The sequence below is a fragment of the Schistocerca cancellata genome, chromosome 7, assembly GCF_023864275.1.
Source record: "Schistocerca cancellata isolate TAMUIC-IGC-003103 chromosome 7, iqSchCanc2.1, whole genome shotgun sequence".
NCBI classification, from domain to species: domain Eukaryota; kingdom Metazoa; phylum Arthropoda; class Insecta; order Orthoptera; family Acrididae; genus Schistocerca; species Schistocerca cancellata.
The window spans coordinates 447,901,615-448,045,793 of record NC_064632.1 but is presented as its reverse complement, the minus strand read 5'-3'; positions in this window follow the sequence as shown (position 1 = coordinate 448,045,793).

Below are 144,179 nucleotides of genomic sequence, written 5' to 3'. Positions count from 1 at the left end.
GTGCATTTAGCTGCACGTGTATGAACAGATTTTGTTGCTCGTTTCAGTTTCACAGGGTTTTTCTTCATTTCGTCTGTTGCGGGCAAGGAACGCCTCACGTGTATAGAATTTGTCCTCATAAATTATGTCTTTCATCCATCCCCACACACAAAAATCCATTGGTGGTAAATGGGGCGATCTGTGTGGCCACAGACGTGCAGCACCACGACCAATCCATTTCTGGGGAAAATGTTCATTTAAATGTGCAGTAACGGCGCTGGTGAAATGTAGAGGCGCGTCGTCATGCTGAAAATATATTTGCAATCGCGTAGCAAGTGGAACATCTTCAAGCAAGCGGGGCATTTCTTGTTGAAGGAATTGTAAGTACGTCTCGCCAGTCAGACGTCCTGCGAAAATGAATGGTCCAATAAAGTGTGTTGATTGTACCATACCACACATTTATGCTAAATCGTTGCGGGAAACTGCATTGCACCGTTGCATGTGGGTTTGCGTACGTGCTCGTTATGTAAATTGTGTATACCATCTAGAGTAAACTGTACCTCATCAGAAGATAAACTATATTTGTGTAACTACCGATTAGTATTCAATCAGTTGCACAACACCAAGTGCAGGGCAGGATCTCCCGGATATAAATGATGCACTTTTTGTTAATGGTAAGGATACAGATTATTACACTTCAGTGTACTCCATTCGATTGTGAAATTCCTAATCGTTGACAGATATGTCGTGTACTGGTACCCGGGTTATGTTGAACAGCATCCATAATATCCTCGTCTCCACGTATCGAGCACTCGTACTGGTTATGAACGCTAGGTAGAGAATCTCTCTCCCGTAACATTCGAAATACTCCACTAGTGGTTCGTGCACTCGGAATCCTTCGAGCTGGATAACGCACGCGATATTCGTTAACTGTAGCCGTAGCATTGCCACCATATCGGCGTATTCCGCTGTCGTAAATTTGAAGGCATTCCTTTACCATAAATAATCTACAAACTACAACAGTTACTATGTGGTTTCACTTAAATACGCTGTTGTTATTATGTTCTTTCGCTGAACAATACAAAAAACTAATTCGTTTCAAGGTTAGGAAACGACGTAAACAACTCACCAACGGTTGCCAACAATGACATAAATGTTTCTACATTCTTAATGGAAAGTAAACAAATTTACTAGTATAAAAGTCTTTGCTTCGCTGGATATTCTGAAAAGCTACTTCAGATACACGTCTGGGACATGTTTTATTAGAACCACCAGACCAATAACAAGAAAATTAATGGAAATCATGCTTTACATTTACCTCGTACAGTTTTGCGATGGCTTCATATTAGCGAAGTCGCTAAATTTCAGGTAAAATCTTTTATTAGCCGTAACTCTGTAACTAAATATTTACGGACCTATGTTTATATGACCTTTTTTCTGTAGTTTTACTTGTAGAATGACATTATAATATTTGCACATGTTCGTGAATCACCCTGTATCTTCCCTCTCAGAAGTATGAGAACGATTTTCGCGTATATCTGTCGACTTATTCGTTCCGGACCAGTGTCTCTTACCTCATATTGATACATTTTACCATCATCGCTGAAGCTTTGTAAAGTCATCAGGGGATCACCCTGTCTATACATGCTTCCACACGTGCCGGATCATCTAACTTCGACGCTCTACGACGCTGATGGATGATGTTTCCAGATACAATTTCCTATCCCTATTTTGTTCCCAAAGACACCTTCTGCATCCCCTCGTAGTTTGCTACTGTAATATTGAAACATCCTGTATATTACGTTATCCGACCGATTACATCGAAATATTTAATTGATATCGCTGACGGATACTCAAATCATGTAGGGAGTGTGATCTATCTGTGTGTCTTAATTCATAACTGCTTGTAGGCATACCCCGATCAGCCAAAACTTTATAACCATCTGCTTAACAGTGTATTGGTTCATCTTTGGAACACAACACAGCAACGATTATGCGTGGCATGGACTCGACAAGCTCTCGGTAGTTTATCGGAGGTCTTTGACGGCACATGTCTACGCACAGGTCACCGAATTTCCTTAATTTAATGACCTGCAGCTTACATAGGCGAAGCCCGAACCTGACAGCGTCCCAGATGTATTCAACTGGGTTCGTATGAATCGAATTTGGTGGGCAAGCCATGAAAGTACGTTCACATGCTCCGCAGACCACTGTAGCACGATTTTCGTCTTCTTATACGGATAATTATTCAGCTATAAGCCGCCATCGCCGTCGGAGTGTTCACTAAGCATGAAGTGAATCAGGTGGCCGTCAATAACGTTAATGTAATCTATAGTAGTCACGGTATCTTCGATTAGCACAGGAGGTGCCATGGTAGTCCAGGTCAATGACCCTCATAGCATAATAATATTTCCATCGGCCTGCACCCGTTGCGTGGTCCACGTTTCGTACAGCCATCCTCCTGATAGACGATGTATCTGGACTTAGCGTAAGACGGAAGTGATTTATCTGACAAGGCTACACTTTGACGTTGTTCTACGTCCAATCACGAGGTTACGGTGCCCACTTTAATTGTATCTGACCACATCGTCGAATCGACATAGGAAATTTTAGGGCGCTAACGACGTTTTCTGAATTAGTACTGTCTGCACCAACATTGTTCTCTGTCGTGTGATCTGCTACAGACTACCACCTCTCCTGCAGAGCAGTCAAACCTCCGACCACCTCATTCTCTCTTGGCGTCAACTCGAGTATAATGACTTTTCTGGAGACTAGAAATCTACTCTGTAGGAATCAGCATGGGTTTCGAAAAAGATGGTCGTGTGAAACCCAGCTCGCGCTATTCGTCCACGAGCTCAGAGGGCCATAGACACGGGTTCACAGGTAGATGCCGTATCTGACTTCCGCAAGGCGTTCGATACAGTTCCCCACAGTCGTTTAATGAACAAAGCATATGGACTATCACAACAATTGTGTGATTGGATTGAAGAGTTCCTAGATAACAGAAGGCAGCATGTCATTCTGAATGGAGAGAAGTCTTCCGAAGTAAGAGTGATTTCAGGTGTGCCGCAGGGGAGTGTCATAGGACCGTTGCTATTCACAATATACATAAATGACCTTGTGGATGACATCGGAAGTTCACTGAGGCTTTTTGCAGATGATGCTGTGGTGTATCGAGAGGTTGTAACAATGGAAACTTGTACTGAAATGCAGGAGGATCTGCAGCAGATTGACACATGGTGCAGGGAATGGCAATCGAATCTTAATGTAGACGAGTGTAATGTGCTGCGAATACATAGAAAGATAGATCCCTTATCATTTAGCTACAAAATAGCAATTGGAAGCATTTAATTCCATAAATTATCTGGGAGTAGGGATTAGGAGTGATTTAAAGTGGAATGATCATATAAAGTTGATCGTCGGTAAAGCAGATGCCAGACTGAGATTCATTGGAAGAATCCTAAGGAAATGCAATCCGAAAATAAAGGAAGTAGGTTACAGTACGCTTGTTCGCCCACTGCTTGAATACTGCTCAGCAGTGTGGGATCCGTACCAGATAGGGTTGATAAAAGAGACAGAGAAGATCCAACGGAGAGCAGCGCGCTTCGTTACAGGATCATTTAGTAATCGCGAAAGCGTTACGGAGATGATAGATAAACTCCAGTGGAAGACTCTGCAGGAGAGACGCTCAGTAGCTCGGTACGGGCTTTTGTTAAAGTTTCGAGAACATACCTTCACCGAAGAGTCAAGCAATATATTGCTCCCTCCTACGTATATCTCGCGAAGAGACCATGAGGATAAAATCAGAGAGATTAGAGCCCTCACAGAAGCATACCGACAATCCTTCTTTCCACGAACAATACGAGACTGGAATAGAAGGGAGAACCCATAGAGGTATTCAGGGTACCCTCCGCCACACACCGTTAGATGGCTTGCGGAGTATGTATGTAGATGTAGATGTAGATCCCTCAACGTCCTTCAGATACTCTCCGTAGAAATTCACAACAGTTGTGACGTAACTGTTTAGTCATACGTCGCAAAGCGACAGCACAGAAACTCATTGCTCCAGTATTATGTTTAACTTTTCTTGGAAAGAACATAAAATCTGGTAAGTTTAACATGATATGAGAGTAGAATTTCTCCGCTGATGGTGCGACGCGAAAGTAGCTGGCGGTAGTCCTGCGGGCAACGCACATACAAAACTAGGATTAAAGGGGGAAGGCACCCGTGTTTCTAAAAGGCATGGGGACCGTGGAGGACCACGGACTCTCCCACCTGAGTATGCATATTAGTGTGAGAAAACACCCAGAAAACTTCGCAGCCAATGACAGCGAGAGCCATTTACAGCGTTAACCCCTAGTGAGTTTACGGATGTACTACAGCCGCCTACTGAGAAACGTCTGCATTATTTTCCGGGTGTTTCGAAGGAAATGGAGAAATTCTCGATTGTCAGTGTGGCAAAACTTGTAAGTCCTCCCCTCCACGGGATAGCGTTCGGGAGTGGGACGGAGCGTAAGAGCCGGCCGCGGTGGCCAAGCGGTTCTAGGCGCTTCAGTCCGGAACCGCGCGGCTGCTACGGTCGCAGGTTCCAATCGTGCCTCGGGCATGGATGTGTGTGATGTCCTTAGGTTAGTTAGGTTTAAGTGGTTCTAAGTTCTAGGGGACTGATGATGTGGTGTCACCGCCAGACACCACACTTGCTAGGTGGTAGCCTTTAAATCGGCCGCGGTCCGTTAGTGTACGTCGGACCCGCGTGTCGCCACTATCAGTGATTGCAGACCGAGCGCCGCCACAAGGCAGGTCTAGAGAGACTTCTTAGCACTCGCCCCAGTTGTACAGCCGACTTTGCTAGCGATGGTTCACTGACAAAATACGCTCTCATTTGCCGAGACGATAGTTCGCATAGCCTTCAGCTACGTCAATTGCTACGACCTAGCAAGGCGCCATTACCAGTTACTATTGATGCTGTAAAACATGTACCGTCAAGAGCGATGTTCACCAATTATGGATTAAAGTTAAGTATTCCAGCAGCTACGTACGTTTTTTTGCTAGTATAATTACCTTGTCCTGTTCCAGACCTCATGCCAGCCTGCGTGAGCTAAAACGCGTGCCTTTCAGCTTCCTCATAGTGGGTTGGCTGTCTTGCCAATCCACAACAGATGACCTCAGATGGTAGGTCCCATAGTGCTCAGAGCCATTTGAACCGTTTGAACGGAGCGTAAGACACACTCGTCTTTGACGTCCGACACGCTAGGTGTATGGACGTACCTATTAGCTCAAAATGGCTCTAAGCACATAGGATTTAACATATGAGGTCACCAGACCCCTAGACGTAGAACTACTTAAACCTAACTAACCTAAGGACATCACACACATCCATGCCCGAGGCAGGATTCGAATCTGCGACCCTATCAGCAGCGCGGTTCCGGACTTAAGCGCCTAGAACGGCACGGCCACGGCGGCCGGCGTATCTATTAGCCTCATTTCGGTACTTAACTTGCTGTTCAACGCATATGGTGTTTAACACTTAGCTTTCGGTGTTCGCAACTACCGAGCGAGGTGGCGCAGTCATTATCACACTGGACTCGCATTTGGAGGTCGACGGTTCAAATCTGCGTCCAGCCATCCACATTCAAGTTTTCCGTGATTTCCCTACACCACTTCAGACCAATGCCGGGATGGTTCCTTTGAAAGGGCACGGCCCAACTTCCTCCTCCATCCTTCCCTAGCCCAAGCATGTGTCCTTCTCCAATGACCTCGTTGTCGACGGAACGTTAAACATTAATCTACTGCTAATCTACTACCGTTCGCAACTGCGGGAGACGTGTTGAGCACACAATCAGAGATCCAAAGGCATCCACGTGCAGCTTGGCGTTGTTTCGGTGCTATGTTTGAGTATGTCGCATTTAGTCTTTGCACTGCTTTATACTCTGCGCAGCGTTCTTATTCAGCGACAAGGGTTGTTTTCTTATTTATCGTAGAGAGGTTTCACTACAGGCTTTGTGAATCAATCTTCCCCAGTTTAGTACAATTTGTTAGCTGCTCAGGCAGACTTGTAGTTTGATTTATCCTGCAGCAGTCTTTCACATGAAATTCAGGTGCCTTGCGGACGTTAAGGATAATCAGTAGCCCTGAATAATCTCATAATGCTAATTAGTATCAACAGTTCTTGGGTACTTGTACACCTACTAATGTAGATCTCATACCCAACAATTTGTAATTGCATTGAGTAATTAAATATTTTAATCAATGTGAATAGCTTTACTGTCATCTCTTCTTCCTTGCAACTAAGTGATGAGGCGACCTAGTAATAAGGCCAAATTTCGTCAGTACATTTCCATATTTCTAAACTGTGGTCTTGCTGTGACTGTGTTTCTTTTTCTAAAACAAATGCCATTATTAGGAAATTTCCCAAGTGGGAGGAGTTTGATACAATTATTTTATTTTGGGTTACTGATCGTCACCTGAAAGTACACGGAGCCATTTGAGTGAACTTTTATTGATATGTCGTATGTGCCCTCTGCACCCGTGGTCTAGAGGAATCGTCTTCGGTTCCGCGTTCGAACTCCACCAACGCCTAATTAGGATAAATATCATTACAACTTGCGCCCGAAGGCTTCCGACATCCTCATTTTGCTTAAGGCCTTGTCAAAGAGGGTGGAGGAGCAGACAGACGTTCAGAGCTCTCTCTTACGCTTGAGGTGGGAAACTGTTTCTAAAGGCGGAAGAATGAGCAATGATCAACGGCATGAGGATGCAGAAGGCAATGGAAAACACAGCACTGAAGACACACAAATTGGATCCACAGGGAACGTGGCCTGTAACTGAAAAAAGTGTCATGATGATCTCGCCACGGGCAAAAGATTCCGGAACAGTCCCCCATTTGCATCTCCAAGAGGACTACCAAGAGAGAGGTTACCATGAGAAAAAGATTGAATTACCAACGAAGGGATAAAGTCCTAATAGTCGGGACGTGGAATGTCTGGAGTTTGGTAGGGAAGCAAGAAAATCTGAAGAGGGAACCGCAAAGGTTCAATCTAGATATGGATGGGATGAATGTAGTCAAATGGAATGAAGACAAGGATACCTGGTCAGATGAGAATAGGATAATATCAACAACAGCAGAAAATGGCATAACGGGAATGGGATTAATTATGAATAGGAAGGTAGGACAGAAAGTGTGTTACTGTGAACAATTTGTTCTCATCACAATCGACAGAAAACTAACACGAACAACGACAGTTCAGGTGTACATGCCGATGTCTGAAGCTGAGATAAAGAGATAGAGAAATTATGGAAGCACACTGAAAGGTTAGAAAGTACGTCAAGGGAGATGAAAATATAATTGTCATGGGAGACTGGAATGCAGTTGTAGGGGAAGGAGCAGAAAATAGGTTACAGGAGAATATGGGCTTGGGGCAAGGAATTAGAGAGGGGAAAGACTAATTAGGTTCTGCAATAAATTTCAGCTCGTGTTAGGAACACTCTGTTTAAGAATCAGGAGCGGAAGAGGCGTACTTGAAAAAGGCCAGGTGATACGGGAAGGTTTCAATTAGATTACATCATGGTCAGATATTCCAAAATCAGATACCGCATTGTAAGGCGTACCCAGGAGCAGATAGAAACCCAGATCACGCTTTAGTATTGATTAAAAGTAGTCTGAAGTTTAATAGACTAGCCAGAAAGGATCAAAAATTGGGGATAACCAAATTTATAATGTTATTATTACAGCCCACGCATTTGTAATAATTTTCTTCATAGTAATGCTCATTATAATTGGTCGATATGACAACTGAGTTGTACCATAATAATTGTACAGAAGTATTAAGGAATGAAGGTATACGCTTGGAGTTCGCTGAGGCTAAAGATACTGCGATAAGGAATAGCTCATTAGGCAGTTCGGTCGAAGAGTAATCTCTAAAAAGAACAATCACAAACGTTGAAAAGAAAAACATAGGCACAAAGAAGGTGACTGCGAAGAAAGCATGAGTAACAGAAGAATCTATGAAAGAAGAAAGTACAAAAATGTTCAGGGAAATTCAGGAATATTGAAATACAAGTAACTGAGAAATAAAAGAAGTAGGAAGTGCAGGGAAGCTAAGACGAAATGATTGCATGAAAAATGTGAAGAAATTGGAAAAGAAATGACTGGTGTAAAGACAGACACAGCATACAGTAAAGTCAAAGCAAAGTTCACTGAAATTAAAAGCAAGAGTGGTAATATAAAGAGTGCAATGGAAATTCCATTGTTAAATGCGGAGGACAGAGCGGATAGGTGTAAAGAGCACATTGAAGGCCTCTATGGGGGGGGGGGGGGGGGAGGAATACGTCTCTGATGTTATAGAAGAAACTGTAGTCGATGCAGAAGAGGTAGGGGATACGGTGCTAGGATCAGAATCTGAAAGAATTTGGGTAGACTTATGATCAAATAAGGCAAAAGGGATGGATGATATTCCATCAGAATTTCTAAAATCATTGGGAGTAATGGCAAAAGAAGCGACTATTCACGTTGGTGATTAGAATGCATGAATCTGACGGTATATCGTCTAACTTTCGGAATAATATCTACAAAATTCCGAAGACTGTAAGTTTTATCCTTTTCAAACGATGCGAGGAGCCGACAGGTGAAGGAGGCATTTCACCCGCAGTGTTTGGAGGCAGTAGTACTGTGCGGGATCTGTGAAGTTTTGTGAATGTTTTTACTTCTAAATGAACCCAGGCCTTCAGGTTATCGTGAACGTGAACAAGGGTGTTTCTGGTAACAATTTAGGTGACAGTGTCGTACAATTTTTTACTTCTTCTGTACTGTGAACTGTGGACCCTCGCCTTCCATGGTAAAACAGTGCGGACAGTTACATTCTTGTTTCGAAGATTAGTCAGGCCCCTTACCGCACCTCCGCTATTCCGCTAAATCATCCGACCTTAAACCGGTAGAAAATGTTTGGGACTGTTTGGAACACTGACTGAAATGTAACGAACATCACTCCCGCAATCTGATAACTCTGCAGGATTTATTCATCAGTGAGTGGCTTCAGTTTGATATGGCGCACTTGAAGAAACTTGGAGAACCTCTTAGTCCCCCAACTGAAGTCATTATGTTATGTGGTGTTAGCGAATGTTCAAATGTTTGTAAATTCCTAAGGGACCAAATTACTGAGGTCATCGGTCCCTAGTCTTTCAAACGACTTTAACTTATGCTAAGAACAACACACACACCCATGCCCGAGTGAGGACTCGAACCTCAGGCGGGATGGGCCGCGCGATGCAGTTCATGGCGCCTCAAACAACGCGGCCACTCCGCGCGGCTGTGTTAGCGTGATGTCCCTCGGAGTGAGTAATTTTTTGTCTAGAATGCTTATTTACAATAGCAAGAGATTTGCTTTAATTGTTACAATCTGTTTTACGAATGTCGTTAGTGTTGTGGACTGTCCGAAGACTGACTAAATTCTCCTGCACAAGCTTCTTCATCTCTAAGTGCCGCACCGTACATTCATTTGATCCTGCTTACTGTATCCATCCCTTGGATTCCCTTGACAATTTTCCCCCCAAACCCGAATCCAGTACCAAACTGACGTTTCCTTGATGCCTCAGAATCGGTCCTATCAGTCTAACTCATCTTTTATTGATGCTGTGCTATTATTTTTTTTCTTCCACATTGATTCCGTACCCCTCCATTAGTTACGCGATCTACCTTTATAATCTTCAGTATTATTCTGTAGCATCACATTTTAAAAGCTTCTGTTCTCTTTTTGTCTGATTCTCTTATCGCTGACGTTTCACTTCCGTACAAGACTACATTACAGATAATTCATTCTTCTTTTCACTGGCCTTTATCTTGTATCCTCAAGCAGTAGGCATGTTAAGTTTCAAATTTGGCAGTGTTACTCCTTGAGGGTTGCCGGATCAGTGCTCAGTATACTGAAAGACGCTCGTTACTGCCATTTACGTGTGATTAAAATTGTTAAGCCACGAACTGCCCCCCCCCCCCCCCCCCCCCCTACGTCACATTTACTCAACCGAGGCCTACGAGAAAGACAGGCCGCGGCGCTTACGTCACGAAGGTAGGCCGAGCTCTCTCGCTCAATCGCTCAACTCTGCAGAAAAAACTAAACTGCGTTTCTACTCCTTTTAAGTCTTAACCGGTTGTGTATGTACAAATGAGAATTGCATCTTCTACTGGAATCCACTATTATGCAACCTTATTGTTATTAGTCCTACAACGATAGAAAAGGTGAATGGCCTACTAATGATATGTTATAGATGTACTGGGGTACAATAAAATTAAAATCAGGTCAGAATGATTGTCACTTGCATAAGGCACCACATATTGTATGAAATGAGGACTGTTACGCAGAAAAGAGTAAATGCTACAAACAAGCCGTTATACCATTTATGTCGAGAAATGATTTTAAATTTGTTGTACGAGTAGTCATCGGTAAGACTTCATAATACCAGATTCTAGCATAATATGCAGATCTCGGTAGTACGTACACACCCAGTTGCGATTTAACGGGTCTAGAAACGCATTTTGTCTGTGAGTTAAGCGAGCGAGCGAGTTCAGGCCTATCTTCGTGACGTCCGCGCCGCCGCCTGTCTCTCTCGTAGGCCTCGTAATCAACACGACGTATCTCCTGCTAAAGATCGACGTTTCTGAGTGCAGTTTACAGTCGTGAGTTTGTTTTCCGGCTTACAGTCTTGTGCTATTATAGGTGTGTCTAACCGTAGATGGCTACCTTCGCATTATACGTCGGTATAATATCATTAAAGTACGGGTTAAATAGTAGAGCCCCTGTATACTACTTCGGATACTCCGTCCCGAATGCCGTATTATGGTGATTGTCGTGTGTAGTAGTATCCCGTACAAAGACTGGTTTGATCCAGCTCTCGTATCTAGTCCAGCCGGCTTAATCCTCTTCATCACTGCATAACTACTGCAACCTTTATTCACTGGAGTCTGCTTACTGTATCGAAGCCTTGGTCTCCCACAATAATTTTTACCCCTAAACCTCAGTTCGAGTCTGTACTTGTTCATTAGTTGTCGCATCTAAGCATCAGAACTTCAGCGTTCTTCTGTAGCATCATCAGTTTCATACAAGGCTACACTCCACACAATTAAATTAGGAAAAACGTAATAACATTTAAATTTATATTTGGTGTTAACAAATTTCTCTTTTCTAGTATCTCTTTTCTTGCTATTGGCCGTCTGTATTTTACAGTTTCTATACTTCAACTGCCGTCCCTTATTTTAGTGCCCAAATAACAAAACTCATCTACTACTGTTAGTGTCTGATTTCCTAATCCAGTTGCCTGAGAATCACATAGTTCGGTTTGACCAGATTAAATTACTCTCGTTATACTTTTTCTGATGCTCATTTTATAACTTATTTTCAACACTCTATTCATTCCATTCAACTGCTCTCCCAAATCTTTTGACAAAATTAGAATGTCATCAGGAAACATCAAATTTTTATTTATTTCCCCTGAATTTTAACTCTTTTCCAAAATACTCGCTCGTTTACTACTTTGCTCTTTTCTTTTCATCTCAGAGTACCACTTGCAACCTACGTCCTCAATTATTTGCTGGATGTATTCCAATCTCTGTTACCATCTACAGTTTTTACCCTCTGCAGCTTCCTATCATCCTGCCGGTTCTTCTGCCAGCCGGTTTGACCGAGCGGTTCTAGGCGCTTCAGTCTGGAACCGCGCGACTGCTACGGTCGCAGGTTCGAATCGTGCCTCGGGCATGGATGTGTGTGATAACCTTAGGTTAGTTAGGCTTAAGTAGTTCTACGTTCTATGGGACTAATGACCTCTGATGTTAAGTCCCAGTGCTCAGAGCCATTTTTTTGTCCGTTCTTCTTGTCAGTGTTTTTCGTATGTTCCTTTCATCGCAGATTCTATAGAGAACCTCCTCATTCCTTACCTTATCAGCCCAACTAATTTTCAACATTCTCCTATACCATCAAATCTAAAATTCTTGTATTCTCTTCTGTTTCAGTTCTCGCATAGTCCAAGTCTCCCTGACATACAATGGTATGCTCCAAACGTACATCCTCAGGAGTTTCTTCCTCAAATTAAGGCCTATGATCGATACTAGTGGACTTTTCTTGGCCTGGAATGCCCTTTCCTCCAGTGCTAGTCCGCTTTTTATGTCTTCCTTGCTCCGTCCGTCATGGGTTACTTTGTTGTCTAGGTAGCAGAACTCCTTAACTTCATTTACTTCATGATCAGCAATTAAGATGCCACGTTTTTTGATGTTCTCATGTCTACTACTTATCACTACTTTCGTTTGTTTTTTTTCGATTTACTCTCAATCCATATTCTGGACTCATTAGACTGTCCACTCCATTAATCTATTCACTCCATTCAACAGATCCTGTAATTTAATCCCACTCCTGACCCTCCTGGATTTCTGTGGTTACATCTTCCATCTATAGATTCAACAGCAGGGGTGAAAGATAACATCCCTGCCTTACTCGCTTTTTAATCTGAGCACGTCTTTTGGTGTTCCCTCTTCGTTCTTTTACATACTGTATATCACACTCCGTTCACTGAGGCGTACTCCTGTTCTCCTCAAAAATTCGAACATCTTGCACCATATGAGATAGTCTAACGCATTTTCCAGGTCGACAAATTCAGTGCTCGAGTTTCGTTTCTTCTTTAGCCTTGCTTCCACTACTAATAGCAACGTCAGAACTGCCTCTCTGGTGCCTTTACCTTTGCTAAACCCAAAGTGATCGTCACCTGAGGCAGCTTCTTTTCTTTTTCATTCTTCTGTATATTATGATTTTCTGCAACATGATTGCATGAGTTGTGTTGTGGGTTGGCAGGAGAGCCAACACCAGTTATGAGAGGAAGCCGAAAGGCACGCGTTTTAGCTCACGCAGGCTGGCTGAGGTCTGGAACAGGTCAAGGAAATTAGACTAGCAAAAAAGGACGTAGCTGTGGAATACTTAAGTTTAATCCATAAATGGTGAACACCGCTCTTGACGGTACATGTTTCACAGCATCAATAGTAACTGGTAATGGCGCCTTGCTAGGTCGTAGCAAATGACGTAGCTGAAGGCTATGCTAACTATCGTCTCGGCAAATGAGAGCGTAATTTGTCAGTGAACCACAGCTAGCAAAGTCGGTTGTACAACTGGGGCGAGTGCTAGGAAGTCTCTCTAGACCTGCCGTGTGGCGGCGCTCGGTCTGCAATCACTGATAGTGGCGACACGCGGGTCCGACGTATACTAACGGACCGCAGCCGATTTAAAGGCTACCACCTAGCAAGTGTGGTGTCTGGCGGTGACACCACAAGTTGTTAAGCTGATTGTAGGAAAAGTCTTTTCCCTTCAATGTACTATTTCCAGCTATCCACTACCTTTTTCCTACAATGTTCACAATCGTGCAGTACAAAATTAGCAGTAGTGGATCCAACATAGAACCCTGTGGAGCACCGTTTGTCATCTGTCTGCAGTAGGACAAGGAATCTTCACAGAACTTGAACAGTTGCGTAGAACTACTTGTTGATACGTGTTACTTAAACATGAATGACCTATTATTGTCTTTTGGTTACAACAAAACTTTATTTTATACGATAAGATGCTGTAGTTTGGACACAGAGACGAGGCCTGATCCCGGGCTGCACGCCAGCTCATGGCAGCGGCAGCCCCTGGTCGCAGGCCACTCTGTCCGGGCGCGCCGCCATTAATCCGCAGTGCGTCCGGCCCAGCGGAGCGGCGTTATCTGGCCGGCGCAGCCCTCATTACGGCGTGCCGGCCCCCGGCCGCCGCCTCCCTCACAGCGGCGGCGCCATATTGATTAGCTGTGAGGAAACCTCTCCACGCCGTCAACAGGCGCTGCGCCGCGTCGCGCACTACCGCTCGCTAAACTGCCCCGCGTGCACCGACAATCTCGCTCCTTGAGAATCTGCTGCTACACTACTGGCCATTAAAATTGCTACACCACGAAGATGACGTGCTACAGACGCGAAATTTAACCGACAGGAAGAAGATGCTGTGATATGCAAATGATTAGCTTTTCAGAGCATTCACGCAAGGTTGGCGTCGGTGGCGACACCTACAACGTGCTGACATGAGAAAAGTTTCCAAACCGATTTCTCATACACAAACAGCATTTGACCGGCGTTGCCTGGTGAAACGTTGTTGTGATGCCTCGTGTAAGGAGGAGAAATGCGTACCATCACGTTTCCGACTTTGATAAAGGTCGGATTGTAGCCTATCGCGATTGCGCTTTATCGTATCGCGATGTTGCTGCTCGCGTTGGTCGAGATCCAATTACTGTTAGCAGAATATGGAATCGGTGGGTTCAGGAGGGTAATACGAAACGCCGTGCTGGATCCCAACGGCAGTCGAGATGACAGGCATCTTATCCGCATGGCTGTAACGGATCGTGCAGCCACGCCTCGATCCCTGAGTCAACAGATGGGGACGTTTGCAAGACAACGAGCATCTGCACGAACAGTTCGACGACGTTTGCAGCAGCATGGACTATCACCTCGGAGACCATGGTTGCGCCTACCCTCGACGCTGCATCACAGACAGGAGCGCCTGCGATGGTGTACTTAACGACGAACCTGGGTGCAGGAATGGCAAAACGTCATTTTTTCGGATGAATCGAGGTTCTGTTTACAACATCATGATATTCGCATCCGTGTTTGGCTACATCGCGGTGAACACACATTGGAAGCGTGTATTTCTCATCGCCATGCTGGCGTATCACCCGGCGTGATGGTATGGGGTGCCATTGATTATACGTCTTGGTCACCTCTTGTTCGCATTGACGGCACTTTGAACAGTGGACATTACATTTCAGATGTGTTACGACCTGTGGCTCTACCCTTCATTCGATCCCTGCGAAACCCTAAATTTCAGCAGGATAGTGCACGACCACATGTTTCAGGTCCTGGATACAGAAAATGTTCGACTGCTGCGCTGGCCAGCACATTCTCCAGATCTCTCACCAATTGAAAACGTCTGGTCAATGGTGGCCGATCAACTGGCTCTTCACAATACGCCAGTCACTACTCTTGATGAATTGTGGTATCGTGTTGAAACTGCATGGGCAGCTGTACCTGTCTGTACACGCCATCCAAGCTGTGTTTGACTCAATGCCCAGGCGTATCAAGGCCGTTATTACGGCCAGAGGTGGTTATTCTCAGGATGTATGCACCCAAATTGCGTGAAAATGTAATCACATGTCAGTTCTAGTATAATATATTTGTCCAATGAGTACCCGTTTATCATCTGCATTTCTTCTTGTTGTAGCAATTTTAATGGCCAGTAGTGTATTAGCAGTAACTTACATCTACGTCCATAGTCCGCAGCCACATTGCGGTGTGCGACGAAGTGTACTTCTGGTATTGGGTGGTTATTATTAAACTGTAGCTATGCTCAGAGGTTCAGCGTGCGCTCTAATTATTGTATGGCAGCGAAACTTGGTAGATATCCTAATGCATTAATGAGGAACCGATTTACTCAGGAAAAAAAAAATTAGATCAAATTTTGGCCACCAGGTGCAAAGTTGGCGTTTTGAATGCAGAAAAGACCTATGGAAATGGTTCCATTAGGAACGGGACATGGGCAGGAACGTTAATTGAGACAAGCATAAAGTTGATTTTATTAAATGGGTGTACCAGAGACGTCGACGAGATGCTGCGACCCTAAAACGACGTGAGCAACAGTTTCTCGCAGCAGTTCCAGGGGGATCTGAGCAAAGTGTTCCTGAATACTGTCCCTGAGATCGGGCAAAGATCGAACGGAATGGATTCACGTCAGGTGACCTTGTAGGCCACGCATTTGGGAAACCTACCGACATAACACTTTCTTGAAAGGTTGCATTAAGCAGATCTTTCACTGGGTGAACGACGTGTGGTATTGCCCCATCTTGCATAAAAACAGAGGTTTCCATACAACTGCACTAATCCAAAGCAGAAATCACGTACTGTACAAGGAGGTCTCGATAACGTGCAGACGTCACGTTATACCTGACAGATCCTCTCGGTGTACTGTCTTAAAAGAAGAACGTATCGAGAATAAAAGAGCTTGTGAATCCCCATCACACAGTCACATCCGGCGGGTGCAATGGCTCTTCGTGCACAACAAGGGGTTTAACAATAGCACATATTCGGCAGTTCTGTATATTCACTGCAGCCTGTGGGTTAAGATATGGCTCGTCACTCCAGCCACAAGTTCCAAGGGGCTACTCCAGGCGGGTGTAAAATGAAGGTGCGCAACGGAGAATAATAAGCGCTTAAATGAAGATTTGGCTCTGTCTGACTGCCCTCTGAACCAGATCTTAGGATCTCTTAATTCTATAAATTACAATCTAAACTTAAATGAATGATGAAGGCAACTAATCCTACTAAATGATAAACGTTGTTCCTGTATATATATTTATTGTAGATTAAAATAAACCTTTATATTACAAATTTTACATTTTCTAAGTAAAATTACTCATCAATTGCGCAACTCTGCCCCTTATTATGACTGCACGGTCTAATATCAATAAGGCGAAATGACTGACATCGTCTACGTACCAAACACTGGAAGACCTACATCCAAAGATGATCTACGGTGGTGTGGAACCTCAGTGGAAATAAACTAATTTGATCACAGCTGTTTGGCATTTATAGCCCTAATAAGCCGCAGCAATTTGGGATATCACCGTATGAACTACGTCCGGTGCGTCGAAGTGATGGTTCTCGTACTCCAGCCAAAAATAAACTCTTTCAAACACTAGGACGGCAGAAGGCGGTCCTCTGTCTAATATAATACTGTCTGCTCCTCTCTGTGTTCTACAGATGAGAAACGCGAACTCTCAATCACAAGGACGGAGTTCAGGTAACGTCTCAACGTAAGTATAGGAAGTACTCTCAATTACTGAACGCTGCGTACTCAACGACGACTTCCAACCCGGAGATTGAAGTCCAGAATCGTGTAGGTTCGAAATAGTGCAGTTCCTAACTGTTCTAACTATAAACTCTCCTGATAGCAAAGACAGCAAGTCCGTCTGTCCAACAAAAGCTGTTATCGAGTAACGGTCACACACTGGCGCTCACAACGTTAAGACCTCATCTCTCCAGCGCTGGCCTCCCAGCAAGGCTCGGCTCCCCATCCTCGTAATTCCAAAAACGAATCATATTCCCGAAACCACGGAATGTTCTCCCTCTCTACAGATTCTTCCGAACGCCGACCAACCAAATTTCAGTATTTTGTCGTCCAGTGCGGAAAGTTTGCAAGGAAAAACCTATACTCATACAATGGTACGCTTCTGAGTAAAAATCCTTGGAATTAGCCTAGCCTGCATGGTTTCCGAGGTGTCGGTTCTTCGTTCCTCTCACCTGCATCCAAGATTTTCAGCGCTCCGAAGTATTATCCGGTTATCCTTCCGGCGCCTACTACGATAGCGGCCGGCCGTCACCCTATTGTGCTCCAGACCTCACGTGCCAAGACGCCTACTTCCTGTGTTTAAGCAGGACCAACACCTGTGCGGACCTTCCACCCAGAGCTTGAGTTCTGCCTGCCGTTTCATCTCCACTGGCGTTCCAACCTATACTAGTCTAGGCAATCATTCATTACGCTGTTTTTATAATAAAGACACTCCGTCACCGTACAAGCAATAAGCGTTGACAATTATTTCCAAGACGTACGTGACAATGTCAGTCTCCTTTATGTATTCACATATACGATGTACAACCTATCACATGATATCTAATTGTGTTTGTAGATCACGGCAAAGTATGTGAATCGGTTCTCGTAAGGTGCGAAATTATAGCCACCTTTCAATGTCATCAAAATCAGTCCGTGCCAGAAAAAAAAGAGCAAATGCAGAATGTTACTGCGGGTCATGAGGTTTCAATTCTGTATCGTCCGGATCTTGTATGGGGAGCAGTGTCAAATAGACCGTAAAATTTTCCACTTGTTGACCATGGGATGGACAATTGTCGTGACACTGCAGCAGCACAAACATTACCCAGGGCATGTGCTGCATGGTCAGTTACAGCAACAGCAGCATAATCTATAGGTTACACCGCGATAGGACGCCTTCTTCTTCCAGATGCCACGTCAAGCTCACCCGTATTTTTGAATTTCAGATGATAATCTGCCTTAAACCATTTGATGACATCGGGCCTCTCCTCAGAGGTTCAGTCGGCGATGTTTTCCCAATGCTGCACTGTAAATGCTGCTGTTCACACAAAATAGTTTCACAATCAGTGCACGGTTTCTCTTGTCGATAGCCGTACCGTCCACTCGCGCTATAGCTTGTCAAATGGCAGTGAAGATGCCACACCGTAATGCGAAGAGTGCCCACCCCCTCACATGTACCTCTTGGCTAAAACTGGAACTGATTTGTTTTCCAGCGTGAATAGGTTCCGCATTAACGCATTAGAATGTCTGTCAAGTTTCGTTGTCATACGGTAATTACAGCCAACATTGGACCTTCATAAGTAGCTGCACTTTAATTATAACCACCCGCTACGAGAGTAGATCAAAAGCGGCGTGGGGGGGGGGGGGGGGAGAGGGGCGGGAGGGGAGAATTATGGGAGTCATGACCCTCCCCCCCCCCCAATGTAGTAGAAGCGTTTACATTTTTGCGTATATTACTTTCCAAATTTGACACTCAATATTCGGAGAATAAAGTTGCCTGAAAAGTATTTCTCTTCTTCTTCAGTTTCTGTATGTCAACTCCTAGGGATTACGAACTTCCTAAGTCAAGAATTTGACTTTTGCCAGCCAGTCGAACAGGCTGCGTTCACAAAAGGGTTTATTACTATTGGCCATCTCCAAGGAGCATGCACACAAAAAGAGAAATGCACGGAGTACAAAGTCCCAAGTCACGTGCCCTTCGAAGACAACTAGAAGGCGTTCGACATGATCGAAACCCGCGTAGTATTGAGGACGATGAACAGAACCTCGAATGATTATAAATACAGCGAATTAATTCGCTACATTTACGAGAAAGCCACTTTACTTGTGAAAGTAAAAGAAGACTGGAGCATTGAGAAGTTCCCTTGAGGTGTCAGGCAAGGAGACACAATGTCACCAAGTTACACATCTTGGCTGTGGAAGGTGTGTTGAACTGTGTCCACTGTGGACAAAAAAAGGTGTCGACATGGAAACTACCTTTGCTTTAGCAATGACACGAACAAACTGTCAGAAATAATCCGAGAACCAAATACACTTCACAAGCTATAGGCCTTAAAAATGGAAAAAGTCATGAGGCCTGCCCATGTTAGAAACCAATGCTACGCAAGTGAAAATGAATAAGTTTATTTTTACGGAAAGATATATTTTGGCTGCATGATATGCTTTATTAAACATCTAGATTTCAGTCTTAGGCCATTTTCATGTGTTCAAATGACTGGGCTCGCCTGGATGGCGTTATCGCCATACATTTAAAAGGCAAGGTTTATGATACATTCGTCCTGCCACTAAAAACATACGGACTGAAAACTATGGCACGTACAACACAAGAAGCTGATAAAGTACGTAAACATCTACTACCACTGTTATAGTTTGTGAGACATCCACTGTGGATATTAGCATAGAAGGAGGGAGTGGGAGTGTGCGATGGTGTGGTAGAATGTAACATCGTTTATCGACTGCACAACGAGGTGACAGTCTGCTGCAGAAAAAATTAAGTCCCTGGCAGGATGATGCACGGAAAGGCCATTTTGCTAAGATCAGCTGGCATATAATAGCGCTGTGTTGTGTGTGCGCTGCAAGGATGTTGGTCTGCCAGGAAGTTTCATATCAGCGCACACTCCGCTGCAGAGTGAAAAATCTCATTCTGGAAACATCCCCCAGGCTGTGGCTAAGCCATGTCTCCGCAGTATCCTTTCTTTCAGGAGTGCTAGTTCTGAAAGGTTCGCAGGAGAGCTTCTGTAAAGTTTGGAAGGTAGGAGACGAGATACTGGCGGAAGTAAAGCTGTGAGTACCGGGCGTGAGTCGTGTTTCGGTAGCTCAGATGGTAGAGCACTTGCCCGCGAAAGGCAAAAATCCCGAGTTCGAGTCTCGGTCGGGCACACAGTTTTAATCTGCCAGGAAGTTTCATATCAGCGCACACTCCGCTGCAGAGTGAAAATCTCATTCTGGACTTCTCAAATCCTCACTGGATCAGCGTGGGAAGAAATGATCCCGAATGTCCGTGAATGAAAATGCCGATCTTTAAAGCATGAAAAGCAAGAGTCGCGAAAATGGTATTCAGGAATTTATAGGCTACGTTTAGCACAACATTCTTCCCAGTTGCTTGCGTGAGAGCCTGATCTTGTGGCTGGGCTTGAGGTCTGGCTGTTAACATTCCATCCAGGTACAACAAGCACACACTTGCAGGCTGACCGTATCTGCTGTCAACAAACCTCTGTTCATGTCTCCACTCGTAAAACCAGAAAAGTACTAGCTGTTGTGCAAGGCAAGACAGAAGGGGAAAGACCCTCCACTACGAAAAATGTGACATAGAGGCTGACGTCACACATGTAGACAAAAACTACGGAAAGTTTCGCCGGAAAAATTTTAAAACTGAAGTGAGATAGTGTATTTCAAAGAAAGTAAACAATTTCCTACAGCTCTAAAGCCAGTTATCAGGAGATTCCTTTTTTTTTTTTTTTTTTTTTTTTTTTGGTATAGAGCTTTTAAACTACGTATTATGAACGTCGCTTCTGAACGGATAAAATGCTTTACTTACACAAACGATCCACTAGAGCGACAGTTACTGGATGGTAACTTACGAAGGGCGAGTGTCTATCTTGTCTGGAAACAGAATTCGAAAGTAGCGACAAAACAGAAAGACTAGCTGCTCCATTAAGTTTCGGGAATGCAGCCGCATGAATTCTGCGGCTGCATTCCCGAAACTTAATGGAGCAGTATTTGCGCCGCGAAAACCTGAAGATTCACAGAAAGACTAGCTGTTTTTCGATTCGAAATGTCAATAATTTTTTGTTTAACATAGCGTTCGAATCTTGCCAAAGAGTACACACACGCTGCACTGCGGGGCAATCTGTATGGTTGATAATGAACACACTTGGCGGCTTTCGAGTACACAACTGGATGTACAGTACTGATAAGAACCGTAGTTAATCGCACATACGAGTGCCTGGATCATAAAATTAACCGACAGAGCGCACAGTTTACACCCTCCAATAAAAAGGACATAATCATCCCTAACGCGCTGCATATATCATTTGCACGGTCATAACATGCAGTACAACAAAACGACCCTCCGATGATGACAGGCAGCGCTGATACTAGAACCGTCTCCCACGCCTCACACGGGCTGCTATCTTTTCAGTAAGTGGATAAAATAAAGCAGGTTTGTAATTTACGCCTGATTTTAGAAAATCATTTCACCCTTAATCATACATTTCTGTTATAGACATTTTTTCTTGGAGGAAGAGATTAGTGTTTGACGTCCCGTCGACAACGCAGGTTCGAATTAGGGAAGGATGTGGAAGGAAATCGGCCGTGGTCTTTCAAAGGAACTATCTTGGCATTTTCCTGAAGCATTTTGGGAAATCACGGAAAACCCAAATCAGGAATGCCAGCCTCGGGTTTGAACAGTCGTCCTCCCGAATCCGAGTCCAGTGTGCTAACCACTGCGCCACCTCACTCTGTGTTTTTTGGAGAAGTACAGATAAATATAAAAAAATGTTTTCTAGATGTTGAAATGATCTTTTGATGTCGCAGTACTAACTTAACAAAAAGTATGATATAATATATTTTTACTTGTTAATAACCATTTAGCAGTGTAGATAAGCTTATAACCCGGACAGAACTCAATTATACGTATTACGTGGAACCAATTTAGAAGTTACGAATGTGGAGGTCCAGTAGCAGGTACGCAACTTAATATTTTCTTAGTGCTTATTTTCGTTAGGTTAAGAGTAGAACGTAAAGAAAAGTTATATATAGATCAGCAGTTGAGGGCTGCCACTTTCTTTTATATTTCCCAATTTTTCTTTTTGTTTACCACGTTAAATTTATCCAGACACCCATATGTAATGCGGAACTGACCACTAGATGTTGCGAGAAGCGGATCCGCCAGTGTAAAAGAAGGTTCGCAATATTGTTTTGACAGTAGAGAAACAGTAACGGTTGCATGGTTCGATTAGGAATGCTCAGTGACTTCGGACGTAGACGTGGAGTAACAAATCCATCAGGGATATTTCAGCCCTACTAAAGCTGCGTAAGTCAACTGTTGGTGATGTGACTATGAAGTGATACTGTGAAGTACCAGAAACAGCTAAACTAGTACCAAACTGACGGACAACGAACCTCGAGCATTGCAGAGAATAGTTACAAATAATCGCATGAAATCAGTGGAAACGACCATTCGCGAGCTCCTAAGTACTACGAGCAGTCCAGCTAGCATAATGACTGTAAGTAGGACGTTATAAAGAACGTGGTACAATGGTCGAGCGGATCCTCATAAGTAACAAATTTTTGTATTCAGTGCTAAATGACGATTGAGGTTATGAGAGAGCGACTCCGTTGGACAGTAGATGACTGGAAACGATTGAGTTGGAGGACGAATCACGCTATAACTTGTGGCAAACCGATGGAAGAGTCAGGGTTTGGCGAATGCCTGGAGATTGTTAGCTGCTTTCATGTGTAATGCGAACAGTGCAGTAGAGAAGGGGTGGTACTACAGTGTTGGGGGTGTTTTCCGCGGATAGTGCTGAAGAAAACGCTAAATGCGGGTGGATATCAACGCGTTCTAAAGCACGGTGTACTGCGTACAGTAGAGGAACATTCTATATCAGCATGACAATGGGGCATCTATGAGCCAGTGGTTTCGGACAATAACAGACTTGAAAAGGACCTATCTTTCCACACACTGAGCGATCTGAGTCGCCAAATCATACGCTCGAATTGTCGAGAATGTTCTTCAAACCAATCGCCAACAATTTTGGCCTGGTGGCACGCGGACTGCCATCCATAAAAATGAAATCCACGAATGGCTTCAAATAACCTCGAAGTAGGCGAACGTAACCATTTCCAGCCAACGGTCGCTGCAGTTAGACCAAGGACCCCGTCTATTCCATGTAAACACAGCCCACATCGTTGTGGAGCTACCACCAGCTTGCACAGTGCTTTGTTACAACTTGGGTCCGTGGCCTCGTGGGGTCTGTGCCACACACGAACCCTGCCATCAATTGTAATCGGGACACATCTGACCAGGTCGCGGATCTCCAGTCGTCTGGGGTCCAACCTATATGGTCATGAGCCCAGGAGAGGCGCTGCAAGCAATGTCGTACAGTTAGCAAACGCACTTGCGGTCGTCAACTGCCATAGCACATTAACTCCAAATTTCACCGCACTGTCATAATAGATAAGTTCTGTTAGTGCTGACAACTCTACGCAAATGCCCCTGCTGTCGGTCGTTAAGTGAAGGCCGTCGGCCACTGCGTTGTCCGTGGTGAGAGGTAATTCCTGAAATCTGGTATTCTCGCCACTCTTTTGACACTATGGATGTCGGAACATTGAATTCCTTAATGACTTCCGAAATGGAATACCCCATGCGTCTAGCTCCAACTACCATTCCGCATTTAAAGTTGTTAATTCCTGTCGTGTGGCCACAATCACGTCGGAAATTTTTCACATGAATCACCGGAATACAAATGATAGATCTCCTGAAGGACAGCCCATTTATACCTTGTGTATACGATACTACCGCCATCTGTACATCTGCATATCGCTATCCCATGACTTTTGCCATCTCAGTGTATATACTGTCTGGAGTATATCTGAGGCATTTAGATGCAATAAATCGACTGCAAGCTGAATCTTAGTGAAATTTGTGGACACAAGGTAAACATTTCTTCACAATAATGTAGGCGAGTCCAGTTTTTGTGTTCAGCTCGCATTTTAATAAATTCTTCCAACAATTTCTTACAGAATATGCACAATTTATTCGGAGTGCTCGCAATGGTGTTTGTCCTACTCTTAGAATGGAGACTAATAGACAACTATTCCTGTTGCTTCCATATGTCTTCACTTTTTCTTTCTGTGAAACAGGCTGCGGCAGAGATGTGAGTGCTCAAGTGAATTCCTAATCATTCCCAAGACACACAAAGCAAAAATGACAAATTCTACGATAAACCACGAAACTAAATGGCTTAAATTTAAATGCATCCGTGTTGTATACCTGGATGAGATCTACGACTGCCTTACATGTTTTTATCAATACAAGCATTGTCAAATGTAACTGTTTTCTGAACGATCAATGTACCAGAAATTCGAATGTATATTCATTCCATTCATCTTCACAATCTAGTCTCATTGACGTACACACACACACACACACACACACACACACACACACACACACACACACAGACACACATACACACACACACTGACAAAATACAGAAATCATCGTACTTGTGGTGGGGGTGGCGGAAGGTGGCGGGAGGTGGAGTAATGTAGTCATACACCTGATGATGGGAGGATTCTGTCGAAACGTGTCGTACCAATGAAAATATTGCTATTAAATGTGACTGAAGTAGCAAATATTAGGTCGCAACTGAGGGAAATACACTACTGGCCATTAAAATTGCTGCAACAAGAAGAAATGCAGATGATAAACGGGTATTCATTGGACAAATACATTATACTATAGCTGACATGTGATTACATTTTCATGTAATTTGGGTGCATAGGTCTTGAGAAATCAGTACCCAGAACAACCACCTCTGGCAGTACTAGCGGCGTTGATACGGCTGGGCATTGTGTCAAACAGAGCTTGGATGGCGTGTACAGGTACAGCTGCCCATGCAGCTTCAACACGATACCACAGTTCATCAAGAGTAGTGGCGGCATTGTGTCAAACAGAGCTTGGATGGTGTGTACAGGTACAGCTGCCCATGCAGCTTCAACACGATACCACAGTTCATCAAGCGTAGTGACTGGCATATTGTGACGAGCCAGTTGATCCGCCACCATTGACCAGACGTTTTCAATTGGTGAGAGATCTGGAGAATGTGCTGGCCAGGGCAGCAGTCGAACATTTTCTTGAACCAGAAAAGCCCGTACAGGACCTGCAATATGCGATCGTGCATTATCCTGCTGAAATGTAGGGTGTCGCAGGGATCGAATGAACGGTAGAGGCACGGGTCCTAACACATCTGGAATGTAACGTCCACTGTTCAAAGTGCCCTCAGTGCGAACAAGAGGTGACCGAGACGTGTAACCAATGGCACCCCATACCATCACGCCAGGTGATAGGCCAGTATATGTAGTGGGACGCGAAATTGAAACGTCACCCATCCTCCAGTGTCAGCCCAGTTTGCAGGTGAATATAAGTTTAATTTAGTTTTGTTTATGTATTTTTGTAATACAAAATTGTTGAGGCTTTCGTGGCCACTTGTTGACAAACTGCCTATTGGCTTCAGTCTCGGGTTCTTCGGCCGACGTTCATCTAATGATTTTTCTGACGTTTCGCCAGCACGAGTGGCTGGCATTGTCAAAGCTTCACCCTCCATTGCCGGTGGTGAACTGGAGCCGAGCTCGCGGGCGCAGACTATATGTACCTGGCGCGCCAACGTCCGAGGGCTTCTCCGCGGTCATTTCCGGTGCGGTTCTCCTCTTGCTACCTGCGACGGTCGTTCGCTGCAGTACGGGAAGCCAGGATGCGTTTACCTTAAGGCTTTCCTCTTTCTTGCTCAAACTGTTCGCGTGTTTTTGTATTTCTACAGCTTCTCTGAACAAGCGCGTGTGATAGTGGTTCTCTACAGCCAGAACTTCCGTGAAGCTTTAACAATGCCAGCCACTCGTGCTGGCGAAACGACAGAAAAATCATTAGATGAACGTCGGCCGAAGAACCCGAGACAGAAGCCAATAGGTATTTTTGTAATATTTGTAATAGTTGTGAATTGTCTAAAGTTTTTGTATTTATTTTTTATGCTTCATGTACGGAGAGGGCGGCGCAATGAACGGAGACAGCATCTTCGCTGCCGGGACCAGAGAGAAAATTTCTGGCCACTATACGTCGCGGGTCGACAGCCAAAGAGCAACAGAAGGTCCTGAAACCGAGTTGTTGCGTCGTGCTTCTAAAAATCAAATAATTGAGAATTTGTAATGTTTTGTACAACAATGATATCATAGGAAGTTTAATCTTATTGAAAAGTTAGTTTTGTCTCGTCAAGGCTCAGGTTCACGTCTGTATGTAGGAAGATAATAAACTAGTGGATGCTACTAAAGTCGAAATACGTGTTCCGAGGATTTATTTATGAAGAATTATGTGAATGAATTAATAATATATTTGACAAGATTATTGAATTTTGACAGCGTTCATCGCGACTTTAAATCTCAAAAGTTTATTCAATGTGGTTCTAATATCGATTAAATCAGATAACGTGTATCGATATAATTTCTGAGGAGAAGCAAACGACACATAAAATTGAAGAAGTTTACGCAAACCAGTTGGCCCGAGTGACGTAATTCTGTGCATACGACTCAAATGATGTTTTACAGTTTCCTTCAAGAACCATTCTGAGACAATTTAAAAAGAATATAAATAATTTTGAAGTGGGTGACGAAGTCTACACATGGTCATATGTCGAAAGAAAATCATTTATAAGAAACTTACGTCGTTACACTACATATGGCGATGACGAATACACGCTTCCAATGTGCGTTCACCGCGATGTCGCCAAACACGGATGCGACCATCGTGATGCTGTAAACATAACCTGGATTCATCCGAAAAATTGACATTTTGCCATTCGTGCATCCCGGTTCGTCGTCGAGTACACCATCGCAGGCGCTCCTGTCTGTGATGCAGCGTCAAGGGTAACCGCAGCCATGGTCTCCGAGCTGATAGTCGATGCTGCTGCAAACGTCGTCGAACTGTTCGTGCAGATGGTTGTTGTCTTGCAAACGTCCCCATCTGTTGACTCAGGGATCGAGATGTGGCTGCACGATCCGTTACAGCCATGCGGATAAGATGCCTGTCAACTCGACTGCTAGTGATACGAGGCCGTTGGGATCCAGCACGCCGTTCCGTATTACCGTCCTGAACCCACCGATTCCATATCCTGCTAATAGTCATTGGATCTCGACCAACGCGAGCAGCAATGTCGCGATACGATAAACCGCAATCGCGATAGGCTACAATCCGACCTTTATCAAAGTCGAAAACGTGATGGTACGCATTTCTCCTCCTTACACGGGGCAACACAACAATGTTTCACAAGGCAACGCCGGTGAACTGCTGTTTGTGTATGAGAAAGTGGTTGGAAACTTTCCTCATGTCAGCACGTTTTAGGTGTCGCCACCGGCGTCAACCTTGCGTGAACGCTCTGAAAAGTTAATCATTTGCATATCACAGCATCTTCTTTTTGTCGGTTAATTTTTGCGTCTGTAGCAAGTCATCTTCGTGGTGTAGCAATTTTAATGGCCAGTAGTGTATAATATCGCAACTAGCGCCATTAAAAACCTTCACTTAATGGCTTTTCTGAAAATAAGCTGTGCGCTATTCGTCTTGTGGGTGCCTTGCTGTGCTGTGGCCTGTTCCCGAAGTATTTTCGCAGAAATGCCCGCGAGAAGTGAGGTGCCAGCGGAGGTGTTTCTAAATCGGCGCCGCTGATGGGCGCGGCCATCCATCAAAGCGCAACCAAATTCTGTGGAGCGGCGCGAGGGCCGTGGGGGCGGATCGGCGAGATTGTGCCGGCGGGAGGCGGCCCAATCAATCACGCGGAGCGCTGTTTACACCGCGGCCGACAAATCGATCGCGCGACCACTGGCCCCCGGCTAATCGCTCAGCCTAGGCACCCTACCTGGTCAAGCCTTGCCTCAAGAGCTTCCCACTGTGCGACAAAACAACTGCGCTGAAAAATCGATGTAGTTAGAAAGTCACTATGATCTTCGCCGCACCGCATTGAACCGTATAAAATATAAATCATCATCATAAACATGGCTGCTGGGCATTAAAACTGTGACACCAAGAACGGTAACAAACAAATTTTGCTTATGGTGCGTATACAGTATGGCAGAAATAAAATGTGTCCGTATCTTATTTGAACACTTCTGCTTGTATTCCTGATTGTTATACTTATCTGACTCCTTATTTTTCGCATCAGACCTTTGCCATATGCGATGGACTTCTGGAAAACTAGTATGACTCTTATTAAAAAAGGCAAAGCCTTACCATATCCCAGTTCTACCGCTTGCAGCGGCATACGAAGTGTCTATGAAAGTTTACTTATGTTTGACATAATGGCCGGCCGTTGTCGCCGAACGGTTCTAGGCGCTTCAGTCCGGAACCGCGCTGCTGCTACGGTCGCAGGTTCGAATCCGACCTCGGCTATGGATGTGTGTGATGTCCTTGGGTTAATTAGGTTTAAGTAGTTATAAGTCTAGGGAACTGATGACCTCAGATGTTAAGTCCCATAGTGCTTAGAGTCGTTTGAACAATTTGTGCCATTTGACTCAATGAGGTATTTTTGAAAGCGCAGAGGCTTCAGCATAGCGATCCAGGTAAATGGTTTTATTAAATATTTGTTTTCCATTTATCAAGCAGGATTCCTTCCATCAGTGACTTAACAGGGGTTTAGGAAAGTGACAGAATGCCCATGGGAGGATAACGAAGAATAAATTATATTCCATGAAACAACCATTTATTGCGCAGACAGATCTTCCCTCTTGACCCAAATGTAGTACATCAAGAAATAATCTCATTGAAATGGTTCCTTAAGAGGTGGTGAATTTCCCTTAAACTTGCTTTACATTTAATATCAGCAAGGGATCTTTCCTCAAGGATAATAGGATAGGGATACTCTTGCGAATGCAGTAAGCTCTGAACAGTTTGGTGCTGGCTTGATCTCGCGTACGGTAGCTCGATTTGATTTTACATGTACTGTCATCCGGCTAAAGTTGGCAATGGCCACTTTGGTGATTCCGCTGTGTGTTTTGGCAAAGCCTCTTCTAGCGTTGAGCCTAGGCACTCGAGAGAAGTTGGCCTGTAAAGCGAAACGGTGGAGTTCTGTCCCAGGACGGTGGCTTGTTATCGGCATCAGTCAATGTTCGTCTGTGGAGTTGCAAGCAGGAGTGTAAGTGCAGCCGTGGTAACTCTGATGAACGAATCTGCTAGGTGCAAGGGGCAAACATGATTCTCATTCAACTATGGGCAGCCTCTGTATCCTCGTGCCCTGCATCATTTGTAATTTACGTGACGCGATGGTGTCTTGATAGCGCTGAGTCATTTGTTGGACGTCGAACATACTTGGTCATTTTGGGACATGGTGTGACCTGATACATTCTGCAGTGTGGTGGTAACAGCCGAGAGGGTGTCGTTTGTGGAAACTGTTGACTCAAACTGTTGGACACGTTGTTTGGCGGGGCGTTGTTTGCAAAAGGTCAGCATTCCGTGTGTTCGATGCATGATCTGTTCGCTTGAAACCGAGCTGTTAGCGTGGGCCGCTTTCACTGTGCGTTGTTGTTCTAAGGATTCACCTTGAATGCCATTTACATCTTTTAATGTGGTTTTAATCAGTAGTTTCTGAGGTCCATATTGTTCTCTGCTTAACCTCTAAGATGTTTAAATCGCCTGGTTAAATCCACAGGACAGAACAGGTAGTTGGAATTGTGGATAGGGGCCAAAAATGAGCCGCTGTCAGTTACACTCGAACACATATAACTTTATTTATTTGCCCAAACATTACAGCGCAAATTTCCGAACTTAACTATCGACTGAATATGTCACACAGGCTTAAGGGCACAACCTCTTTAATTTTTAAAGCGGCTGAAGGCCCATGATTTAAAACACAACGACAATAAATTTTCAAAAGGCAGAAAGCACAATGTTTTATCCTTAAATATTATTTCAAATGAGGCTGAAGGCCCAAACAATCTAAGACTTAACAATAAGGAATTTTACCTTTAAAACGGCCGAAGGCGCATTATTTAACCCAACTAAAAGCATACAAATTCAAACCATCGGCTATGAGCCATTAAAATACAATCAAACAACAATAAGAAAAGGCAGTACAGCCAGCAGCGCTCGGAAGTTTCCGGGGGTCGGTCTGCCGTTGAAATATTAACGTTCGCTTAGGGGAGACAGGTAGTCGGCCCAACTATATCCGATCCGCCGGCAACCCAACCAAGAGACAGTCAACTGACCTACCGACAAGACGCTTTCCACCCGAACAGTCGGCCTACGCAAGGAACTCCAAAGCCAAAATGTAAAAGACATAGCCGCCCACAACCAAGTATGCATAAGCTGTCAAAACTACACACACGTGTTGGACAGCGACAAAACGGTGAGGAAAGGACACTGCCTGAAATTTTATGTCAGCGGTCATGGCAGGTAACCGGAACGCTAACGGTCACAAGGCAGAAAATTGCGCTGGTGCACATGGATTTCAAATAACCAAATTACAGTTAAACTCCACTGGATGGTGGCCAAACTTTCGCCAACTCGAACACTGGCTGTTGCTCACGGGAATACCCCAACATCCAACCATGAAAACCAACGGCACAATGTGAACAGACTGGCTTCGGTAATTGGATTAAATGGTTCAAATGGCTCTGAGCACTATGGGACTCAACTGCTGTGGTCATAAGTCCCCTAGAACTTAGAACTACTTAAACCTAACTAACCTAAGGACATAACACACATCCATGCCCGAGGCAGGATTCGAACCTGCGACTGTAGCGCTCGTGCGGTTCCAGACTGTAGCGCCTTTAACCGCTCGGCCACTCCGGCCGGCTGGTAATTGGATCACCACTCAACTTTGATGTCCTGGGTCGGTGAGCCACGAAGCTCGTAGCAATCGGAACAGCTCCCGCACACTCCGACACTGCGTAGACACCGCCAGTGGGCCCGGCCCACTGCGCCGCGTCGAGATTTCCTGGCTGATCCACACCAACCGACCGACTGCCGCACACCGGCCAGCCGGAAACTATAAGTACCAGACCAAAGATAGTACAAGGTGCGAATATCGATACACACCTCTGCTGCCACACGTAGGAAGAAGAAGAACCACAGTATAATCGCAATAACCGCGGGAAACCAAAAGCAGAGTAACAGTGAAGGTTTAAGCCAACGCATAAGCCGGGGCCAGCACGGCTCTATGTTGAACACTAATCTTACTAGGAACTGTAAGTTGTGGAGCTAAAATTTATTGTTGAAATGGAAATGAAGTCCCATGCTTCTTTGCAGAGCGTAGGGGAACGATGCGGGAGACCCGCACCGTCTTACTAGGCAAGGTCCTAATGGAGGTGGTTTGCCGTTGCCTTCCTCCGACCGTAATGGGGCTGAATGATGATGATGAAGACGACACAACAACACCCAGTCAGCCGGCCGCGGTGTTCTAGCGGTTCTAGGCGCTCAGTCAGGAACTGCGCGACTGCTGCGGTCGCAGGTTCGAATCCTGCCTCGGGCATGGATGTGTGTGATGTCCTTAGGTTAGTTAGGTTTAAGTAGTTCTAAGTTCTAGGGGACTTATGACCACAGATGTTGAGTCCCATAGTGCTCAGAGCCATTTGAATCAACACCCAGCCATCTCGAGGCAGGAAAAATCCCTGACCCCGCCGGGAATCGAACCCGGGACCCCGTGCTCGGGAAGCGAGAACGCTACCGCTATACCACGAGGGGCGGACAAAAAATTTATTGTTTACCTCACTGCTAAGTGTTGTGCACTGTCACAGCTTACGACTGTTGGTCATTAGTACAAAAGCTGTTTGCTGTAAATCATTTGTCTGCTTAGGTGCAGCAAACCCCATCCCAAAATGACCAAGTACGTTCGATATTCAACAAATGACACAGCTCTACCAAGACACCATCGTGTCGCGTAAAAACACAAGTGATGGCGAGCACGAGGATACAAAGGCTGCCCATAGCTGAGTGAGAATCAGGTTTGCTCCTTGCACGTGGAAGACGCGGACATCAGCATTACCATGGCTGCGCTCACACTCCTTATGGACTGGACTCTGTACGTAGCTCCACAGATAAACATTGACTGATGCCGACAACAAGTGACAGCCATGGAGCGGAACTTCGCTGTTTCGCTCCATAGGCCGACGCCTCTCGTGCGCCTCAGCTCACCTCTAGAAGAAGCCTCGCCGAGCCCATGGCGGCGCAGCCAGAGTGGCTGCTGCCAACTTTGGGTGAATGATAGCACGCACTAAATCAAATCGAGCTATCGTGCTCCAGATTGAGCCAGCACCAAACTGGTTCAATAATACACGAGACTCGAACTAGCTGAAAAAAAAAGATAAAAACTATGAGAGGAGATCAAGAGTCCAGAAAATGGAGACGGCGTTTCAGTTAACAAAGAACATTTACAACAAAAAGAGTCTCTCGTGGAACTGCAAAATACGACACTACACAACAGTAATTACACCCGAAGCTCTCTACGCATCTGAGACACTAAACCTTCAACACAGAACACCAAAAGAGGAATTAGAAGTGAAAGAACGTAAGATAATGAGGAAAATCCTAGGACCAAGAACTAAAGATGGGGTACATTATCCAAAACCCAATGCAGGAATATATAAAAATATCTCCAAAATAACAGACACAATGCGCATGAGAAGAATCCAATTCATGGGGCACTTAGAAAGAATGGACTCAAACAGGTTAATGCACAAAATCCATACATTTTTAAAGAGCAAAACTACAAGACCGAACTGGTACAAACAGACGGAAAAAGACCTGAGAGAATTAGGGTCTCCAAATCTACATGATAGAAATGAAATCAGAAAAATCACAAACACGCGGGGTTTTGAGGAAGAAGAGAGGAAAAACTAACCGACATACATGATCTACGCAACGAAAGCTAGCCCATTCGTTGTTTATGAAGGAGTACTGGGCGAAAAGAAAGGCCAACAAATGTTGATTACGCGTGGTTCTAAGTGATCCATCCGCGAAGAAGAAAGAAGAAGATGAGAGGAGGTGACACAGGATTTGGGTACCAGCTTGCACTATCATTCCAAATTGATTTCAGACGAAACAAGAAACTAAATCCGCCATGCTGAATAAATGACTAATAATACCACTAAGTCCCATTCAATCACCAATTTTTCTGGCTTATGAGTATTTCCTATGACCAGGAATAACCCTGTATGGGCCCTAATTCTGTTGTGGGTGGGCACTAACTTCAAAGTCAACTCGTCAAAAATATATTAAGACTGCTAAAATTCGGCACTCATCGACATGGATATATTTTCAGGTCTTCGTTCCAGTCATTGAGAAAAGCACTTAATGATTACTAGCATGAAAATCTGATACGGACGTCGTACTCGTGGTTCACAAAAAGCAAACGACGAATCTGAATAGATACCCACTTCACATGATGGTTGTTAATTGAAGTAAATATGATGATTATCTACATCGAAAATGTGAACCGAATCCTTTTACCAGTCACCACGGCGTCACCAAGAACAGTAGCTTCTCAAAACCAAGATTCCCTCATAAGCCGATGTTGTCCGCGCATCGCTACAGAGTGGAGGCGACCAATGCCAAAAACACTAAAGGGGCGCCAAGGGGATTGCTCTGGCGGAGAGGAGGCTGAAAAATGCGGCAGGCGGTTCTTCTGGGCCCACACCAGTTAATCTGACACAATTTTGAACAGAGTACGCGCGTTGGTTTGCTTGATCAATGGGAACCGTTAAAAGAAAGGGGGGCGTCTGTTCTCAGCCACATCAGGTCAAAATCCTTTTCACCAATATTGAGTGAAAGGTCCCGAGTAAGAAAAAACTACCCTGATTAGTAGTAATACTAAGGCTCATGTAGGCTCTGAGCACTATGGGACTCAACTGCTGTGGTCATAAGTCCCCTAGAACTTAGAACTACTTAAACCTAACTAACCTAAGGACAGCACACAACACCCAGCCATCACGAGGCAGAGAAAATCCCTGACCCCGCCGGGAATCGAACCCGGGAACCCGGGCGTGGGAAGCGAGAACGCTACCGCACGACCACGAGATGCGGGCAGTAGTGATACTCGACTACATCCCATTGTACGCACATCTACGCATTGCAGAGCTTATCCATGAAGGGGGTCCGCAAAAAGAGTAAAACAGGTTGCTGATGTAAAACACAAAAGCAATAAACAATAGAAATGAGTCTCTACGCAGTCCCTCTCCCCGCATGTAAATATAATGACGAAAAATAGCAGGATACTAGTTTGGTGGACTAGTTCAGAGTGAGTTACAAATGACAGTTATATAAAAGTGGGCTGAAATATGCCCCTTTCAGAAAGAATACTTTATTAAATTTTAGCTAATTTGGGGGAGTACGGGCAGTTCCGAAATGCTCGTGCTGAGCCTCTGGGCCATCACAATATGTCTCTTCCAAACTCAGCTAGATCACGTGCCTTTCCCATTCTACACGTAGACAGCACGCTCGCTGATACTACATGCGCCGTGCATGTGTCTGACCTAGCCAGATGCTGCTGCTATCGTGTCGATGGGTTTATATCGATAGTGGTCGTAACGTCCTGGCTGGTCAGTGTATCTCTTTTGTATAAGTTGCTATTTCAAAGTTCCAACCCTCGTAAATAGGGAAATAAAGCTATGCCAGATGGCCACAGTAGCTGTGAGAACATCGCTCTGATGACATCATCTGATGATATCACTGGGTGACATCTCCCACATCCCCACTCTCTCCTCTCCTCCCTCACTTTCCACTTCCTTTCCCATTCCCCACTTGGAAAATGGCGGGAAAATTGACTCTGTGCTGAGCTGCTGGTGAGGAAAGTAGCCATTTTATTTTCACAGAGAGCTCTATTTTACTTTTTGTTGTGTGTGGAAACACTCATCTAATGCTTCTACGGAAACTGATGCTATTCTAATTACCAAATGAAATTAAAAAATTGAAATAAGCAGAAAACTGAAGTGAAATCGACATGAAATTCAAAATTTTGGGGGAAACACTCACCTACTTACAGATCAGTCCTCTGTTGCTATGTAAATCGATACTGCACTAACTTCACAATGAAAATTCTCATGAAAGTAAAATATAAATTCACTTGTCCCACGCGGAAATCGTTACAAAATTACTTTCTCTTGACTGCTTGCACAAGTGATTGCGCTTCCACGTAGAAATAGCACTCGAAAATGGGGCGCTTTATGCATTGAAAGCAATGTGAAATACCGTTACCAATAACTATACATGTACAAAATATTTTTATGTATGGGAACACTCATCTACTTATGCATCAATATACTGCTGAAACGGGCGCTAATTACTCAACAAAATTTTAAAAAAATCGTTGAAGTCACCACAAAACTAAAGAGAAATCGAAATGCAATTAGAACTTCTGGTGGGAAACACTCGCCTAATTACGGATGAATACACTGCCGCTATGAACATTGACACTGCTTTAATAACACGAACGTAAAGTAGAAATTGAGATGAAATTAACTTGTCCCGCGTGGAAATCGGTATGAAATCACCTTCTCTCAAGCGGCTGCATGAGTGATTGTGTTCCCAACATGGAAATAGCACTTGAAACTAAACTGGGAACGCTTTACACATGTAGGAATCAATGTGAAATACAGTCACCAATCACACGCGCAAAAAATATAAAATATACCTACCGCAGTTTTTTTTAAAAGAAAAAGGCATTGTGAACGTCGAATGCACTGGATCCATCATGTGTGAAGATGCGTGTGGAAAAAGCCGCTTGAAACTGAGGTTACATCGCGTGACAAACATACATTTCACGAAACAAAAGTTTCGTACATAGCACTAATGATCACACTTAAAAAAACACATCCGTTACACATCGCAGCAACGAGTGTGCGGTGTTGTGTTTGACCTGGTGCACTCTGCCTATGTCCTACCCTCTCCATGGTTCAAGAGCTATTGTTGTGAGCATGTGCCCTGCTCATGCTATACTAGCGCTGTCCATCGCACTCTCCCATTTGATGAACACTGATGTGACCCATGGTGTAGGGGCCCCCGGCACGGTAGCTCAGCGTGTTCGGTTAGAGGGTTAGCTATCCTTTGTAATAAAAAAAGCTGAGTTAATGGATCACCGATGAACTTAAACAAGCGAACAAAAACTTACGAACAAAATGATTACTGATCAAAATATCCTCGGTCTCAGGTTCGAAACCCGCCATTGCTTAAATTCTGATTAATAATCAGAATTATATTGTAACAAATAAGCCCTCGGTCACAAACATTAAGTCAAAAATTGACCTGGTTTTGACGCTACTATGAGCGTCGTCTTCAGAATTAGACTAACTGTACTAAAACATTAGGTATATAGTACATTAATATAATCAAAGTTTGTACTGACTCGAAAAGATGCAGTACTTACAAGTCACATATTAAAAAAGATCTCAGCCGGAAAGGCGACGTCATGAACACTTGTCAGGTGGCGAGCCGCTAAGGGCTGCTCGTACTGTGGACAAGGGTTGCAACAAGACTTTTAATAATCAGAATTGGCAGCCTAAGACTTCCGGCATAAGAAGTCACTCTTATTCCGCCAACAGCCTTGTCAAATAGAGGAGCGGGCAAAGGTTCAGGATACTCTGCTGTCCTAGGGGTGGGAAAATGTGAACAAGGCGGAAGAATCAGCAATGATCAACGGCATGTGGACGCAGAAGGCAATGGAAATCACTGCGTTAAGGACATGTAACGAGTATCCACAGGACATTTGGTTGTAAATGATAAAGTGTCATGATATCTCCATTGGCGAAAGATTCCGGAATACTCCCCCATTTGGATCTCCGGGAGAGGACGGCCAAGGGAGAGATGACCATGAGAAAAAGACTGAATAACCAACGACAGGACAACGTTCTACGAGTCGGTGCGTGGAATGTCAGAAGCTTGAACGTGGTAGAGAAACCAGAAAGTCTGACAAGGGAACTGCAGAGGCTCAATCTAGATATAGTAGGGGTCAGTGAAGTGAAATGGAAAGATGACAAGGATTTCTGGTCGGATGAGTATAGGGTATGTTCCGGCGTAAAGTCAAGCGCCGGTACGTCGATAGGGAGCAGAGAGGGTGTGAAGAAGACGTCAGCCAATTGCATTCCGACCGACCCCTCTCTAGGACGACAAAGCGACGGCAGCGCCATCTCCGCGACGATAACGTAAGCTCTGCACCCGACTGACCGCGGCCCAATTGAAGACTAGCAGTTCGCCGACTTCTACAGCAGCGAGATCAAGAACCGCATCAAGACTAGACATTTCGCTTCTACTATGTAGCATTGTATGTAATGAAGAGATTTCTTATATTGTCTGTGACTCTTTGCCTGCGACACATCTCTATTTCACAAAGTTAAGTATTGTAATGCACTTCATTAATAAGATTTGCTTGAATTGTTGTCTAGCGATCCGAGAAGCACGTGTCCTAGGCATATTTGACGAGTAGGCGGGATACAACAGAGTAATATCGACAACAGCAGAAAATGGTACAACGGAAGTAGGATTCATTATGAATCGGAAGGTAGGGTACAGAATGTATGCTGTGAAAAGTTCAGTGATAGGGTTGTTCTTATCAGCCAACACAGACAACGATAGTTCAGGTATACAAGCCGACGTCGCAAGCTGAAGATGAAGAGATGGAGAAAGTATATGAGGATACTGAAGGAGTAATACAGTACGTAAAGCGAGATGAAAATCTATCGTGGTCGACAGGAATGCAGTTGCAGGGGAAGGAGTAGAAGAAAAGGTTACAGAAGATTAGGCGCTTGGGACAAGGAATGAGAGAGGAGAAAGACTAATTGAGTTCTGTAATAAATTTTGGCTAGTAATAGCGAATACTATGTTTAAGAAACAGGGGAGGAGGATGCGTACTTGGAAAAGACCGGGTGATACGGGAAGGTTCATGTAAGATTACATCATGGTAAGGCAGACATTTCGAAATCAGATACTGGATTGTAAGGCATACCCAGGATGAAATATAGGCTCAGATCACAATGCAGTAGTGATGAAGAGTAGGTTGAAGTACAAGACATTAGTCAGGAAGAATCAATACGCAAAGAAGTGGGATACGGAAGCACTAGGGAATGACTAGATACGCTTCGTTCTCTAAGGCTATAGATATAGCAACAATGAATAGTTTAATTGGCAGTACAGTTGAGGAGCAGTGGACATTTCTAAAAAGGGGAAACACGAAAGTTGGAAAGAAAAACACAGGAACAAAGGAAGTAACTGTGAAGAAACCATGGGTAACAGAAAAAAATACTTTAGTTGATCGATGAAAGGAGGAAGTACAAAAATGTTCCGGGAAAATCAGGAATACAGTAATACAAGTCGCTGAGGAATGAAATAAATAGGAAGTGTAGGGAAGCTAAGACGACATGGCTGCATGAAAAATGTGAAGAAATCGAAAAAGAAATGATTGTCGTAAAGACAGACTCAGCACACAAGTAAGCTAAAACAACCTTCAGTGACATTAAGAGGTAGGGTCAGTTCTCAGCGGGACTCACCAGCAGAAGCGGAATTCTCCTGAACATGGCGCCCAGTTGGATCGCCGAAATATCGAATCGAGTTGATTTTAGGATCCGGCAGCAAACTTGAAGAGACTTCCAAGACTTATTGCGCCGGGAAAGCCTACGAAGTCTCAAGGGTGGTAACATTAAGATTACAACGCGAATTCCGCTGTTAAATTGAGAGGAGACGGCGGATAGGTGGAAATAATACACTGAAAGCCTCTATGAGGGAGAAGATTTGTCTGATGCGATAGAAGAAGAAATAGGAGTCAAATGGTTCAAATGGCTCTGAGCACTATGGGACTTAACTGCTGTGGTCATCAGTCCCCTAGAACTTAGAACTACTTAAACCTAACTAACCTAAGGACATCACACACATCCATGCCCGAGGCAGGATTCGAACCTACGATCGTGGCGGTCACGCGGTTCCAGACTGAAGCGCCTAGAACCGCACGGCCACTCCGGCCGGCAAATAGGAGTCGATTTAGAAGAGATAAGGGATCCAGTATTAGGATCATAATTTTAGAGAGCTTAAGATCAAATATGGCAGAAAGGATACATAATATTTCAGAATTTCTCAAATCATTGGTGAAGTGGCAACAAAACGTCTATTGACGTTGGTGTGTAGAATGTACGTTGCTGACATACCATATGACTTTCGGAAAAAACCTTATCATTACACAATCTTTCTCATACTGCTCCATGGGTCAGGAACTTTTCTCATCAAGTTGTCGTCCACATATGTTCATCCTTCGTTATAAACCGACCAGCAGCAGTCACTGTCAACGAGGGAGCGAAACGTCCAAGGCAGGACCAGGTCGAAGTACCCTGTACGCAGATATTTTCTCAGTGTACAGTATTTGTAGCGATGTATTCTCCGTGTTGTTTTTTAAACGAATTTTGTAGCTAGTGTGTGCTTTGAGTTTTTTTCTAGTATGTGTTACTCAGTATATTTCTCCTCACAGCACATATGTTCATATTTCAGTACATCAAATGTGTTTGTTGTACAATTTTCATTGCACTTCAGACCACTTATTCAAAGTTAGTAGTATATGCTTCATTAAAACGAATTTAACTGCAAGTGTTGTAGCATATTTTTGTTGCATTATAAAACATGTGTACGAATTTCGTTATATAAAGTTTCTTTATCGTTGCAGTGTTCATGCTAGAAACAGTAGCTGTCTTAGATTGCCAGCTAGAAGAAGAAAGTTGGCAACAGCAGCAGCAGCAGGAACAGCAGCTTCCACGCGTGGAAGAACAGCCTCTACAGCCAATTGCACCAGCAGCGTCATAACAGGCGTGGAAGTACATATTTTCAGCGTACAGAATTCATGGTGGTATATTCATGTTAAAGCAGATGCGATGCATTTCAAACCATGTGTTCAAATTTAGTAGTATGCTGCTGGTAGTAGCGCGTGTTTCTGTGCTTCTTACATATGCATTTCAAACCAAGTGGTTAAATTTTGTTATATGATTCTCATTAAAGACAATTTAGGAGTAGAAAGTATGTTAACAGTAGCTGTGTAACATATGTACAAATTTCCTGTATTTCCTGCTTAACCGAATTTAGTAGTAGCCAGTGTGTTGACCCGCCAGATTAGCTGAGAGCGTTGATGTGATGCTTCCTGGACTCTGGTAGGCGCGCTGGCCCCAGATCGCAACCGCCCAGTGGATTACCGTCGAGAGCTAGTGTACTGGCCAGTCTGGATGTGGTTTTTAGCCGGTTTTCCACATCCCATTAGGTGTATACCAGGCTGGTCCCCAGATCTCGCCTCAGTTATACAACTTGCATACATTTGGAACACATTCGAACTATTTCATTATTTTTACTAGACGCAGAAAGTTGGCGCTCACTAATTCCATCCCAGGGGGTACGGGGTGGCGGCAGGAAGGGCATTTGGCCACCCCTTAAAATTAGCCATGCCAATTCCGTATTTAACCCTGCCGACCCTGCGTCTGATGTGGGACAAACGCAGTAGCAAAAAAATGGTTCAAACGGCTTTGAGCACCATGGGACTTAACTTCTGAGGTCATCAGTTCCCTAGAACTTAGAACTACTTAAACCTAACTAACCTAAGAACACAAAATTGTTAAGGCTTTCGTGGCCACTTGTTTACAAACTGCCTATTGGCTCCTGTCTCGTGTTCTTCGGCCGACGTTCATCTAATGATTTTTCTGACGTTTCGCCAGCACGAGTGGCTGGCATTGTCAAAGCTTCACCCTCCATTGCCGGTGGTGAACTGGAGCCGAGCTAGCGGCCGCAGACTATATGTACCTGGCGCGCCAACGTCCGAGGATCCATTTACCTTAAGGCTTTCCTCTTTCTTGTTCAAACTGTTCGCGTGTTTTTGTATTTCTACAGCTTCTCGGAACAAGCGCGTGTGATAGTGCTTCTCTACAGCCAGAAGTTCCGTGTCGGCGAATTTTATTACGTGGTCGGTCTCATTCAGGAGTGCTCCGCCACGGCCGATTTCTCCACTTGCACCAACCTGTAATGTCGCTTATGCTCTTTGATCCTGGTGTTGATGGGTCGTCCAGTCATTCCGACATAAACTTTTCCGCATGTGCATGGTATACGGTATATTCCCGACATTGCAAGTGGGTCTCTTTTCTCCTTCGCCGATCTAAGACACTCTTTGACCTTCATTTCGGTTTGAAAATCGTCTTTACGCCATGTTTGCGCAATATACGGCCGATTCTGTCCGTCACTCTGGGAATGTATGGTAGAAAGGCCGTACTCGACATTTCTTTTTCTGGTTCCTTACTTCACCGAGTGTTTGGCTCTGTTACACTTCTAATATAATTTTTGGAGTACCCATTGCTCCTCAGGACAGTTTCCAGGTGTTGCATTTCTCGATTGAGGTGTTGCGGCTCACATATTCGTCCTGCTCTCGTTACGAGCGTACTAATCATGCCCCTTTTCTGGCTCGGGTGGTTGTTTGACAGTTTGTGCAGGTATCGGTCCGTGTGTGTCGGTTTTCGATACACGCTGTGTCCCAGGTTTTCGCCGTCCCTTGTGACCAGCACATCTAGAAATGGCAGATTCTTGTCCTTTTCTACTTCCATGGTAAATGTTATGTTGCCATGGAGGCTGTTCAAGTGTCTTAGCAAGAGGAGAACCGCACCGGAAATGACCGCAGAGAAGCCCTCGGATGTTGGCGCGCCAGGTACATATAGTCTGCGGCCGCGAGCTCGGCTCCAGTTCACCACCGGCAATGGAGGGTGAAGCTTTGACAATGCCAGCCACTCGTGCTGGCGAAACGTCAGAAAAATCATTATATGAACGTCGGCCGAAGACAGTAGCCAATAGGCAGTTTGTTAACCTAAGGACATCACACGCATCCATGCCCGAGGCAGGATCCGAACCTGCGACCGTTACGGTCGCGCGGTTCCAGACTGTAGCGCCTAGAACCGCTGGGCCACTCCGGCCGGCAAAGGCGGTAGCAAAAGAAGAAGATGAAGTAGTAGCATGTGTGTTCGAATGCCATTGCATTTTAAACTATGTGTTGAAATTTAATAGTGTATTTCTGTTTGTAGCACATGGTTCTGGTTTGATATGGTTTGATACATACTTACGCTACATTTAAAACCATGTGGCTTCATTTCTGTAGTATATTTCTCAAAAAACGTGAAATTAATATACTTCAGAGTACGCTGCATTTCAAGCCACATGGTAAAATTTTGTACTGTATTTCTCGATAAAGTGAATTTAGTGGTAAATTTTCCGCTGAATTTCAAACCACATGGTCGAATTTCTGTAGCAGTCTATTTCTCGATAAGTCTAGCAGGTGAATAAAAGGCACAACAGTTATATCAACAGGTTGGCTGTCTTATTCACCTGCTGTTCTGTAACCGTTGCTTAAGTATAACCATGTTCGAAATATCGATGAAGTATATTTAATATTAGGAGTACATTTCAGATAAAAAAGCGTTCCTCATCAAAACCACGTATTCTTGTTGTTACAGTGTACACGGTGACAGATTGATCGACTAGTGGAGGCTGAATTGCAGCTCTATGCTAATGAGCCTGCACAGCCCTTAGAGGAGTCATGCAAGTACACTCCTGGAAATAGAAAAAAGAACACATTGACACCGGTGTGTCAGACCCACCATACTTGCTCCGGACACTGCGAGAGGGCTGTACAAGCAATGATCACACGCACGGCACAGCGGACACACCAGGAACCGCGGTGTTGGCCGTCGAATGGCGCTAGCTGCGCAGCATTTGTGCACCGCCGCCGTCAGTGTCAGCCAGTTTGCCGTGGCATACGGAGCTCCATCGCAGTCTTTAACACTGGTAGCATGCCGCGACAGCGTGGACGTGAACCGTATGTGCAGTTGACGGACTTTGAGCGAGGGCGTATAGTGGGCATGCGGGAGGCCGGGTGGACGTACCGCCGAATTGCTCAACACGTGGTGCGTGAGGTCTCCACAGTACATCGATGTTGTCGCCAGTGGTCGGCGGAAGGTGCACGTGCCCGTCGACCTGGGACCGGACCGCAGCGACGCACGGATGCACGCCAAGACCGTAGGATCCTACGCAGTGCCGTAGTGGACCGCACCGCCACTTCCCAGCAAATTAGGGACACTGTTGCTCCTGGGGTATCGGCGAGGACCATTCGCAACCGTCTCCATGAAGCTGGGCTACGGTCCCGCACACCGTTAGGCCGTCTTCCGCTCACGCCCCAACATCGTGCAGCCCGCCTCCAGTGGTTTCGCGACAGGCGTGAATGGAGGGAGGAATGGAGACGTCGCTTCTGCCTTGGTGCCAATGATGGTCGTATGCGTGTTTGGCGCCGTGCAGGTGAGCGCCACAATCAGGACTGCATACGACCGAGGCACACAGGGCCAACACCCGGCATCATGGTGTGGGGAGCGATCTCCTACACTGGCCGTACACCACTGGTGATCGTCGAGGGGACACTGAATAGTGCACGGTACATCCAAACCGTCATCGAACCCATCGTTCTACCATTCCTAGACCGGCAAGGGAACTTGCTGTTCCAACAGGACAATGCACGTCCGCATGTATCCCGTGCCACCCAACGTGCTCTAGAAGGTGTAAGTCAACTACCCTGGCCAGCAAGATCTCCGGATCTGTCCCCCATTGAGCATGTTTGGGACTGGATGAAGCGTCGTCTCACGCGGTCTGCACGTCCAGCACGAACGCTGGTCCAACTGAGGCGCCAGGTGGAAATGGCATGGCAAGCCGTTCCACAGGACTACATCCAGCATCTCTACGATCGTCTCCATGGGAGAATAGCAGCCTGCATTGCTGCGAAAGGTGGATATACACTGTACTAGTGCCGACATTGTGCATGCTCTGTTGCCTGTGTGTATGTGCCTGTGGTTCTGTCAGTGTGATCATGTGATGTATCTGACCCCAGGAATGTGTCAATAAAGTTTCCCCTTCCTGGGACAATGAATTCACGGTGTTCTTATTTCAATTTCCAGGAGTGTATATACGTACTGGTTGCTGGGGATAGGCCTATTGTGCAGCAAGTATTTCATTGGTCTAGCAGGTGGCACTACACCAAGTCCACTTCTAGAGACATATAGCAAACATGTCTAAAATTATATCTCCAGTTCTTGAGGAGAACCACAGACGTGTGGTTAACTAAAGTTGCATTGTGAAAGAAAGCAGACAAAATATGGGGTAAGCATTCATTTATTTCTCACCCAAATTTGAAAGTAATTTTATATTTTCATAAGCAGAACAGCACTATTTTGACACACTTTCTTCTTCTCCTTCCTGAGTCAATGGAGATCAGGGCACCCGTGGAATTCCAGGTCTTGAATAGCAGCATAATTCAAGATTGTACGCATCCTTGTGATCTTCTCCTCGACTTTGATGTGGATCATGGTATCATTGTGGTCGAACAATCGAAGCATTGTCACGACATCTTCATAGTGTGTACTTGGATCATCCCAGTGAATCCCATGGTAGAAACGTGTTAACTGATTTGCACTTCCCCACGTTTTAGCGCACTTCACATTCTTGAAAGGTCTCTGCGATACAATGTATGCTGAGAATGTCTCAATTAGTTCAACACCTTCTGTATCTGGTACGGTCGCAACATCCTTATACAAGAACTGTCTGCATTCACTGACCGAGCGAGGTGGCGCAGTGGTCAGCTCACTGGACTCACATTCGTGAGGATGACGGTTCAATCCCGCGTCCGGCCCTCTTAATTTAGGTTTTCCGTGATTTCCCTAAATCGATTAAGGCAAATGCCGGGATGGTTCCTTTGAAAGGGCACAGCCGACATCCTTCTCCATCCTTCTCTAGTTTGATAAGACTGATGCCATCACAGTTTGATCTCCTCCCCAAATCAACTCAACCCTCTGCATTCATTTTCATAGAAACGCAGAATGTCTGCAACGGTGCCACACGTTGAGATACTATCGTAAAATGCTCTGGGTATGGCACAACACTACTTCGTGTATGTATCTTGCTGCACGACACCAGTGAGCGGGCACTAGTTAATCACACGGTCCCGTGTTCTGGAAAACTTGCTCATGGTTCAAATTCAATTCGTACATCTATACCTCGAGATTCAATTATCTCGTGCTGTTTTGAGCAGTTTATTATGATGACTACGTAATGACTGAATTTTCAAGGACTTCCTTCATCTTAATAATCAGAAGCACGGAACCTCGCATACATATCAAATGCTAGACTGTAAAAATGTTTATCCCATTGCAGATGTAAATTATCATACCGGAACAATTCCGAGTTCAGGTTTGTCAACCTACAGTTCTGTATAGATGTTTCATGACACTCACCTTCATGTGAGTGAACGTTGAGTAGAGAAGTATTCCATAGCTGTGCATCATGGTCTTGAAATATCTACTGTAAAACTCTCCTCTGTGATCGGTTTGGAGATTGTCTGGGCATCAGTTCATCCCTGTCTGCAACAAACGCCCAAACACCTCTGTGAGCAGTTTTACCAGCAGCATCTGATGCCATGAACAGTCGTAGTCTATTTGCTCATTGGGATAATCGTAGTATGTATACTGCAGGGGTCGATTGCTGATTCTTTTATGCTGGGTGTCAGTACCATTACCAACGCTATATCAAGCATGTAATACAGGTTTCATAATGGTTCTCTATTTCACACTGTGTCAGTTTCCCCCTTTCCTAGGTACACCTGTCAATTACAGTATTTCACCATATATCTCCATACGTTTGGCTGAATAATTTACAGTTTCTGCGGAATTTAGGAAAATAAGGTTCATTAGACCAGCTGTTCTTTGAAATTCCCTGTCGCCCACAGGTATTGTCTTTTTCTTTTAAACTAGTAAGCTGCGTACCGAACATGTATTGTTTTTTACCATTGACACTGAATATTTTATACATCCCACGATTACTTTGACGGTTAATGAAATCGGCAACTGCATTACTGTCACTGTGTAATTTTAAAGAAAGTTCATAGAGAGATTTAGTGACTGGTTTAATTCTTTGTTTTAATGTCTGCTCTCAGTCCCATTGTCCTAACCTTAGCAGTCCTAACTTCTTTCAAATAGCCTTTCGTGCCGTGACAACCTTATGCTTAGTCGACATCTTGTTAGATACTAAGCGGACTCCTTAAAAGGGTGCACCTTATATACAGGGTGATCAAAAAGCCAGTATAAATTTGAAAACTCAATAAACCACGAAATAATGTAGATAGAGAGGTAAAAATTGACACACATGCTTGGAATGACATGGGGTTTTATTAGAACAAAAAAAAAAGTATTGCTAGACGCGTGAAAGATCTCTTGCGCCCGTCGTTTGGTGATGATCGTGCGCTCAGCCGCCACTTTCGTCATGCTTGGCCTCCCAGGTCCCCAGACCTCAGTCTGTGCGATTATTAGCTTTGGGGTTACCTGAAGTCGCAAGTGTATCGTGATCGACCGACATCTCTAGGGATGCTGAAAGATAACATCCTATACCAATGCGTCACCATAACTCCGGACATGCGTCACAGTGCTGTTCACAACATTATTCCTCGACTGCAGCTATTGTTGAGGAATGATGGGCATATTGAGCATTTCCTGTAAAGAACATCATCTTCGCTTTGTCTTACTTTGTTATGCTGATTATCGCTATTCTGATCACATGAAGCGCCATCTGTCGGACATTTTTTGAACGTTTGTATTTTTTTGGTTCTAATAAAACCCCATGTCATTCGCAGCATGTGTGTCAATTTGTACCTCTCTATCTACATTATTCCGTGATTTATTCAGTTTTCCAATTTATACTGACTTTTTGATCACCTGGTACTTTCTTATCAACCTACCTTTTCCATTCTATCAACCTTTTCGGTTAAGTTGTTTACTTTCATTTCAAGTGCAGTGACCCTAGCATCTAAAGCGTTTATCTCTTTCAGTAGATGACGGAAATATGTCTCCAGATCCTTAACTTTAAGTCTGAGAGGCTGAAATTTTCCAACTATGTATAGACAAATTCTCTTTCTAAGTATACCCATCCTTTCAGGATGCCTGCAAACTTGTCCATGGTGCAAAGTATAATAATGTACCCCCTCTTTCGTAGCCATATATATAGGAACTCCTGGAATTTGCATCTATATGTACCATCATACGGTTTTATTGTTTTGTCAGTAACAAGAAACCCACATTGTGTGTGATTCCGGAAATCTCCACATAACTTTACAGATTTATTGAATGATATGGCAGTTCCTCGAGGAGGAAATGTTCTTTAAATTCGAATTGTCTTATTTGAAGACTATGAAGAGGTATGCATTATCCCACACAGACTGTTTTGGGATTCTGGAGTATGAATGACTCAAATAAAATATGCACCACCCATATGACGCCCAAAACATAAATATCTTCGAATTTGGCCGCGCGGGATTTGCCGAGCGGTCTCAGGCGCTGCAGTCATGGACTGTGAGGCTGGTCCCGGCGGAGGTTCTAGTCCTCCCTCGGGCATGGATGTGTGTGTTTGTCCGTAGGATAGTTTAGGTTAAGTAGTGTGTAAGCTTAGGGACTGATGACCTTAGCAGTTAAGTCTCATAAGATTTCACACACATTTGAACATTTTTTGAACTTCGAATTTGGTCCTGGTTTTGCCTGGTAACATAATGAAAACTGAATACTGTGTTTAGGTTTAGTTTTTATACTTCTTCCGGTGTGGGGGGAGGGGGGGGGGCGGGGGAGGGATACACCACTTTGCGTGAATGTCGTGTATGTTACACATCCATACCTTATAGTATCTCTAGTAAAAGTTGACATTTAGGCTGCAACAAAGTTTTTGAAAATATATATAATATGCGCAAAGCGGGTGTGTTAACAGTGGCTTGAAAACATTTGTCTTGCCGCAGCTGGATGGACCTACAGTTACAGCCCATACATTATCAGGAAGAAGTATCCTGCTTTTTCTTCTTATTCTTCTGTTTGTCTTCTACACTATCACAAGACGAGTGACTTACAACATAGTCCTTGTGTCGAGGATGCTTCAGGTACTCTGCCATGATACCGACTACATCAGCTTTTGGCATGCGATGGTACTTTATAGAAAAAACAAACAAACAAACAAACAAACAAGAACGTGTACCCACTGCAGCGCCGTCACTACTAGCTCAGCTGCAGTGGCTTCAGGGATCTACATGCTTCAAATGTTTCAGCTGTCATTCAGGTTGACAATAAATGAAGACACTGGTTGTCACAGTGAGGATGTTTTTCAAGCACTCTGATGCTGTTGTGGCATTCTAGACATTGCAGTGAAAATACTAGCATGAACAGCATTGTTACTAGGCTCTGACCTGAAATTAAATACATTATTATGAGGGGTGTAAAAAATAAAAACACACAGGGTTTGCAACAATATAATTTTTTTAGCAATTATATATTGGATGTTCTACATTAAAAAAAAATCCGCTGGTTATTTCTTTATCTTCTTCACACCTGTAAAATATTTAGCAAATAAAGCTTTTGCGTATGCACAAAATTCAGCGTGTATTTCCCTCAAACGTATGGGTGTATCATAAAACTCATGTATTTCACACATAAATTTAGTATGGGTGGATTCTATGTCTCTTGAGGTCGACTCTGGCACTGCATGGCTATATGAACTGAAGCACTGTTCTAATCATCCATATGTACACTATGCACACGAAGGTAGTTGACAATGTAATTGACAGCCAGCGGTTTGGTCTCTCCAACACAAGTGATGACACCATACTTAGTCTGTATAAGTTCATAATAGTGGTGTGTTGTGGATAAATAGACAGGTCCCTTGATTTCAGTGTAGCGTCATCATATGTTGTTGTAATGGACAGCGTCAGACCAGTACATTAAATGTCTGGAGCAGAACGAGGAATACTCAGTAGTCATTTGAACATTGATGCAGGGTACAGTACAACATAGTTCATCCAATTCCAACACAGTAAATCATACTTTAACACTCTTCGGTACATTTTCAACTTCCAGCACAATGCACCACTGTCTGCTGATGCCTCTATACTGATATTTAGACTCTTTGAGCCACTAACAAATATATACACTCCTGGAAATGGAAAAACGAACACATTGACACCGGTGTGTCAGACCCACCATACTTGCTCCGGACACTGCGAGAGGGCTGTACAAGCAATGATCACACGCACGGCACAGCGGACACACCAGGAACCGCGGTGTTGGCCGTCGAATGGCGCTAGCTGCGCAGCATTTGTGCACCGCCGCCGTCAGTGTCAGCAGTTTGCCGTGGCATACGGAGCTCCATCGCAGTCTTTAACACTGGTAGCATGCCGCGACAGCGTGGACGTGAACCGTATGTGCAGTTGACGGACTTTGTGCGAGGGCGTATAGTGGGCATGCGGGAGGCCGGGTGGACGTACCGCCGAATTGCTCAACACGTGGGGCGTGAGGTCTCCACAGTACATCGATGTTGTCGCCAGTGGTCGGCGGAAGGTGCACGTGCCCGTCGACCTGGGACCGGACCGCAGCGACGCACGGATGCACGCCATGACCGTAGGATCCTACGCAGTGCCGTAGGGGACCGCACCGCCACTTCCCAGCAAATTAGGGACACTGTTGCTCCTGGGGTATCGGCGAGGACCATTCGCAACCGTCTCCATGAAGCTGGGCTACGGTCCCGCACACCGTTAGGCCGTATTCCGCTCACGCCCCAACATCGTGCAGCCCGCCTCCAGTGGTGTCGCGACAGGCGTGAATGGAGGGACGAATGGAGACGTGTCGTCTTCAGCGATGAGAGTCGCTTCTGCCTTGGTGCCAATGATGGTCGTATGCGTGTTTGGCGCCGTGCAGGTGAGCGCCACAATCAGGAATGCATACGACCGAGGCACACAGGGCCAACACCCGGCATCATGGTGTGGGGAGCGATCTCCTACACTGGCCGTACACCACTGGTGATCGTCGAGGGGACACTGAATAGTGCACGGTACATCCAAACCGTCATCGAACCCATCGTTCTACCATTCCTAGACCGGCAAGGGAACTTGCTGTTCCAACAGGACAATGCACGTCCGCATGTATCCCGTGCCACCCAACGTGCCCTAGAAGGTGTAAGTCAACTACCCTGGCCAGCAAGATCTCCGGATCTGTCCCCCATTGAGCATGTTTGGGACTGGATGAAGCGTCGTCTCACGCGGTCTGCACGTCCAGCACGAACGCTGGTCCAACTGAGGCGCCAGGTGGAAATGGCATGGCAAGCCGTTCCACAGGACTAAATCCAGCATCTCTACGATCGTCTCCATGGGAGAATAGCAGCCTGCATTGCTGCGAAAGGTGGATATACACTGTACTAGTGCCGACATTGTGCATGCTCTGTTGCCTGTGTCGATGAGCCTGTGGTTCTGTCAGTGTGATCATGTGATGTATCTGACCCCAGGAATGTGTCAATAAAGTTTCCCCTTCCTGGGACAATGAATTCACGGTGTTCTTATTTCAATTTCCAGGAGTGTATGTTGCAGTGAAAAACAGTAACACACCAGGAGCAACTGGCATCGTCTTATCCACAGCATCTGCACTCTGTCCCTTCACTGCCACTGTAATGTTCTGGGATAGGACGTATGTTAGAGCCCAATACCAACCTGCATCTTGCTGTTTGGGACCACCAGCACATTTCTGCGAGTTGGGGGTAAGATAGGTATCTTCATCACGTAAACTGATGGATGGAACAGATGTCAGAGTCCAGCACTGATCTGCATCTTGCTGTTTAGAACCACCAACAGCCCACTTCAGCGAATTGGGAGTCGGCTTGGTGTCTTCATGACACAGATCGATGAGTGCAACAGACATTGTCCTGCTCCAGCATGCTAACCAGATGTGCTCCAGAATCCCACATGGTAGCTGCAGGCCCAGACATGTTGGAGACTGCCACAGGTGCTGACATACTGGAGCACAGTTGTGATTCTAGCATGTTGGCATTCACCTGTGTAGACCTTGACAGGTTGAAGGCTGCTAACAAGGAATAAGAACCGTCATATGCAGGGCCAAGATCTGAACAAGCAATAATAATAATAATAATAATAATAATAAACCCGGGAGGCCCGGGAAAAAATAGGCCTCCGGTATGTTCTGCCAGTCGTAAAAGGCGACGAAAAGAACAAACCACTAATAGGGCTAACCCCCCTTTTAGTGTGATTAGTTGGTTCAGGACAGAACTAATGAAGCCTCAGACAAGCACTGTCATGGTCGGGGACGACGCTTGAACACTATGCCCGTCCACAATGGTAACGACACTGCTAGCCACACGGAAAATGATTTAAATCCAAATAAAGGTGTTTTGCAGGATATGCTTCCTCCAACCACTCTAGAAGGAAAACAAAGACAGAGGATGAGATGGTCAGATGAAGTTAACCAACACCTCGTGTTCTGCTATTACCAAGCAACAAACTTAGGAACCAACACAACTGGATACAGATCACAAATATACACAAAATTTATTACCAGATACCCAGAATTAAAATTTTTAACAGAGCAACGACTAGCTGATCAGATCCGTGTAGTAATCAAAAATAACAGGATACCCCAGTCAGAATTAGAAAACATCAAACAACAAGCACAACAAATACTAGAACAAAATAATGTGCAATCAGAAGAAGAAGAAAATACAGTAATGGACTCAAACATCCCAGAGGAAACAAACAAAGAACAACACGCATCAATTAATCAGAGGAAAACGAAATCTTAAGACAGCCACCAGAACAAGCACAAATAGAACACGAAGTGATACACATGTTAGATATAGAAGAAAAATTTCAGCTGACATATATAGAATACAAAGACACAAATACAGACATTAGACCATTCTTGCATAGACCACCAAATAACCCACAAGTCGAAACAACAATAACCACTATCAACACAATCATACACAACAAAATAAATGAAAACACAACTATGGAAGAGTTACAACTACTGGTTTATATAGGAGCACTCACTACACTAAATATACACACTAGGCAGAGATCAGAACCAACCAACACACAGAAGAAACCCACAAAACCAGCATGGCAACAGCCTACAGATCAGAATAGAAAAACTGAGAAAAGACATCGGACAGCTAACATAATTTATAAGAAATGAAATGTCCGAAAAAAAAACGAAAAAGGTTAGGTAAAATCTCACAACAAGAAGCAATAGAGCAATTAGATGAAAAGATGCAGAAATTACAAGCATTGGCCAAACGACTTAGAAGATAAAAAAAGTGAAAATAGAAGGAAACAAAACCAAACATTCAACACAAACCAAAAGAAATTTTACCAGACAGTAGATAACACACACATTAAAATAGACAATCCACCAAACATAACAGGCATGGAACACTTCTGGAGCAACATATGGTCAAACCTGGTACAACATAACAGGCATGCACGGTGGATACAAGCAGACACAGACACATACAAGATGATACCACAAATGCCTGAAGTGATAATTTTGCAACATGAAGTCACCCAAGCAATTAATTCTACTCACAATTGGAAAGCCCCTGGAAAAGATAAAATAGCAAATTTCTGGCTAAAGAAGATCACCTCAACACATTCACATCTAACTAAATTATTTAACAGTTACATTGCAGACCCATACACATTCCCTGATACACTTACACATGGAATAACTTATCTGAATCCTAAAGATCAAGCAGACACAGCAAACCCAGCTAAATATTGCCCCATAACATGCCTACCAACAATATACAAAATATTAGCTTTAGTCATTACACAGAAATTAATGACACATACAACACAGAACAAAATTATAAATGAAGAACAAAAAGGCTGTTGCAAAGGAGCACGAGATGTAAAGAGCAACTGATGATAGATGCAGAGGTGACATATCAAGCTAAAACTAAACAAAGGTCGCTACACTACGCATACATTGATTACCAAAAAGCTTTTGATAGTGTACCCCACTCATGGTTACTACAAATGTTGGAAATATACAAAGTAGATCCTAAACTGATACAGTTCCTAAACATAGTAATGAAAAATTGGAAAGCCACACTTAATATCCAAACAAATTCAAATAATATCACATCACAGCCAATACAGATTAACCGTGGAATATACCAAGGAGATCTCATTAAGTCCTTTCTGGGTCTGCCCTTCTATGGACCCAATATCCAACATGCTAAATAATACAAATTATGGATACAATATTACTGGAACATACCCACACAAAATCACACGTTTGCTATACATGGATGATCTAAAACTACTGGCAGCAACAAATCAATAACTCAAACAGAAGTATTCAGCAATTATATAAATATGACTTTTGGAACAGACAAATGTAAGAAAAATAACATAGTCAAGGGAAAACACATTAAACAAGATGATTACATATTGGATAACCACAGCGACTGCATAGAAGCGATGGAAAAAACAGATGCCTATAAATATCTAGGATACAGACAAAAAATAGGAATAGATAATACAAATATTAAAGAAGAACTAAAAGAAAAATATAGACAAAGACTAACAAGAATACTGAAAACAGAATCGACAGCAAGAAACAAGACAAAAGCTATATATACTTATGCTATACCAATATTGACCTACGCATTTGGAGTAGTGAAATGGAGTAACACAGACCTAGAAGCACTCAATACACTTACACGATCACAATGACACAAATATAGAATACATCACATATATTCAGCAACAGAAAGATTCACATTAAGCAGAAAGGAAGGAGGAAGGGGATTTATCGATATAAAAAACCTACATTATGGACAGGTAGACAATTTAAGAAAATTCTTTCTAGAATGAGCAGAAACTAGCAAAATACACAAAGCAATCACTCTTATAAATACATCGGCTACACCACTGAAATTTCATAACCACTTCTACAACCCTTTAGATCACATAACATCAACAGATACGAAGAAAGTAAATTGGAAAAAGAAAACACTACATGGCAAGCACTCGTATCATCTAACACAGCCACACATCGATCAAGACGCATCCAACACATTGCTAAGAAAAGGCAATATATACAGTGAGACAGAAGGATTCATGATTGCAATACAGGATCAAACAATAAACACCAGATATTACAGCAAGCATATTATTAAAGATCCCAATACCACAACAGATAAATGCAGACTTTACAAACAACAAACAGAAACAGTAGATCATATCACAAGCGGATGTACAATACTAGCAAATACAGAATACCCCAGAAGACATGACAATGTAGCAAAAATAATAAATCAACAGCTTGCCTTACAACATAAACTTATAAAACAACACGTTCCCACATACAAGTACGCACCACAAAATGTACTGGAGAATGATGAACACAAACTATACTGGAACAGAACCATTATAACAGATAAAACAACACCACATAACAAACCTGACATCATACTCACCAATAAAAAGAAGAAATTAACACAACTAATCGAAATATCCATACCCAATACAGCAAATATACACAAGAAAACAGGAGAAAAATTTGAAAAATACATCCAACTGGCTGAGGAAGTCAAGGACATGTGACATCAGGATAAAGTTGACATTATACCAATTATACTATCAATTACAGGCGTCATACCACACAATATCCACCAGTACATCAACGCAATACAGCTACATCCAAACTTATAGATACAACTACAGAAATCTGTAATTATTGATACATGTTCAATTACCGAAAGTTCCTAAATGCAATGTATTATATACCGTACAGTTAAAAGGAAGTCACGCTTGATCAAGGTCTGCGTCACTTTCCATTTTTGACCAGACATAACGTCTGAGAAAAGAAAGAATAATAATAATGATAACTACAGAAAAAGATGTGCTATCTGATATTTGCTTTGCCCCTTATTGCATGGTGTCAGTGGTGGACTTCGACTGCTGCTACTGACTGTCGCGTCCTGAGAGGGACTAAGACCGACACTCGCTGCGCTGGACAGAGGAACTTACCTCAGTCGGCGATTTCGATGAGGCACTTCTCGCGGGCCGCCTGCTGTAGACCCGACCTAGGTTATTGACTACTGTAGAGTGTAGAAGTCGCTGGGAATCTGGTCAGTTAAAGGGTGCAAGTCATCTACTCGTAGACAAGTAGTTACTTTCCCTGTAAGTACCCCCTGGCACATTCCCTAGATATATACACATTACCATGTACAAGTATCATAAGTATGAAACTTTAACATTCCGACTGCTGCGCGGACGCGTGTAGAATTTTACTATGTACTTCCTGCTACGTATTATGACAAGTTCGGCTTCTGATCCCTACCGACACAGAGGTAGCATCCCTGACGTCTTCTACCCATTTGCGCCCTCCCTTTAGTCGGCGGGTCGCCTATTTATAAGGAGTGGTTGCACTCGACACCACCCATCTGGAACGTTCCATGAAGGCTGTTTCATTCGTGACCGTCATGAGGCTAACGCGTCATTTCTTGCTGCCAGCACGTAATATTGCTCAGTGTCTTCTGTTAGTGTTCCCCTCGTGCTGGTGTCTGTGCTGTCCAAGGGTCAGGCGGCTGTGCTTGCTGAAAACCTCGTGATGCTCTAGGATCCACTCGTTAGCAGAACAAGCTTTGCACAGCGGCTTCCGGCGTGTCAGACAAATATTTCACAGGCCTCTCCCTCAGCAGCGGTTTCTAACCTTCAAGAATGAGATTTTCACTCTGCAGCGGAGTGTGCGCTGATATGAAACTTCCTGGCAGATTAAAACTGTGTGCCGGACCGAGACTCGAACTCCAGACCTTTGCCTTTCGCGGGAAAGTGCTCTACCAACTGAGCTCCCCAAGCATGACTCACGCCCCATCCTCACAGCCTTACTTCTGCCAGTATCTAAACATGGTTTTACTCTGATTCATAGAATGTATACATTCGATGTGAAAAAACATCGAATGTTTACATTCTGTGAATCAGAGTAAAACCAAGTGCAGCTAAATACTATGTTTATTTCTGTACATAGCTTAATAATGTATGTTATAAGAAGCAATCTGAAATGGATACCAAAAGGTAGGGCACTCACCAACACTGCGTCTGGCTACTCTTGGTCCACAACATAATGTAAGTGTAACAACTAATGATGAACCTCCAGTTGTTCAAAAACATGTTCATGGTTGAATAAATCGTAAAAAAGCGACTGGTTACATATTTATTACCAGATGAACGCCAAGGTAAGTGTTTTCTGCTTCCTTTTCTTTCTAAACGTCGTTAGAAGGGAATTTGCTTGCTATTCTTGTATAAATTGTGGATTTAATTGATCGATTGTGGGGTTGTTTCTTTATCTGATAATTGATTCATTTTTGGAACACAGGCAGTGACCGGCTTAGAGAAAGAAGCGGTGACTCGTTCTACAGGATCTACCCATCATTTTTCAGGACAATGCTCGGAAGCATATGGCGCAAGTTGCGACTTATTTGTTAGGTCGATGTGGCTGTGAAGTGCTATACCATCCACCACATTCCACAGATTTGAGTCCTTGTGAAGTCAACCTGATTCCTAAATTGAGGGATGCGCTTCACTGAATTCGCTTCAGAGCCATTACAGAGATGCTTCGGGAAAGACCGCTCCACTCTAACTATCACCACAACTGGCGCTGCTAAGGATAACTTACGATTTGTACATCGCTAGCAATGTGTTGTATACAACGCTGGCGACCACTCTGAAGCAGAGTAAAATTTTAAAACATTTATCTACTTTGCATAATTTGTAAATAAATTGTTACCACTATTAAAGTTCCAATCCTAGTCTTTTCACAAGTACTCTTGAAGACATTTCCTAAGATTTTTAACTTTTTCTTTGAATTATAGTGTACCGTCATGTTTCTTTTATCTCTGGTTAAAACATTTGGCTTCCCGTCTCTTAAATATCTACAATGTTTCATTTGCGGTTTATTCTCCTTCCACTTCCTTCATACGAAATGAAACAGGCAGTAACAATTAACAGGAAATACTCATCTTCGCTTCTCAACTATGTCAGACGTGTAGTGGATGTAAAAGAATTTGCGAGTGCCTGCTCCACCATAATTTTCTGTAACTCACTGAGCTCATGACAGTGTAACTAATAATCTGTTAGTGCCAAGAGAAATTTCAAGAAATTCACTTTTATACGACGTTTCTCTTTCAGAATTACGTGTTTATTATGTAATATGTTTATAAAACTGTAACAAAACTGGCTTACGATTACTGTCGGAAAACAGATTCTGAGAACTGCTTCGTCATCCATTATTAGAAACACAAAATTTATGGCTTACAATGAAAAACAAACTGGTCTACACAAGACGACATCACGGAATCATGTAAGTTCTTAGTTCGTTTCTCTCATACTGCAGCATAAAATTTTACACAGCTTTTAGTATCGAAATTCATATAATATGTTTGATAACAATGCATTGTATAAAGAAACGTATATTATGAAGATTATAAGTTCGAAAATGTTCATAACATTTGCATGCATTCATTTCATAAATACTAATGAAAAGCTAGTTTCACTTCCTCTGAAAGGTATTCTGGGATTACAAAGTGAGAACTGTTTATGTTTTATGTTCAAGTATCGGTTAGTAACGGTCGAACCAGCGCAGAGGTGTATATATATGGTTGCTTAAGTCGAAATGAAATTATTGACATAATTTGAAACAATATAAATAAACTGAATCGATGAAGAAAATAAGATAATAATAAAATTGATATAAGCTTGTAAATCTGGCAGCCTGTCAAATGAGGTCAACACATACCCTAATGAGAGTGTATTGGTACATTTCACGTAATTCCAATATGTTTTGGTGCTTTTTGAGTTCCATTAAATATTACATATTAAAATGAAACACCTGCAACCATCCTTTAAATGTTATTTATTACATAAAAACTTGTTTCGGTGACTCAGTACACCATCTTCAGGCCTGTATGCATAAACAGTAATAATAGCATAATCATCTTACCAAACATGCAAATACATTAAAAACATAATTAAAATAAAGGACAGACCAACGACCTTGCCGCAGTGTTAACACCAATTCCCGTCAGATCACCGAAGTTAAGCACTGTCGGGCTCGGATGGCACTTGGATGGGTGACCATTCGCTCTGCCGAGCGCTATTGTCAAGCGGGGTGCACTCGGCCCTTGTGAGGCAAACTGACGAGCTAGTTCATGGAGAAGTAGCGGCTCCGGTCTCGTAAACTGACGTACGGCCGAGAGAGCGGTGTGCTGACCACATGTCACTCCACATCCGCATCTGGTGACGCTTGTGGGCTGATGATGACACGGTGGCCGGTCGTTACCGCTGGGCCTTTTTGGCCTGTTTTGCCGGAGTTTATTTTTTAAAATCAAGGACAATACTACACAAGAGAATTTACAGAAATCATTTGAGAAAATCTACACATACATCTAGTGCCGTATATCTAAAATAGAACTATACATGGTATACCATAACGAATTTCTAATCTATACATTGTACAAATGTACTATTTACTAATAGAATCATTAATTAAATAATCCATACTTAAAAACTGTCAGTTGGATGATACATTATACCGCAAAATGCTGAAGTAACCTACTAATCTACAAAAATAACTGTAGAAAATGATGTATGTAAGAAAGGAACTACAGCATCAGTAATAATTAGACCAAAGAAATATGCATCTTTGTGCGAGAAGTCCTTGCACAAGAACAGCATCAACAATATATAAGTGTCAATATAATTAAAGTTATCAAAATGACAGTATAAATATATCTATAGGACACATCAAAGCTATAAAATGCTAAGATGAAAACCGTTTGTGGGCATGCTTGTGTCATATGAATGAAATAATCGTCCAAGAACATGTAAAAAGATCAAACGAAGAAAACCATGTAGGTCATACCATACACAGAACGTACATAACCCAAGATAATGTTCAGAATGGACAGGATATACGCATCTATGTGGAAGTAGCCAGTGCAAAAAGACACTCAAGAAAATCTAGGTGTTAGTATAGGTAATGGTATCAAAACGATAATATGTTATGTCAAAATCATAAAATTCTGAGATGCAAGCCGCAGAGGAGTATACTTATGCCATATGCATAAAATGAGTGTCCAAAACGTGTCAAAAGACCAAATGCAGAAAACCATTCATGTCGTACATAGAATATACAAACCCACACAAGAAACTATTCAGGGTAAACAACATTCATGTGTGAATACAGCCATATATTACGTACTGCCGTAAAACAAATATCAGACAAGAATAACTATCTAACTCGTGTAACGTCATGAACTGATATCATACATCCACATAACATGCAGACTTGTAAATAATGTGGAACCTTATCAGTAATATCAAAGGTCAAAATACTTCATATGTATGTAATGTTGTACCAAAGAATCAGATACTGATGAAAAAATGTTATTACACCTAACCCTCTACATTCATTTCAGATACACCCGCATAAATTACTTATCCATACCCCCTGTATCGAATGCGGTCGCCGGCCGCTGTGGCCGAGCGGTTCTAGGCTCTTCAGTCCGGAACCGCGCTGCTACTGCGGTCGCCGGTTTGAATCCTGCCACGGGCATAGCTGTGTGTGATGTCCTTAGGTTAGTTAGGTTTAAGTAGTTCTAAGTTCTAGGGGACTGATGACCTCAGATGTTAAGTCCATAGTGTCAGAGCCATATGAACCATTTTTTGAACCAACGCGAGAGCATTTGCTAACAACACGACATTACTTGTAGTACCTCTTCTGGGCTCGTGACCCTACTGGTTGAACGCTATAAGACTGGAAAACCGTCAGTTGATCAGATGGGTCTCGATTACTGTTGATAATAAGTGATGGTAGGCTTCGAGTGTGACACAGACTCCACGAGGGCAAAGACAAAGGTTGTCAACAAGGCACTGTGCAAGCTAGTGGTGACTCCGTAATGGAGTGGGCTTTGATTATGTACAATGAACTCGGTTCTCTGCTCAAAGTAAACCGATTATTGACTGGAAACAGTTAAATGTATCAACCTGAAGACCATTTGCGCCCATCAATGGGCTTCATGTTCCCAAACAACGATGGAATTTTTATGGATGGTAATGCCTCATGTCAGCGGGCCACAGTTTTTCGCGATTTTTCTGGAGAGTGTTCTGGACAAATCGAGCGAATGTGTTGGCCACCCAGAGCGCCCGACATGAATTCTATCAAAGATTTGTGGGACAAATCGATAGGTCAAAATGGTTCAAATTGCTCTGAGCACTATGGGACTTAACATCTGAGGTCATCAGCCCCCTAGAACTTAGAACTACTTAAACCTAACTAACCTAAGGACATCACACACATTCATGCCCGAGGCAGGATTGGAACTTGCCGCCATAGCGGTCGCACGGTTCCAGACTGAAGCGCCTAGAACCGCTCGGCCACACCGGCCGGCTCGATTGGTCAGTTCGCGCCCAAAATTGTGCACCGGTAACACTTTCGCAATTATGGACGGCTATAGAGGCTGCATGACTCAATGTTTCTGCAGGGGACTTCAAGCGAGTTGTTGAGTCCGTGACACGTCGAGTTTCTGCACTACGCCGGGAAAAAGGAGGTCCGACACGATGTTAGGAGACATCCCATGACTTTTGTCACCTCAGTGTAATTGTAATTTTCTAAAATGCAGGTTACGAGGAGTTGTCTTAAAGTTTAATTACTTCATCGTTGTGTTGCACCAGTTTGCTATGCGTCTTCTACTGGCGCGCTATGGTGGTGAGTCGCGGGGGTTTCTGTGTGTACAAGAGCTGCAGACGTGTAGTCACGTATGCTCAATGTATTCACACCTCTAAAATTAATAAAGGCAAGCAGTAGAAAGTAACAGTGCAGGTGCCAACTGGAGCTACAGACAATGAACTGTCCTCTGTGTATTTGGGGATAATATCACGCTAAGACGCCGCCAAAAGGCTGCCGGCATTCATTGAGTGTTTCGAAGTAAACTCATGGTTGAAATGCATCGCACTGTTATCGACAGAAGCGCCACTTCTTTGCTTGCAGACTCCGAAATTAAGATCACCTGTCAAAGGCAAAGGGAGATTCCGCGATTGGTACGTGACATTATTCAGGAAGTTTTTTTTCTAATTTTTAGTTTATTGGCTTTTACAACCTGCCCACACAGCCATCCCAACAGTGGAATGTCGTTTATGACGATAAGAACATAGGGAAAACACAATACTCTGTCCCCGTGCGAATATTCCGGATATTACGAGACATTCTATATTCTATGGACTATAAACATCTCGTGATCTAGCAGAGAACAGGTCTGGCGTCACGCAAAATAGCATATATGCCGCAGACTGACTGTCCAAGAGATAGCAGTGACTGGAGAGCGATGATGTAGTATGTCATCATACGAATGGCTGCGGAACCTAGAGACTGTGGAACCTAAGTTAATGGTTAGTGAATCTATAACATGGAGTCTACTTGAGAGGCAGTGAATTTGTTTAGATAAGTCCACAGCTGCTCTGCCCGTCTTTGCCTGTGTATTTCAGAACTCTGCTGAATGTAGATAGCAGCTAGTTACGGTCTTAACTTTGTTTCAGTCGTGGGTCGACTAGATGTAGTCCATGTGGGATTATATTCACTCTACGTTTTAAGTTCTTAATCGTGGATGGACTAAGTAAATCCAAGTGCAATCATTGCTCGGTATATTGAAACCTGTTATATCAAACTTAGTTCTTCTCTTGAAGCACTTTCAGAATCTTCTTATTCTCTATCAGAGTTTTTATCTACTCAGAATTCTAACTTTTCCTTCATCTGTTAGACCATCCCGTCTGTTTGCTAAGGTCTGGAAAGCCCTCAGAATGCAGTCAGAGGTTGGTCTTACGTTATTTGACTAACAACGTCACCCCACTGATTTGATTCGAACTGACAGGATGTGTAGGACACCACTACGGCTTCAACATACATAACAGGAAGACGCAATTCTCAATCGTTTTCATGAAAATCGTGTTTGAAAATTTTACATGTATTTTTATATTTTGTAGGGTCGCTAGTAACCAAAAAGTCTGTAGCCAAGCATATAAAGCGGTTACGTTAAGGAGCGCGAGGTCAATGGATCGAGTATTCTTCCTTGAATTTTTTTCTTCACATGTAATTATGAATTATTACTGTGCTGTTGGTCATTATTGAATGATTCATTTATTATTTTCATTATCTCCCGAAATAACGAGAAAAAAGTTTTCGTAATGAAACTGGGAAAAAATGGATACACGAGAGCTTTCAATCAAATCACTCTGGTCATTTTCTTTACGTTATTGTATCTACATATCTGGCAAGTATAATGTTTAACATATGAAGAGTAGACAATATTCCAGTAGAATTGCTGATAGCCTTGGTAGAGCCAGCCATGACAAACTCTTTCATCTGGTGAACAAGATGTGTGAGACAGGGTTGGTAGAGCCAGCCATGACAAACTCTTTCATCTGGTGAACAAGATGTGTGAGACAGGGGAATACCCTCAGACTTCGGGAAGAATATAATAATTCCAATCTCAAAGAAAACGGGTGTTGACAGGTGTGAAAATTACCGAACTATCTGTTTAATAAGGGACGCTTGCAAAATACTAACACGAATTCTTTACAGAAGAATGGAAAAAGTGTTAGAAGCCGACCTCGGGGAAGACCTGTTTGGATTCAGTAGAAATGTTGGAACGCGCGTGGCAAAACTGACCCTACGACATAGGTTAAAGAAAGGTGAACCTACGTTTCTAGCATTTGTACACTTGGAGAAAGCTTTTGACAAAGTTGACTGGAATATTCTCTTTCAAATTCGACAGGGAGCGAAAGGCTACTTACAACTTGTACAGAAACTAGTTGGCAGTTATAAGAGTCGAGGGGCACGAAAGAGAAGCAATGGTTGAGAAGGGAGTGAGACAGGGTTGTTGCCAATCCCTGATGTTATTCAGTCTGTATATTGAGCAAGCAGTAAAGGAAACAAAAGAAAAATTTGGAGTAAGTGCAAAATGGCTCTGAGCACTATGGGACTTGACATCTGTGGTCATCAGTCCCCTAGAACTTGAACTACTTAAACCTAACTAACCTAAGGACATCACACACATCCATGCCCGAGGCAGAATTTGAACCTGCGACCGTAGCGGTCACGCGGTTCCAGACTGAAGCGCCTAGAACCGCACGGCCACACCGACCGGCTTTGGAGTAGGAATTAAAATCCATGGAGAAGAAGTAAAAACTTTGAGGTTTGCTGACGACATTGTAGTTCTTTCAGAGACAGCAAATAACGTGGAAAAGCAGCTGAACGGAATGGACAGTGTCTTGATAGGAGGACATAAGATGAACATCAACAAAAGCAAAACGAGGATAATGATATGTAGTCGAATTAAATCAAGTGATGCTGAGAAATTAGGTTAGGAAATGAGACGCTTAAAGTAGTAAACGAGTTTCGCTATCTGGAAGCAAAATAACTGATGGTGGTCGAGGCAGGGAGGATATAAAATGTAGACTGTCTATGGCAAGGAAAGCGTTTCTGAAGAAGAGAAATTTGTTAACATCGAGTATAGGTGTGTCAGAAAGTCTTTTCTGGGGGTATTTCTGTGGAGTGTAGGTATGATGGAAGCAAAACATGGACGATAACCAGTTTAGACAAGAAGAGAATAGAAGCTTTTGAAATATGGTGCTACAGAAGAATGCTGAAGATTGGATAGGTAGATCACGTAACTAATGAGGAGGTGCTCAATAGAATTGGGGAGAAGAGGAATCTGTGGCAGAAATTGACATTCCGAGGCATCAGGATATCACAAATTTAGTATTGGAAGCGTAGAGGATAAAAATCGTAGAGGGAGACCAAGAGATGAATACACTATGCAGATTCAGAAGGATGTAGGTTGCAGTAGTTATTCGGAAATGAAGAGGCTAGAGGCTTGCACAGGATAGAGTAGTATGGAGCGCTGCATCTGGACTGAAGATCACAACACAACAACATGGAGCACTGTACGAGTCAGTATGATACTGATCATAGAAACATGGGAAATAATAATTATTGCACGTACGCAGCAGTTGTAACGAACGCCGAGTCTTTGCATGTGAAGTTTTTTTTTCATTTTAATTTAGTTATTAATTTTCTTTTTAGGGTTATATTCGTAAGCAGTGCTCGGTCAACATACAATTTCGCTGCGTACCACACCAAGTCTGTTATTAGAATTACTTGCGAACGAAATTAAAAATAGAGTGTTGGAAGCAAGATTCGATCCAAAGACGTCGTTCTATTGAAAACTAACTGCTTATTCGCTTGGCTGCGGAATCCTCGATTACTGGCGACCATACGAGGGATGTGAGCACGTGTAAAATGCTTAGACTCGATTTTGCCGAAAACAGTTTAGAATTGCGTCTTGATGTTCACATATGTTGAAGTCATAGTCGTAGCCCACACAGCCTTTCAATCAAATCGATGAGGGGAAGATCGTACGGCCCCCCATGTAAGCTTACCTCAGCGACGCGACTGCGTCTGCGCAAACAACGAAAGATTACTACTTTTTTTTTTTTTGAGAAGACAATTAAAACTTTATGGGTAACCCTCGCAGTGTAATCATTCATAGAATTACACAGTTTCCATTGAAGCACTTTGTGGAAGGTTGTGTAGAGGGGAATGGCGAAACTCCCTGGTTCGTGAGGAACAACATTAATTTCAGCAGTGTGGTACAGCTACGATAAGAACGGGAAGGCGTTCGTGTGAGAGTCCATTAGTCAGATTGCAGAGGCAGAGCACAGTTGGTGGAGTGACGGCCGCGTCGTGCCAGCAGGGCGGGCCGCCTCGGACTGGACGGAGCCGCCGCCACTGGCGGGGGCGGCGTTTCCTTTGACTGGCGCCGCACAAAGGAGCCAGATGAAAGTTAAATTGAGTGTGCGCCGCCGCCGCCGCTGCCGCGTCGCCCTAAAACGGCGCCAAATTGCCTCACCCCGCCAGCCCCAACCCCTACCCGGGCCCCAACCCCAGCTGCTGCGCCGCAGCCGCCGCTGCCGTCAAAACGTTTTCGCAGTCATGATCGAGTTATCGCCGCATGAGAATCGAGGGGCATCCCAGGTCGACTTCGACGCGTGGGACCAGCAGCAACACCGACTCAAAGGAAGGCCTCGGCGCTTGTTCGTGACGTCACATCAGCTAGGCACGGCCAACGCCAGGTCTGTTGCAGCCATACTCATAATGATGGTGTCTCCCTCTCTGACACAGGAAAATGTGAAACTATTGGCTGTAGTTGACCAACACACATTGTCCTGAGAGATTTCTGCAATCAATTAATGGTGCAATTCATTACACTTCTTAACAAATAGTGTACTCCTGAACTTAAATTTCCACCTGTTTTAAGGATTGACATACAAAAACAACTCCATGGTCCAGCAGCAACAGAATTCGTGCTTCTTTACTTTATTTGTAAATCTGAGGAAGTTACGTTTGTACTGGGTTGCTTTTAGAAGAAACTGTGGACATATTGCTGCTCTTCTTTATGTATCTTGGTTGACTATGGGGTGAGGAGCACTGAATGTTAATGAAATATCTTGCGATTGTACACGTTTGGGGATGGGGTGGGGGACAGAAGAAGAGGCAAAAGACAGATACTTGTTTTATCAAATAAAGTTTTTTTTTATCTTACAAAGTTTCTCCTTTCAGTTGGAAGAGGGGAATAGGTATCTTTTCTAATGTGGATGTTTAAAAAAGTTTAAGCTCAGCAGTATTTTTGATGTATGAAGCTATTTTGTTTCCTGTTTAGAATTCCTTTCGTTGAAAACGACTGTAATCTAATGACTGGCAACAGTTGGACATTTACACATGTAAATTAGTTCACATTTCCAGTGTCAAACGAAAATAAATAAATAAATAAGAGAAACGAGGTCATTGTAAGGGGGTTGGGGTAAGTTTCGATAACAAAAAGGATCAAGTAAAAATAGTTTCTTGAATGTAAAATTTCCGTCGCTTGCAATGGGGCAAAGTATCTTCTCATATTGATCTACGTTTGTTTCGACAGGATTGAGTAATACAGGAATATGATCTTCATTTGTAGCTTTACGATAGTAAGAAAATCTTTCATCTAAATAAAACTACAGAATCCAAAACAATACCAAACATTTTGTCTAAAAATAAGAGATTTATAGTGAGAAGCACGCCCAGGCGTTTCTGCCTGCAACAGACCTGGCGTTCGCCGTGCCTAGCTGGCGTGACGTCACCAACAAGCGCCGAGGCCTTCCTTTGAATCTGTGTTTCCAGCAGGCACTGACAACGCCTTAGGATTCCTGAGCTGCTCCTTTGGTACGCTGGTGAGCGCCGGGGTCCGAGAGAGTCACCCTATTTTCTGATGCCTCTCTTCTCGTGTCGCAGCGCTGTTTCCGAAGAACTACTTGGAAATGTTGAAACACCTGTATTCATGTTCGTGGTAAAAAAGTCAGTCAAAGAAGTAAAATATTTTTATTGACCGAAATCTTACACGACAGAAGTCGTTTTACACTACCACAGTTTCGGAGTCGTAGTCCCATCATCAGGTGAGTCTGGAATCTAGCAGTAATGGGACGTCATGTCCATGATGAAACAACTGGTAGGCAAACGTCTATGGTACACGCAAGGCAGAGACAGCAGGGCACGCACTTGGGGTTGGTGGGGGGGGGGGGGGGGGGGAAGGCGGGCGCTGTAAGGGAAAAGCCGACCGCTGGAGGGGAAGTGTCATTCTAAACTGCAGCCTATACTCACATTTTTTTTAATAATTAAGTGGAGCCCCTTTACGCTCACACTTGCATGGCGACCATTCAAAAAGATCTGTCACTTCTTCTTTGGTTAGTATCTAAAAAGAATTCCACCGAAAATGTAGCGATTTATTTTCGCCTGGTTTGTTAACCACTTGCAACTTTCAGAAAAATGTTTTGAGTAAAACCTACACATAGCTCTTGTTGCCTTGTTAAATTTTGCTTCTATTGCCAAAACTCAGCGGAGTTTACCCAGCCTCATCTCACTAACATGTTGTGCAGACGCAATTGCGAGAGCATTCTGAATCAGTGGATTATTAAGTTTATGAAAAAGCATATCCATGGTACAAAATAAAGGTGTAGTGACATCGCTTATGTTGTTCCAAGACCCACAGCATTTTTCATTACACCAGCTATCGACGGCACTTAAAAATTACATTATTCCTTTGGAAAAGTATGTAGTTAGTGGAGTAACTCTGTAGATAATGAAGTTTTGCATAATAACGATACGGCAAAGCACTCTCCTGTTCGTGCACTATCATTTGCGAAAATCTCATTTCGACATCTCAGACCGTTTATGGAACATGAGGAATGTTGTACATGTTTCACTCTGGTTTTATCGCTGGCCTTGCAGGATCGCAGATGAGTGCGCTACGTCAGATCAATTTTCTCGAGATTCATGACAGACTAAGAACTCCACCCAAGCGTAAAGAAAAATTCAAAATGTTAGTTAAGTTTCATACACAGCAACATATTATGTAACATGCACCACATCCAAAATCATAGCACCCCCTGTTTTTCATTGCAAACTTTTTCAGATACCACGCAGTGTCTTACTTCCCGTAAACGTCGCAATGACTATGCTCATTAACGAAATGATGGGCACATTATAATGGATCTGGCATATAAAGCTACAAGTGAAGCAAAATGACTTTTTTACCGAACAGTTTCTGTAAAATTGTTTGAGAAAGATTGCAGGGCGTGCGCGTCGATTTTGTCATCGCCTAAAGGTGACAAACGGTCGTCGGCCTCCCCTTCTGAGCAAAGGGATGAACTCGCCCAACACTTTTGCACGAAAATTGGTCACTGTACAACAGCCACCGCATTCTGCGCGACCTTTATAGTCTGTCGGTAAACTGAAGAGCGAGCGAGCGAGCGAGTGCCCACTCTGCCTACCCTGCTACGTCACAGGGCGCTTCTACAGGCTGTTTCACAACGTAGTACCGGCCCTGCGGCGGTGCGCGCTTCAAATCTGTGGCGACGCCGTGTACAGATACGTCCCGGCTGCGTTTATTTTTAGACAAACGCGTTAAGAGTATAAGGAAAACAAAAGACGATAGCTTCCTCGAAACAAAACGTTAAGATTAAATAAATTAACATAAGAACGGAAGTAAGGATTCTGCTACAAACATAGAACCGAATGCCTACTCATGTGAATGTATGTTCCTCTATTTGTAAGACGAACCAGATATAGTGCAATCAATCTGTAGAATTTAAGGCTTGTTCTTACTTTGTGTTTCTACTAAAATGTAGAAGTTTTCTTTAAAGGGTTTGCATTGAAACTTAACAATTCTTGCAACACGAAGAGTGTTCAAAAAGCAAGCAGAAATTTATAATTCCGTATTTTGTATTAAAGGGTTTGCATTGAAACTTAACAATTCTTGCAACACGAAGAGTGTTCAAAAAGCAAGCAGAAATTTATAATTCCGTATTTTGTATTAGTTCGATTTGCACTGCCTTTTTTGTCACTGTTTTCGTAAACATGTCTGAAAAGAATCTGTGCAATATTTTGCATATTGGATATTTACCCAGTTCTCAGTTGTCAAAAAAAGTTCTACGTGTTTTGGTAGCATCAAGTATTATTTGTTTTGTATAAAAATAGATTGGAGAATCTGTACTAAATTTTGTTATATGAATGGAAAAAAGTGAATCAAATTTTTAGGAATGTTAAATATTGCTTTTGGTGAGTCTCTTATGAGTAAACCAAGAGCATACAAGTGGTATAAACATTTCAAAGCAGGCCTTAAAGGACAGCAGTTTTACAAGAATGAATGAGATTAAAAATGCAGTCAAAAGGCCTATGAACTATCCCAAGGAAATAATTCCTAGTGTTTTGGGAATTGGAAAAAGCACTGGCATAAGTGTATGGCATGTACTGCGGAATATTTTGAATAGGATAACATTGTTGTAGATTAACAAGTAAAGTTCTTACCAAAAAATAAAAATTAATATGTGAACGCACCTTGTATGTCAAGCTTTTTACATAGAAGTCCAGAATCTGTATACATGTTTCGAAAGAAATTTCAGCAGTGTTTAGATTAGCTATTGCACACATGTTTTAAGCAATATTCCTTAGAATCATGTGAATAGTAACCGAGATAGAGTTTTAGTGACAGAATACATTCAAATGCTGCTGTTCTCTAGGCATTAAATGTTTTACGTGATTGAATCACGTTCTACTAGCCGAAAGTTAATTGATTTTACCATGAAGTTCTCAAGTTATTCCTGGTTTTGTACAACAAGTGATAATGGTATTTATTGCTTTGGACCACATTTGACTCTATTTATCTTGGAAAATCTTTTACTACCATGTAGTACATTTCTACCAAAATGAATTTCATAGTGTATGAGCAGAGTCAGGCTTGAAAGAACACACAACATATTTTTCAAAAAAATATTCATTGCCTGTTTACATACATCGTATTTTAGAGGTCATCATCAACATTGTCACTGTCATTACCGTCGTCGTCGTCGTCGTCCTTGTCGTCATCACTTTCTAAATTAATAACTATAGCGTCTTATGTCTTCCATAACCCCATCCTTAACCCAGTATTCTCTTTCAAGTTTCTCCACATGGAGGCAGTATGCACTCCAGTATCTTGAGTTATCGTTTCAAAACCTGTAACAATTGGGACAACTGTTTGTATACGCTCTCTTTCGGTTACGGCAAAATTTAGTTCGGAATAAAACATGGAAACTCAGAAAATGTCTACATACCTTCTTTCACCAACTGCAGCAACTTCGTCATGCAAATATCTCCAAGAATATTTCTTCCTCTGACGAAATTCTTGAGCTTTGCCCACGCCATTTCAATTGGATTTAAGTCACAGTTGTATGGTGGAAGTCGCAGCACAGTGTGTCCATGAGCTTCAAGTATTTTATTAATTTCAAATACTTTGTCTTCCGGCTTATGTTGTTTAATTAAATCAAACAATTTTGTTTTCTCATTGTCAAATCAGCTTCCACCTTATTTTTTAGTAACCATTCAATCATTTCGCTTTTATTCGAGGACCTAGTTGGAGCTTTGTTGTGCTCCTTGTTGTGATATGAAACGTTGTCCATAACAATAACACATTTTGGTGGCAGATTCGGAATTACTTTATTCGATATCCAATTAGAAAAATTTTCGTAGTTCATTTGCCCATGGTAGTCTCCTGTTGCACATCCCGCTTTATAAATCAACTGTGCGTTGGGTAAGAACCCATCTTTTGATCCAATATTGACCACTATAATCCTATTGCTTCCGCTAACGTTGTCCATAATGCCCTCAACGCTGGGCCCTGCCAACATTTTCTGTAAGTAATGTTGTTGTCCACCCAAGTTTCATCAATATAAAAGAATTTTCTGCCTAGCTCCCTTAATTTCCTCACTTGGATCAGGTACTTACATCGCCAGTCAATTATATCCGTTCTTTCTACGAGAATCTTTCGTTTACTTACAGATCTTTTCCAGGTAAATCCCATTTCACCCAATGTCTTGTGTAAAACATCTTTCTGCCAAGGAAAATGTATTTTTTGTTACACGGCAGTAAGTAATTTCCGTAATGTCGGCACTATTTTTTGGTTTATGTAGAAGTCCTCCATCGTTTGTCGAATGACTGATTTTGTGATTTATTTAGCGTATGGCATTTAGACACAATTGTTATTACAATCAATATGCAAAATTGTAATAATTTGGCATTAGATATTCTTACAGTTATTACAATAGTTATACAGAATTATACAGAATTATACAAAATTATACAAAATTACACATAATACACATGTTACAGTAGTTATACAAAGTTATAGTAGTTTGGAAGTAATTACAAACAAACATCTAATGAGTTAATATATGCAATTGATTCTGGAGTCGCCATCAGGAAATCTTCTGGAGTCCCATCATAGGCTGTCCTGGGGCAGTCTTCTATTATGTGCTGGATAGTTTGATTTTCTCCACATTGACATAGCGGCGATTCTGTCATGCCCCACTGGTAGAGGGAATAGGCGCATCTGCCATGTTTAGTTCTAATTCTGTTTAAAGTTGCCCAGGTTTTGCGTGATAAGTCAAAACCTGGAGGCTTCTGGGAGATACATGGAAATTTGCTGATGTTCTTTAAGGACCATTCTTGGTGCCAGGCGCTGGTTATGTTGAATTCTTCCTCTGTTGCAGATGTGGCTATTGCGGTTCTGATGGGTGACCTTCTGGAGCGGAGGCGGCTTTGGGTGGCATCTTCAAAATTCTCATGGATGGGTAGATTCCGATTGCTCATTATCTTTTTGTACTCTCTTATAAGAGCGTTTGTGCGGTGTAGGTTAGGGGGTGGTATGTGGCTTAGTACTGGGAGCCATTCCACGGGTGTAGTCTTTATTACACCAGCGATCATTCTCATTGTGTTATTGAGCTGTGCATCGATTCTATGGGTGTGGGGGCTGTTTAGCCATACCGGCGCACAATATTCGGCAGCTGAGAAGACGAGACTTAAGGCTGATGTCCGTAACGTAGTAGCTGCCGCTCCCCATGTCGTTCCACAGAGCTTCTGTATAATGTTATTCCTTGTTTTTAGTTTCTCTGCTGTTTTCATTAGGTGACCTTTGAAAGAGAGTGTTCTATCGAGGGTCACACCTAGGTACTTTGGGGTTTTATTGTGGGTAAGCCATGTGGTCTCGAATTTTATTCTGAGCTCCCTCTTAGCCGCTTTATTGTTTAGGTGAAAACATGATATTTCTGTTTTGTTGGCGTTAGGTTGCAGGTGCCATTTTCGGAAATATTCTCCCATCTTCTCCAAGTCAGCTGTTAGGGTGTCCTCTGCCCCTTCAAATGACTGACTTCTCGTTGCAAGGACCCAGTCATCGGCGTAGCCAAACTTCTTTGATCTTGTTTCCGGTATGTCTGCAATGTAGAGATTGAAGAGGAGTGGTGCAAGCACCGATCCTTGAGGTAGGCCATTTTTTAATTTCCTCGATTAACTAATATCTGAACCCATGGTGACTTGGATCGTTCTGTCATTCAGCATGTTGTTTAGTAGGCGAGCTGTTAGTTTACATGGGATTATGAGGAGGAACTTATAAATCATGCCTTCTCTCCAGACTGTGTCGTAGGCAGCTGACAGGTCTATGAATGCTGCAGTGGTTTTAAGCTTTCTTTGGAACCCAGCTTCAATGTACGTCGTGAGTGAGAGAACTTGATCGACACAGCTGTGGTTTGGTCTGAAACCTGCTTGTTCGATTGGTATAGCATTGAGTATTTTCTGTCAGATTCTATTGTAGATGAGCCTTTCTAACAATTTATATGTTACTGACAGTAGTGCTATGGGCCTGTAGCTCTTCGGTGAGTTTGTTGGTTTCCCTGGTTTTAAGATGGCTATTATTTTCGATCTTTTGAGGTCACTAGGCACATTACCGGTTTGGATGATGTCGGTGAAGAATCTCGCCAGCCAGAGTTTTGTGTATTTACCGCAGTGTATCAGGAGTTCTGGGTTAATGCTGTCGAGTCCTGGTGCTTTCCCTGGCTTGACCTCTTTGAGTGCTGTTTCTATTTCTTCGAGTGAGAAAGGGAGAGCGTATTCAGTTTCTGTCGCCTTATTCCTCAGATTCCTGAGTTCTCGTTTTATCTTGATCGTGTGTGCTCTGTCACTAGGGGCTCTGGACGTGGCCACTATATGAGATGCCATGGTGTTTGGGGAGACGTTTGCTGTCTGTCTTTGAATAGGTGCTCCACTTCCTAATTTCCTTAACAGGGTCCATGCTTGTCGGCTTGAAGTCTGGAAATTCAGGCTCTCCATTGCTTCTGTCCATTTACGTTGTCTTGCAGTATCAAGACTGTGGAGAAGGTCATCGGCCAGTTCTTTGTCGCCCGTCTTGAGGAAGCGCTGGTAGAGCTCGTCACTGTTTTTGGACCACCCTGGGACATACTCTCGTCGGTATCCCCTAGGGATGTGCTTCTTGGCAGTGCTTATTACTGCTCCGATGAATCTTCTATGGTTTTTATGGGTAGGTGGAATCCATCCTAGACATTTATCAAGGTCTCGAGAGTACTTTTCCCAATTTGCGTTCTTGAAATTCCATCTGGGGCAAGGCATGGAAGTCACCAGTGGGATTTGGCTGCCAATTTCAATAATGACTGGTCGGTGCTGGCTATGAGGAAAGTCGCACAGGACTTTACGGGTAGCTGGTAGTGGTTGGTTATTTCCGTCAGTTGAGGTGAAGCATAGATCCGGGTTGTATTCCTGCTCCCAGGCAGCTGATCTGAATGTGTAACGGTCTTTCGCATCAAAGATAAGGTTAAGATTTTCATTTTCAGCCCATTTCACCAAGGTTTCACCATTAGCATCACACTCCTTATATTTCCACTGTTCGTGGTGGCTATTGAAGTCTCCCAGATAGATTGCTGGGTGAGGTTGAGCCTGAATTACTGACCTTGGCCATGGAGTGGTTGGAGGTTTATAAATATTTGTAACGGTTACGCTCCCAATTTTTACTGTGACATTATGGATTCCATCACCTGACGACGTGGAGATAAGGGAGGCATTTTCTATATCATGTCTGATGTAGGTTGCAACACCATGGGTATGGTGGTAAGTGGCACCAAGTAATTCAAATCCGGGTATTTTGCCCCTTTTCCGCAGTTGTACTTCAGTACTACAATGTGTTTCCTGAATGGCGATCAGATCAATGTTGTCTTTCTTCAGTAGTTTTGATAAGTATTGGCACTTAGAATAGCTTATGCTCTCTATGTTGAGATGGCAGATTCGGACCGTAGGTCCAAGTTTCCTTGTTGGCATATCCTTAGGAGGACGTTTTTTGTGTCTACTTGCATAGTCAGGAGAACCTTTCACGGTTTGTCTGACTGCCATTATGTGCTAGCTCATTTAGCGTTACCCGGGGTGCACCACGTGGAGGCGAGCTAGCTTTACACCCCTGATTTTGTGAAACTGCCTATAACGATGGGTTTCCTCCCTAAATTATCAGTTTTCCTTCGCGGCGATTCCAGTAAACCATGCGGCTTGTTTTCACGTTCGTTCCTTATGCGTCCTATTGTGGTGAGGCTGGCTGTTAATGTTAACTAACAGTTCTTTTTGTGTCGCCTCCTTAACACACGCTGTAATAACGTTAGAGATGATCGAACGCTCGTTACTCCGCAAATACCCCCTCTTCTTCGTATTCTGCACATTTTCTTGCAATGCAGGGCGATTATCCATCACTTCGGGATACTGAAGTATATCAGTGAGTACACAAGTCAACTGACTGACACTGACAACAAATATTCCACAAACAGAAACGACGTATATCAGTATATCACTGCACGCCGGACTATACCGTTAGACAGGTAACAGACCAACTGATTTTGGGTGGCCCTGTAGGGCAGTGGCAGGGTTCTTCCGGGAAAGGCCACTTCCCCCACCAAAGGCGCTGCTCGCTCTTGAGTTTACAGACTATACCGTAGGTGGACCTTCATATAGCACCCCGTGGCTGCAAAGAACACCAACCTTCAAATGGAGCCTGGGAAACGACCTCTTGTCCCACAACTGCCATCGGGAACGCATACCGTTGAACGTTGATACGCCTGTGTGTCCCGTGTGCTTACAGGAAGCCGACTCAGGCCCCAAAACCAAGGTAGTGTAAGCGACTTCTGTCTTCTTTACCACAAACATGTTGCAGAACAGTTGTGGGTGCCCCCACATGTAAAAATGTATCCCTATATTCAGTCGTGGACTGTTAATGTGGATCTGATTTAAGAGAGTGGTAAAGAGTGCCTCTAAATGTACAATGCACTTTACTTATTTTCTAAAGCTTCCTGATACAGTCGTCGATAGGCCCTAGACATTAGATAGACGAAAATAAAAATTCGTATACAGAATATCTCCTTTATACAGGGTGTTACAAAAAGGTACGGCCAAACTTTCAGGAAACATTCCTCACACACAAAGAAAGAAAATATGTTATGTGGACATTTGTCCGGAAACGCTTACTTTCCATGATAGAGCTCATTTTATTACTTCTCTTCAAATAACATTAATCATGGAATGGAAACACACAGCAACAGAACGTACCAGCGGGACTTCAAACACTTTGTTACAGGAAATGTTCAAAATGTCCTCCGTTAGCGAGGATACATGCATCCACCCTCCGTCGCATGGAATCCCTGATGCGCTGATGCAGCCCTGGAGAATGGCGTATTGTATCACAGCCGTCCACAATACGAGCACGAAGAGTCTCTACATTTGGTACTGGGGTTGCGTAGACAAGAGCTTTCAAATGCCCCCATAAATGAAAGTCAAGAGGGTTGAGGTCAGGAGAGCGTGGAGGCCATGGAATTGGTCCGCCTCTTCCAATCCATCGGTCACCGAATCTGTTGTTATGAAGCGTACGAACACTTCAACTGAAATGTGCAAGAGCTCCATCGTGCATGAACCACTTGTTGTGTCGTACTTGTAAAGGCACATGTTCTAGCAGCACAGGTAGAGTATCCCGTTTGAAATCATGATAACGTGCTCCATTGAGCGTAGGTGGAAGAACATACTGACGAAACTAAAATGAGCTCTAACATGGAAATTAATCGTTTCCGGACACATGTCCACATAACATCTTTTCTTTATTTGTGTATGAGGAATGTTTCCCGAAAGTTTGGCCGTACCTTTTTGTAACACCCTGTATAAGATTACAGGCATGGTGAGATCAGGGGTAGTAGACAAATTCCAACTCTCTCGCAGGAGCCACGTGATGGGTCGATCTTTGCTAAAAGAGGCAAGACTAGAAAGTAAACAGAAAATAGAACTGATGGGTGTGAGAGAAATGTAGTCTAAGCAATAAATGCATATTGTATATGCTTGACATTATTCCACTCTGGGTATATTGGGTGCACTGTGTTTGGTATTTTATATAATAATTTTTTCATCTTTGACATGCCGATATACTATGCCATGCTCGTCCTTGGAATGTCTATTCATTGTGTGACACAAATTATTGTAGACATGGAAGAGATTCTTAGAAGTGTTGCACATAAGACCGAAAGATGGCAACATAGTTTTTCCGAAACAGGTAATCTGAATACTCTGTTAAAGAATATCGTGGTATTTTGAAGTCCGTTACATCTATTTTCATACCAAATGCATATGAATGAAAAAAAGAGGTAATGATATTAGTTGATCTGTGACACGATATATCTTCAAACATATCACGTGTAATCGCGAGCAGTGTCATCGATCAATACTTGACAGATACTGGGCACATAAATATTAGATCAATGATATGAATAATTGTAATAGGAAGATTAGAACCATTACCAACAGATTGTTGGGAGGACTGAATTCGTCCTGCACCGGATACTCTGCAGTTTGGGACACTACCACAACTCGTTCAACTTCGCACTTCACCACTATCCAAGCTTGTTCGAATCAAACATGAAACTCAAAAGATAAATTTACCACTCAGTGTGCTGTCTGGCCAGCGAAGCTTTTGGCTTAACCACAGTCGATAGTAATGTTACACAATATATCCCAAAAAAACAATGTTTTCATCTAAAGGAATGAAAGAGCCCCCTTCATTATAACGATCCTGGCATAGAAACCTGATAATTTCAAGCATAGTATGTGGATTAGTAGCAATGATCGAAAGTTCATGAAGTGTTTTCTTTACACACTAATTGCCGATGCCATCCATAACCACCATGGTCATCCAGCTGTTTGTTACACGAAAAGTGATCGCCATCAGGCTACAAGTCTATATATTTTTTAAGGATGTCATATTTGCCTTAGATCGTAAAATTATTCATTTATGAAACCTAGTATTACAATTTCGGCCGTGTGGTCATTATGAAATGGAATACTGCGAACTGCTAAAACGAAGCCTAGCATTTATATCATGCCATACATACCGTTACTATATACCAGTAGCATGTTATTTTTTGTATTTAGTAAGTCATATGCATGACGTTATGTAAGTGTAATTCTATATCTGTATCTACCAAGGAATAAAACTGTACAATAAATTACCAAAAGAGATTAAAGAAAATGCAAAAATACACTTATTTAAAAAGGCACCCAAAGAGTACCTGTAACGCAATACATTTTACACATTGGAGGATTACTTAGATGAAACAGAGTAGGGGTTTGATATAAAATGTTATACAGATAAATAATAACAATAATGATTATAAAATATCCAACATTCCACATAAAACGTTCACTTTATGTTTTTTTTCCTTCTTTTTTTTTTCTTTCTAGAAATACTTACCCCCAAGCTAAGCATTGCACAACACTAAAACTTCTTCCTCTTTCTGAGCACAACATCTCCCTCATTATGGAGGGATGCTGACTCAGTTTTACAAGATAGCAAATGGGAAAGGCCCAGAGATCACTAGTATGTGTGTGTGTGAGTGTGTGTGTGTTTGTGTGTGTGTGTGTGTGTGTGTGTGTGTGTGTGTGTGTGTAGTGAGTGAAGTTTTATGAAACAATGTGTGTATAGTGTGTGCAGTGACTCATAGTAAGATATGAGTGAACAATGTGGCATTACATTATTTAACAAGTTATTTGTAAAAAAAGTATTGTATACCAGGAGTATATCTAATCATTGTCTTTAACTAGAAGTCTGTAAATATATGTGTAGACGAATTAGCTTATTTTAAATTGATCTAAATTTGTTAATACTTTGACACGTCCTAGATCCTTGTAAAAAGAGATCTATGGATGAATAAAGCTGCTACTACTACTACTACTACTACTACTATATACGTTACTCCATTTGATAAAGGACTCATGGTGCAAACGTATAATTTTACAGTCAAAGGCGACAACATTCCTTCAAATAGATTTATGTGAGTGTGAAGTTAAGCAAATTACTGTTATACATTCTGTAGTAGTTATTTTGTTGAAAATATCAGCAACCAGTTGCATAAAAGAAACTTTATTTCGTTACTGTTTTCAGCCACCTATTCCCTTGCATCAGAAGGTTAGAATTATTGCATTATTTACGAGCTTGGACAATAAGCAGGCGTACTCAACATAGTACTGTAGTCACATGAATCATAGTACATCCACAAATATAAGGAATTCAGACAGCAAGTGTAGACATCGTGCAAGGTGTGCCAGTTCCTGCATTATGTCTGCAATTGCTGCTTGGTGCCCTTATACTGTATCTGTACATGTACGGTGACATATGTGACAACAGTGCTTTGTTGCATGCACTTGCTTATTGTTGATGCTTGCGAATAATCGGATAATTCTAATCTTCTGAACGAGGGCACAATTCGGTTGATAGTAGTAAAGAAATAAAATTCCTTTATACAACTGGCTGCTGAATTTTTCAAGAAATTTGTTTAGTGTTGCCGAAGATGAATAAAGCGCTAAGTTCTCTAGGAGTATTTCTCAGATGGGAGATAACGGGACGACGGATGCTGCACGTTTGTGCGGTATCTGTAATTATCATTATAAATGTCTGAGGATAATTTGAGTGCCGCGCGGGGTGGCCGCGCGGTTAGGGGCGCCACGTCACTGATTTTGCGGCCACTCCCGCCGGAGGTTCGAGTCCTCCCTCATGCATGTGTGTGTGTATGTGTGTGTGTGTGTGAGTGTGTGTGTGTGTTTGTGTGTTTGTGTGTGTTGATCTTAGCATAAGTTAGTTAAAGTAGTGTGTAAGTCTACGTACCGATGACCTCAGCAGTTTGGTCCCTTAGGAATTCACACAGATTTGAACATTTTTCATTATTTGATTATTGATAATTCGTCTTGAACAGAGGTAGAGAAACTTCATTATAAAACAATATATGAAAAGTATTCCTGAAAAAGGAAAGAGCAACGTAGCTATTTGCTACTTAAAGAAGAATCGTAATCAGCTTCGGAACTTGTAAATGAGTGTATAACATCGCTGGATTATTGAAGCCTTGTATTGTATTCTATTAGCAGTCTGATGGACGACGATATGCACTGCAAGGTGAATAAAAAAACGAAGGAAAGGAAGGAGGATTACGATTTAATGGCCTGCCAGTGACGAGGTCATTAGGAATGGAGCAGAAGCTCGGCTTGGGGAAAGTGGAGAAGGAAATCAGCCATATCCTTTTAAACGAAACTCCCTCTACATTTGCCTTACGTGATTTAGAGAAACCACAGCAAGCTGAAATCAGCATTACGGGACAGGGTGTGAGGTGCAGGCCTGCCAGATGCGAGACCGGAGTAAAGATGATAAGCGCATGCACTTAACTAGCGAGTAGGTCGAAGTATAACGGGAGTAGGATTCTTTATATGGTTCAAATGGCTCTGAGCACTGTGGTACTTAACATCGGAGGTCATCGGTCCCCTAGAACTTAGAACTACTTGAACCTAACTAACCTAAGGACATCACACACATCCATGCCCTAGGCAGTATTCGAACCTGCGACCGTAGCGGTCGCGCGGTTCCAGACAGAAGTGCCTAGAACCGCTCGGCCACAGCGGCCGGCGATTCTTTATAAATGGGAAGGTAAGACAGAGAGTAGGTTACTGTGAACAATTCGGTGACAGGGTTACTTTAATCAGGATCAACTACAAACCAACATCGACGACGATAGTTGATGTGTACCTGACGGCGTCACAAGCAGAAGATGAGATAGAGAAAATATATGAGGACATTGAAGGGGTGATTCAGTACATAAAGGGAGATGAATGTCTGATAGTCATGGGGGCTTATAATGCCTTTGTAGGGGAAGCTGTAGAAGAAAGGGTTACGGGAAAATATAGGCTTGGTATCAGGAATGAGAGAGGAGTAAGACTAATTGAGTTCTGCAAAATATTGCAGCGACTAATAGCGAATACTTTGTTTAAGAACTACAAGACGAGGAGATATAGTTGGAAAAGGCCGGGAGATACGGGAAGATTTCAGTTAGATTACATCATGGCCAGTCAGAGATTACGAAATCAGATAATGTACTGCGAGTCATACCCAGGGGGAGATATAGACTCAGATCACAGTTTAGTAGTGATGAAGAGTAGGCTGAAGTTTAAGATACTGTGCAATAGGGACATACTAAGGGATGGAGAAACACGCTTGAAGATCTCTGAGGCTATAGATACTGCGATAAAGAATATCTCAGTACACTGTTCAGATGAAAAGGAATGGACATCTTGTAAGTAGGCTGTTTATGTTTTCTTTATGTAAGTAGGCTGTTTAGGTTCTTATATTGGTAACACCGCCGCCACGTAGCGCTCTCTGTATGAAAATCAGTGGCTGTGCTGTGTGCAGTCTGTGGCTAGTTTGCATTGTTGTCTGCCATTGTAGAGGGGCAGCTGGATGTTAACAGCGCGTAGCGTTGCGCAGTTAGAGGTGAGCCGCCAGCAGTGGTGGATGTGAGGAGAGAGATGGCGGAGTTTTGAAATTACATACATTATGACTTGTGATGATATTAAGGTAAATACATTGTTTGTTCTCTATTAATATCTTTCATTTGCTAACTATCTCTATCAGTAGTTAGTGCCTTCCGTAGTTTGAATCTTTTATTTAGCTGGCAGTAGTGGCGCTCGCTGTATTGCAGTAGTTCGAGTAACGGAGATTTTTGTGAGGTAAGTGATTTCTGAAAGGTATAGTTTAATGTTACTCAGGGCCATTCTTTTGCAGGGATCTTTGATAGTCAGATTGCGTTGCGCTAAAAATATTGTGTGTCAGTTTAAGCACAGTCTTGTATAATTTGTTCTAAGGGGACGTTTCATGTATAAATTATTCAAAGGGGACGTTTCATATGTCGACCCTTAGCCGAGGATACCTCACTGGAATCTTCTGATTTTTTTCTTGTAGTTTGTGTATTTAGCATAGATTTTGTTTATTGCTAGCGCGTAATTGTAGAGAGAATCTCCTTGGTAGTTGTGGTTTTTCATTGTTGCACAGTAAAACAGTTGTGGCATGCATGTAGATTTGCACCAAGCATTTCGCAGCTGCAATTAACTAGATATTATTTTCAGTGCTATGTTAATGTGTTCTCCTATTTTTGCACTTCAAATTGTGCTTTTCTGTGTTATCGTGTGAAATATTGTGACAATAATGGCGTGTGAAAAACGTAACACTAGGCTCCAAACTAAACTGAGAAATAATAGTGACGACGAGCGTAGCTTATCAGCGCCGCCGAGTAATGAATTTACTAATGTTCAAAATAGTAATTTGGTAACTGTGCACAGGGAAATGGAGCGGGCGTCAAATAATGGTGTAGACAGTGAAACAGGTAGTGAACAGGGAAGCATTATCGATCGATCGGTCGGCAACAGCTCGCCTCAGGAATCGGGAATGACAGAACACAATATTGCAAATACTGTATACTCAGGTTTTGGGTTCTCACCGTTTTTTCAAATGAGTCAAGACACATTTTCCGCTTGTCAAAATGTGAATGGTGCCGGTGCAAATTCACTGCCGAAAAGCACTGAGGAACATGTTTCAGACACCAATGCATTGTTATTACAATTAATACAACAAATGGGACAAACACAGCAAAAGCTTCAAAAGTTAGACACAATGGAGCAAAATCTTCAAAAGTTAGACACAATGGAACAAAATCTTCAAAAGTTAGACACAATGGAACAAAAGCTTCAAAAGTTAGATTCAGTGGAACATAAGCTTGAACAAACACGTGAAGATTTAACTACTAAGTTACGTAACATTGAATCGAAATGTCAAAGAGTCTGTAATTATGTAAAAACACAAATTTGTGAGCATTTTCAACCTATTTTTTCGCGGCATGAAAATGCATTACAGAATCACGAAGCAGCCATAAAAGAACTCCAAACTATTGTTCATGAAAATCATGAGACGTTGTGGGCTAAAATTGACTCAGTTGCATCTACCGATTCGGTTACGCAACTTGCAAAAACTCAGGAAAACTTAAAGGACACAGTAGAAAGACACATGGAGGAAACTAGTTCATTATCAGAGAAAGTAGTTGAAGTTTCGGATCAGCTAAATAATTTATCTACGAAGGTAGATGATAATCTGAATGACGCAAAACCGGTAGTCTTTAATGACACAGAAGAGAGCAAACAAATTAGGAAACTGAAACAAAATCTGAATCAAATTGATACGCAACATCAAAGAGAAATCTGGGAAGTACAAGATCAGCTGACACAGGTAATACAAGAATTACGTATTTCAGAGGACACTCGCGCTCCAATACAGGAAGAGGGACATAGAAATACGTAACAGCCACAAATTAATAACACAGGGCACTTCGGAAATTATGAAAGAAATTGGCAAGGTACACCGAATTTTGAGATGGAACCGCCGAAACGACGTAACAATGACCGACATGCGACTCGCCGACATGATGATTTTGATTATAAGCTGTTCATTACTACACGTAAATTCAAAACGTTTAAGAACTCTGCCAACGACATTCATCCACAAGCGTGGCTCCATCAATTCTCTCATTGTTTTCCTTCCAACTGGTCATTGGAGCACAGGTTAGAATTTATGTGTGGCTACTTGGAGAATGAACCAGCTGTAAGAATGCGATCGGTCATTCACGATTGTCACAGTGAAGGAGAATTTTACCATGCATTCCTCTCAGCATATTGGTCTCAAGCTACACAAGACCGAGTAAAACATAGCATCATGATGATGAAACACTTTGAACAATCTGAATTTTCCAGTCTTGTCAAATATTTTGAAGACATGTTGCACAAGAATCAGTACCTGTCAAACCCATACAGCCCCTCAGAGCTCATCCGCATTTGCTTAATCAAATTACCTGAACATTTACGGCATATTATTTTGGCAGGACGTTGCAAAGACGACATTGAAGCTTTTCAGGGACTCTTACAAGAATTAGAAATTGACACAGACAGTCGTGGGATGCGAAAACAGGAAAACAATCACTACAGGTCACATCCGTCACAATTCCGTGACGACAGAAACAATAAATGGCCACGACAAGCCTATTCTTACAACGTAAGTCGTGACCAAAACAGACACCACCCATATGACAACCACTGGCAGAGTAATAGTTACAGGGAAAGATCACCTTTCCGCGGTAATGACTATCACAGAGACAATCAGAGAAACAGACAATATGGGAACCAAAACAATTATTATCAAGGGAGACAGAATAACTTTAGACGCAACAGTCCAGCACGCAGTTACGACTCAGGGAGAAATTCTCCACCACGTGACAGACAAGAAAGAAACTATGTAAACTACCGACAAAACGACAGACGTGAATTTCATCAGAACTGGCGGGTTTCTAACAGAGCTGGGCCCTCTGGGCAACGTGAATTTGTAGAAGTTAGGTCTCCAAATCCCAATAACGACGCGCGCCAACAAAGAGACAATAGGCAATGACTCACTCCGCTGGCAGCCACAATACGTACTTATGAAACTGACGACGCAGCTGCCGTAGCTAGTAATTACGTAAAAATGGAAGACATTAGGGACATCTTACTCCAGGAACACGACGTAAAACATAACAACATTGCTTATCCTGTGATTCACATTACTGTAAATGACGTAAAATTTACGGCAGTCCTTGACTCTGGCAGTCCCATTTCAGTAATTAGTGAAACAGCTTTTAGCAAATGCAACAAATCGAACGATTGCCCCACACTTCCGTTACGTAAGATTAAATTACAAGGTGCAATCTTTGGAAAAAGTGTAGATGTACGCCAACAAACCAATTTAGAATTCTTTTGCCAAAGCCACAGCTTTTCTATGAACTTTCTTATTGTTCCATTATTGTCGACGGAAATTATACTGGGAGTAGACTTTTTGAATGAATACAAAGCAATTTTAAGCTTTCATGATGCTGAAATAAGTTTAGAGAAAGAAGGTAAGTCAATAGCTTTGAAATTTGAAGACTGGCTCTTAAACCATGATGAGGAAATTAATCGGCTTTACCTTCTGTTAGACAACAGTTCGGAATTTTCTACGGAACTAGACACTAACAATCACTCTGCAAGTACTGACAGGGATGACATCGATGGCATATTTGAAATTAATGAGTTAATTCAGAATAAAATTTAAACAATTGAGAATTGTAATGACACTGATAGGCAGGACCTTTTTGAGATTTTACAAGCACATTCCACAGTTTTTACTCACAAAACAGGAACAATCACGGGATTTCAATACCAATTTCGTGTTCGTGAGCATACTAAATTTTGTGTGAGACCATACGTAATTCCAGCACATTATAGGGACCATATTAGAACAGAAATACAATCTATGCGTAATGAGGGCATTATTGAGCCTGCAGTAAGCTCATACAACAACCCATTACATGTTGTTGGGAAGAAAAATGGATCGATCAGGCATGTCTTAGATTCGAGACAAATCAATACTATCATCATTCCTGAAACAGACAAGCCGCAGACGATGGAAGAACTTCTTCAAAATTTTAATGGTGTAAAAGTGTTGTCTTCCATTGATCTCAGATCCAGCTTTTATCAGATCAAACTTCATCCAGAATGCAGAAAATACACAGCTTTCCTTTGTTTCGGCGTTTGTTATCAGTTTCGGAAACTTCCTTTTGGTTTGAACATTTCTTCGGCAGCATTCATTCGCGGGTTAAATTCCATATTACCTGAGTTCTTAAAACGTCACATCACCTTATATGTGGACGATATTCTAATAGCAGAAGCTTCATGGGAACAACATAACCGCATCCTCAACAGTTTGTTACGTATTTTTGCAGAATCTGGAATTACAGTTAACTTGGAAAAGTCTGAATTCGGTAGGTCAAAGGTGAAGTTTTTGGGACATATTATTTCTTCTGAAGGCATTCAGCCGGATCCTGGAAAGTTAGAAGCAATCAGAGCCATTCCAGTTCCATCCACAAAAAGACAAGTCCGCAGTTTTCTAGGTCTCGTAAATTTTTACCGTCGTTTTCCGAATATGCAAATTCTAGTTACACCAAAACTTTGTTCTCTCACTGAAAAAAATACTATTTGGAACTGGGACGAACAAGCACAGTTGGAATTCAATTCTTTGAAAGAAGCGTTACTTCACGCGCCAATACTAGCTCATCCAGATCTGTCACAAGATTTCTGCCTTAGCACGGATTCTTCTAAAGTCGGTCTTGGTGCCCACTTATTTCAAGAAGCCATAGAAAATGACACTACTGTTCAGAAAACCATTGCTTTTGCTAGCCGAGTGCTAACAAAATCTGAAAAAAATTATTCCGTTACTGAATTAGAAGCTTTAGCTATCGTTTGGGCATTTAACAAATTCCGTTTCTTTCTTTCTGGCAAGCACGTAAAAGTATTCAGTGATCATCGTGCATTACAATTTCTTATGTCTTCAAAATTAAATCATGACAGGTTAAAACGTTGGGCATTGTTTCTGCAAGAATTCCGCTTCACAATAGTCTACATTCCCGGCAAGGAGAACATTGTTGCGGACGCGCTGTCACGCGCACCGGCTGGGCTTGAGAAAAGTAACACAGAAGGCAACCTTGAGAAAAATTTCAGTATTCTTTACATTCAGAAAGTCGCCTTTGAAAACTTCATCACCACATCTTTAAAGGACATTGCTCATGAACAAGATAAAGATCCGATTTGGAAAGACATCAAAAGTAAATGGCATGAAAAGACACACACTCAGATTCGGCATTATTACCTGGTTAGAAACAACATACTCTTCAAACGCTGCACTGTTGATGACAAGCTATGAGTACTTTGCATTCCAGACGATTTTGTTAATAAGCTCATTTGGTACATTCATGTCAGCTACGCACATTTTGGTCCACGAAAATGTTATCATATTCTTCGAACGACTTGTTATTTTAACAATATGGAAAAGAGAATTCGAAGAGTCTTGTCTATTTGTAAACTTTGTCAAAAGGCGAAACCATCTACTGTCTCACATCGTGCTCCGCTGTTTCCTATCATTCCTTCTAAATTAAAAGAATTTGCTGCTGTTGATCTCTTGGGACCTCTTGTCAGAAGATCTAATGGATTTGCGTACGTTCTAGTCGCTGTTGAACTTACTTCAAAATTTGTTTCTTTCACTCCGTTACGTAAAGCCACTGGACGGTCTGTATCCAACGCCTTTGTCAAATTATTCTTACGTGAAGTTGGCCACGTTGCTAAAGTCATTTCAGATAACGGACCGCAATTCAGATCTGCTGTTTGGTCACGCATGCTTCGGAATCATAAAATCAAACCTGTTTTTATTTCATTTTATTCACCATATTGTAACCCGTCTGAAAGGATTATGAAAGAAATCAATAAGCTTTGCAGACTTTATTGTCACCGAGCGAGGTGGCGCAGTGGTTAGCACACTGGACTCGCATTCGGGAGGACGACGGTTCAATCCCGTCTCCGGCCATCCTGATTTAGGTTTTCCGTGATTTCCCTAAATCGCTTCAGGCAAATGCCGGGATGGTTCCTTTGAAAGGGCACGGCCGATTTCCTTCCCCATCCTTCCCTCACCTGAGCTTGCGCTCCGTCTCTAATGACTTCGCTGTCGATGGGACGTTAAACACTAATATCCTCCTCCTCCTTTATTGTCACAGAAAGCATCAGAATTGGGACAGATATTTACACTTATTTCAAAATGTGCTGAATGAAATGCCTCAAGATTCCACTGCTTTACCACCTACTCTTGTACTAAAGAATGAAGAACCACCGAACAGAATCAGAGAGCTTGTACCTTTCCCGAATACACGTAAACTTCGACACAAAGACATAATTGATTTGGCTCTTAAAAATATAAAATCTGCAGCAGACAAAAGGAGAAAACTACACGGTAAAGCAAATGCAAAGAAATTATATATTGGTCAGAAAGTTCTCATTAAAGCTCATTCATTGTCACATAAGAAGAAACACTTGAGTCACAAATTCTTTCTAGTTTACAATGGACCTTACAGAATCCGACGTATACCACATGATAATTGCGTTGAAGTTGAAACTCTGCGTACTAGTAAGAGTAAAGGTTTACACCACATTTCACTTGTAAAACCGTTTATTGAAAAATAATCTGCTTTTTAACTTTGTCTTTGCCATAAAACATTTCACTTCACGTTACTAGTATGCTCTAGAAACTGTTACCATGCAACAATGTTTAAAGTTAAATATCCAGTCAAGAACCAAGAGAACTTATTTAAACAGAAATTATGAATGAATTGTTATTGCGAACAGACGACACAGTGTTATTGTGTCTGTACATTCTTGCTTGTTAGTTGCACGATTACGTAACGACTATAAGGCTCACATACTTAGAACATTTACTAGTACTGCTAATGAGATTCTAATGCAACATTTTGGTTTACTTGAAAATACATTCCGGATTTAAAGTACTTTCTGAGAGATACCAGATGACACAGTGGTTAGTTTATGTGACAGCTACACGATTTTATCACGACGTTACTAATGTGTGACACAATTTACATTGTTGCTTTTGCGGAGTATCTGTTTTATATCTGCACGGTTTTTCTGAATCCTTCTGGAAAGCAAAACATGTTTTAGTAGTAACTTTTGTGGTATAGCTACAAGGAGACAGCCTTTTCTGTAGCACAACAATACGTTACAGCACAGTACTTTCTTCATCACGGCAATAAGCGTAATAAGTAAGATATCTATACGCAAAGCATTTCACTTTTGTTTATCATGAGGTCAGTACACTGACTTCTGCAGAACTCAGCTTTTGGAGGACGATAACTACGACACTTCCACAGAGATTATCTTACAGCAAGACGCACATTTAGCGCTACAGGACACGTATTTGAGTGATTAATTTTGTACTTAAAACATTTATTTTTAAAGATTTTTTAATTACAAAGAAAGTTTTCCATGATACATTTCATTCCATTGCTGTAATCTGTAACACCTGAGGGTATAATTACAATAAACCTCAGGGGGGTACACGCCTACTTTGTGTACCATGTGTTTGGCAAGCACAAGGAGCCCTAGCTAATATGGTATTTGCTTATACAACTTTACACATCGGTACCATATTTCTCTAACACAAATTACACAGCTATCTGATCATTTAACTGAGAGAGACAAACTTTTTTACTACGTCAGTGACACATGTTTACGTAATTACACCGTTGGATAACTTCACACTTACGAAATTGTATTTTGTCTGTACTGTGTGAACTCTTCATATTTTTTCGGAACAATTGTGATACTATGAGAGCTTTGAATGATGTATTTGGTATGAGATCATGATTTTTAAAGTACGTTTGAGGCAGATGACTCTATTGAAATGAGCAGAGAATATTTTTTATGGTTTGAAATTATTGCAGAAAGCTACGACGATTTTGAGATTTGACTGAGGTGTTATGATGTTATTTTTACGACAACGATGTGTATTATGCTGTTGAGGTATGTTTATGATCAATAAGCTGAGAGTCGTGCTTTAAGAGTTATGAAATGTGTGTAAATGCGTGAATGTATCACAATGCCGGCGAAAATTTTTTGGACACTGTTATATTCATAAGATTTTGTTTCTACACATTTGCAACGCACATTCTTGACCTGTGAAATATTTTTATATGAGACTGTCACTGTAGCAGAAACTGCTGTCGTAAATATTTCCGTAAGAAAGTTAAGTGACCACCTGCACGTAATGCGTCGTGGGCACCCAGCTGAGAGGTAATCGTCTGACAAAAGAAAGCCATTAGGTGGAGAAAGAAAGAGGCCATTAACCTCCCTGTTGACATTCCTTTGCAGAGGGCATCGCTAATGCGACACGCTCGTTACTTGAAAACATATGATTACTCGTACTTTGTGCTAATTACTGAAATGCTTATGAATTGATGGGAAATATTCGTACATCTGCACACCTGATTATGACAAGTGTCTTTCTATGAGAGTTGAGAGCTACTGACTTACGAAATGCCACATGACTATTGAATGATATTTTTATGCTTTGGTTTGCGTAATTGCTTATTTCATTTGATACCTGTTTTCCAGCTGTGTTGCAGCATTAGTTTTATAAAATAAACTTAGATGCATTTGCTAATGTGAACACTTTCTGTCAACAGATCTATTAAATAATCATTTTATGATCCACATTCTTTAAAAAAAAAAGGGAGCACTTGGAAAGGAAAGAACAATAAGAAGGAACTAGTAACAGTAACTGTATACGTAATATTCTTTGCAAGTACATGGTAATATATTTTCGTAGAATAAGTTGTGGTGCACCACTTTAATTACATAGACATTAAGATGTGAATATACATTTCCCTTGTCTGCATTGTTGTCTTTACTGTAATATTTTTTCTGCTTGAGATTTGTCATGTTTGCTGCTGCTGTTTGCCAGGCATAGTGCTGCTAAATTTAACTTTGTATTACTCTGTTAAGCTTTTCTTGTTGCTGCACATTGGCTCATATTAGTTGTAATTTTGCATTTTATCTGTTAATTTAGATTAACTGCTGCTTGCTTTGCAAATTGGCATTTTTTGTAATTGCTGTTTGTGTTGATTTGTTGTATGCTGCTGCATTGCCTCGTCCCTTAGTTTAGCATCTGAGCTCAGTAGATTTAAGTTAGCTTAAGAGGGGGTAGACTATATAAGAAACTAACTATGATGACTTGGAAGAAATGTATTGAGAAGCTATATGAAAATGGTTTGGGAAAAGAAAAGGATACTGTACAGTGGAGAAAAAATATTTTTGACAGAGGATGTGAACAGAATACAGAAAGCAGGCTTAGATAGGACTTTTGGGAATAATGATGAACGAAGGGAGATCTCCATGCAAAATACTGGAGTAAAACAAACCCTGTCCTTTCCTTTTGTGTCATCCCTCTATATGTTTGTGTACCCTTGTGTATTTGTGTTTTTCCTGTCTTTATATGTTTAGCTGATGAGAGCTATGTTGTAGAATTTTTCTAATACTCTGTTATATACTTTGTAAAGATGCTTAGACATTATTTATTCTGTTTTGTTTTAATGCTCATGTGTGAAGTTGATGTTTCAATAATTATTCTGATCTTTTATGAATTTACTTATGTCATAATTCCTGTGACACTGATGTATATGTCTATTTCGATTCTTTTGTAAAGCTTGTACTACAAATGTTATCTGTATTGTTATGTTTTTAATGATGTATTTTGTACCTTTGTAATTGTATTCTCATGTTATAAAATTGTAATTGACACCAGTTCATCAAATTAAGTAACTTGTACGTTACATTTCACTGCACACATTTCTGTTGGTCATACTATATGGACAATATGTGAGAAGTTGGGACTGTTAGTGTTTGCAGGTGTGTTACTAATTCCGCAAGGGACTGGATAACAGCATTGCTGGTTCTAAGGACAATTCCAAAAACTTTGTGAGTGCACAAGTGGTGGTTATGGACTTGCTATATTATCTGCAAGACTCTTCAATGGTGATTGTGCACCTGCACAGTCACAACAGATGGCTGCTGGCCATCTCTACAAGGACTACAGTGGGTCTGCAGCTTTAATGACCCACCAATACCATTATTTCTACAAGGACTACAGTGGGTCTCCACCTTTGATGACTCACCAATACCATTATTTCTACAAGGACTGCAGTGGGTCTACACCTCTGATGGCCCACCAATACCGTAATCTCTACCAGGACTACAGTGGGTCTGCTCTGTGATGACCTACCTACCAATATTCATCAACTTCGACTGACTCTGCTGTGGGTTTGCTCTGTTGTGGCCCATTACCTGTCTGCATGTCAAGAGTCAGCACAGTCTTTCCGTTGGAAGGACAACACTACTTCTTCACGACTGCATGGAAATCCACTACTTCCGTGTGCATTGTCTTTTACTGCTCAGACTTAGAAAAAAAAAAAGAAACACTGAAATTTTACTGTGATGACCAATCTGGACTGTCTTTATGGACTGTGAGAAAATTTTAGCTTTTGACCAACATTGTATCAATAAGTGTGTGCATTTTATATCTTTGTTACTGTAATTGTGAAAAATTTTTTTCAAATTTGTATTGGCCAGTGCCCAACACCATTTGTAAAAATTTTTTGTGGGGAGCATGGGGGCTATGTAAGTAGGCTGTTTATGTTTTCTTTATGTAAGTAGGCTGTTTAGGTTCTTATACTGGTAACACCGCCGCCACGTAGCGCTCTCTGTATGAAAATCACTGGCTGTGCTGTGTGCAGTCTGTGGCTAGTTTGCATTGTTGTCTGCCATTGTAGAGGGGCAGCTGGATGTTAACAGCGCGTAGCGTTGCGCAGTTAGAGGTGAGCCGCCAGCAGTGGTGGATGTGAGGAGAGAGATGGCGGAGTTTTGAAATTACATACATTATGACTTGTGATGATATTAAGGTAAATACATTGTTTGTTCTCTATTAATATCTTTCATTTGCTAACTATCTCTATCAGTAGTTAGTGCCTTCCATAGTTTGAATCTTTTATTTAGCTGGCAGTAGTGGCGCTCGCTGTATTGCAGTAGTTCGAGTAACGGAGATTTTTGTGAGGTAAGTGATTTCTGAAAGGTATAGTTTAATGTTACTCAGGGCCATTCTTTTGCAGGGATCTTTGATAGTCAGATTGCGTTGCGCTAAAAATATTGTGTGTCAGTTTAAGCACAGTCTTGTATAATTTGTTCTAAGGGGACGTTTCATGTGTAAATTATTCAAAGGGGACGTTTCATAATCTCTAATAAGGGCAGTCACGGAAGTTGGAAAGAAAAACATAGGTACAAGTAAAGTAATCGCGAAGAAAACATGGTTAACAGAAAAAATACTTGATCAATGTAAGAAGTAAGTGAAAAAATCCTCAGGGAAATTCAGAATTACAGAAATATGAGTCAGTTAGGAATGAAATAACCAGGAAGTGCAGGGAAGCTAAGATGAAATGGTTGTACGAAAAATGTGAAGAAATCGAAAACGAAATGATTGTCGGAAGGACTGACTCACCATACAGAAAAGCCAAAACAACCATCGGTGAAATTAAAAGCAAAATTAGTAACATTAAGGGTTCAATGGGAAGTCCACTGTTAAGTGTAGAGAAGGGAGTGGATAGGTGGAAAGAGTACGTTGAAGGCCTCTATGAGAGGAGAGACTTGTCTGATGACGTGACAGAAGAAGAAACAAGAGTCGATATAGAAGGGATAGGGGATCCAGTATTACAACTAGAATTTAAAAGGGCGTTGGAAGACTTAAGATGAAATGAGGCAAATGGGTTAGATAACATTCCATCAGAATTTCTAAAACCATTGGCGAGTGGGGGAGAATGGCAACAAAATGACTATTGACGTTGGTGTGTAGAATGTGTGAGTCTGGCGATACACCATATGACTTTCGGGAAAATATCATCGAAACAATTCCGAAGATTGCAAGAGCTGAAAAACGCGAGAATTATCGCACAATTAGCTTAATAGCTCATGCATCCAAGTAATTGACAGTAATAATATGCAGAAGAACGGAGAAGAAATGGCTCTGAGCACTATGGAACTCAACTGCTGAGGTCATTAGTCCCCTAGAACTTAGAACTAGTTAAACCTAACTAACCTAAGGACATCACACACATCCATGCCCGAGGCAGGATTCGAACCTGCGACCCTAGCGGTCTCGCGGTTCCAGACTGCAGCGCCAGAACCGCGCGGCCACTTCGGCCGGCACGGAGAAGAAAACTGAGGATGTGTTACATGACGGTGAGTTTGGCTTTAGCAAAGGTGAAGGCACCAGAGAGGCAATTCTGACGTTGCGGTTGGTAATGGAAGTAAGACTAAAGAAAAACAAGACACTTTAATATCATTAGTTGACCTCGGAAAAGCATTTGACAACGTAAAATGGTGGAAGATGTTCGAAATTCTGAAAGAAATAGGGGTAAGGGGAAAGATGGGTAATATACAATGGTATGAGACAGGGATATAGTGTTCCTCCCCTATTGTTCAATCTATACATCGAAGATGCAAAGACAAAACAAAAGGGAGGTTCAAGTGTCTAATTAAAATCCAGGGCGAAAGAATATAAATTATATGATTCGCTGATTACATTGGTATCCTCAGTAAAAGTGAAAAAGAAACTGCAGGATGTTCTGAATGGATTGAACAGTCTAATGAGTACAGAATATGGATTCAGAGTAAATCGAAGAAAGGTGAAAGTAATGTGAGGTAATAGGAATCAGAACAGCGAGAAACTTTCCTTTAAGTTTGGTGATCACGAATTAGATGAATTTAAGTGATACTCCCCAGGATAGTATCCCTGACGGACACCAAAAATTAGTCCAAGTTCCACCTGGAGAGATCCCAGAATCTGAACCGTGTGTGTCAATGACCATAGACTGCCAGCTAGTGGAAAATGCTGACCTGGTTGTGGGAAGCCCGGAAGCTATCTCATTGTGGGGGAACGACCAAGCGGCCAGATCTGCAAGTGAAGCATAATGACGTCATGGAGGCGGAGAGATAGCGCTGTACTACGAGGGACAAAGCAGAGTTTGGTAGGGTAGGCTGGGCGCAATGCAACATTAAGTATTCAAATGTCAAGCCACTAGGAGAGCTGACAGCAGTCATCTACCAGGACACATGATGTCATAGACATCCTCACCGCTGCAGAGCACAGGGGAAGCGCCAACATAAATACTCCACCCTTCTTAACAAATCTGTCTGCTAAGTGCTTATTCCCAACAGCCCAGTGCATAGTTTCAGCCATTGTGTCAGTTGCAGCTGTAGGGTATGGAGGTCGACCCTCAGGTCGCCTAGCTGTCTTCGATCGTCTACAGAAGCACAAATGTGGCTGGAAGGAAACTGCTGCTGCTAGCTGCACTGTCAGCTTCTGAGGCATCACTAATGCCACGCAGAGCCGCCATCACACTGCAAGCCTTCTGGAGGCACGATCAGCATGACCTGGACACTGACTGTCATCCACCCTTGAAAGGCCACTGCAACTGCTCACCTGGTTCCTGAGGCCAACACCAATGTTGATGGCTCACGTTTCCTAAATAGGGGCTTGGGCCTGATCCCTAAGAGCCAGAGAGTATTTCAGGAGGACCTGGGACCTTACTCCTGAGTGCAGATCTGCAATGTCAACGAGAGCATTTTAGAGAGCTGGGGGCTGCCAGAGGCCGCGGGTGAACGGCCGCCCTGTGGTGTAGTAGTCGCCACCTGATATTCTTTTGTATTGGCAGAACTACGAGTTGAGCGCACACCCTTTTTTCTGCTGCTAACGAGGCGCTGCTCTGCGGGCCTGGCTGTGATGTGGCACTTTGGAAGACAGTCCTGTATTACTGCTTCATGAATGTGTTATTTTCAATGATATTTTCTTGGCATTCTTGAGCATTGGTAGGCAGTGTGCGATTTGTGCTTTTACCAGTGGGGGGGGATGTCTTAGAGGGTTAATATAATTACATATGTTACTAGTTTGGACCGTGGCGTTACCCATGGTTAAACAGTTATTTATAAATAGATGTTAATGCCGAAAAACTCTATTCACGCGTATGCGCTATCAAAAAAGCCATCCCTTATTATACACTCCTGGAAATTGAAATAAGAACACCGTGAATTCATTGTCCCAGGAAGGGGAAACTTTATTGACACATTCCTGGGGTCAGACACATCACATGATCACACTGACAGAACCACAGGCACATAGACACAGGCAACAGAGCATGCACAATGTCGGCACTAGTACAGTGTATATCCACCTTTCGCAGCAATGCAGGCTGCTATTCTCCCATGGAGACGATCGTAGAGATGCTGGATGTAGTCCTGTGGAACGGCTTGCCATGCCATTTCCACCTGGCGCCTCAGTTGGACCAGCGTTCGTGCTGGACGTGCAGACCGCGTGAGACGACGCTTCATCCAGTCCCAAACATGCTCAATGGGGGACAGATCCGGAGATCTTGCTGGCCAGGGTAGTTGACTTACACCTTCTAGAGCACGTTGGGTGGCACGGGATACATGCGGACGTGCATTGTCCTGTTGGAACAGCAAGTTCCCTTGCCGGTCTAGGAATGGTAGAACGATGGGTTCGATGACGGTTTGGATGTACCGTGCACTATTCAGTGTCCCCTCGACGATCACCAGTGGTGTACGGCCAGTGTAGGAGATCGCTCCCCACACCATGATGCCGGGTGTTGGCCCTGTGTGCCTCGGTCGTATGCAGTCCTGATTGTGGCGCTCACCTGCACGGCGCCAAACACGCATACGACCATCATTGGCACCAAGGCAGAAGCGACTCTCATCGCTGAAGACGACACGTCTCCATTCGTCCATCCATTCACGCCTGTCGCGACACCACTGGAGGCGGGCTGCACGATGTTGGGGCGTGAGCGGAAGACGGCCTAACGGTGTGCGGGACCGTAGCCCAGCTTCATGGAGACGGTTGCGAATGGTCCTCGCCGATACCCCAGGAGCAACAGTGTCCCTAATTTGCTGGGAAGTGGCGGTGCGGTCCCCTACGGCACTGCGTAGGATCCTACGGTCTTGGCGTGCATCCGTGCGTCGCTGCGGTCCGGTCCCAGGTCGACGGGCACGTGCACCTTCCGCCGACCACTGGCGACAACATCGATGTACTGTGGAGACCTCACGCCCCACGTGTTGAGCAATTCGGCGGTACGTCCACCCGGCCTCCCGCATGCCCACTATACGCCCTCGCTCAAAGTCCGTCAACTGCACATACGGTTCACGTCCACGCTGTCGCGGCATGCTACCAGTGTTAAAGACTGCGATGGAGCTCCGTATGCCACGGCAAACTGGCTGACACTGACGGCGGCGGTGCACAAATGCTGCGCAGCTAGCGCCATTCGACGGCCAACACCGCGGTTCCTGGTGTGTCCGCTGTGCCGTGCGTGTGATCATTGCTTGTACAGCCCTCTCGCAGTGTCCGGAGCAAGTATGTTGGGTCTGACACACCGGTGTCAATGTGTTCTTTTTTCCATTTCCAGGAGTGTATCTTTGTCCGCAGCTCGTGGTCGTGCGGTAGCGTTCTCGCTTCCCACGCCCGGGTTCCCGGGTTCGATTCCCGGCGGGGTCAGGGATTTTCTCTGCCTTGTGATGACTGTGTGTTGTGTGATGTCCTTAGGTTAGTTAGGTTTAAGTAGTTCTACGTTCTAGGGGACTGATGACCATAGATGTTAAATCCCATAGTGCTCAGAGCCATTTGAACCATTTTTGTTATGTCTTTAAAAGTACATTATAGGTAAAGCTTATTTACAAAATCATCTACATACAGGTATACGACGGGAATTCAAAAAGTAAAGGCACATTTGTGAAAAGCTGTACTTATTCTGATGATATAAAACTGAAACATGCGTTATTTTTCTACGTAACCTCCCTGGACTTCAATGCAGTTTTCCCGACGTTTTACGATTTTTTTATTTCATCGGAAAATACGTTTTTCGGTTGCATTTGTAACCAATTTTCCGCCGCAGCAATGACATTTTTCATCACTTTCAAATCTTCTTCCCTGTAGTGCTTCCGTTAAGGGTCCAAACATGTGAAAATCACTTGAAGCCAGGTCTGTACTGTATGGTGGATGTTCCAGCACCTTGAATCTCAACTCCTTTATTGCGTCGGCTGTCCGTTTGGCAGAATATGGGCGAGCCTTATCTTGCTGCAGGATGACACCACTTCACCGTTTTCCACGACGTTTGGATCTGATTGCAGGTTTTAGTTTCGTACGCAACACATCACATCCATCATACAATACAGACCTGGCTCTAAAGCCTCGTTTACGCTGGGGCGACGTCTTGCTACATTGTGTCATGCTACGGAAATATGGCGTGTGTCGTCTTGTAGCATGCTACAAGAGGCAACATCTTGAGGCGTACGTTGCATGCGGCAGGTTAATTTATACCAAAGCAACAGAATTTATGCCACACGTGTGTCGGTCTCGCAGTATAATGGATGATAAAGTGATCGCAGCGGCGGCCGACTTGGCACTTGCACATGCAGCTAACAACGGAAATGAAAATCAAAGGAAAAGAAAACGATGGTGGAAGAGAAGCGTATTTAAAGAAGGTCCACGAAATAGTATCCTAGGAACTAGAAGCAGACGATGGTGCGTTATTTAGTAATGTGTGCTTTCGTCCCAGGCGCGTTAGTCCGCTCCATACCGTTGCCAAAAGGTGGCCTAACGGTAAATGTTGGCACAGGTACCGGGCTGGTCACCACCCTGTGGGTGGGACTTTCAGCCCCCAGCTCACCCAACTCTGCGGTACGACTGCTGCGGTATGACTGCCACACTACTTCCCTCGCAAGCTCGCAAGTAAATGGATGACGCACCTTAGACGAAAGCAACAAAGACAATGATGATTTAGTTCTAAATGTTTTGAAATGCTTAACTACTACATAACACTTTTTCAAAATTAATAAGCAAACATATTAATAGTATTAATAGTAAGACTGTATTAAAAACTTGCAGTGTTCGGCTCCACAAATTTAAATTATATGTAAAGTTTGTGGTGTCACCGCCAGACACCACACTTGCTAGGTGGTAGCCTTTAAATCGGCCGCGGTCCGCTAGTATATGTCGGACCCGCGTGTCACCACTGTCAGTGATTGCAGACCGAGCGCCGCCACACGGCAGGTCTAGAGAGACTTCCTAGCACTCGCCCCAGTTGTACAGCCGACTTTCCTAGAAAGGGTTCACTGACAAATTACGCTCTCAATTGCCGAGACGATAGTTAGCATAGCCTTCAGCTACGTCATTTGCTACGACCTAGCAAGGTGCCATTATCAATTGCTATTTATCTTGTGATGCCTGTACCGTCAGACGGATGTACACCAATTATGGATTAAAGTTAAGTATTCCAGCAGCAACGTACCTTATTGGCTATATTAATTACATTGTCCTGTTCCAGACCTCACGCCAGCCTGCGTGAGCTTAACGCGTGCCTTTCGGCTACCAATCATAGTGGCTTGGCTGTCTTGCCAAGTCACAACAAACTGGCGACGAGAATTTTGCGTTCGTATTGATTTACATGTGTCATGGCTTCGCCACTATCTCCAGATGTACTGTCCGAATTTTATCGCTTACAGAACCAGCAGACGCAGGCCTTATTGGATGCCCTTGGACAGCTCGTCCAGGGTCAACGTGCACTGCAAAACGAAGCGGCAGCCGCCGCTTCGCCGCTACCGCAGCCACAACACGCAGTTGCAGCACCTTTTCGTCCTTTTGATGCTGCACTGGAAAGCTGGACGGAGTGGTCACGCCAATTTGGATTCCATCTCGCCACCTACAGAATTCAAGGTAATGAGTGGCAGCCTTTTCTCTTTTCCGCCGTAGGCGTCCAGACGTACCGTGTGATAGTGAAATTATTTCCCCGACGCGACGTAGCAACTCTGTCCTACGAAGAAATTTTGGCTGCATTAGATGCATATTTCAAAGAATCAGTCAATGTCGTTGCAAAAAGATATACCTTCTTTCGTACAAAACGTACGGCAGGTCAGACTAATAGGGAGTGGGTTGCAACTTTGCAAGGCCTTACTAGGGATTGTGCTTTTGAGTGTCAATGTGGCCTCCCTTATTCAGATACTATGGTGCGTGATGCAATTGCACAGAACGTTTCTGATATTCATATATGGGAACAGATTTTGAAACTAGTCAATCCCTCCCTTCAACAAGTGATGGCCATATTGGATCGGCAGGACACACTTGACTTTGCTGAGGAATCATTTGAAACTTCGCCACCTGTGTGTCACGTTAACCAGCCCGCCGGGCAAACTGCACAGAACAGTAAACAGTCCTCGCGCCCGGTCGCGCCAAAGCCACCTGGCTCTCAGCCACGTGTTCCGTGCCAGCAAGCAAATGCAGTGAAATCGTGCCCGCGGTGTGCTACTAGACATTCGCATGAGAATTGCCCGTCACGCCAGGCTATTTGCTTTTTCTGTAATAAAAAAGGACATGTTCAAAGTGTTTGCCAGAAAAAGCTCCGATCAGAAGCTCCAAACCATTCCAGGCCCTTTGCTTCACGCTGGAATCGGAATCGAACCAAGAATACTCGGGCTTGTGAACCTTCGCCCATGGAAATTCATGTAGTTCATGCCACTCCTCCCAGTGCCAATCTCTCTAACAGTGACTGTGTTCATCCCACAAAAAGTGTGGGTCGACATCGATGGAAATCCCGTCATGTCGCAAGTGATTCTGTACCAGTGTCAGTTCACGTTGCACGAGACAGTCACTCTTGTCGTCAGCAGGACAATAAACTTTTTGTTGATTTGGACTTTAACAGCAACGTGATACTGTTCCAACTCGATACCGGAGCTGCAGTTTCACTACTCAATCACGACACGTACAAACAGCTGGGCACACCTCCGGTGTGTGCCGCAAATGTTAAGCTAACTAGTTATTCCGGACAGGCGACTCCTGTGTTAGGACAGTGCAGCCTTCTTGCAACATACAAGGGACAAACAAAACTTGTGTCATTTTACGTACTTCGTTCTTCTGCTGCAGTGAACTTGTTTGGTTTAGATTTATTTCAGTTGTTTAACTTGTCTATAGTAAATCAGGTCCTATCAGTGAACCAGACTGTGCCTTCAGCCAGTGTTTCTCGTCTATGTGAAGAATTTGCGGACATTTTTGCACCGGGCCTCGGTTGCGCTACGAACTATAAAACGCATTTGGAACTGAAAGTCAACGCGCAACCGAAATTTTTCAGAGCGCGCAATGTTCCCCACGCATTGCGTGATGAGGTCGCACAAACATTACACGATTTGGAATCTCAAGGTGTAATTGAACGTGTGTAGGCTTCCCTCTGGGCATCACCCTTAGTCATTTTGCAAAAACCTTCCGGAAAATTGAGACTTTGTGTGGACTTCAAGGCAACAGTGAATCCGCAACTAGTGACTGCAACTTTTCCTTTACCCCGCCCGGAAGATCTTTTTGACAAACTGTGCCCGGGTACATATTTTTCGAAGTTGGACTTAGCAGATGCGTACTTGCAAATACCGGTGGACGAAGAATCCCAGCGCGTATTGGTGGTTAACACGCATCTTGGTTTGTACCGATTCAAACGACTGCCATTCGGGTGTGCATCCGCCCCTGCATTGTTTCAGCAATATCTACGAACTGTTTGTGCGTCGGTCCCTACTGCTGCAAACTATCTGGACGATATTGTGATCTCCGGAAAGACGGAAGAGGAAGATTTAACCAATCTCAGAACATTATTTCAGGTCTTGCGACAAAATGGTATTCGCTTGCGGAAGGACAAATGTGTGTTTTTTGCTCGTGATTTGCCATATCTGGGACATGTACTGAATGCCCAAGGCATACATCCCAGTCCCGAGCACCTCCGTGCCATACAAGACTTGCCTTCGCCGCAGAATTTGAAGCAGCTACAGAGTGTGCTCTGGAAAAATAAATTACTACCATAAATATGTGCGCCACGCCTCTTCCATTTCAGCTCCGCTTCATCGCTTACGCCGTAAAGGTGTTCCGTTCGTCTGGACGACGGAATGCGAACGCGCCTTTCGCCAGTTGAAATCGGCGTTGCTTTCCAATACTTGCCTTACGCCATTCGATCCCCGGAAGCCCCTTTTGTTGATGGTGGATGCATCGGATTTCGGGATCGGTGCTGTGCTTGCGCACAAAGATGGTTCGCACGATCGCCCTATTGCCTTTGCGTCCAAATTGCTGTCGTCTGCACAAAGAAAGTATTCACAGATCGAGAAAGAAGCATTGGCTCTCGTATTTGGTGTTACAAAGTTTCATGACTTCTTGTATGATCGTCACTTTACCATCATCACAGACCACAAACCTTTGACATCGCTTTTTCATCCGACCAAGCCTGTACCTCCACGTACAGCGCAGAAATTCATTCGCTGGTCTATTTTCCTTTCGCAGTACCGCTACGATATCTTGTATGGGTCCACTGCTCAGCACGGAAACGCCGATGCGTTGTCCCGTTTGCCTGTTGCTGAGGATAGAGCATTCGATTCCTCCGAACTTGCTTGCATGTTCATTGATTCGGAAACCGATGACGTGGTGGAATCGTTTCCGATTGTATTTCGTCGTGTAGCTACAGCCACGGCTGCCGACCCTGTCCTCGCTACCGTTCTGCGTTTTGTTGCTACGCAATGGCCCTTGTCAAAGTCACGGATCGAGGATCCGTTGGTTCGCCGCTTTTTTGCTCACAAGGAGAGACTTTGTGTACGACGTGGTGTTTTGTTGTTGCGTTCTGATAATGATCAGTCCAGGGTCGTGGTCCCACGTTCGTTACAGTCCTCTCTCTTACGGCTTCTCCACCAAGGACGTTGGGGTATAGTGAGAACGAAACAACTTGCTCGTCAGCACTGTACTTGGTTCGGAATCGATGCCGCGATTACGAATATGTGCTCTTCTTGCATGGTGTGTGCCGAACAACAATCAGCACCACCGCGGAAATTCTTTGCATGGCCAAAAGCCACTTCCCCTTGGCAACGCTTACACATCGATTTTGCTGGTCCGTTCTGGAAAGCTCGATGGTTGGTTGTGGTGGATTCATTCAGTAATTTTCCTTTAGTTGTCCGGATGTCTTCCACGACGTCTTCTGCCACCATCCAAGCGTTATCCGCTATCTTTTGCATTGAAGGTCTTCCACAGACTATTGTTTCCGACAATGGCCCACAATTCATGTCCGCAGAATTTCAGTCATTCTGCAAGGCCAATGGTATTCAACATCTGCCGTCCGCGCCGTTTTCGCCACAGCAAACGGTGCCGCTGAACGTTTGGTCAGGACTTTCAAGTCACAGATGTTGAAGTTGAAAGAGTCGCATTCTCGGGAGGACGCGTTATTGCTCTTTTTGGCCTCGTATCGCTCTCAGCCTCGAAATGGTCGCTCGTCGGCTGAGCTGCTTCACGGTCGCCCTCATCGAACCTTGATGTCTTTGCTACATCCACCACATCAGGTTCCTGTGCAGCGGCAGACACCTGCTTTTGCTCGAGGCGACGTTGTTTACTACCGCAACTATCGAGGTTCACGGCGTTGGCTCGAAGGGCGCATTCTTCGCTGCCTCGGCCGCGCTGTGTATCTGGTTTTGGGGGCCTCTGGTGAGGTGCGTCGGCATCTCAATCAACTGCGCCTCTGTCGTCGCACGGGATCTGCCGCTCCTCGTCTGCTTTCAGCGACGGTGCCGTCCGGTCAGCGCCCTGGGGACCCATCTACTGGCTCGCCTCAACCCCAGGAGTTACCGACGCTGCCTTCCATTTTGCCCCATGGCGACGCGCCGCCGCCGCCGCCGCCGCCTGTTCTCCCGCCAGCGACGCCCGCAGTATGGACGCGTCGCTGCAACCGCCGGGCGCCTCCCTGGGTTACGCGCGCCGATCGCTTTCCGTGACCAGTCCGCCATGGAACTTTTGCCCGCTCCGGACCATCTGTCGTCTTCGCCCGTCGGGTGCTCCGACCCGATGGAGGTCGACCCTTCGGCCCCTCCTGTCTCTCTACGGGCGCATACGCCGCTTGTTGGCGTGCACCCTGGACTAGGTTTTCAGGCGTTTCCTAGCTCCTCTCGGACCGAATGGCAGGGTGCGGGTGGCACAGCCTCGCCTGTTGTTAGGCTCCCCACCTCGTCGCATACGTCAACATGGGGTCCTCCCCACGGCGGGCGGAAGCCTTATAACACAACCGTTCGCCGATTTGCGGGGGAGGAATGTGGTGTCACCGCCAGACACCACACTTGCTAGGTGGTAGCCTTTAAATTGGCCGCGGTCCGTTAGTATACGTCGGACCCGCGTGTCGCCACTATCAGTGATTGCAGACCGAGCGCCGCCACACGGCAGGTCTAGAGAGACTTCCTAGCACTCGCCCCAGTTGTACAGCCGACTTTGCTAGAAAGGGTTCACTGACAAATTACGCTCTCAATTGCCGAGACGATAGTTAGCATAGCCTTCAGCTACATCATTTGCTACGACCTAGCAAGGCGCCATTATCAATTGCTATTTATCTTGTGATGCCTGTACCGTCAGACCGATGTACACCAATTATGGATTAAAGTTAAGTATTCCAGCAGCAACGTACCTTATTGGCTATATTAATTACATTGTCCTGTTCCAGACCTCACGCCAGCCTGCGTGAGCTTAACACGTGCCTTTCGGCTACCAATCATAGTGGCTTGGCTGTCTTGCCAAGTCACAACAAAGTTTCACTCCAGTGCGTGGGAAATAAACATCCTAGGTTGGGATGCATAAACTACAGCCACAGGAGGGGATGGTCTGATGCAGAGGGGGGGGGGGGAAATCCCCCCTCATCCCCCCCCTGCAAATCGCACACTGTTGCTAGGTCCCCACCACCACATCTCGCCCAGCTCTGTGCTGAGTTCACAGTTCATGATCAGCTCTTAGCCCTGATTAGGAAACAGGAGCCAGCGGCATCAGTGTCGGCCTCAAGAATGGAATGAGCACCTGCAGTAGCCTCCCCTCTCAATGGTGGATGACAGGCCGCGTCCAGATCGTGAAGGTCAAACCCCCAGCAGGACTGCGCGTTGTTGGGTGCCTCCAAACTCCATCAGTGATGCCTCGATGTCCTTCCAGCTGTACTCGCGGTTCTATAGCCGACTGATGACAGCGAGGTACGATGACGCTCCATCTCTACAGCGTCCTGTCTCATTGGATAGCTGCAACTGACACAAGAGTTGAGACTACGCACAGGACAGTCGGCAGTCAGCACGCAGCAAACAGACATTTGTTGAAAAGGATGGGGTATTTATGCTGGCGCTTCCTGTTAGCTCTGCGACGACGGGGATGGCCATACCAGCTCTCATAGTGTCTTCAGACTTCTGCAGATTCACCTTGCAGAGGCTCTTTTCTGCTGCCTCGCCACCTCAATAGTAAATGTTGCGTTATGCATAGCCTTCCTTATGAAACTCTGCTCTGTCATTAGTAAGATTATCTCTCGGCTTACAAGATGTCACTCTGCTTCACTTGCAGACCTGGCCACTCGATTGTTCCCCCGTGCTGTGATATTTTCCGTGTTTGCCGAAACTTGCTCAGAAATCCGCCTAGCTGGCAGTCATTGGTCATCGACAAAGGCGGTTCGGCTTCCAGGAGCTCCAAAGGTAGAACTTGGACGAATTTTTAGTGTACGCTGGGGATACTACACTGGGGCATAATGTAAGGAATTCTACTGTGTAGCCGGTCTCTGTGGCCGAGTGGTTATAGGCGCTTCAGTCTAGAACCGCGCCGCTGCTGCGGTCGCAGGTTCGAATCCTGCCTCGGGCATGGATGTGTGTGATGTCGTTAGGTTAGTTAGGTTGAAGTAGTTCTAAGTTCTAGGTGACTGATGACCACAGCAGTTAAGTCCCATAGTGCTCAGGGCCATTTAAGAACTGAAAAGTGCATACCTAAAACCTGTGGTTTTAGTTGTCCACTGCAGTGGATTGGACTAATCTGGCTTGTTAAAAAAAATTGTGTGCATCGAAAGATAAAAAGGTTACATCCACTCTGTAATGAACACGAAGTAACGACACAAATAATATCTGCCGGCCGCTCTGGCTGAGCGCTTCTAGGCGCTTCAGTCAGGAACCACGACTGCTACTACGGTCGCAAGTTCGAATCCTGCCTCGAGCATGGATGTGTGTGATGTCCTTAGGTTATTTAGGTTTAAGTAGTTGTAAGTCTAGGTGACTGATGACCTCAGCTGTTAAGTCTCGTAGTGCTTAGAGCCATTTGTACCATCTACTGCGTAGGCAGCAAAATAACCCATGATGGAAGGTGCAAGGAGGATATGAAAGCAGACCAGCACTGACATAAAGGGCATTTCTGGCCATAAGAAGTCTCCTAGTATCACACATAGGTCTTAATTTAGGGAAGAAAATTCTGAGAAAGTTTGGAGCACAGTATTGTACAGTAGTGAAATATGGACTGCGGGAAAGCCGGAAAAGAAGAGAATCGAAGCATTTGAGATGTGGTGCTACAGAAGAATACTGAAAATTAAATGGACTGATAAGTTAAGGAATGAGGACGTCCAGAGAATCGGCGAGGAGATGTTTTCATCGAAAACAGGATGGTAGGACATCTGTTAAGCCATCACAGAATAATTTACATGGTACTAGAGAGAGCCGTAGAGGGTAAAATCTGTAGAGAAAAACGGACATTGGAATACATACAGCAATCAAAAGACTAACGAGCTTTTTGGTCTCTTTAATCCACGAACCAATAAATTACCGAGCTTCATTCGGTTGTCACGAACATGCACTTCTGGTACTGTTGCAGGAAGCGACAAGGAAACTGAAGGAGTGACTATTGGACGTTAAAGAGCGAATGCTTTGGAGGGGCTTCCAGTTCCGGCATCCGCTGATCATGGAGGAAAACCTCCCGCAAGGCTTGGGTGGGCTGGGAGATGGGGACGATTCTGGTTCACTTCTGGGACAATGTTGCCCATTGCGTCAGAAAAAAAATAAAGGTTTTGTGTATGTATTTGATTTGTGGTCCACAACGAAACTATCTTACAGTTCCTTTCCCTGTCGTTCTAGTAAAGCCAGCCAGTACCCTTGAATAATGGTAGTACATCCTTCACTAGATTTTCCTTCACTAGATATTTTAGACTCAAACTCTTTAGGCAATTTCTTTCTTTCGACCTGCAGCGCTTCGCATTGCAAGATTAAATGAGGTGAAGTTTTATTCAGCACACCACATTATCTGCACTTAGGGGCTTATTTCTGTACACTCATTCCGTGCAGACGTTGACTGAAGTTCTTGTGGCAGGCCATCATACCTACAGTGAACTTTATCTGCCCCTGTTCATCCGCAAATTGCAGAATTTCTCTTAAAACATGACTACGGCATACTCAAGAGGCAACGGGTAGAATATTAGATTAAAATCCAAAAACAGAAGCATGGAAAACCAAATATGCCGAAACCATGCTTTTGTTTTTGGATTTTAATCCAATATTCCGCGTGCTGCCTCTTGATCCAGCTACATAGTTTAGATTTTACAGTTGCCTTAATGATGGTTAAGACAGATTTCAGTCCATCAAATGGAGTCGTCGCCTCTTCCCTGGATAGCCTATCCAGTAATTAGTTTATTCAGTGCCATTAATACCTGAGAGACCATGTGCCGACAGCGGGTCTACCCTGTTGCTTTCCCCAGCCTTATGAGGACTTCATGGCATTCAGAGATCATCGTAAATGTCGTTGCAGTGGCTAATAGAAATTTCAGCGCTGCTTCGCTGTCTGCATGAATATAGATTCTCCTCCTCTCACACTCTGAGAGCGAATATCTCCGCCTGTAATATCGTAGTCAGTTTCCCTAGAGAGATCACACTCTTTAGTTTACACTATAGCTTGTATACTCCGGCCTCAACACCTTCGCCAGTTTTCGACCAGTCCGTAAACCCGCCTGTCTCTTGAACGGTATCGTGGTTCGTTCTTCCACTGCTCCCTGCTTCCAATTGTACCTCTGAAAGTTTTGCATAGGCAACTGGAAGCTATGGCATAGTCAGCCTTCATTTCTCCACCATTCCTGTATTTACCACGTTCATTATATTAGATTGGGATTCTGGATATCTGACAGCTTTTTTTCCCTAGTTTTCAACCTGCATACCCCTGACACTGCCTTCACTGTAATACAAAGATGTGATGCATCTTCCAAAACTGCTTAGTAGACAACGTCTGTTGTATCTTATTCCACCATACTGTAGCCCAAACATTCGTAGGTCTTATTACAGAGGTGAACATCCAGTTCACGCTCTTGCGACCTAAGACCCGAGCTTTTACCAGAGAGCTCTGCTTGAACACAAGAACATCTTTTACCTTGGCACTTATATATCAGTGTTTCTGCTTGTATGTGAATGTTTGTTGTGTGCTGGGATATGTCGAAATACAATAAAAGAACCAACCAAATTATGTGGGATATGGTCTTAGAATACCTTCGTATTAAATGGAGGGAGCACACTATCTGTTTGCTGTGGGTGCATTTTCACGCTGGAGTCCCCTATAGTGAGGAAGCTTAAGTGTTAGCAAAGCAAACGGCTTCTATTGCCACTGTTCTTGATTTCATATTGCTCTGTGCAGACTACTTAAGTGAGGTCAAAAAGAGCTTAAAACCCCAGTAGCAAGAGATGCGGAACGCGTCTCAAAAAGCGAGAATGGTTATTATGCGGTGTTGTAACGTCGAATTTCTACAACGCCTTGGTTTACGAACACATTTTTGGACCGACCTACGATTTCCACTCTTTTGCTCTCCACCTATATTGGATACACATTCACAGTTGTCCTGCACGAGAGTGCGATTCTGAGTTAGAATCTGATGTAAGCCACGTCTTGTTTTCATGTCCCCAATTTGACTGTGAATGGTTAGACCTTTTTGAAGACACTGCTGAGTATGGGATACCACCTGCTTCAATGAGCCACTTCTCTTTTATTCAATAAAGACAGTCGCTCTTATAAAGCAATTGTTAATTTATTCAAGAGTATTGGGGAATATCTGCAGGTTTTAACGATATATAGACAGCGTAATTCATTTTTAACTATTTCTTGTGATGAATTTACTGAAATGGTGTGAATTTATAAAACAAAATTGTCGAACTTACTTTTAATGCTATTTGTTAACAATTTACTGTGGATACCATTGTCACCTTCTTCATGCTAAGACTCTGCACTATTTGCCTCTGTGTGGGCCGGGAGGCATTGTCGCGTCCGGCCGCCGTGGATGTGTAGACTTTTCGCCGCTGTACCATGTTACAGCGTTGCCCGGGGTTCAGAACGAATGTTGGGAGATGTAAACACCTGATGAACAAGTGGGGCCTGGCAGACAGCGCTGTATGTGAGTGCGGTGAAATACAGACAATGGACCATCTAATCGTGTGCAAAGTGTATGGCTATGGTGGTGAACTCATGGACATACATAGACTCAGTGACTCAGCCATAGAGTGGCTCAAAAACATATCTAATATAGTGTAGAATTATATTGTTTTCTTTTTAGTATATAGTGATAAGAATATTGTAATTATGCCTCTGTGATGCCGAACGAGTAAATAAATAACCATTGTCACCGTTTGGGCTCTTATCTTAGAAAATATGCATTTAGTTATTCTGTTCCTACCGGGTGGTTATAATTAAAGTGCAGTTACTAACAGAGAGGTCCAGTGTGGGCTGTAATTATCGTAGATCAGAGAAACTTGGGAGGCATTCTAATGCTTTAATGAGGATCCGATTTACGCTGGAAAAAAATTACGTCAAAGAAGTAAGAAAGGCATAATATTGATTTTATTGTTAACCGCTGCTTAACTGTTTGTTCAATATGAGCACCGGAGACGACGACGAGACGCTGCGTCCGTAAAAGGATGTGATCAACAGTTGCTCGGAGCAATTCCAATGGCATGTTGTGAGTTAACGAGCATTGCGTTCTCATGGCCGAAAGAGTCAGCCTACAGGAATTGTGAAACGAACCATGTCGTCAGGGCCGGATGCCACAAAGGACGCAGATTCACCACGAGATGGGGAACTTACAGGCGTCTATTGTCTATTGAGGCCTAAGTGCTGTAGTGAGACAGACGAGTGAGACAGACGAGAACCTACGTCGTAGGAAAGCCCAGTAGAAGGCTTTTGTGCCCAAGGACACGTAGCAAGGTTAAATGTGGCGGATCTAAGATCGGCCATAAAGGGAACATTTATGAAAACTATTTAATTCTGTAGTAATGCAGGGAATCAAGCCACAGTAATTTTAATCTGCCATCCTCCATAAATTTTCTTGGTGATCCCAGTATAACTTGAATATTGATCATATCCATAACAGTTTAGGATTTACTGTTAAAGTGAAATTAACAAGTTTTGTACAAAGACCTAAGTGCTAAAATCTGAAAGCTTTGGTCGATCTTAACAATCGACATTCCATATAGAAACGCATCATTAAAATGACAAACGTTGTACATGTCAGGTCTGTAACTTTATTTGTTTAAAAGATATAGTAAATTTAAATTATCAGTATTTTGAGTTAAGCATCAGATCATCATTCCCTCCCCGCAAAACACATTGAACGATGACAGCATGACAACTTATTGAATCGTTTGGTAATAGAAAATTTGTTGTAAAGTTTTGTGCATAATAGTTACTTTTGTTCTTTATTTATTTATCAGAAAGCACAACGGTGCAAGGTTACTGGCCGCGACATACAAAGTTAAGGAGGAAATTGTATTGGTTCTATGTAAAAGAATTTAACTTTTATTAAGTAATGGATATAATTGTTACTTTATTTAGAACGTGAAAGTGGTCAACTTTGATTATTTAAATATGCTAAAATGTAATGTAGAATAAGCTGTAGCCAATCAGATGGACGGCTTCAGGAAAGGGAACTGCGCTAGTCAGTTGAGCGAAGAGATGCGACGCACGGGAAACGCGGTCGGAGACGGGCAGAGGTCAGTTCTGGTCGAGACACCAAAGGGGACAGCTCGAATGCAAACGCGAAAGCGGATGGTCGGTTTTTAGGCAGCGAGGAAGTGAAACGACTTAGAAAATTTCGCATTGTGTGGTATCGCGGGACTTAGTCTCTGAGCGGTGAGCAACCGCATGCCTGGTGTAAACTCTAACTTTTCGCGTAATTTGTATTTCGCGATGAGACTATGAATGATCGAACTGTGTCAAATGGATAAGCGCTCGAGTGTAACACTAACTTTAAATACGAACATTTTCGCTATTAGTTTGCTTTCTAAATAAACATTATTTTAACCACATCGCAACTGTGTGGTCTACGTCATTTATGGGTCGTTGATTTAGTTCCCGATATTATTATTACTGTTATTATCCATTATATTAACTTTGTACTTCGCAAACTTGCCATCAGCCAGACAATTTAACCAAAGGATCACAAGTGTCTAATTTAGGGCGTGTAATGCGACACGTGCGGTTCAACCCCTAGACGAGTTTGAGCCAAGACATTTCGACGAAGAGGAGGTGTTGCCCCATCTTGCATGAAAGTAGTAGTTTTCACACTGTTGCGCTCTTCCAAAGCAGCAATCACATGCTGTACAGGAAAGTCTTGAAAACGTGCAGACGTCTCTGTACACTTGGCACGCCATCTGGGTATATTCTCTTCAAAGAAGAATGGACAGAGAATACAGGTCTGTGAATCCACACCACAGTAGCAGATTTGGCGAGTGCCATGGCTCTTCGAGGACAACGAGCGGTTTAACAGTACCCCCTGTTCGACAGTTCCGTGTATCCAGTGCACCTTGTACTGTAAAATGTGCCTCGTCAGTTCCTATAATATTGTTCGGCAACACGTCATCAACTCCGATGCATGACAAAACGAAAGATCAAATTCGATATGTTGCTGCGGATCATGAGGTTTCAGTTGCCGCACCACCTCGATCTTGTGCAAGTACCAGAGTAAAACAGACCTTGAAACATTCAGTACTGTTGATCATAGGATGGATAGCTCTCGTGACACTGCAGAAGCACTAGCAGTTCCGGTGTAAGTGCTGCACGGTCAGTTACAGCAACAGCAACATCGCCAATAACTTGCACTCTCGTCTTCCTGGAAGCTCACCTGCGTTTGTCGAATTTCTTTATCATCATCTTTAAACCATTTAATACACTACTGGCCATTAAAATTGCTACACCAAGAAGAAATATTTGTCCAATGAATACTGGTATTCATTGGACAAATATATTATACTAGAACTGACATGTGATTATATTTTCACACCATTTGGGTGCATAGATCCTGAGAACCCAGATCCTGAGAACCCAGAACAACCACCTCTGGCCGTAATAAAGGCCTTGATACGCCTGGGCATTGAGTCAAACAGAGCTTGGATGACATGTACACCCGTACAGCTGCCCATGCTCGGAGCGACTGGCGTATTGTGACGAGCCAGTTGCTCGGCCACCATTGACCAGACGTTTTCAATTGGTGAGAGATCTGAAGCATGTGCCGGCTAGGGCAGCAGTCGAACATGTTCTGTATCCAGAAAGGCTCGTGCAGCACCTGCAACATGCGGTAGTGCATTATCCTGCTGAAATGTAGGGTTTCGCACTGATAGATTGAAGGGTAGAGCCACGGGTCGTAACACATCTGAAATGTAACGTCCGCTGTTCAAAGTGCCGTCAATGCGAACAAGAGGTGACCGAGACCTGTAACCAATGGCACCCCATACCATCACGCTGGGTGATACGCCAGTATGCCGATGACGAATACACACTTCCAATGTGCGTTCACCGCAATGTCACCAAACTGGGATGCGACCATCATGATGCTGTAAACAGAACCTGGATTCATTCGAAAAAATGACGTTTTGCCATTCGTGTACCCAGGTTCGTCGTTGAGTACTCCATCGCAGGCCCTCCTGTCTGTGATGCAGCGTCAAGGGTAACTGCAGCCACGGTCTCCGAGCTGAAGGTCCATGCTGCTGTAAACGTCGTCGAACTGTTCGTGCAGATGGTTGTTGTCTTGCTAACATACCCATTAGTTGACACGGGGATCGAGACGTGGCTGCACGATCCGTTACAGCCATGCGGATAAGATGCCTGTCATCTCGACTGCTAGTCATACGAGGCCGTTGGGATCCAGCACGGCGTTAGCCTCCTGAACCCACCGATTCGATATTCTGCTAACAGTCATTGGATATCGACCAACGCGAGCAGAAATGTCGCAATACGGTAAACCGCAATCGCGATGGGCTACAATCCGACCTTTATCAAAGTCGGAAACGTGATGGTACGCATTTTTCCTCTTTACACGAGGTATCACAACAATGTTTCACCAGGCAACGCCGGTCAACTGCTGTTTGTGTATGAGAAATCGATTGGAAACTTTCCTCATTTCAGCACGTTGTAGGTGTCGCCACCGGCGCCAACCTTGTGTGAATGCTCAGAAAAGTTAATCATTTGCATATCACAGCATCTTCTTCCTGTCGGTTAAATTTCGCGTCTGTAGCACGTCATCTTCGTGATGTAGCAGTTTTAATGGCCAGTAGTGTAACATTGGGGCACTCTTGAGACGCTTCAGCCAGCGATACTAGCTTGGTATCACTGTAATTTCTGCCGTTCAGATAAAACAGTGTGCCCTATCCTCGATATCTACAGGGTGTTACAAAAGGTACGGCCAAACGTTCAGGAAACATTCCTCACACACAAATAAAGAAAAGATGTTATGTGGACATGTGTCCGGAAACGCTTAATTTCCATGTTAGAGCTCATTTTAGTTTCGTCAGTATGTACTGTACTTCCTCGATTCACCGCCAGTTGGCCCAATTGAAGGAAGGTAATGTTGACTTCGGCGCTTGTGATGACATGCGGATCATTGCTTTGCAGTACTAGCATCAAGTACATCAGTACGTAGCATCAACAGGTTAGTGTTCATCACGAACGAGGTTTTGCAGTCAGGGCAATGTTTACAAATGCGGAGTTGGCAGATACCCATTTGATGTATGGATTAGCACGGGGCAATAGCCGTGGCGCGGTACGTTTGTGTCGAGACAGATTTCCAGAACGAAGGTGTCTCGACAGGAAGGCGTTCGAAGCAATTGATCGGCGTCTTTGGGAGCACGGAACATTCCAGCCTATGACTCGCGACTGGGGAAGACCTAGAACGACGAAGATACCTCAAATGGACGAGGCAATTCTTCGTGCAGTTGACGATAACCCTGATGTCAGCGTCAGAGAAGTTGCTGCTGCACAAGGTAACGTCACTGTATGGAGAGTACCATGTACAGCGTGTGCAGGCACTATCAGCAGCTGATTGGCCTCCACGGGTACACTTCTGCGAATGGTACATCCAACAATGTGTCAATCCTCAATTCAGTGCAAATGTTCTCTTTACGGATGAGGCTTCATTCCAACGTGATCAAATTGTAAATTTGCAATTTGTGCAATCACGCCATCAGCACAGATTTTCTGTGAACGTTTGGGCAGGCATTGTTGGTGATGTCTTGACTGGGCCCCATGTTCTTCCACCTACGCTCAATGGAGCACGTTATCATGATTTCATACGGGATACTCTACCTGTGCTGTTATGACATGTGCATTTACAAGTACGACACAACATGTGGTTCATGCACGATGGAGCTCCTGCACATTTCAGTCGAAGTGTTCGTACGCTTCTTTACAACAGATTCGGTGACCGATGGATTGGTAGAGGCGGGCCAATTCCATGGCCTCCATGCTCTCCTGACCTCAACCCTCTTGACTTTCATTTATGGGGGCATTTGAAAGCTCTTGTCTACGCAACCCCGGTACCAAATGTAGAGACTCTTCGTGATCGTATTGTGGACGGCTGTGATACAATACGCCATTCTCCAGGGCTGCATCAGCACATCAGGGATCAGGGATTCCATGCGACGGAGGGTGGATGCATGTATCCTCGCTAACGGAGGACATTTTGAACATTTCCTGTAACAAAGTGTTTTAAGTCACGCTGGTACGATCTGTTGCTGTGTGTTTCCATTCCATGATAATGTGATTTGAAGAGAAGTAATGAAATGAGCTCTAACATGGAAAGTAAGCGTTTCCGGACAGATGTCCACATAACATATTTTCTTTCTTTGTGTGTGAAGAATGTTTCCTGAAAGTTTGGCCGTACCTTTTTGTAACACCCTATATACTGTTCCTCACTTTATGGCTTGTCGAATGACAGAGCCCGCATCTCGTGGTCGTGCGGTAGCGTTCTCGCTTCCCACGCCCGGGTTCCCGGGTTCGATTCCCGGCGGGGTCAGGGATTTTCTCTGCCTCGTGATGGCTGGGTGTTGTGTGCTGTCCTTAGGTTAGTTAGGTTTAAGTAGTTCTAAGTTCTAGGGGACTTATGACCACAGCAGTTGAGTCTCATAGTGCTCAGAGCCGCCTCGATTGACAGCTTGGATGTCTTACCGTCATACAAACAATGTTCAGCGCCAGATTTGCAACTGGTGACCAACCCAGAAACTAATTTTCTCCAACGTAAATAGGTTCCGCATTACCGCATTAGCATATCTACCAAGTCTCGCTGCTGTGCGATAATTACAGCCCACACTGGTCCTCCGTGAGCAGGTGCCCAGTAGAATCCAGTGTCCATTGTAACTATGTCTTTTAGATGGTTAAATACACACTCTGGATTCCAAATAAATTTTTAAAAAATCACGTCGCTGCGAGACTGTTGGTTAACTGAGGAGCTGGTAAGCGAGTGCCTGCTCCGGCTGTAAACACGTCGGCATCGGCCAGCTCAGCCTCCGTTGCCCTCCCAGCGAGCAGCCGGCGCGTCGTCGCGCGAGGTGGCGGCAGCCGCGATGCGTGGCGCGATTGCCGCGGCTGCCGGCCACAGCAGAGCAGCGCGGGGCACGGGACAGCAGGGCAGAGCGCGGCGGAGGCCGGCACGGCACGGCAGATGCGATGCTATCGGCGCGCGCATTCTCAGACGACACACAATTAGGGACACGCCGCCGCTCCGCCGCCGCCGCCGCCGCTGCCCCCCGCGACGCCCACGCGCCTCTCCCTGCCGTTCTGCTCGCTCTCAATGGCGCACGTGTTCACGGGGCTCGTTCGCGGCGCCTGCGTGTGCAGGAAGTGAACAAAACCACACCGAAGAGCCAAATAAATAGGCACATCTGCCTAATATCGTGTAGGGGTACCCGCGGGCACGCAAAAGCGCCGCAACACGACGTGGCACGGTCACGATTAATATCTGAAGTAGTGCTGCAGCGAACTGACACCGTGAATGCCGGAAGTCTTCGTTCGCCAATCCTAATTATAAATGAAAATTTATGTGATGGCAGGTATCGAACCCGGGACCAAGGACACTTTGATTACTAATAAAAAAATCACTACCCCTAGACCACGGGTGGTCAGCCTGTGCCAGCAAATTACGGACCAGCAATTACAATTTATGCTAGAGAAATGGAAGTTTAAGATTGAGACAGGCCCGCCTGACATGAGAAAATATTTGATATAATCAAATATCGGCGAGTAAAATAAAAAAAAAATAAATGTCGTGTGACTAGGGCCTCCCGTCGGGTAGACCGTTCGCCGGGTGCAAGTCTTTCGATTTGACGCCTCTTCGGCCACTTGCGCGTCGATGGGGATGAAATGATGATGATTAGGACAACACGACACCCAGTACCTGAGCGGAGAAAATCTCCGGCCCAGCCGGGTATCGAACCCGAGTCCTTAGGATTGAGAATCTGTCGCTCTGGCCACTTATTATTATTATTTTTTTTTATCGTTGTCTTTGGTCGGTGCGGACGTCACATGACATCCGTTCAAATTAGTTGTTGACCCTTTCGCTCAGTTTTTTTATTACAGAGGCCAACCAGCTCTCTGACCGAACACGCTGAGCTACCGTGCCACTCACCTACCGCAGGCGGCCGGAAAGTAAAAAATGGATAGGGAGTATGGGCTGATGACCATCCAGGGATAGGCTGGCGTTTCTCAAGGAGTACTCACCTAACAGAACGTGTCATCTGTCCACGTTTCCGTCTTACTTCCAGCAGAGGCATGCAGGTGTTGTCATTGCTTCTACTAGAGACTTGGTAGGTCGTAGATGGGACATAGGCACCAGTGGATGCCGTCTTGCTAACTGGTAGCCGTGCTCGAACTCCTTTCTGTCTGCAACATTTTAACCCCAGTTTATATTTCAGCACGCAGTTGTGAGAATGAGGAATCATTACACAGAAGTCTTAAACACGCTAAAGTCTGTAATGCTCTTCTAATATAATGCTGAAAGTTGTACTAACGTTTGACTAACAAAAACAAATGTAACTTCTTTGAAGTCAGTACCGCCATTAGACTGTTTTTTATTTCCAGTGTTACATTTACATGATCATGATTTCGGCTTTAAAGTGCCATTATCAAGTGTTTTAATGTTAAACAGTTTCTAAGATGGCATACTGTCGTATTTAAAGTAGCTACACTATTAGACACATTGTGTAAGGTTCAATTTTTCTTGTAAAAGATGGTATACTCTGTGATAAAACAAGGCAGTAGGCTTTTACAATCCCCACCCGTGCATTCCCAGAATTAGCACAGAGATCAAGACCGAGATAGTGAACCGCTAGCTGAATGTCAATACGACGTAGGTTGGTTGAAATACAGGGCTGCACGTCAGATGAAATCGCTGCAGTGAAGACTAAGTCCTCAGAAAAAGATTCCTAATAGCCCTGGGCTGCCTAGACGCTCAACACTGAATTGCCCACCGGGTGATGTGGAGATTGGCCGAGGTGCGCAATTGCTAAGGCCATGGCTGGCGTATCCTCGGGCCAAGATGTGCAGAGACTCATGGCTGGTATGCCGAAAGGATCGTCTGTCGTCTGTGGAAGCTCCCTGCCAGTTTGCCAAACGAAAGAATACGTCGACTGAACTGCCCTGGCCGTCCTCTATGGTGGACACCTACAGAATGCCACGGAAACCTCTCCTCTCTTCCGTCCTCGACACCAAATCCTCGTGGAGTAGCAAAAATTGTCCTCTTCAATCGCCAAGCTGTCCGTGTAATTTGCGCCCATGGCATTGTAATAACACTGTGCCAGAACTCCTGCCTAGACACAGGATAGCGCTATTCCTCCAATGAGAAAGTTTGCCGCCAAAATCTATGCTCTCCGCCACTGCATTTGGCTCCAGGGAAATGCGTGTGCACTCCACACCTGCGGAGGACAATGCTCTACTTTCCAGAGCAAATCATAAAACTCCGTCTGTCGCACAGATGGACAACACGCCTCCAGAATGTAGGCCGACTTTATGGCGAGATACGACCGCCTTCGCTTACAAGCAAAGGGGTCATGCTTTTGTAGAAGTCCGGTTGCTTTCCTGGAAAAACCTACGGCTGTTTCTTTCACTTCTGCCGCCCTGGCCACGTCTCCCTGTCGTCCTCACCGACACGGGAAAAAAAAATCATGTGCCATATCTAATATTGATAGTGGCAAATAAACTCTGTCATTCCCTGCCATACCTTTATTACTCGTTACGATGTCTCACTTAGTAGCTGAGTTGACTGCAGTGCGTCTGCAGAGACTACGTAATTAACAAACTATCAATATCAAGATCTATATATGTTTAGCAACAATAGCATCAACCACGTGTACTAGTGTTAATTAATTGCCACCTGTTTCGGTGACACAAGCCACCACCTTTAGGTCCCTCTGCGGTACAGGGTAATCACTTCTGCAGCAGGTATCATCACCATATTTCTAGTAAAAGGAGCAGAAACCATTGGCGTTTGCGTACCTCTAATGTGTGGTGAGTCTGTTTGCGGCGTTGAGGACGGTGGATTCTATCAACGAAACTGTTTACAGTTAAATTAAAACTAATACATACAGTGAAATGCCTGGGCTAGCAGGACAGAGCGGATTAGGTTGTGGAAAGGGGCCAAAATGAATTCCTGTCAGCTGCACTCAACATACAAACTTTATTTATCAACACACAATATTTTAAGAAGGATGCAAAACACTCGGAACTTTAATCGACCTCCTTTGATTAACTTTAGATCGGTTGAAGGCCACATTCAAAATCCAAGACACAAGGCTAAAACAAAATTGAAATACAAGGTTCTTCTGGAGGTTTCAGCCAAGGATATTTTATAAATTTTCAGTCTAATCGGTTGAAGGCCTTAGCAATTTAATTTTAATAGAAGTAGGCTGGAGGTCCCATATTAAGCAGTAAGAGGAGTTTCAATCAAAAGGCAGAATGCCTTTTCTTAAAACATTTCATGCAAATTGGGGTGAAGGCCTGATTCAAAAGCATAACAATCGTATCCCTTAAGGGCATGAGAAGAAGATAAATTTAAAAGATGTAAAAACTCGGCAGAAGGCCGCTCACCAACAAATAATTTAAGGTCTTAAGGCCTAGAAGAAGAGTTTCAATTTTAAAGACCAGAAGGCTGTATATTAAAACATTTCATATAAAGTAAAGAATAACAATCCCATGCCTTAAGGGCAAGACAAGAACATCAATTTAAGATATATTGATACTCGGCTGAAAGCCACACATCAACCAAATAACTAAAATTCAAACAGGGAAATTACTACATAACACACAAGGAATGGCCTCAGAAGTTTCCAAGGGTCGGCCTGGTGTAACACTAACGCCCGTATAGGTAAGACAGGCACCCTATCCAACGACTTGTTAATCTGGGGGCAAACCAACCGACAGACAGCCGAATTACCAATCAACCAAATCAGTTCCGTTCCACGCAACCAGCAGAACGACCACAAGATTTCAATACAAAACACGCAGAATACTGGGGGCCCACAACGACCAACAACACCTCAGCTGTCGAACTATACGCAGTACTGGACAGCAAGACGAGGGAAATACACTGCCTAAAATTACGTCAATGACCAGGGCAGGTAACCAGAACGTCAACGGCCACAAGGCAGAAGATACCACTGATGGGCTTCCATAGCAGGGAATAACTAAGTTAAGTTAAATTTCACAGGGAGACGGCTGGAATCTTAGCCGACTTAAATACACAAACGTTGTTGCTCGCGAGAATGTCCCAAAAGCGACAACCAGGATCAAACAAAGAAATGTAAACAGTTGAGGCTCGATAGTAAGTTAAGTGAGGACTCAACTTTCATGTCCAAGATCGGTGGGCGCCTCACACTCCAACAGCACTTGCACGCCACCAGCGGCTCCAGCCCGACTCTGCGCGACGCGGGCTTGCTTGCTGCTCCACGCCAACCGACCGACTGGACTGCTGGTCCGTCCGCGACTGCTGCTCCGTCGCGACTGCACTGCTGGTGCGTCTCCCGCTCACTCACTACCTGACACACGACGACCCGGAAATACTATCGGTCGCTGCAGAGATGGTACGACAGTGCGCCTGTCGATACGCGCTGCTGCTGCCACTCACGGGCAACTAAGGCAGGAAATTAGTGACGCTAGTAAATGGAATAACAAAACGAGGCAGCAGTACCGTAATAGAAGATGACAAACAATGAATGGGACGAACACGAGCCGTGCACCGCTCATACAGCTGATGATGTTACTGTTGCCAGACGTAAATATAACAGCTGCTGAAACTTCCTGGCAGATTAAAACTGTGTGCCCGACCGAGACTCGAACTTGGGACCTTTGCCTTACGCGGGCAAGTGCTCTACCAACTGAGCTACCGAAGCACGACTCACGGCCGGTACTCACAGCTTTAATTCTGCCAGTACCTCGTCTCCTACCTTCCAAACTTTACAGAAGCTCTCCTGCGAACCTAGCAGAACTAGCACTCCTGAAAAACGGATATTGCGAACCTCCTTTCCTTCGCAGGAGAGCTTCTGTAAAGTTTGGAAGGTAGGAGACGACGTACTGGCAGAAGTAAAGCTGTGAGTACCGGCCGTGAGTCGTGCTTCGATAGCTCAGTTGGAAGAGCACTTGCCCGCGAAAGGCAAAGGTCCCGAGTTCGAGTCTCGGTCGGGCACACAGTTTTAATCTGTCAGGAAGTTTCATATCAGCGCACACTCCGCTGCAGAGTGAAAATCTCATTCTGATAACAGCTGCTGTCCCATTATCCATTAGAAGACGGATGTATGGGAATTTTGATCCCTAATCTAGCTTCAGTCTTATTGGAAAACTGAAAGATCAAGCAGAAAGCGAAAAGGGTGTGAGACAGGGATGCAGTTTTTAGCTCCCAATGTGTAATCTATACGTCGAAGGAGCAACGATGGAAATAAAAGAAAGTTTCAAGATTGGGATTAAAATTCACGGTGAAAGTATACCAATGATAAGATTCACTGATGACATTGCTATTCTCAGTGACTGCGAAGAATAATTACAGGATCTATCGGATGGAATCAACGGTTTTATAAGTACAGAATATGGATTGAAAGTAAACTGGGAAAAGACAAAGGTGATGCGATGTAGCAGAAACGAGAATAGTGAGAACCTTAACATCAAAATTGGTGAATTCTGTTACCTTATTAGCAAAATTATACATATAGACGAAGCAAGGTCTTAAATACACTCCTGGAAATTGAAATAAGAACACCGTGAATTCATTGTCCCAGGAAGGGGAAACTCTATTGACACATTCCTGGGGTCAGATACATCACATGATCACACTGACAGAACCACAGGCACATAGACACAGGCAACGGAGCATGCACAATGTCGGCACTAGTACAGTGTATATCCACCTTTCGCAGCAATGCAGGCTGCTATTCTCCCATGGAGACGATCGTAGAGATGCTGGATGTAGTCCTGTGGAACGGCTTGCCATGCCATTTCCACCTGGCGCCTCAGTTGGACCAGCGTTCGTGCTGGACGTGCAGACCGCGTGAGACGACGCTTCATCCAGTCCCAAACATGCTCAATGGGGGACAGATCCGGAGATCTTGCTGGCCAGGGTAGTTGACTTACACCTTCTAGAGCACGTTGGGTGGCACGGGATACATGCGGACGTGCATTGTCCTGTTGGAACAGCAAGTTCCCTTGCCGGTCTAGGAATGGTAGAACGATGGGTTCGATGACGGTTTGGATGTACCGTGCACTATTCAGTGTCCCCTCGACGATCACCAGTGGTGTACGGCCAGTGTAGGAGATCGCTCCCCACACCATGATGCCGGGTGTTGGCCCTGTGTGCCTCGGTCGTATGCAGTCCTGATTGTGGCGCTCACCTGCACGGCACCAAACACGCATACGACCATCATTGGCACCAAGGCAGAAGCGACTCTCATCGCTGAAGACGACACGTCTCCATTCGTCCCTCCATTCACGCCTGTCGCGACACCACTGGAGGCGGGCTGCACGATGTTGGGGCGTGAGCGGAAGACGGCCTAACGGTGTGCGGGACCGTAGCCCAGCTTCATGGAGACGGTTGCGAATGGTCCTCGCTGATACCCCAGGAGCAACAGTGTCCCTAATTTGCTGGGAAGTGGCGGTGCGGTCCCCTACGGCACTGCGTAGGATCCTACGGTCTTGGCGTGCATCCGTGCGTCGCTGCGGTCCGGTCCCAGGTCGACGGGCACGTGCACCTTCCGCCGACCACTGGCGACAACATCGATGTACTGTGGAGACCTCAGGCCCCACGTGTTGAGAATTCGGCGGTACGTCCACCCGGCCTCCCGCAAGCCCACTATGCGCCCTCGCTCAAAGTCCGTCATCTGCACATACGGTTCACGTCCACGCTGTCGCGGCATGCTATCAGTGTTAAAGACTGCGATGGAGCTCCGTATGCCACGGCAAACTGGCTGACACTGACGGCGGCGGTGCACAAACGCTGCGCAGCTAGCGCCATTCGACGGCCAACACCGCGGTTCCTGATGTGTCCGCTGTGCCGTGCGTGTGATCATTGCTTGTACAGCCCTCTCGCAGTGTCCGGAGCAAGTATGGTGGGTCTGACACACTGGTGTCAATGTGTTCTTTTTTTCCATTTCCAGGAGTGTAGCAGACTGGCACATACAAAGAAGGCATCCGTTGTTAAGAGAAGTCAACTGGTATCAAACACAAACCTTAATTTGAGGAGGAAATCCGTGAGCATGTACGTTTGGTGCTCTGCGTTGTATGGCACTGTATCGTGACAGTGGAGAAACAGCAACAGAAGAGAATCGAAGCGTTTGAGGTGTGGCGCTACAGGCGAAAGTCGAAATTTAGGTGGACCCATAGGGCAAAGAATGACGAGGCTCTCCGCAGAATCGACGAATAGAGGAAAGATGGGAAAAGACTGAGAAGAAAAACGGACAGGATGATGGAGCTGTAGAGGGTAAAAACTGTAAGGGGAGACAGAGGTTTGAATATATCTAACAAATAATGGAGGATGTAGGGTGCAAGCTGTACACGGAGATGCACAGGTGAAGAATTAGTGGCGGGTCACGTCAAACCAATCAGAAGACTGATGACTCCAGAAGAGAAAAGTCTGTCCCATACGTTCAACGAGCTTTCTCTCGTTGCATGTGAGTCGTTGCGTAGAAAGGCCAACCTATATGCATACATACTCAGGCAGAAACTTCATGACGACAGTGGACGATATCTTATGGTTAGCATTACGTAGTTTCGTACAAGACCTGACGTGCAACGATTAAGAATCACGTACGACGTGATATAACGCAGAATTTAACAACGAATAAAAACAGGAACACTGGTTTCTTCGGTTTTGTTATGGTATCTGATGTACACTGAAGCGCCGAAGAAACTGATAAAGACTTGCGTATTCAAACACTGAGATATGTAAACATGCAGAATACGACACTGCGGTCGGCAACGCCTAAGACAGCGAGTGTCTGGTGCAGTTGTTACATTATTTACTGTTGCTACAATGGTAGATTATCAAGATTTAAGTGAGTTTGAAAGTAGTGTTATAGTCGATGCACGAGCGATGGAACACAGCGTCTCCGAGGTAGCGATGAAGTGGGGATTTCCCCGTACGTACCGTGAACATCAGGCATCAGGTAAAACATCAAATCTCCGACATCGCTGCGGCCGGAGAAAGATCCTGCAAGATAGGGACCAACGACGACTGAAGAGAATCGTTCAACGTGACAGAAATGCAACGCTTCCGGAAATTGCTTCAGGTTTCAATGCTGGGCCCTCAACAAGTGTCAGTACGGGTAGAATTTCGGAGCCGAAGGCCCACTCGTGTACCCTTGATGACTGCACGACACAAAGTTTTACGTCTCGCCTGGGCCGAGACTGGACAGTTGATGACTGGAAACATGTTTCCTGGTCGGACGAATCTCGTTTCAACTTTCATAAAGCAGATGGAAATGTACGGGTATGGAGACAACCTCATGACTCCATGGACCCTGCAGCAGGGGACTGTTCAAGCTGGTGGAGGCTATGTAATGGCGTGGGGCGTGTGCAGTTGGAGTGAACCGGGCCCCTGACACGTCTAGATACGACTCTGACATATGACATACATGTAAGCATCCTGTCTGATAGCTTGCATCTATTCGTGTCCATTGTGCATTCCGACGCGCTTGGGGAAATTACAGCAGGACAATGTGACACCACAAACGACCATAATTGCTACAGAATGCCTCCAGAAACACTCTTCCGAGTTTAGAATACTTTCGCTGGCCATCAAGCTCCCCTGACCTGAGCATTATGGAACATATATGGGATGCCTTGCAACGTGCTGTTCAGAAGAGATCTCCACCCCCTCGTACTTTTACGGATTTATAGATAGCCCTGCGGGATTCATGGTATCAATTGGTTCCAGCGCTACTTCAGACATTAGTCGAGTCCATGCCACGTCTTGTTGCAACACTTCTGTGTGCTCGCGGGCGTCCTACACGATATTAGATAAGTTTTTTTGTCTCTTCAGTGTAGAATGGCTTCGTAGATACCAGAAATCCGCCACTCACTGTTGTTTAACTTCAGAGTAAAAAAAGGTTCAAACCTATGATTACTTTACAAATGAGTTAATGCGTTGAGTATTTGACGTGTAGCACGTAAAACCATGTTCACGACGTAATATATGCTGAACTAAGTGTCGCAGAGCGATATAATTTTCCAGCTACATTCAGTGGTATACATGAATGGTGTCTGCTAAATGTGTGACATTTAGATTTAGCAGCAAAGAAGTAATAAATTAAAACGATACAGCTGTATTTGAAGTTTAACTGTATGAACAGCGAAAATATAATAAGTGACAAATTTTTTCCCCTTCCGTATTTTTCAGTCTGTAAAGGCGAAGAAATGTTTCGAAATAACTTGAAATTACGTGCAAAGTTTGTTGGAAATCGATAAGAGGTATCATTCTCAAATACTGTATGAATATAATTTTGGTCATTTGCGCGCGTTATGTTACACTGCCTCAAGAGTACGCGTAGGAACTTGCCCCCCCCCCCCCCCCCCTTCTGGCAGTGGTGTACCGTAGGTCTCTAGAAGAGCGTAGCGTTCCAAAAGATTGGAAAAGGGCACATGTCATCCCCGTTTTCTAGTAGGGACGTCGAACAGATGTACAGATGTATTAGGTTCGAGTATAATAACTTTTCTGGAGACTAGAAATACAACATGGGTTTCGAAAAAGACGATCGTGTGAATCCCAGCCAGCGCCATTCGTCCACGAGACTCAGAGGGAAATAGACACGGGTTCCTAGGTAGATGCTGTTTTTCGTGACTTCCGCAAGGCGTTTGATACAGTTCCCCACAGTCGTTTAACGAACAAAGTAAGAGAATATGGACTATGAGACCAATTGTGTGATTGGATTGAAGAGTTCCTAGATAACAGAACGCAGCATGTCATTCTCAATGGAGAGAAGTCTTCCGAAGTAAGAGTGATTTCAGGTGTGCTGCAGGGGAGTGTCGTAGGACCGTTGCTATTCACAATAAGTATAAATGACCTTGTGGATAACATCGGACGTTCACTGAGGCATTTTGCAGATGATGCTGTAGTATATCGAGAGGTTGTAACAATTGAAAATTGTACTGAAATGCAGGAGGATCTGCGACGAATTGACGCATGGTGCAGGAAATGGCAATTGAGTCTCAATGTAGACAAGTATAATGTGCTGCGAATACATAGAAAGAAAGATCCTTTATCATTTAGCTACAATGTAGCAGGTCAGCAACTGGAAGCAGTTAATTCCATAAATTATCTGGGAGTAGACATTAGGATCGTTTTAAAATGGAATGACCATATAACATTAATCGTCGGTAAAGCAGATGTCAGACAGATTCATTGGAAGAATCCTAAGGAAATGCAATCCGAAAACAAAAGAAGTAGGTTACAGTACACATGTTCGCCCTCTGCTTGAATACTGCTCACCGGTGTGGGATCCGTACCAGATAGAGTTGATAGAAGAGGTAGAGAAGATTCAACGGAGAGCAGCGCGCTTTGTTACAGGATCATTTAGTAATCGCGATAGCGTGACGGAGATGATAAACTCCAGTGGAACACTCTGTAAGAGAGACGCCCAGTAGCTCGGTACGGACTTTTGTTGAAGTTTCGAGAACATACCTTTACCAAGGAGTCAAGCAGTATAGTGCTCTCTCCTACGTATATCTCGCGAAGAGACCATGAGAATAAAATCAGAGAGATTAGAGCCCACACAGAGGCTTATCGACAATCTTTCTTTCCACGAACAACATGAAACTTGAATAGAAGGGAGAACCGATAGAGGTACTGAAAGAACCCTCCGCCACACACCGCCAGGTGGCTTACGGAGTATGGATGTGGATGTAGATGTAGATGTTGACATATGGACAGTCTCTAACTTTAATATTTTACCGCAATTCTTGTTATTGCGCAGACTTCGACAACATTTTAAATTCGTCCAACGATTTTATGACATACTGAACATCAAAATTTTGTTGCCCCCCCCCCCCCCCCCCCCCCGCCAGTAAACCATTAGATAGGCAACCTAGAATTTGAATCGGGTAGCTATTTAGCTGTTTAGAAATGTAAATTACACATGATCCGATATTGAAAACCATAGAAAAAGAGTTGGCGAAAGGAGAGTCTCAAGTGTGTTAGTATACGAAACAAATATTCTATGATCTAAGATTCTTTTCACGCTGAAATGGAATAGTTAGGTGACAGGCGAGGGAACTGGAATACGGCGTCAAATCAGCCTTATGCTTCATTAACATAACGTCATCAACGTCATCATCTTGTGTAATATCCGTCATGGTTCTGTGGATTTGTTAAATAATATTCCGTGGTATTTTATAAATAGAAATTATATTTGAATCGTTGGTGATGCATGAGGCAGGAGCTGAGAGTTTAGCTGGGAGCGCAGGCACACAGCAGGAAGCGAGGGGTCTGCAATCAGCTGTAAAACACGGCTGGCGGAGCTGAGGAGGGGCGTAAAGCCGAAACAGCGCGCGGGAACGGTTCCGCTGCGTGATCGAGTTATCGCCGCGGCAGCGTCGCGCGGGGCAGCCGGATGCCGGATAGCGCCGGCGTTCGCAGGGAGCGACGGCGCGCATCCGAGTTTGCACGGGGGTGAGGTGTTCTTCCGGAGAACGGCCCGGGGATCGACCTTCTCGGCTCTACCAACATTTCGTCTCTATGCTGACGTCTTTCATACAACACTATTCAGTCGGGACTCTGGAGATACGCCACCACACTTTCGGAACCGTTTCATGCACACGTTCCCGAAGATAGCAATGACAGATAAGTGCATTATCTAATTCATAGTCAGCTTAATGGATTATGTATCCAAGTTGCTGATAAGAATAATATACAAAAGAAAAGAAAAGGATCATGGTCACTTAACATCAACATAGTTGAGTTGATTTTAAGAGACCATGATGAACGCTGGATGACTTCTCGACGTTTGACTTTCGTAACAAGATACTGGTTCTGGTGATGACTCATTAAAGTTCATACCTGTTCAGTGTAATAAATCTCTGAGCATATAAGACTTTTTTTTTTGGGTCATCATTCCTATGACTGGTTTGATGCGACCCACCACGAATTCATAACACGTGCCAACCTTTTAACCTCAGCGGAGCAGTAGCAACCTATACTAACGGCCTTGCCGCAGTGGTAACACCGGTTCTCGTCAGATCACCGAAATTAAGTGCTGTCGGGGACTACCACTTGGATGGGTGACCATCCGGTCTGCCGAGCGCTGTTGGCAAGCGGGGTGCACTCAGCCCTCGTGAGGCAAACTGAGGAGCTACTTGATTGCGAAGTAGCGGCTCCGGTCTCGGAAACTGACCTACGGCCGGGACAGCGGTGTGCTGACCACATGCCCCTCCATATCCGCATCCAGTGACACCTGTGGGTTGAGGATGACACGGCGGCCAATTGGTACCTTTGGGCCTTCATGGCCTGTGCGAGAGGAGTTAAGTTTAGTTTTTTAGCAGTAGAAACCTACATCCTCAATTATTTGCTGGTTGTATTCCAGGCTTCGTCTTCCTGTACAAGTTTCACCTTCTACATAAGGAGCGTCGCAGAGAAGTTTATTAGGACCACTCTTGTCTTCTATACACACAAATGATCTGACAGACAGGTTGAGCAACAATCTGCGGTTGTTTGCTCATTATGCTCTGGTGTACAAGAAGGTGTCGGCGTTGAGGGACTGTATAAGGATACAAAATGGCTTAGATAAAATTTCTACTTGGTGTGATGAATGGCAGCCACTATAAATGAAAAAAAAGTAAGTTACTGCAGATAAGTAGGAAAACAAACCCATAACTTTCGAAGACAGTATTAGTAGTGTACTGCTTGACGCAGTCACGTCCATTAAATATCTAAGTGTAAAGTTGCAAAACTATATGCAATGGAATGAGCGTTTTAGGAATGTAGTGAGGAAGACGAATGGTCGACTTCAGTTTATTGGGAGAATTTTAGAAAATTGTGGTTCATCTGTAAAGGAGACCGTTTATAGGACACAAGTATGACTCCATTCGACTGGAATCCGCACCAGGTCAGATTAAAGTAAGACATCGAAGCAATTCAGATGCCGGCTGGTTGGTTTGTTTCTTGTAGTTTCGAAAAAGATGCAGATATTACGGAAATGCATTAGGAACTCAAATAGGAATCCCTGGAGGGAAGACGACGTTCTTTCCGAGGAATACTTTTGAGAAAATTTAGAGAACTGGCGTTTGAGGCTGACTGCAGAACGATTTTATCGCCGGTAACGTACATTTCGCGTTAGGACCACGAAGATAAGATGAGAGAGATTAGGATTTGTAAGGAGGCACACAGACAGTCATTCCCTCACTCTAGTTGGGAGTTGAACAGGAAAGAAAAAGACTAATAGTCGTACAGGGTACCCTCCACCACGTACCATACGTTGGCCTGCGGAGTATGTATCTAGGAGCAGATGTAGATCTCCCTCTATTACCTCGCGAGTTATTTCCTGATGTCTTAGGGGATGTCCTGTCATCCTAGACATTGGAATGAAGATGAACTTTGGTAACTGCTCCTTGCCAGTGTGCTGTCATACATCTAATCCGCCTTTTAGAGTCATTACTCATGATGTTGATGATGATGATTAATGTTTTAGTAAAAGCACTTCGTCTTCAGGCCACAAGTGGCCCATCGGGATCATCCGACCGCGTGTCATCCTCGGCGGAGGATGCGGATAGGAGTGGCATGGGGTCAGCACACCGCTCTTTCGGTCGTTATGATGGTTTTCTGTGACCGGTCGAGTAGCTCCGCAATTGGCATCTCGAGGTTGAGTACACTCCAAAAACTGGGAACAGCACAGGGTAGCCCGGATCGTCACCCACCCAAGTGCCGGCCACGCCCGACAGCGCTTCTTTGGTGATGTGACGGGAACCGGTGTATCCACGGCAGCAAGGCCATTGCCCAGTGTTTTAGTAAGAGATCCACTAAATGGGGCGAGAGTGGAATACAAGACGAGTAATGCTGTTGCTCACGATGGAAAACCATGAACCTAGTTTGGGCAAGTTCGTGATGTTGCTACAATTTGCTACACGTTCAAGACAGTGAAGACGAGTCAGGGAGGAAACTGGGAGATTCTGGAATAGTTTTGGCAGGGACATCCCCAATGAAGTATATCAACGCCTGTGTGCCGGCACGGTCGCTCAGCGTGTTCGGTCAGGGGGTTAGCTGCCCTCTGTAATAAAAAAAAAAAAAACTGAGTTAATCGATCAACAACGAACTTAAACGGATGTCTCATGACGTCCACCCCGAGCAGATACAACGAACAAAAGCGAACAAAAAGACACTTAGGAAAAGTGGCTCAGATGGATGGAGCGTCTGCCATGTACGCAGGAGATCCCGGGTTCGTGTCCCGGTTGGGGCACACATTTTCAAGTCCCCAATGAAGCACATCAACGCCTGTTTGCAGGTAGGGTGTCCATTTAATTATCATTTCATTCTAGCGAAGCTGCATGGACATCAACGGTAACTGTTCTTTCGGGAACAGATACTACCTTCATATATAATTCTTGGAATTATTTATTCATTACGCCCACGATAGCAGTTCTGATCTTTGACTATATTCCAGTGGAACACTGAAAAAATTTTGTACTGTAGCACATGTGAAAATTTAAAATAAACTGGCTGACAAAAAGAAGTGTAGTGCTCAGAACACATTGTCGGATCAATTTGACTTCGTAAACGAGCGCATCACTGATGGGAATATAAATTATCAGAGATGCAGTTCTCAGTGACAGGTTGCATGCTCACCCAAATGCATTAGTGTTCTTCGTGATTAGTGTTGTAAACAGCCCTGGTAGGGAGCGACGACAGCGTCAGTGTTCCGTGACACAAAGACACCATGTACCCGTGTGAGACAACGTTATCAGCATCTGACCGAGTTTCAGGGGAGCCTCATCGTGGTTCTCCACTTGGTCGGCTGGTAGAAACGTGTAATATAAAGATTTGTGGGGTATTCGGATAAAAAGTGGACCGATGTTGGACTACGTGGGAACGTGAGGGCAGCATACTTGTCATCTAGGATCTGATCGACGACGTTTAATCACCACAAGCACATTGTGACCCCTTCGCATCTGTGCCTTTGGTCGGAAACTAGCAGCAGCCGGAGTAAGAATTTACTGTCCCATGCCTAGGCTGCCGTGACACCCCAACACAAACGGTTCCATTTGGAGTGATGCTGTGACTGGGAAGCATATACTTCTGATAAAAGGCATCGCATTTTGTTTAGTAATGAATTGCGGTTATGCACTACTCCGGATGACCATCAGTGGCAAAGTTTGAAGAGGCAGTGGTGTTTTTCTGGTGCCATAGAGTGAGGAGCCATCGGGTACGTCTTCAGGTCATGGCTGTTAGTGACTAAGGGAGCCCTCATGGTGCAACAGTACGTCTTGGACCTCCAGTGTCCTCATGTATTACCTCTCATGTGACACTATCGTGGTCCAATTTTTCAACACATTGTTCACACATGGCACATGTCTCTGTGATCTACCTGCGTGATGTTGAGGTTCTCCCAAGGCCACAAAAACCCCAGATCGGTCTCTGGCCAGGTTGCGTCACGATCGGATACAGCGGCTTCATAACATCCTTCCCATCACTCGATTTTGTAATAAATACAACACAAGACTGCCCTTGAAACTCGTCAATGGCTGAGGCTGCAGTCGTGAACTTTATAAATAAACTACCGAATTTTGTAATGCTTTGCAATTGATAAATATGTATGGGATAGGTTCCAATCATCTTCCCTCTCCCCCTTCCCTCTCTCTCTCTCCGTCTCTCCCTCACCCTCTCCCTCTCTCTTTTTCCCTCACCCTCTCCCTCCCTCTCTCTCTCTTTCTCCCTCCCTCTCTCTCTCTCTCTCTCTCTCTCTCTCTCTCTTTCTCTCTCTCTCTACCTCTATCTGTCCATCTCCTCCTCCCTTTCTATTTGTCCATCTCGTCCTCCACCTCTTTCTGTCCATCTCTTTCATCTCTTTCTATCTCCCCCTTCTATGTCCATCGCCCCCCTCCCTCACACCAGTGACCATCTTGTCCGTCCCTTTCTCTGGCCATGAGCCCTCTTTACTACTGTTGCGTTGTTTGATTCTGTAGTAGTACTCTAACAATGAGCCGAAAACCCATACACAGAACTTTCCTTTTTTCTACTAAAACGGATTGTAAGGAAGAAATCGAAACAGCGCAATGCAGTTTACACAATTTTTATTTAAAAATTTACTCAAGCAGAAACAATACATACCAGAGAAACAGTTTGTCTAATGGTCGAGTTTTGTTGTTCAAGAAAATATATAACCTATTTCTTAAGTCTGCAGCATTTGTAGACATAGAGAAAGCTTTTAACAATGTTGGGTGGGACACTCTCTTTGAAATTCTAAAGGTAGCAGGGGTAAAATAGAGGGAGCGAAAGGCTATTTACAACTTGCACAGAAACCATACAGCATTTACGAAAGTCAAGGGACATAGGGAAGCAGTGGTTGAGAAAGGGATGAGACAAAGTTGTGGCCTATCTCCGATGTTATTCACATTTTTTACAATGAGCAAGTAGTAAAGGACACCAAAAGAAAATTTGGAGTTGGAATTAAAGTTCAGGGAGAAGAAACGAAAACTCTGTGGTTTGCCGATAGCGTTGTAATTCTGTTAGAGCCAGTAAAGGAACTGGGCAGAACAGCTTAACGGTATGGACATTGTCTTGAAAGGAGGATATAAGATGAACACCAAAAAAAGTAAAACAATGATAATTGAATATAGTCGAGTGAGGGAGTTAGATTAGGAAACGAGACACTTAAAAGCAGTAGAAGAGATTTCTATTTGGGCAGTAAAATAAATGATAGAGAAGATATAAAATGTAGACTGTCAACGGAAAGTAAAGCTTTTCCGAAGAAGGAAAATTTGTTAACATCGAATAAAGATTTAAGCGTTAATATGTCTTTTCTGAAGGTGTTTGTCTGGAATGTAATCATATGTGGAAATAAAACATGGACGATAAACGTGATACAAGCCTTTAAAATGTGGCGCTACAGAAGAATGCTGAAGATGGGATTGGTAGATCACGTTGCTAATGAGGAGGTTCTGAACAGAACTGGGGAGATAAGAAATTTGTGGCAGAACTTGACTAAAAGAAAGGATCAGTTCATAGGACACATTCTGAGGCGTCAAGTGATCACCCAAGTTAGTATTGGAGGGAAGTGTGGGAGGTAAAAATTCTGAATACAGTAAACACATTCAGGAGGAGGTTAGCTGCTGTAGTTACACAGAGGTGAAGTGGTTTGTACAGGACAGAGCAGCATGGAGAGTTGCATCAGACTAGTCTTCGGACTGGAGACCACAACAACAACAAACTACGTGAGTCTGAATGTTTATCAGAGTATTCTGTATAAATGTGAAATAAATTGGTCGAGAATTTTTCGAGATTTTTGCTAACGTTTCCCTATAGACTCTAACAAATATTTGCACAGAAAATGTGAATGAAATAGGTCAAGAAGGTTTATTTATGACATACCTATTTATACATAACATATATTAAAATATATAGCGTATGTCTTTCGAATGTTCAATAGAGTATCATGTGAAGATCAGAAGTCTTGAGCCTTTTGGTAACAAAATGTACGTATCATTATCATCATCATCGTCATATGGATTTCATTCCAGCGAGTTGGGCAGGAACTTTGTGAACGGTACGCCTACGTTGATTTCTGTCCTGGTTTTCTCTCTCCATCGTCTCCCAAGTTACTCCTCTCCTCTTGATATCTTCATTAATCGGGTCTGTCTATCTCTTCCTAGGCCACCCAGTAGACCTTTTTCTGGTACCTCCGTCTGTAAATGCTGACGTGGAGTTCGAGTAGGGTGCATTCGCTTCATACGACCTGACCCGTTGTCTTGCAGCATTCATTCTTTGGTCCATGTTCAAGGTCACCTGCGGGTCTCTCCTTACATATATGACGTGATCAAAAGTACCCAGAAACTTGGCTGAAAATGGTTTACAAGTTCGTGGCACCCTCCATCGGTAAGGCTTGAATTCAATATGGTGTTGACCCACCCTTAACTTTGATCACAGCTTCCGCACTCGCAGGCATACATTCCATAAGGTGCTGGAAGGTTTCTTGTGGAATGTCAGCCCATTCTTCACAGAGTGCTGCACTGAGGAGAGGTATCAATGTCGGTCGGTGAGGCCGGGCACGAATTCGGATTTCCAAAGCATCCCAAAGATGTTCTATAGGACTCTGTGCAGGCCGGTCCATTACAGGGATGTAATTGTCGTGTAACCACTCCGCCACATGCCGTGCAATATGAACAGGTGCTCGATCGTGTTGAAAGGCGCAATGCTTGAATTGATCTTCAACATTGGGAAGCAAGGTGCTTAAAACATTAATTTAGACCTGTGCTGTGATAGTGACACGCAAAACAACAAGGGGTGCACGTCCCCTCCAAGGAAAACACGACCACACCATCCGAATTTAATGTTGACACTATACACGTTGGCATATGACATTCACCACGCATTAGCCATACCCGCATCCTGCCATCGGATCGCCACATTGTGTACAGTGATTTTTCACTCGACATGTTTTTTCACTGCTCGATCGTCCAATGTTTACGCTCCTTACACCAAGCTAGGCCTCGTTTGGAATTTACCGACGTGATGTGTGGCTTATGAGCAGCTGCCCGACCATGAAATCCAAGTTTTCTCACCTCCCGCCTCTGTCATAATAATTGCAGTGGACCCTGATGCAGTTTGGAATTCCTGTGTGGTGGTCTGGATAGATATATGCCTATCACACATTAAGACCGTCTTCAACTGTCGGCGGTCTCTGTCAGTTGACAGACGAGGTCGGCCTGTACGCTTTTGTGCTGTACGTGTCCCTTAATGTTTCCACTTCACTATCACACCGGAAACAGTGGACCTAGGAATGTTTAGGAATGTGAAAATCTCGAGTACAGATTTGTGACACAAGTGTCACCCAATCATCTAACCACGTTCGACGTCCGTGAGTTCGTGGAGCGTCCCATTCTGCTCTCTCACGGTGTCTAATGACTACTGAGGTCGCTGATGTGGACTACCTGGCAGTAGGTGGCAGCACAATGCACCTAATATGCAAAACATATGTTTTTGGGAGTGTCCGAATACTTTTGATCACATGGTGTATTTTTCCTTGACTCTATCTCTACTGGTATTGTAGAGCTGACCTAAGGAACTGCATTTCACAAGGCTGCATCAGACTCTCTTCTGCCTTGTTTATGACACAGACCACCAGACTCTACGTCGTTATTGACAGGAGGTAGGCTTTATAGGTGGTTTGTTTAGTCACATATTAAGTCTCGTACTTGTTGGAAAAGCTGGATCCGTTTGCTATTCTGTTTAAAACTTCCAGATTAAAATTTCCATGACTTGATATAACACTACCGAGATATTTAAGACTTTTCGCACATTCAAGCTTCTCTCCTTCCAGTGTGATGTTACAAGACGTTGGTGTCCTACTCATCTTTATTGCCAGTACCTTGCTGTTACTCACAGCAAGCGCGAATTCTTAAAAAAAAATTTCCAGTGATTTCCTCTGAACCTCCATTTTCGTCTCTCCTCAAATTCACATGTAGCCGATGTCCTTCCGGAAGTTGATTACATTGTTGTGTAAAAGTGTGGCCTTGAACTTCTAGACATCTCCCAGATGTTGAAAATACCGCTTCAGTTGTAATGCTCTTTTATTATCACACGGCGGTTTCGGGCTCTTATAGGCCGATCTTCAGGTGTCGTAACTTTGTACTGTGGCTCCCGAGCACCGCGGTGGACGTGTACTAGGCACGGTGTGCTACCTATGAGCGTAGAACACGTCTACCGCAGCGCTCGGGGGCCACAGAACCAGGTTACGACACCTGAAGATGGGCTTATAAGAGCCCGAAAGCGGTTATGGGATAATAAAAGAACTTTACAACCGAGCGGCATTTTCAACCTCTTGTATAATGCTCAGTTGCGGATGTTTCTCCATCAGGATTGTTTGTTCTAGACATCTTTGGTAATAACATTAATAACTACTTATCTTTATATGGGAGGACAAAAATAGACTTTTTAACAGTCAAATACACTACTGGCCATTAAAATTGCTACACCAAGAAGATGACGTGCTACAGACGCGAAATGTAACCGACAGGAAGAAGATGCTGTGATATGCAAATGCTTAGCTTTTCAGAGAATTCACACAAGGTTGGCGCCGGTGGCGACACCTACAACGTACTGACATGAGGAAAGTTTCCAACCGATTTCTCATACATAAACAGCAGTTGACCGGCGTTGCCTGGTGAAACGTTGTTGTGATTCCTCGTGTAAAGAGGAGAGATGCATACCATCACTTTTCCGACTTTGATAAAGGTCGGATTGTAGCCTATCGCGATTGCGGTTTATCGTATCGCGACATTGCTACTCGCGTTGGTCAAGATCCAATGACTGTTAGCAGAATATGGTATCAGTGGGTTCAGGAGGGTAATACGGAACGCCGTGCTGGATCCCAACGGCCTCTTATCACTAGCAGTCGAGATGACAGCCATCTTATCCGCTTGGCTGTAACGGATCGTGCAGCCACGTCTCGATCCCTGAGTCAACAGGTGGAGACGTTTGCAAGACAACAAGCATCTGCACGAACAGTTCGACGACATTTGCAGCAGCATGGACTATCAGCTCGGAGACCATGGCTGCGGTTATCCTTGACGCTGTGTCACAGACAGGAGCGCCTGCGATGGTGTACTCAACGACGAGCCTGGGTGCGCGAATGGCAAAACGTCATTTTTTTGGATGAATCCAGGTTCTGTTTACATCATCATGATGATCGCATCCGTGTTTGGCGACATCGCGGTGAACGCACATTTGGAGCGTGTATTCGTCATCGTCATACTGGCGTATCACCCGGCGTGATGGTATGGGGTGCCATTGGTTACACGTCCCGGTCATCTCTTGTTCGCATTGACGGCACTTTGAACAGTGGACGTTACATTCCAGATGTGTTACGACCTGTGGCTCTACCCTTCATTCTATCCCTCTGAAACCCTACATTTCAGCAGGATAATGCACGACCGCATGTTTTATGTCCTGGCCTTTCTGGATACAGAATATGATCGATTGCTGCCCTGGCCGGCACATTCTCCAGATCTCTCACCAATTGAAAATGTCTGGTCAATGGTGCCCGAGCAACTGGCTCGTCACAGTACGCCAGTCACTACTCGTGATGAACTGTGGTGTCGCGTTAAAGCTGTATGGGCCTGTACACGCCATCCAAGCTCTGTTTGACTCAATGCCCAGGAGTATCAAGACCGTTATTACGGCCATAGGTAGTTGTTCTGGGTACTGATTTCTCAGGATCTATGCACCGAAATTGCGTGAAAATATAATCACATGTCAGTTCTAGTATAATATATTTCTCCAATGAATACCCGTTTATCATCTGCATTTCTTCCTGGTGTAGCAATTTTAATGGCCAGTAGTGTACGACAGAAACTTCTCTATAAAAAGATGCGACTGTGAAATCCAGCCAAGAAAATATAATTGTTTCAGAACGTGATTAGCTTTGCAATGCGGACAGGTGTAATGACTTTTGTAATCTTGGGTGCGATTGTCATCGTAGATTTGACATTTCGGACAATGAGCGTAGTTGATCTGAAACTCATCTGTCATGGAATCATCGTAGACGATGTGGTACTAGGGAGCAGTAGGCTGCTAGCAGGCCGGTGCGACCCGGCCTCTACAGGCCTTCCGCTGCGCCTGCGTATGGCGGAGACAATGGCCGTTGCTCATGTGGCTCATTAGGCAGGCGGCCCGTGAAATACTGCCTCGCGTGACCGCGCGCGCCGCGCCATCTGATAGCGCCACAGCTGCGGTCCCCGGATCGAGGCCCGCCGCTGCGCTCCACAGCCACGGAGGACGCACCACGCACACTGCGAGTCGCCTTGTTATGAATGCCACCTAATACTGAGAGCTACTGCACGGCCAGCAGTAACGGAACCTGCTATTCGCGTCTAAATTCTTTATCCCTAAACTGCATATCTCAAATGCCCTGATCGGATTAAACTCAGCTTGCTCCATTCATTTCTTGGAAGCTTTAAGTATAGTTCCAAAGAGTCGCACAGCGAATAAAATATCTCAAAAGTCATATAATTTAATAGTGAACTTTCTAGTAAACTGAAATCAGCTCGGTGCTGTTACAAGATTAAAGTTGCGTCTGGGTGAATATATTAGGCAGATTAATGTTCACAACAATTCTCTTCGCTTGTATCTACAGGGTGGTCCATTGCTATTGACCGGGTCAAATATCTCACGAAATAAGCATCAAAAGAAAAAACTACATAGAACGAAACTTGTCTAGCTTGAAGGGGGAAACCAGATGGCTCTATGGTTGGCCCGCTAGATGGCGCTGCCATAGGTCAAACGCATATCAACTGTTTTTTTAAAAAAATAGGAATCCCCATTTTTTTTACAAATTCGTGTAGTACGTGAAGAAATATGACTGTTTTAGTTGGACCACTTTTTTCGCTTTGTGATAGATGGCGCCGTAATAGTCACAAACGTATAACTACGTGGTATCATGTAACATTCCGCCAGTGCGGACGGTATTTGCTTCATGATACATTACCTGTGTTAAAATGGACCGTTTAAAAATTGCGGAGAAGGTCTATATCGTGTTGATGTATGGCTATTGTGATCAAAATGCCCAACGGGCGTGTGATATGTACGCTGCTCGGTATCCTGGACGACATCATCCAAGTGTCCGGACCGTTCGTCGGATAGTTACGTTATTTAAGGAAACAGGAAGTGTTCAGCCACGTGTGAAACGTCAACCACGACCTGCAACAAATGATGGTGCCCAAGTAGGTGTTTTAGCTGCTGTCGCCGCTAATCGTCACATCAATAGGTGACAAATTGCGCGAGAACGGGAATCTCAAAAACGTCACACGTGTTGCCAAATGCATTGAGGTTGACGCACATCATTTTGAGCATTTATTGCATTAATGTGGTATTCACAGATAATCATGCTGTAACAGCATGCGTTCTCAGAAGTGATAAGTTCACAAAGGTACATGTATCACATTGGAACAACCGAAATAAAATGTTCAAACGAACCTACGTTCTGTATTTTAATTTAAAAAAACCTGCCTGTTACCAACTATTGGTCTAAAATTGTGAGCCATATGTTTGTGACTATTATAGCGCCATCTATGACAAAGCGAAAAAAGTGGTCCAACTAAAACATTCCTTTACGTACCGCACGAATATGTAATATAAATGGGGGTTCCTGTTAAAAAAAAAAAAAAAAACGCAGTTGATATCCGTTTGACCTATGGCATCGCCATCTAGCGGGCCAACCATAGCGCCATTTGGTTTCCCTCTTCAAGCTAGACAAGTTTCACTGTTTGTAGTTTTTTCGTTTATCGCTTATTTCGTGAGATATTTGGCCTGGTCACGATCAATGGACCACCCTGTATAGTCCTGCAGTAATTCAGAAAGATCAAAATTTTCCTCGTATAGTGTCATGAAATATAATTATTGTACACCATCGCTATTTCGAACTATAACATATTCAAGAAATAGCTCATTATAAATTGTGCCTATGAATCGTTTCATTTAATGGTACACTGCCCTCATATCAGTCGTATTATACGAGGTTTCAATGAAAAGTAATGCTTCCGCCTCCGTTAATTGGAAGGGAAGCAGAAATAATCCTTAGAATGTGATCTTTAATTAGCAATATTCACTTTTCCCCATAATCACCAGCCAATTGGATGCATTTCTGCCAACGATGAAGAAGTTTTCTGAATCCGTCATGGCAGAAATTGATACTCTGTTTCCGCAACCACAGTCTCACAGTTCTCTCAACGTCTTCATCAGAAGCATAATGATGTCCACGCAGATCGTCTTTCATTGTCGGGAACAGGTGGAAGTCAGACGGTGCTAAATCTGGATTGTATGGAGGATGCTGTACGGTGGTGAGATCGTTCTGAAGTTCTGCTGTGGTGGCACGTGAAGTATGTGGTTTGGCATTTTCATGCTGCAGGAAAACATTTCCCTTTTCCTTTCGGACCCTTGTTAGACGTCGTTTCAGAGTTCGCATCATTGTGATGTAACGCTCTGAATTAATTGTTGTTCCATGATCAAGTAAATCAACATGGAAAACACCATCTGCGTCCCAGAACACTGTGACCATGATATTTCCCGCTGAGGGCTGCGTCCTGAATTTCTTTTTCTGGGGCAAGTGTTTGTGTCGATATTCTATAGACTGACGTTTCGTCTCCAGTTGTAATGTTGTACCCACTTTCGTATCCTGTCACAACTGAATGGAGAAAGGCGTCACCTTCATTCTCGTATCGCGAGAGGAGTTCCTGGCATTGCGCAGTGTTCCATACTTTACAGTGTAACAACACAATCGTTCAATGCTATGGCTTCGCGCCAACTGGAACTGTAGAGAAGATGCTACGGAACAAGCCAGTAACTGCCAAATATCAATGCTGCCAACTGCTGAAGAGTTACGAAGGTGGAGGCATTACTTTTCAGTCAACCCTCGTATATTTCAAGTGTATAATAAGACAGGATTCTTCGTCATTTATATAAAATAAGGGAGCACTTAATGATCTTTTATATAAAAGAGGCACATTCCTGTCTTACTACACACATGATGGACACGAGGCGCGTGGACGGTGTCCTGTTAAAAGGAACGATGCAAAAGTGAACTTCATGGTGAGATATTACTTGAAAATGTTGTAAAAGGTCGAAATCGCGATCGTGGTGAATAAATACTGTTAATACCACCACAAGCGTAAAATTTTGTCCCCTCTAAAATGGCCTCAATGTGTATAAATGACGTAGCAGATAATGCCTATAGTTCTTTGATACTGTTCAGCCCTAGTAATGGGATCCTTCATAGTCTCAAGGTACAAGGAAACCCGCTATGTCAGCCTCTTAGGGAGCTACCATCTTAACTTATCTATATATTACGTACCATCGTAGAAGCGTCCATCAGCAAAGGATATTCCCAATGAAGAATTCCTGAAAAAAATTCATTTGAGAGTCAGTACACGAGATAAAAGCAGTAGCGCATTAGATCGGATAGGTGTCTCTCGAATAAAGGAAACGTCTCTTAAGCACGCAGGACAGTACGATTTTAGTGGTAAAATCGCATACAGATACCCAGTGAAATTGTGGCAGTATGTGAACCAAATGCAATGTCGCGTTCATCTGTAGCGAAATGGTGCCGATAATTTGCCAAAGGCAGCAGAGACGGGGGTGGTGCCGATCGGGAAGGAAGACCATCGACATCGATACACAAATGACAATCGCCAGGCAATGGTAGAACTGATTCGCAGCAATCAGGACGTTCACTTAGCGGTTCCTGGACGGCTCCGTGACCATGGAGCGGATTTCTCTCGTCGAGGAACTAAAGAATCGGTAGAACGTTCCAGCCGTAGTTTACAGGGACTCGCTATGTTGAAATCTAGTGACGTATCTGAGTAAACTCTTCTCGATTTACAGGCAGTGTCATATCGAATAACACGTTCGAGGTTTCGATTCCTATCTCCGTCATTGTCGTCGGTAGTGAGAGACCACTAACTGCCTTGGCTGGCACGGTTTTCCTCTTACGTGGGCACGGCTGCAGCATCTAGCCCCAACCGGAGGAGGCAGAAGTGACGAGGCGAGGAAGACCAGCAGCAGTTCCGGCAACCGCGGGACCAATGACGTCACGTGGCGCAAGGCACGGCGCCACGTTTGTAACTGCAGCTCCCACCACGCTTTTACAGAAACCAGACGACGGTTATAAGAGTCGAGGGACATACAACAACCGTGTGATTTTCGCGGGACGATTATTTGGGCAAAATGGATCTGTTACTTGCAGACTCGGCATATCTAAGGTTACAGAACGATCCAACTGAACGCATCAAACACAAGATACTTTCACCTTTGAAAGGAGTTCACTATCTGACGATTTTCTTCAAAAACGTCGACCTGGTGCTGCAGTCACGTCGAGATTATATGTTTTGCCTAAGATACACAAGCAAGGAGTATCTCTTCGGGCTATTGTTAGCAATTCGGGTGCTCCCGTTTACAACTTGGCCAAGTATTTATAATCCTTTCTCAGACCCTACATCGGAAAATGAGAACATCATATTGAGACGTGGCTGGCTCATGTTATGCTTTGGATTAAACCTTGGTTGCTATTCCGTGTTTAGTCTCCCGCGGTTATCGCGATTATGCTGTTATCCTCTCTCTCCTGGAGTGGCAGCAGTGGTGTGTATCGATATTCACACCTTGTACTATCTTTGGCCTGGCGCTTATAGTTTCTGGCTGTGCTGTGTGCGACGAGTTGGTCGGTTGGCGTGGAGCAGCGAGGAAATCTCCGCAGTGCGTAGTTTGACAGGGGCCACTGGTGGCATCCACATGCAGTCGGAGTGTGTGCTCCTGTTCCCATTGATACGAGGTCCGTGGCTCTCCGATCCTGGACACGAAATTGTGTGTTGACTGAATCTACCAGCAACTCACGACTGGTCACATTGTGTCGTTAGGCTTTCGTTGTCTGCTGTTGGGATATTCCCACGAGCAACAACGTGTGTTTTCGAGTTGGCAAATTTAGCCACCCTCCGGTGGTGTTTAACTGAACTTCGTTATTTTGAACTGAAGTGCACCAGCGGAATCTTCTGCCTTGTGGCCGTTAACGTTCCGGTTAACTGTCATGTATAATTGGCTGTGGGCGCCAGTACCTTTTATGCTGTTCCATTGAACTCCCTGTTGTGCACTAGTTGGGTGGAGCGGAAGTTATCTGGCCAGTGGGTCCGCTCACTGTCTGTCGATTGGGTTGTCGTCGGATCGAGAATGGTTGGGCCGACTGCCTGTCTCACGTAAGCGAGCGTTAGTGTTTGAATTCCAGGCCGACCCTCGGAAACTTCTGAGCAGCGTTGGGTGATGGACTGCCTTTTCTTAGTTGTTCTTGTTGTTTGTATATGTATGGCTTCTAGCCGATTTTTAAATTAAGGTTGTTTTGCCCTTAAGGCGTAATATTGTTTGGGCCTTCAGCCTAATTTAAAGAACTGTTTTAAGTACGGTCTTTGACCTTTTTAATAATTTAATGTTATTGAGTCTTAAGTGATGGGCCTTCAGCCGATTTTGAATTAAAGTTGTTTTGCTCTTAAGGCGTCATATTGTTTGGGTCTTCAGCCTAATCAAAGAACTGTTTTAAGGTAAGGCCTTTGGCCTTTTAAAAATTTATTTTGGTTTGTGTCTTAAGTGATGGGCCTTCAGCCGATTTTTAAATTAAAGTTGTTTGCTGTTAAGGTGTCAGATTGTTTGGGCCTTCAGCCTAATTAAAGAACTGTTTAAAGATGAGGCCTTTTGCCTTTTAAAAATTCTGATTTTGGTTTGAGACTTAAGATCGTCTTTCAGCCGATTTTAAATTAAAGTGGTCTTGCCCTTAAGGCATGAGATTGTATGGCGTATTCCGCTGGTTATTTAATTCCAAAAATTAATGCTGTGTTTTTTATTTTTTATAAATTTTCCAGGCTCTTGTAATGTTTGGTCAAATAAATAAAGTTGTATGTTTGAGTGTAACTGACTGCCGCTTGTTTTGCCTCCTTTCCACAATTTAAACTACCTGTCCCGTCCTGCGTGTTTAGCAGGGCGTCTCACATACTTCAAGTTCTCTGGTTTTTATTCAGCTTTTGAAGTCATTGTGTATTTGTCGCCTTCCGTCGACGTCAACGTATTTTTTATTTTACGACAAATATTTTGAACCAACGGACGGAGGGGCTGTGGGCAGTCCTTTACCCCCATAGTCGCCAATTTGTTTATGGAAGACTTCGAGGATACAGAACAGAGACGGCGTTCTTAAAACCATACTGTTTTTTGAGATACGTCGACGATACGCTTATGATACGGCCACAAGGAAAGGATGCTGGAGGTTGAAAAGGATAGAAAACTTCCGTTTCTGGACGACTTGGTCTACAGGAGGAATGACGGGACATTAGGACGTAGCGTTTATCATAGCCCACGCATACGGACCGATACCTTCTTGCATCAAGTTGTCATCCACAGTGCCAACGCAAAAGCTTCCTACGTACATTGGTAAAAAGAGCTTATGCCATCTCAGATGCAGACAGTTTGGCACAAGAAATGGATCATTTAAAAGCAGTGTTCAAGCAGAATGGTTATACCGACAGTCAGATCCGCCGTGATTTACAGATTGGACATCGGGAACCAACAGAAGATACAAGCAAATCGGTGGCTTTCGTACGTTTTGCGGAAGACATATCTTCAAAAACAGGAAGAAGAATAAAGCTTGTGTCAGTAAAGAATGAGCTAGGTTTGAAGAGGCACGGTGCCTACAAAATTCCCTGCTATTGTGGGAAAGCACATATTGGACAAACGATTCGTACAGTCCAGGATCGATGCGCAGAGCACCATCGTCACAAGCCTTTATTTAAGCCAGAAAAATCTGCGGTTACAGAACATTGCCTTACTGAAGGACATAAAATGTTGTATGATAAGACATAAGTGTTTGCCCCTGCTTCGCGTTATCTAGATTGTGGAGTGAACGAAGCTATTGAAATCCTGCCATCCGACAATGTTATAAACTGTGATAAGGGGTAACTTTTAAGTAAGACTTGGAACCTGTTTTGACATTAAGAAAACAACGTCTTTGTTTCGGTCATCAAAAGGTGTCAACAGTGTTTGATATTCTTTTTATAGTTTCCGCGACTTTTCACCACTGGTGCCCTATCGTGCTTTGCGCTGGAGGGCAGTTACGTTCGCTCACGCCCAGTGAACTTACAAGCGGTGTATAAATGATCCGCCGCGGCGGTTTGATTTCCGTTCCGGCGAGTTAGTGTAACGAATTACTCACCTAAGGTTGGTGTCCAAGTGGACTTCTGAAATGATGTATCAAGATGACTGTATATTGCGACTGGACACCTCATATGAATATCATTATTAAGCATTGGTGTTGGTTTTCGTTCAAAATCCAAAGCCTGACCTCATATGCTACCAAGTGTGTGAAACGCCGTGCTAAACCCGCAGGACAGGACAGTTAGTTGGAATTGTGGAAAGGGGCCAAAATGAGCTGCTGTCAGTTACTCTCGAACACATATAACTTTATTTATTTGACCAAACATTACAATACGAATTCTTCAACTTAGTTATCGGCTGAATACGCCAGAGTATGTTATGCCTTAAAGACACAACCACTTTAATTTTTAAAAAACGGCTAAAAGCCATTAACTCAAAATTCAGACGCAAAAAAGAATATTTAGAAGGCAGAAGGCCTCACGTTGATAAGTTCTATAATTTGGATGAAGGCTCAAATATATAACACTTGAAAGGCAACAACCTAAATTTAAGGACGGCTGAAGTTCAATTATTTAAGACTCAAGGTAAAATTAAATAAAAAACACAAGGCAGAAGGCCTTATCTCCAATAAGGCTGAAGGCCCCAAACAGTCTGATGCTCGAAAAACAAAGATCATTAATTTAAAAATGGCTGAAGGCTCCATGACTTGAAACTCAAGGTAAAATAAATTTAAACAACAAAGCCTTATCTTAAATTAGGCTGAAGACCCCAAACAATCTAATACTTGACAAGCAAGGAATTTTAATTTTAAAACGGCTGAAGGCCCATGACTTAAAACACAACTAAAATAATTTTTAGTAGGCAGAAGGTTCAAGGCTTTATCTTTAAACAATATAGTAATCAGGCTGAAGGCCCAAAAAATCTAACACTTGACAAGCACGGAATTTTAGTTTTAAAGTTGCTGAACGCACGTGACTTATAACACCATTAAAAACAATTGAATTTTAATTCAAAACCATCGGATATGAGCCATACAAATACACACAACAGAAAATAAGGAAAGGCTGTGCAGCTAACGGCGCTCAGAAGTTTCGGGAGGCCAGTCAGCACTCGAAATAATAACGATAACTGAGGTGAGACAGGCAGTCGGCCCAACCATTCTCCATCCGACACAGCCCAACCAACAGACAGTCAACTGACCCACCGTCAAGGCAACTTGCGCTATACTCGACCAGCACACAACCGGGAGTTCAAATGTGTGTGAAATCTTATGGGACTTAACTGCTAAGGTCATCAGTCCCTAAGCTTACACACTACTTAACCTAAATTATCCTAAGGACAAATACACACATCCTTGCCCGAGGGAGGACTCGAACCTCCGCCGGTACCAGCCGCACAGTCCATTACTGCAGCGCCCCTGACCGCTCGGCTAATTCCGCGCGGCCCGGGAGTTCAATGCAAACGTAAAAGGTGTAGACGCCCACAACCAAGCATACATTAAGCTGTAGAACAACACATCGTGATGGACAGTGACAACATGGCGAGGATAGGACATTGCCTAAATTTACGTCAACGGCCAGGGCAGGTAACCGGAACGTTAACGGCCAAAAGGCACAAAATTCCGCTGGTGCACTTCAGTTGCAAATAACCAAATACAGTTAGA